The sequence below is a fragment of the Ziziphus jujuba genome, chromosome 9, assembly GCF_031755915.1.
Source record: "Ziziphus jujuba cultivar Dongzao chromosome 9, ASM3175591v1".
NCBI lineage: Eukaryota > Viridiplantae > Streptophyta > Magnoliopsida > Rosales > Rhamnaceae > Ziziphus > Ziziphus jujuba.
Window position 1 is genome coordinate 7,636,471 of NC_083387.1, and position 127,276 is coordinate 7,763,746.

General features: G+C 33.2%; 16 protein-coding genes and 1 pseudogene across 33 annotated transcripts; 6 read left to right on the plus strand and 11 right to left on the minus strand.

Moving 5' to 3' along the window:
* Positions 1-3,728: 3,728 nt before the first annotated feature.
* Positions 3,729-8,044, minus strand: LOC107426808 (gamma-glutamyl peptidase 5). Its single transcript, XM_016037096.4, has 4 exons — positions 7,452-8,044; positions 4,600-4,755; positions 4,324-4,491; positions 3,729-4,179 (listed from the first exon to the last, which is right to left on the minus strand). Exons 1-4 carry the CDS (start codon positions 7,758-7,760, stop codon positions 4,078-4,080), a joined length of 735 nt encoding a protein of 244 aa, XP_015892582.1. The 5' UTR covers positions 7,761-8,044; the 3' UTR covers positions 3,729-4,077.
* A 17,390-nt stretch (positions 8,045-25,434) lies between these two features.
* Positions 25,435-28,611, plus strand: LOC107426541 (uncharacterized). The gene is made up of 7 exons (XM_016036744.4): positions 25,435-25,937; positions 26,103-26,129; positions 26,413-26,532; positions 26,753-26,990; positions 27,241-27,318; positions 27,618-27,704; positions 27,825-28,611. The coding sequence occupies exons 1-7, from the start codon at positions 25,879-25,881 to the stop codon at positions 28,347-28,349; spliced, it is 1,134 nt and encodes a 377-aa protein (XP_015892230.3). The 5' UTR covers positions 25,435-25,878; the 3' UTR covers positions 28,350-28,611.
* Positions 28,612-29,170: 559 nt separating this feature from the next.
* LOC107426545 (anthocyanidin 3-O-glucosyltransferase 1-like) lies at positions 29,171-31,291 on the minus strand. 2 transcript variants are annotated; one of them, XM_060820493.1, is made up of 4 exons: positions 31,038-31,291; positions 29,967-30,959; positions 29,526-29,616; positions 29,171-29,374 (listed from the first exon to the last, which is right to left on the minus strand). In XM_060820493.1, exons 2-4 carry the CDS (start codon positions 30,207-30,209, stop codon positions 29,292-29,294), a joined length of 417 nt encoding a protein of 138 aa, XP_060676476.1. In that variant the 5' UTR covers positions 30,210-30,959; positions 31,038-31,291; the 3' UTR covers positions 29,171-29,291. The 2 variants fall into 2 exon arrangements, with proteins under 2 accessions (XP_060676476.1, XP_060676475.1); XM_060820492.1 differs by having other exon boundaries at positions 29,967-31,286.
* Positions 31,292-32,142: 851 nt separating this feature from the next.
* Positions 32,143-36,117, plus strand: LOC107426536 (uncharacterized). Of its 3 annotated transcripts, none has more exons than XM_016036734.4 (7): positions 32,143-32,388; positions 32,631-32,657; positions 32,888-33,007; positions 33,211-33,457; positions 33,675-33,752; positions 34,082-34,138; positions 34,260-36,117. In XM_016036734.4, exons 1-7 carry the CDS (start codon positions 32,330-32,332, stop codon positions 35,913-35,915), a joined length of 2,244 nt encoding a protein of 747 aa, XP_015892220.3. In that variant the 5' UTR covers positions 32,143-32,329; the 3' UTR covers positions 35,916-36,117. The 3 variants fall into 3 exon arrangements, with proteins under 3 accessions (XP_015892220.3, XP_015892219.3, XP_024932706.3); XM_016036733.4 differs by having other exon boundaries at positions 32,144-32,388; positions 34,052-34,138; XM_025076938.3 differs by having other exon boundaries at positions 32,146-32,308; positions 34,052-34,138.
* A 2,757-nt stretch (positions 36,118-38,874) lies between these two features.
* Positions 38,875-41,767, plus strand: LOC107426542 (uncharacterized). Of its 2 annotated transcripts, XM_016036745.4 has the most exons (6): positions 38,875-39,127; positions 39,380-39,406; positions 39,626-39,745; positions 39,947-40,193; positions 40,785-40,877; positions 40,993-41,767. In XM_016036745.4, the coding sequence occupies exons 1-6, from the start codon at positions 39,069-39,071 to the stop codon at positions 41,560-41,562; spliced, it is 1,116 nt and encodes a 371-aa protein (XP_015892231.3). In that variant the 5' UTR covers positions 38,875-39,068; the 3' UTR covers positions 41,563-41,767. The 2 variants fall into 2 exon arrangements, with proteins under 2 accessions (XP_015892231.3, XP_015892232.2); XM_016036746.4 differs by lacking the exon at positions 40,785-40,877 and having other exon boundaries at positions 38,876-39,127.
* A 3,052-nt stretch (positions 41,768-44,819) lies between these two features.
* Positions 44,820-47,948, plus strand: LOC125418154 (uncharacterized). Of its 3 annotated transcripts, none has more exons than XM_025076942.3 (7): positions 44,821-45,129; positions 45,400-45,442; positions 45,657-45,776; positions 45,975-46,221; positions 46,448-46,525; positions 46,825-46,911; positions 47,034-47,948. In XM_025076942.3, exons 1-7 carry the CDS (start codon positions 45,117-45,119, stop codon positions 47,703-47,705), a joined length of 1,260 nt encoding a protein of 419 aa, XP_024932710.3. In that variant the 5' UTR covers positions 44,821-45,116; the 3' UTR covers positions 47,706-47,948. The 3 variants fall into 3 exon arrangements, with proteins under 3 accessions (XP_048336472.2, XP_024932710.3, XP_015892229.3); XM_016036743.4 differs by having other exon boundaries at positions 44,822-45,129; positions 45,400-45,426; XM_048480515.2 differs by lacking the exon at positions 46,825-46,911 and having other exon boundaries at positions 44,820-45,129; positions 45,400-45,426.
* A 654-nt stretch (positions 47,949-48,602) lies between these two features.
* On the minus strand, positions 48,603-52,422 carry LOC132805442 (methylmalonate-semialdehyde dehydrogenase [acylating], mitochondrial-like). 3 transcript variants are annotated; one of them, XR_009640914.1, is made up of 4 exons: positions 50,469-52,422; positions 50,087-50,317; positions 49,210-49,260; positions 48,856-49,086 (listed from the first exon to the last, which is right to left on the minus strand). XR_009640914.1 is itself a non-coding variant. In XM_060820495.1 (3 exons), exons 1-3 carry the CDS (start codon positions 49,405-49,407, stop codon positions 48,810-48,812), a joined length of 360 nt encoding a protein of 119 aa, XP_060676478.1. In that variant the 5' UTR covers positions 49,408-50,080; the 3' UTR covers positions 48,603-48,809. The 3 variants fall into 3 exon arrangements, 2 of the variants coding, with proteins under 2 accessions (XP_060676478.1, XP_060676477.1); XM_060820495.1 differs by lacking the exons at positions 50,087-50,317; positions 50,469-52,422 and adding an exon at positions 48,603-48,819 and having other exon boundaries at positions 48,935-49,086; positions 49,210-50,080; XM_060820494.1 differs by lacking the exons at positions 50,087-50,317; positions 50,469-52,422 and adding an exon at positions 48,603-48,849 and having other exon boundaries at positions 48,935-49,086; positions 49,210-50,080.
* A 934-nt stretch (positions 52,423-53,356) lies between these two features.
* On the plus strand, positions 53,357-56,633 carry LOC107426540 (uncharacterized). 2 transcript variants are annotated; one of them, XM_016036740.4, is made up of 7 exons: positions 53,357-53,652; positions 53,896-53,922; positions 54,153-54,272; positions 54,491-54,737; positions 54,964-55,023; positions 55,324-55,410; positions 55,532-56,633. In XM_016036740.4, exons 1-7 carry the CDS (start codon positions 53,594-53,596, stop codon positions 56,315-56,317), a joined length of 1,386 nt encoding a protein of 461 aa, XP_015892226.3. In that variant the 5' UTR covers positions 53,357-53,593; the 3' UTR covers positions 56,318-56,633. The 2 variants fall into 2 exon arrangements, with proteins under 2 accessions (XP_015892226.3, XP_060676474.1); XM_060820491.1 differs by having other exon boundaries at positions 53,360-53,571.
* A 443-nt stretch (positions 56,634-57,076) lies between these two features.
* On the minus strand, positions 57,077-64,094 carry LOC107426539 (methylmalonate-semialdehyde dehydrogenase [acylating], mitochondrial). 3 transcript variants are annotated; one of them, XM_016036739.4, is made up of 19 exons: positions 63,936-64,094; positions 63,700-63,800; positions 62,661-62,732; positions 62,395-62,556; positions 62,241-62,319; positions 61,983-62,137; positions 61,612-61,675; positions 61,302-61,381; positions 60,932-60,997; positions 60,095-60,145; positions 59,819-59,970; positions 59,382-59,472; positions 59,090-59,170; positions 58,469-58,546; positions 58,161-58,196; positions 58,033-58,076; positions 57,860-57,938; positions 57,455-57,545; positions 57,077-57,287 (listed from the first exon to the last, which is right to left on the minus strand). In XM_016036739.4, the coding sequence occupies exons 1-19, from the start codon at positions 63,958-63,960 to the stop codon at positions 57,175-57,177; spliced, it is 1,620 nt and encodes a 539-aa protein (XP_015892225.1). In that variant the 5' UTR covers positions 63,961-64,094; the 3' UTR covers positions 57,077-57,174. The 3 variants fall into 3 exon arrangements, with proteins under 3 accessions (XP_015892225.1, XP_024932709.1, XP_048336461.1); XM_025076941.3 differs by lacking the exon at positions 62,661-62,732; XM_048480504.2 differs by lacking the exon at positions 62,661-62,732 and having other exon boundaries at positions 63,880-64,020.
* A 2,069-nt stretch (positions 64,095-66,163) lies between these two features.
* LOC125424115 (methylmalonate-semialdehyde dehydrogenase [acylating], mitochondrial) lies at positions 66,164-75,335 on the minus strand. 4 transcript variants are annotated; one of them, XM_060820490.1, is made up of 20 exons: positions 75,152-75,331; positions 73,422-74,007; positions 72,832-72,926; positions 72,542-72,613; positions 72,279-72,440; positions 72,118-72,196; positions 71,876-72,030; positions 71,193-71,256; positions 70,112-70,191; positions 69,779-69,844; positions 69,398-69,448; positions 69,148-69,299; positions 68,359-68,449; positions 68,049-68,129; positions 67,510-67,587; positions 67,366-67,401; positions 67,233-67,276; positions 67,075-67,153; positions 66,609-66,699; positions 66,164-66,517 (listed from the first exon to the last, which is right to left on the minus strand). In XM_060820490.1, the coding sequence occupies exons 2-20, from the start codon at positions 73,969-73,971 to the stop codon at positions 66,414-66,416; spliced, it is 2,130 nt and encodes a 709-aa protein (XP_060676473.1). In that variant the 5' UTR covers positions 73,972-74,007; positions 75,152-75,331; the 3' UTR covers positions 66,164-66,413. The 4 variants fall into 4 exon arrangements, 1 of the variants encoding a protein (XP_060676473.1); XR_009640911.1 differs by lacking the exon at positions 67,233-67,276 and having other exon boundaries at positions 66,469-66,517; positions 75,152-75,334; XR_009640912.1 differs by lacking the exons at positions 66,164-66,517; positions 67,366-67,401 and having other exon boundaries at positions 66,637-66,699; positions 67,233-67,307; positions 75,152-75,334.
* Positions 75,336-76,307: 972 nt separating this feature from the next.
* On the minus strand, positions 76,308-78,016 carry LOC107426544 (protein FLOURY 1-like). The gene has a single exon (XM_016036747.4). It carries the CDS (start codon positions 77,399-77,401, stop codon positions 76,466-76,468), a length of 936 nt encoding a protein of 311 aa, XP_015892233.3. The 5' UTR covers positions 77,402-78,016; the 3' UTR covers positions 76,308-76,465.
* Positions 78,017-79,713: 1,697 nt separating this feature from the next.
* On the minus strand, positions 79,714-82,274 carry LOC107426538 (L-type lectin-domain containing receptor kinase IX.1-like). The gene has a single exon (XM_016036738.4). The coding sequence runs from the start codon at positions 81,946-81,948 to the stop codon at positions 79,882-79,884; it is 2,067 nt and encodes a 688-aa protein (XP_015892224.3). The 5' UTR covers positions 81,949-82,274; the 3' UTR covers positions 79,714-79,881.
* A 433-nt stretch (positions 82,275-82,707) lies between these two features.
* Positions 82,708-85,342, minus strand: LOC107426508 (L-type lectin-domain containing receptor kinase IX.1). Its single transcript, XM_048480493.2, has 2 exons — positions 84,536-85,342; positions 82,708-84,337 (listed from the first exon to the last, which is right to left on the minus strand). The coding sequence occupies exons 1-2, from the start codon at positions 85,059-85,061 to the stop codon at positions 83,007-83,009; spliced, it is 1,857 nt and encodes a 618-aa protein (XP_048336450.2). The 5' UTR covers positions 85,062-85,342; the 3' UTR covers positions 82,708-83,006.
* Positions 85,343-91,300: 5,958 nt separating this feature from the next.
* Positions 91,301-95,415, plus strand: LOC132799517 (uncharacterized). Its single transcript, XM_060811573.1, has 2 exons — positions 91,301-92,084; positions 94,920-95,415. The coding sequence occupies exons 1-2, from the start codon at positions 91,750-91,752 to the stop codon at positions 94,933-94,935; spliced, it is 351 nt and encodes a 116-aa protein (XP_060667556.1). The 5' UTR covers positions 91,301-91,749; the 3' UTR covers positions 94,936-95,415.
* Positions 95,416-108,127: 12,712 nt separating this feature from the next.
* Positions 108,128-109,744, minus strand: LOC107426510 (L-type lectin-domain containing receptor kinase IX.1-like; annotated as a pseudogene).
* Positions 109,745-113,963: 4,219 nt separating this feature from the next.
* LOC107426479 (L-type lectin-domain containing receptor kinase IX.1) lies at positions 113,964-125,252 on the minus strand. 4 transcript variants are annotated; one of them, XM_048480495.2, is made up of 3 exons: positions 124,752-125,250; positions 116,206-117,012; positions 113,964-116,031 (listed from the first exon to the last, which is right to left on the minus strand). In XM_048480495.2, the coding sequence occupies exons 2-3, from the start codon at positions 116,729-116,731 to the stop codon at positions 114,704-114,706; spliced, it is 1,854 nt and encodes a 617-aa protein (XP_048336452.2). In that variant the 5' UTR covers positions 116,732-117,012; positions 124,752-125,250; the 3' UTR covers positions 113,964-114,703. The 4 variants fall into 4 exon arrangements, with proteins under 4 accessions (XP_048336452.2, XP_015892165.3, XP_048336451.2 ...); XM_016036681.4 differs by having other exon boundaries at positions 113,966-116,007; positions 124,752-125,241; XM_016036679.4 differs by having other exon boundaries at positions 113,964-117,012; positions 124,752-125,252.
* On the minus strand, positions 119,977-120,793 carry LOC132805444 (protein ALP1-like). The gene is made up of 2 exons (XM_060820522.1): positions 120,308-120,793; positions 119,977-120,219 (listed from the first exon to the last, which is right to left on the minus strand). The coding sequence occupies exons 1-2, from the start codon at positions 120,791-120,793 to the stop codon at positions 119,977-119,979; spliced, it is 729 nt and encodes a 242-aa protein (XP_060676505.1).
* Positions 125,253-127,276: the final 2,024 nt, after the last annotated feature.

The following is a 127,276-nucleotide window of genomic DNA, read 5'->3' on the forward strand; positions in this document are numbered from 1 at the left end:
TATTGTGGCTTTATTAAGAAGGGACTAATAAAATAAAAAAATACCATCCTATGCATTTGCCTAAAGCCAAGCAAACCATTTTTAGCATTGTCAATAGGTTTTTTAAATATATTATGCTTTTTATTTTCAAGAGTTAACCGATAAAAAAAAGAACTCACGTTGGTTTGGCTGTTTAGAAAGTCAAATTTATTTTTTATTTCATTATTGTATTGATTTAATTTAATAAAAATATAAATTTATGCCACTAATAAAAATAATCTATATGAAAAGAAAGAACAATTATAAGTAGAACAATAAATTGTTATAAATAGAATAAATAAAAAAATGTTGTTGGAAAACGTTCTAAAATTCCATTCTTTATCATAGATAATATACTCTTTGTCATAAAGAGAAAGAGTCTCCGATATGTTTAAGTTAAAAGATAGAATTTTTTAGAGCTCTTGGATGCTCTCTGCTATAACAATGGTAAAGATTATATATTTAAAGGTCGGCGAGTAGGCCTACTTTAGGCTTATGCCCCTGGAAATCTTGGTTTTGTTTTTATGGATTATAAATTGAATTCTGACCCCCTAACCAAACATCTATACCTGGTCCTGGGCTCCTGGTTGCTTCTTCGAAGTTGCTTTGACCTATATCGGGATACCCTTTTGGGTCCTTGACCTTGTGAGAATAACACTAATATGATTCAAACATCATGGAAACAGGAAAAAACAAACCGAAACACAAGATGAGTAAAAATTAAAAATAATGGAGACTAAATCGTTATCCAAATTGGAAAATGGATAATACTCAAGATCAAGGTCCAATTACATGCCGTCCACATCTCTGAACTATAAATGTTTTAAGACATATATTCGTGTGGTATAAACCAACGTAAAATTAATCTTGTGAAGCATCTTAGTCGAACTTATATTTAGTTATATGTGCAATTTTAGTAACATATTGTTAACCTCTTATGTCTTCCATTTCGTTGTATACTATATAGTTCGAAATCATATATGTTGATAAATATTAAGTTGGAAGCTTGTCAACGCCCTCTGAAGGTCAAATAATCAGAATGCCACGTGCACTTTAGCTATAATATATGCATGGAATAAATAATGGAAAATGCACGCATTTTCAATAAATATATATATTTTTATTAAAAGAATTTGAATATTTGTACTTTTTTTTTTTTTTTTTGCAATTTGAATATTTGTTTTCTTTTTAATTGGTATGAGAAAGATTTATAAAATATTTTATGTAACTTAGAATAAACAGTTAAACATGCTATAAATGGAGAAGATTCTGAAGCGACTATACGTACACATAGTCCATCAATTGGAGTGTACTCCATAAATATATTTCTTCACGTTTAAAATCGCAACAAATATGAATTCTTTTCTATATGTATAGGCAGAGCAATTAATGATGATCCACCTACTTATTTTTTTTATTTTTACCTTGTCGCCTGCTGATAATCTGTTCCTCTTGGTTTTACTCAAGATTTTTTTTTTTTTTTTGAATATATATATGTTTGTTTAAAGGAGGAAAATTGTATAGCTCAGGGCCCCAATCGGATCCAAAATTGATATTGTAATCATCGTTTTGTGGAGACATTGGTTGGTACTCTTTAAAAGCCTAGTCGCTATTAATATCGATGGAGGCCTACCACCGAGTACGAATATTTTTGGGAAAACATAAAACATATTTTAATGGCTTAAAAAAATTAAATAAATCTAGGCGAGAAAAATTGGGACCTTTCACCAAATTAGGAAGCAATCAATCTTGGACGGTCCTTCCTTGAAGCAATTAATTAAATGTTATAGAAGGAGGTGCATCGGTGACAGTGCATGCAATGCGATATTATTATTGTCGATATGGGACCAGATCTAGCTACGAAGCATCACAATGCTCGAGAAAGACAGATTGAGATTTGTTTCCTGAGAAGAATATTAATTCAGAGAAATTTCTAATTATTAAGTTTTTTTTTTTTTGGTCTCTTTCTTTCTAATTCCACATGATATTCACCAGGATGATCCGTTGTATAATGTTATCATGAAAATAATTAATTATAATAACAACATTAATTGGATTTTTCATTTCTCTTTTCATGTCCTGCTTCATACATAAGAGACCATCACTTCTCATTTCATCAATTATACATGTATATCCATATACTTTTTTAATTAATTTAGTTTATTTTTTATCCAGATAAATACTTTAATAAACAGTAATTTTATTATTAGGGTATTTTTTTATGATCTTAATTTCCTAATTCTTTTGTAATATTTTGTCTTTTTTTTATCTTTTATTTATTTATTTTTATTTTTATTTTTTTTGTTTATCTACGAAAAAGTTAAATAAACAGTTATTTTGTTATTAGGCTATCCTTTCATAACCTTAATTTCCTAAATTCCATCATATTTTGTCTTTTTTTTTCTTCTTTGTAATTATGTTACAAAAAGAAAAAATGAAACTCAAAAAATAACTTGCTAGAAAAGCACCATGACCTGCTCAAAGAGCATGATTTGTCTATAAATTATATCTTTATTCCTTTTGTTTGTTTGTTTGTTTGTTTTTTTTTTTTTTTGGGTGAATATCTTCATTCCTTTTGCGTTATACTGTTATGGTGTTTTTTAACATCAAATTAGAGTCTTGGGTTAATTTGTCGGATACCGAAAGTATTTATCCATATTTTAGAGAAACATATAACAAAGAGTTATGACTGTTTTGGTGCATAATAAAGAGTTGTAACTTGTGACCAGACTTTAGATATTACAAAATAAATAAAATAATAAAATGAAAAACGAATAAATGATTGAAGTACCTTTTAAGCTGGAAAGATAAAGAAGTTGCATCACTTAACCAACAACCTCGATGCATGAATCCATGATGCACAGTCATCTATCATCCCGAACTTTCTCTACAACTTGTGCCTTTCAACATCTTTCTCATCGATATTTGGTTTGGTATTCTCGCATTTAATTGATAAAATCCAGGACAATTAAAAGAAAAAAAAAAAAAAAAACCAAGGATGATCCAAAACCACAATCTCATCTTTGAAAAATAAATTTTAAAATAAAAATAAAAAATGAAGGGACTATTTACAATGGTTTGTTCATGGAACTCGATTATCCAATCAAGTTCAAATTTTGGGGGATGATATTTAGTTGGTAGTCGTAGTCATTTGGAAAATCAAATGTAGGAACTCAACTCAGCTTACTCTTTAATTTGTTGCTATGACCGTGACATCTCTGAGAACTAAGATGGTCTAGAAGTCACGGGATTTTCTTAAAATATCTTACTTCAACTACTCCATCAATATTTACATTTTCACCCATAAAAAATCAATATTTAGATATTTATATCTCTAAAATGTCGGCAAAATTTGTTTCCATAATAACCTTTTTCAAACGAATATACTAATACTATGTCGTAGGAATTTTTTTTTTTTTTTTTTTTTAATTTGTCGCCTTGAAGTTGACATGGAATCTTGTTTTCCTTTTGTTTTTATAAAAAAAGTAAAATAATTCTAGAATAGTGACTAACTTATTTCTCAGAGCATCGAGGTTATGATCATTTAACCGAATACTTTTCTTTTATCACATTGAGTTACACTTCAAGGTGGGGGAGCGTAAAAAAAAAAAAAAAGTTATATTATGGCTGTAAGATAAGGTGGTGAACCCATTAAAAATCTAATCATCTTCTTCAAACACACACACAAAAGAAAAAAATGAAAACCAAAATTTTGTCAAAAACTACGATTTTATTAGGCTAGATGAGCTTGATTGCCAAATTCATTCAAATTAAAATTACATCAAAAAGATGCAGCTCTAATTTGGCACATTTAGCTTCTTTTTTTTTTTTTGGTACCACTTGCTCACTGCCTATAACACAGATTCTAAACAAAACAAATATGCAAAACCATATGGCTTTGCATATTAGGTTTTCCACATCACTGCCCTATGACACCTCCCCAAACCTGATCGAAACCCGATGTCCCTCATCTGTCTCTTCTGCTTTTCTCAAAACACTTGCTATTTACACTTATTATTATTTTTTTCCTTCTAGCATTGTGAGAACCAAATCCAACCATCATAATTTACTCTTTAGAAAGCCAATGCAAAATCTCTTCCATGCCTCACTATCTGGCTCACGTGTCTCTATCTTGGCCTTCAATTCCTCAGCTTGAGAATCCTAAACCCCCAAAAAAAAAAAAAAAAAAACAATAATAATAATAATAATAATAATAATAGTAATAAATATAGATTATGTTGTTGACATGAACCGTTGAATTGGTTGACTAAAGAAGAAAATATATCAATCACATGTTGGACATACCATGATGTAATCAAGTTTGACTAAACGATCAATAAGGTTTAGAAAAATGTCTTTGGTGTACTCAGGGTGACCTTGGATTCCCATCATGTGGTCACCATACTTGAACGCCTCCACTCCAGTCTTATCAGACCATGCAATCAACTCAGCCTTCGGAGGAAGCTCCCAAACCTATTTTAATACAACAAGTTCAGCCACATACTAACATTTTCACTATAACTTCAACATATTTATCAATTTTTTTTTCTTACATAATAACATTTTCTACCATATACAAACCTCATCTCGATGAATTTCGAAAATGGATAGTAAAGCAGGCATTTTGAGATATGAAAACGTCCTCGTTGATGATGTTGACAATTGGACGGTTCTGATCCCTATGTCCCACCCCGTTTTTGCACGGCCTGATTTTCCTCCCAGTGCTCTGCTCAGTATCTAATCAAAACCACATAAGAAATAATTCCAAATTGAATAAAAACCATATGATAAAATTTATTTTATCCACATAAAAAAGGTGGACATAATGTACATACACATGTAAGAATATGGTTGACAAGAAGAACACCAACAAGGAAAAGGGTGGTATGGAATTCCAAATAAAGAATAATGTGTACCCCAAAAGTAGTAACCAAAAGAAAAAAAAAAAGAAAAAAAAATATGGGAATCAAAAAACCACATGGCTTTTACAGATAGACATTTGAATTTGGGCCATGAAAGCTAAACCATTAAACAAAACATATATACCCACACGTAACGTTATCAAAAAATATATACGCACGCGTAAAGCAAGCAATAAAACAGAAAAACAATAAAACAAAAAAAGCTTTGTCAATGAGATAGTGCATTTAATAATTAAATACGACGAAAGGTTTGTGTTCCCTGCTCGACGATATGACTCACCCAATTCCTCATCCTTTTATTGTCTATCAACTTTTTCCACACAATTATTTTCATTTTTGTTTCCCTTTCCTCTTCATAATACTTATAAGTTGGTCATATATGTATATATATATATAGCCAGCAATATCCAATAAAAGGAAAACTTTAATGAAAAGCAATTTGCTCCATGACTATAAATGCAAATATCATAAAATTCCTTAGTATGGGTGGCGTGTACGTTTGGTGTTAGAGGACACCTTATCCTACCCCAAGAACAAACAATAGTGGGGGGTACAATGCAATACGTTTTTCCATCGAGCACATTTTTGAAAACAGTTCACGAATGCCCAATTTAATTTATGGAAATAAACAATACAAAAAACTAATAAAAATAAAAAATAAAAAACTGAGAGAGGCAAACCACGTTTTCCATCGAGTTTGACAGTGACTTTGGCTACCGACAATTTCAAATGCAACACGCACCAAATGAGGACGCTTTGCGCATTTATGCCTCTTTGTCCTCAACAAAAGCCAACCAAAAAGATACTCTTTTTATTTGGGGGATTATATTTTTCATGTTATTTATTTCAATTGTCAAATATTAGCCTTTTTTTATTTTTTATTTTTTTTGCACAAAGATCTAGCTTGTGCTTATCCTAATTTTATTATATTATGACTTTGGCCTCACCTACCCTATATTATTTATAAAAAAAAAAATCTATGGTGGAGGATAATATATGAATATAACGTGAGGTATTAGATTTGGTAAATAATCTGTATTCAGAATAATTTAGATTTTTTTATGGACCTATTGAAATTGGCACGAAAACTTTTTTTTCCTTTTTTGGGTCTCCATACTATATTGAAGGCCAAAAGGCTAACCCTCCCTTTATTCTCTCCATGTGCACAGCTGGCTAACCGACATGGCACGGTGCCTGTACCACCATCCACACCGCCAAAACCCTTGTAAGTTAGGCCCCATCAGATGTGCCAGTGCATAGTAGCAACCATACACACGATGCACCTTAGAAATTCCCACTCCTTTCCAACTTTTTCCAACTTAATAGTGCAATCAAATTCAGTCCCAAAAAAAAAAAAAATTTAGCGTAAAGAAATAAAATCCATAGAATTAAATTTGATATAAATTTGTTGACAGAGAAATAATTTGAGCTGGATGTTTTATAATCTAGCGGTGGTAAAACTAATTAATCCTCGGGAAGAATCAACTGAAAATAAGGTCAACTAGACAATTTTCAAAAACCACAGAACAGTTTTTGGTTTATTTTAGCCAAACAGTGACTGCGCTTGAGTTTTATTGTGGGGCCTATTTCGAATGTCACGTTTGGGATAAATCCTCACCTAGAGGATCTTGATTTTTGATGAGAGATCAACGGCTATTATAAAAAGTCAAAATCTAATTATGTTCCCATAATTCTTTGATCGTACGGACACTGGACCACTTACACATCAAATTAAATCATCTGGACCACATACCAAACTGTTCGGGTCGTTCGTCAGCCTCTAATTTATTTTTCCACGACGGAACGAGCGCGTCATCAACTGGTAGAAAAAATCATTATAAAAAAATAACCCGGTCCACTGGACCTCTCTATTCCACATTAATTATATTAAATTTCTGTTTCCGTCCTTTTAACGTCCAACATTTTACATATTCTATGATTACCATAAATTTTAGGAAGATTAAAAAAAGACGAAGAAGAAGAAAATGAAGAAAAAGAAACCTGTATGCATTTTAGTTCAATCAATTCAATTCAATTTATCATTGGATGTGCAACAAAGTTTTTCGGTCCAATTCCAATGGCCAAAAGTTTGGCAATTCCAGCTAAAAGAGTATCCTTATTCCACCATCATTCTGTTAAAATCACTTACCCAAATCAATATTCCATTGAAAGAAAGAAAACTAAAAATCTAATAAATGTTAAATCTAACTTCCTAAGAAAAAGAAAAAAAAAACCCATAAGTAAATTTTTTTTTAATTTATTTTATTTTATTTTTTTTGGGTGCTTAACACCCATAAGTAAAATTTTGAACCGTTTGAAGGTACATTAGTTAAAGATAAAAGGGAACAAAAAAAAAGTGTTTTTGAAAAATGAGACATGCAGTTCTCCTTGATATTTGACATTAATCTTCCCTCTCACATTTTCAAAAATATGAAATTAACGTAACTTGATATGCAAAAAGAAAAAAAAAGAAAAAAGAAAAAAGGGTAGAATAAAATAAAAACAAAATACCTGGTGTCCAAAGCAAATGCCGAGAACTTTTTTCTTGAGGGAATCCAATTTCTTAAGGAAATTCAAGAGCATGCAGATCCAAACATCATCGCCATGAGCATCGTTCATACTCCCAGAGATGACAAAGCCATCATACGTGTCAATCTCATCGTCCAATGGGAACTCGCCACGTGACACCCGGTAAAGATCCCAAGTTTCACCCTCCTCCCCCAGCATTCTCACAAACACCCCAAAGTAACCTCCGTACATCTTCTTCACGTAATCCGAGTCATCTGCACACAGAAGCAGTCCAAATTTCTTTCCCTTCATTTTTCTTCCTCTCTTTTTTTTTTTTTTTTTTGGGGGGGGGGGGGGGGGGGGGAGCAGAATTTGGAAATAAAAAGCACAAAAAAGAAAAAAGGACAGAGAGAAAGACTTTCTCTCTCTCCAGAAAACAATGGGGAGAGAGAAAGAGGGAGAGAAAGAGAAAATGAAATCTTTCTTCGTCTTCAAGCTTTGTCCTCCTCTCTTCCCTCTTCTCTCTTTCTCTCTCTCTCTCTCTCTCTCTCTCTCTCTCTGTGTCTCTCTGTTTCTGTTGTTGTCCCTGTAAGGAAGAATACAGTAGTCGCAGAAAACATCGAAGGCTGTTTTAAAGCAATATATTTATGGAAAAGGTCATGTTTCGACATCTAATTTACAATCCTATCCTTCCATGCTGGTCTGCCAGAATTACCCTTCTATTTTTGACCTGTCAGCAATTCATTTGTTTCAAACAATTTTACTTTTTATTATTTTTAATTTTATTTTTGATCCTGCTGGATACACCTAAACAAAAGAGAAATGAATCCGACTCAATTTTTGGCCTTGCTTTGAACCTTGTATATATATCTTCTGAAAAATCTTTACTCAAATTAACTTGTCTCAACCGCTTAATAAATTATAAAATAAAACCTCTTCTTATTTCTTTGATTTGTTTATTTTTTTTTTGGGTTCTCTTTTTACTGTTTGGATTTTAGTATTTGTAATCACTATTTTAAACCTTACGAAGCCTTTACTTTGTTTTCACTTATTCTTTTCGTTTTTTAATATTAGCAGCAATATGATTAGTTAGAGTCTTTTTCCTTCTATTTGTTTTATCTCTAGGCTTGTAGTGTGCATGTATATCTTTTTTTAGTGAAAAGAGGTACACTAACATCATTGGACAAGGGAGTGTGGTTTTGGTGAACTTTGGGATTACACCTTCTAATGGTTCATTGGTGAAGATGGAGTGCAGCATTTTCTCCCCTCATCCACTGGAAAACCCAAGTTAAAATTTGTAATAGCACAAAAATGTATTAAATCTGTCATTATTTGAGAGAAAATCCAATAGTAGAACTTCAATCATTACATATGGAATGGTAAAATAAAATATATTAAATATGAGAAAATTATATTATGTCTAGTTTATTGGTAATTTTGAAGTGGATGGAGGTTCCTAATTTTATCAATTATTTTTCCAAAAAACTTTTCCTAATATGGGTATTAGATCAAGTGTACATTAAGATATGATCATTTTCAACCTGCTTAATAATAAAACTTAAACGAACAGTTCTATTTAATTGATGTCCAAATAAAAAGAAAGTTATATTTAATTGTGATTTCAAGTCAAATTTACTGCCCAAAAGAACCAAAAAAAAAAAAACTTTTTTCTATTTGTTCCCTTTTATATAGCCAATATCTTGATCAATTTCCAATAATGTTGGTGTAATTTTTTTTTTCCTTTTTATAAAAAAAATTAAATTTTCTTTAACTTATATAGTTGTATGAGGTAAAATTATAATAAAAATATATTTTTTACCAAATATCCAAGATGGGAATTTTATCAAAAGTTAATCAACTGGGCAATCGTATTTCATTGGCAGGCTCCAAGGATTATAAATTAGAAAAGGACCATATATACTATTCACTTTTGATGATAAAGAAATAAAGAGAGAAACATTTTATGAGGAAAAAAAAGAAGAGACAGATAATATACAAGCAGGTAGTAAAATATATATATATATATATATATATGTATTTGATTTGTTGAGAATATAGTTGTTATCTTATGTTGGATATTTATTAATACAATAAACATTAAAGGCATGTTTGTATGCGGAATAGATATAGAAATAAAATACATCCAAGTGAATGGATCAGTGGTAGGAAGCCAGTTCAATCCATCATATCTGTTTGTAGGAATTACAGGTTCAAGTCTTGGCAAATTCCATTTGAGCTTTTGTGTGGTTCCATGTGCTGAGCACTATAGGAGAGGACGATTAGGATAATCGGACGGTGATGGATTGGGCGGCTTCTAGGCTCCTGTATGATTACAAAACTAGAACTACTAATGGCCTACAATTTCCTAAAATCTGAACCAATGATACTTATCAAAAGATCTATTTTTTATTTATCAAAATAAAAAAAAAAGATATAGAAATAAAATAATTATTTTATATAATCTACTACTATTTTGTTTGATATGTTTTCAATTTTAGGAATACCCGTATGCATGGAAATACAAATTTTGAAATAATCATTCCCTTTGAAAAGCTTAAATTTAGTTGTACCAAATGTATTCTAAAAAGTATTACTTACCTAATTATAATTATAATATTAATTTATTAATTAAATCGAACTTTAATTTTGATATGTTAATATATATTCACCTTATATTGAAAATATATTTCAAACAACATCTCTCTCTCTCTCTCTATATATATATATATATATTTTAAGTAAGTATGTGATATTACAACTATAATATCTAATAAATATGCTTTAATCCAATCGAACTCTGCCTCAATTATATATATATATATATATATATATATATATATATATATATATATATATATATATATATATATATTTTTTTTTTTTTTATGTACAATAAAAAAAAATTATGTTTAATTGTCTCGTACTATATATACCTTAAATTTTTTAACTTCCTCTGTCCTCCTAATCAATATGATTCCCATACGGGAAAGGACCCAAATGAGGGATGCCTAAACTCTGACTCTTGCCCCGTTGCATTTTCTAATTTAAAGTTTATTATATGTTGATACCATTTATTTTTAAAGTTTTTTAATTTAAATATTTAACTTTTTAACTTAACAATTTAAGTTTTTAAATTTTCAATTTGTTGCAATTTAAGCTTTTTTAACTTTTGACTTACATTATTTAATAGTTGCTTCATATATTAATATTAAATTGTATCAAATTTTGTACTAAATAATATTAAAATATAAAATTTTAAATTAATTATAAAAATCTATGCTTTTAATATTTTTTTAGCTTAAAATCTGAAGGATTACACAATTTTTTTTTTCTTTTTACATAAGAAGTACTGAAATATAAAATTTTAAAAATAATTTTTTTGATTTTGTAGTTTAATAATCTATTAGTTTGAAAATTGATACAATTTAATATCAATCATATAAGATAGCCATTAAATATTATTGTCAAAAGTCAAATAAGATTTAAATTACAATAAATTAAAAAAATATATAAAAATTTAGATTGCCAAATTTAAAAATTGAGGACTTAAATTGCAAAACTCTTAAAATTGAGGGGATTAAAGTCCAATTAACCCTTTAATTTAGCAAGAAAATATTATGGTTCCCACTTAGTTTTGCTGCCCATGCTATTAGAAAATAAATGGCGGAGTCATGTAATTAAACCCCGATTTGGAAACAAAGTCCTTTTCAAAGTGCCTTTCCTTCCTCTTTATTTTTTATTTTTTGGGGGAAATTTAGGAGCAAATTACTGTTTTATTATAAGATAAAATTCAGCTTAGAAATAGTACTGTGTTTTTAAAAAGCAAGATGCAATGTTTTTGAGCAACTTTTCACACGATCATGAATTTTTAAGTATACCATATAACATAAGCATGACACAACTAGCAATTAATATCTACTTGACAACCTCTCTCTCTCTCTCTCTCTCGTGTGTGTGTGTGTATATATATATCTTATGCATTTGGTTACGTTTGATAAGGATGAGTTTTTAACTTTTTTTGACTATGATGTATTGCTATTTGATTGATTGGAAAAAGACTGAAATAGACGTTTGGGATGTAAGATTTTTTACATCTTAAACTGGGTATGGATTATAAAATAAATATTGTCATAGTTTTAATTACTTGGGTTATCAATTACATTTGATAATCAACGAACTAGAAAGTGTCTATAAGCGTTAAAAGTTTTCGTTGATTGTTTGTTTATTCGACTCTAATTTATGGCTTCTAGTTGTTTTTAATAGAAATGTCATTAGCACCAGAAAACGGTACTAGACTGATCAATAATTTTCTCTTCTCATAAAATTAGTATACGAATTTAAATATATTTTTAGAAAGATATGCGCTTTTTTTGAAATAACTGTGTATCCTCAACAGGATAAGTTTGAATTTGAATTGTTAGGCTGATTTTACCAAACCTCTGGTTATTAATTTACCCGGTAAAGATGGGATTAGTAGCTTTTAGAAGTTTAATAATTAAATTATTACCAATATATACATACGCACACACACACACACACATATAAAGCCATCATTTTCATTTTTGTGAACTTCTTAATCCTTTCAATTAGAGTTTGCTAATTGCTTTATTATGGATAATATTTTACTAACTAATTAGAAAATAGGAATAATGTTATTTTCTTCACTGGCTAATATTTTAATCAATCTTATATTATATTCAATTGTGTTATAATTAATTGTAATTCTTATTTTTTTGGACATCTAGCTAATAATGCTTATTACTGTTTAAGCCCCAAAATTCTATGAAACGATCAAAACAATTTTTCTCTACCACAAGGAAAAAAAAAAAAAAAAAAGAAAGAAGTTTTTCTATGGCGGCCATTTTTTAATTTGATTCTTCGGTCAAGTTATTATGTGTTTACAGGGTAAGTAATTAACCAGCAAGAACAAAAGATTCTTTCCTGGCTAATATTTTGATCAATTAATAACATAATATTTCAATCAACTATTAAATATAAGAGTGGTTTTATAAGAACTTTGTTCGAAAAGGAAAAATCCTTTTAGAATTAATCACAAATCTGATTTTTACTGTTCTATATCAACCATTTTTTTTGGCCCTTTTTGGTAAAAACCCAGCAGCTGGCCGGTAAGTTACGCATATATAGAACCATCTCTATCAGCTCCTATGAAACATAGATGCTGCTGCCCTCTATTAATTGCTTTCTTTATTGATTACTCTTCCACCAAACACAGTACTTGACATATAGTTTTTTATTCCCTATAAATTGGTATACTGCTTCAAACACAGAGCGTTTTTAGCATGCTTTTATTTTAAGTTTCTAACTCAAACTTGTATTAATAAAAGTCGGTTGTGGAGACTGGAGGGTGAAGAAAACATTTAATACACCACGTACATAGCCCAAAAGCAAACTAATAATCACTTGTAACTTAAAATATTTTAATACGATCGCAAAAAACATGTGAATTTGATAAAACAAATATTGTATCCATATATATATATATATATATATATATATATATATATATATATTGCATATTGTTGTTGTTATTATTATTAATTTTTATTTGGGATGAAAGATTCAAATGTAAATTAGAGGAAATAGTGGCTTTATTAAGACTCTCAATTTTAATTTCGAAAGTAGCAATTTTGCTCTTCAATTTTTAAATTTATTAAAAATTAATTTAATTTTTAATTTTGATTAAATAGATTGGTGATGATCTCGTTAAGAAATTTATTGTAATGTTTGTGAGGAAAAATATTGGAGTATTGATCACTGAAAAGAAAATAGAATCATTACTAATATGTTTGGTGAAAATTGAAAGTTAAACCAATCTAAAACAAATTTAAAAATTAAGAATTTAAATAGTTCTGTTTAAAAATTGAAAGCTTAAAAATCATAACATCCTACAAATCAAAAATATCAAAAATGTAATTAGCCTTTATTAATACAATGGTTATACACAATTAATTATTTTTTAAATGGAGACCTAGGAAATTATGCATTTAATTAACATATATCCACACACTACATTGCAAATTAAACATAAAAGCATTCATATAGGGATTACCAAAATAGCAAAAGCCACCGTTCGCTCGGGAAATTAATCGAATCCCTCCGCTCAATATTAAAAAAATAAGTAACCTAAAATAAACAGTTCATGCAAGCTTTTTTAAAGGTAATGTTCCTCAACTCACAACAAAATATGAAAACATATAAAAAAATCTATATATAATTAGAGTATGGTAGTTGGAGATGACATATATTTTCATAAGGTCTTAGGCGACCATATTCAATTGGTTTGATTAGCTATCTAAGCTTTTTTGGAGATGTAATCTTCCACTACTCCGACAGAGAGCAGAGCATATACGTATATATGATGGACTCAACTATACCAATCTCAAGCTTCTTTATTTTGGTTTTTTCTTCTTGGCCTCCAGGAGATGGAACCACTTTTAGAGCACAAAATAGGTATCTAAATTTTAAAGGCACCGAAAATGGTGGAATCTCAATGTCATCACTACCTTTTGCAATGTTTGAAGCATATTGTGCTAAAATACCAACAAAAAATTATTAATGATAACATGGACGATATCATTATTCTCACCATTTTATGTTTCTCATTGTGATTTCACAATCACGAAATGCTTTTTCAATGAGGAATTGGAACACACATTACATTAGCCTCTTTTTTGTTGTGCAATTATTTGATGATCCTTATGTGAAACGAAAGACTTTTAGTCCCAGAAGTGACCTATCATACTTATCTTATTTTTCTGTGTAGAATTGTTATAAACTTTTTATAAAGTTGGAAAAAAAAAAAAAAAGAAATTTTGATCCCTGAAGCCTCCTTGCTTCTTGGAATTAAATATATCATGATCTCTATCTCAACTTCAAATGGGGTTTCTTAAATCTTAATCATCATTAAGACTATGGCACTATATGCTGCAATATTCTGCTAATACAATTTATTATTATTTGGTATTTATTTTTAATTTTTTTATGATGACTTTGGAGCATCTAATTAATACAATGTCGCTTTATCTCTTGTAGAGTAATATATGTGTCAATGAAAATAGTTTCAGCTGTAAAAACTCAAATTGAAGCAAAAACAGTTGTATTATTATATATATGGATGCTTGACTTTCTTTTGTTGGGTGATATTTATCGCACTATGTACGCTGAATTTCTATAAACTTTTGTATATAATAGGTTTGAAAGATTACTAATGAAAATGACTTGCACCTGTAATGTAAATATATATTTTCTTAACTATATTATTGTATATAGGTTAGTGGGTTATACTTCAATCTCCACTTCCTTTGGATGTGAAAAACGAGAAATTTCCAGGTAAATTGGTCAGTCTTCTTGGTCGTTTTTCCTCTTAAATTTAATGCACGCTTTGTAGTATTCTACCCTTATCCACCATCTAAGTCGATCAAAATAGTCAAAAAAAGGTTTATTACACATTGGATCTTTATTCCCACCACAACGTTGGAAATTAAAGTACTTTAGTTTCCACTCAGATTGTTTTCTTGTTTTTTTTTTTTTTTTTTTTGGGCGAATAATTCTTCATTGACATAGAAGTACGACGACCAAAAAACAAATGATAATTTAAAATAATGAAAAATTTACTCTTTTAATTAGAAAGAAAGAGAAAGTTCAGAAAAATAATTGAATAAGACTTAGAAAGAGAAAGTTCAGAAAAAAATATTAGAATAAGACTTTCTCAATTTTATTATTATTATTATTATTAGAAAAAAAATTAGACTTTCTCATTATTGTTTGATCAAGAGAGTGACCGAGTCTCATATAATTTGCTATTTTAATCCCATTCCTATCAATAAGTCTTTTTTTATTTTTAAGTTACTTGATCAAGGTTAAGGCAACATTAGTAATGGTTCAGTCCACTTTCCTTCATTATTCGGTCTTTGTTTCTGAGCAACAAAAACAGTTCGGACCAAAATGCCTTTGTCCAATTAATCTTTATGCATAAATTTGTTATTCTACAAACTCATCAAGCACAAACAAAGGGTAGAAAAAAACGTCACGGTTGTAGAATAATTCAAAACATCTTATCTAATAAACGTGTAAATCCATCATGCATTATGGGTTTCTTCGATTTCACAAATCCAATCAAAATTATTAGTGCTTTTTGTACTGGAAAATATTTTTCAGTGCTCTGGACGGCTCCTCTGTATTAGAGAGAGCATGTATTCTGGTTATATTGTATTTTTTTTTTTATACTGTAATAATTAAATATTTTTCAAAAAAAAATTAAAATCATATCAGATAATTATATATTTTTGGTCATATATTAAATTATAGGAGAGGATATATAGATTATCCAACCCAATTTTATTTTAACCTATCATAAAAAAAATAAAGGTTTAGGATTGAAATTGAACCTAAAATCCGGCCCTATAATTTGACAAACAATAATTTAAAATAATTGATTTTTATTTATATGATCATCAGCTATAGGTGAAAATATAATTAATTTAATTTCAACATAATTTGTTGAACTACTACTTAGAAGTGGAAATTCGATTATTTACTTAATTAAGAGTTATCATTCCTTCGAAGAAAAGCCATTATGGAAGGATCTTTTAAAGTTTAGAGACATGTTATTAGTATTTCTTCTTCAAAAAAAAATAATTATTTTAGAGATATCATCTAGGTATATTGTTATATTTAGTAAAAATATATTTTTTATTATTTTATTAATTTATATTTAATAACACTCAATTATTCAACGGTTTATCTATTTATTTTTCGACTATATTAATATGTTAATCAATTAAATTATATTATGTATTTTAATAAATAAATTATAGACTAAATGGTATTTGTAACATTATTTTTAAATAAATTCAAAATAGTTTCTAAAAAAAAAAAATCCAGAATATGTAACGTAGACATAATGCTCTTTTTTTTCTTTTTTTCTTTTTTTTTTAATTTGTTTGCCAATCAACACAACAATCGTGCAAAAAAACCAAAAACAAAAGAATACCAATAATACTATCATAAATACAGATATCCATAAAAATAATTATACAAGCTAAATATTTTTTTTTTTGGGAGAAATTTTATATAAGCTAAATAAAAAGATAAATAAATCTGTAATTTTGCCTCCACACCTAACAATAAAGGATTACATAATAACATAACCTACAACTGTTCTGATTATAAATTTACATAATTAATCAACAGGACGTAGAAAATTGCATTAATTGTTTTATTGATAGTAGAATGTATGATGGATAGATTGGGTTATTTTAGTCATTTAGGCAACATCGATAAAGGGGATGATAAATAGAAGCATAAGAACATATTGGTAATTAGATGAAGGATAGTCGGGTATAATTGTAATTGTACACGATAATGAAAACAAAGTGGTGCAAGGTATACAGCATGATTCTCGCGAAGGGAAAGGGTTTCTCAAAATATTTGTTTATTCCAAAAATAATTTTATTTTATTTTTTTCAGTTATTTTTTTCAACTTCCATTTTTCTGAATTATCTGAAATCCCAACAACCGTGTCGTGATTATGAAGACTGCAGTGCGGAAGCCAACGCAGTCAGACAAAATGCGTGGAGCTTATCACGTGATTTTCTATCACCTGCTTGCACTCACGTGCAATATACAGCTAATGAGGACAATACACGTGTACACCTAGAATTTCCAGGTTATATTTTAAACATTATTTCTTCATTATAATTGTAAAATCATTCTAGAGTTTTCGTTACTTTTAAATTTTTTTTACTTAGAAATATTAATATATTAATAAACTTTATCAAATAATTAATATAAGTAATGTTATTACATGACTTCCAAAAAGAAAAAGGTAATGCTATTACATACAAAGGGAGTGAAAATAAATTTTTTTATGTTAATCTTTTAATTATTTATTATACTAGCGAATCTATAAAGATATGGTTGTTCCTATATTGGGTTTTAAAATTATTAAAGCAATTTTGTATAAATAGTAATCAGTCACTTGTGGACAAAAAGGTATATGTGATTATTGATGAATGATTATTTACTATTTAAATATTAATTTGATAAATTAAATAGTTATTATAAAAATAAAAAATAATAAAATTAAATGAGATAATTGAAATTTAGGATAATGATGAGAAATAATAAAATTTTTCTTTTCAAGTTTATTACTTTTTCGAAGTTAGGGTTCTTACATTATCTAAGTCAATTAATAATTCTCACAATATATTTTTATTTAAAATTTCATTAGGAACTTTTTTATTTTTATAATTTAGTAATTTGAAGAAAATAAATACTAATTCAAAATTAAAAGATATTGCATCCCAAAAACAAAAAAAGGTTAAAGATAAAAATATTAAAAAAAAAATTGTACACAAAAGAGTTCTTGATATCTAAAATTATATTTTTCTAAACTCGCTTTTTCTTAAATTTTTGAATTTGTAAAGAACGTAAGCAAAATTAATTAATATTCGTCGATTTCTTGGGTAAATGAGTTTCATTTTATAGCTTTGTCACCAAGTTTTTCATAAAGACCTGTCTTTTCTTATCATTTGTCATTGTTTAAGGTGGTACAATTCAATGATTTAAAAAAATATATATAGTACAATTCACCGAATTAGGTCAATAAAAATTGAAAATTGGATGATAGTTTCAGATATAAATGGAAACGACTCAGAAAGCAAAGTTTGCTCTTTAATCGCATTGAGTCTTTTACACAAGAAAAGAAAGGTTTTCGGCAAGTCCTTTTTTTCTTTTTTTCTTTTTTCCTTTTTTTGGGTGAAAACGTTTTCGACAAGTCTTGGTCATACGACATAGGAATTAGAAAAGTAATTAATTTGACTGGCCATCTTACAATGGTCTTGGAACTTTTTATTTACTTATTTATTTTTGGGTGAAAACGTTTTCGACAAGTCTTGATCATACGACATAGGAATTAGACAAGTAATTAGTATAATTGGCCATCGTACAATGGTCTTGGATCCATTTTTTTTTTTTTTTTTAAATGTTGTTTGAAACTCAAAATTATTGCACATATCGAAAGGTACTAATTCCGTAGAGTGTTGGTTTAGAATAGTAAAATGCAAAATTCATTCGCTCACCGCCTTCATTTATTTATTGTTTTAAGAAAAAAAAAAAAAAAGGGAAGAACATTAATTAAGGAGGCAGCTTTTGGAGAACTCTCATGGATTCTTATCAATTACGTCCCTAACTAAAGCTCGCAATTGCTTTACTTGAGTGTGGAACTTTTAATTAGGTTCGGCAAGTGAGTCCTTTTCTTTTACTTAATTTTCACTTTAAAAGAAAAAGAAAATCAATTAATGTTAGAAAAACTTACGGGAATTGTATTGATATCGATACTTTTTAAAGATATATTAAGGCATTAATAAGGAATAAAGATAATATATTTTAAAATGAAAAAAGGTAATCATGATAATGTTAAAATTCTAACAAAATAATATGCATTTTGGATGCATGTGTTTTTATTATAATTTTGTATACAAGAACAAATGCAACTTGGCCAAAAAAGAAAAAATATATAATAATAATAATAAAAATTAAGAAGCCGAAAATGACCTACTACCTCCCAACACCTTGGGGAATTATTAGACTTTGTGTACCAAAGTGGAATTTGGTTTGTTGCACAAGGTAAATTAAATAATCTTAAGACAAATATCCCAATAATAAAATTTCTTACCTGGTCTGCAACTTTTCACACTTTAATTGTAGATATATATGACATTATTTGAGTGTATCAAATCTGATATTATTTTAGTAAAAATAGGCATGAAGAGTTTTGAGGTAGGGGAAGGCATTTTAGTGTGCTGAATAATTTTTCCAATTGATGAGGATGGAAAATATCACCCTTTTTTTTTTTTCTTTTCTTTTTTCTTTTTCTTTTTGAGTCTGCAATATCATCCATTGTTGTCCTAAATAAATTATTTTTGCCAGAAATTCATTATATCAAGATTTAAACCTTGTAAATATACATACACACACACACACACACACATATATATATATATATATAAGTTACTATTTGATTATTAAATTTCCATTAAAATGATATTCAAACAAATTTGCCTTTTTATCCGTTTGCTTGTTTGTATACATGTCTAAGCGACAGCAATATGTGGCAGACACGATGTCATGCCAAACATATGCTAGTGTGAGTAATTTCTAAGTGGAAACAAAATCGTGGCCCACTACTTAAATAATACATATTGCTATATGTGCACTCACCAAATATATATATATATATATATATATAAGGACTAGGATGGCGATCGATAGTAATATCTATACATGCGTGCTTCATGTCCACAACAGCATATATATATATATATATAGAGGGAAGAAGCTTGAAGGCCTTGTGGCTATACAAGTTGAAGTTCTTTCCCATTTATATATCATGGATTTAAAATTAATTAGCTAAATCGAAACACATTTTAAATCATCAGCAATGTATTTTACCAAAAACCAAACCATATTCATCACACAATATACATCGGCAACCCATGCAGTTCGTGTATATATGATTTTGATTCAGCAAAAGGCATTTTTATTTTCCTTTTTCCGAAATTGAGTTTCTTTTGAATCTTGTCGTTTTGCTTTTGGTGCCAAAAGTAACTGATTAGGCATCCCATATTGGATTGGCAAAAAGAACTCTCAATAAAAATTCCCGTCTAACTCTGGAAATCCATCATGTATCAAGACAATATTCCATATCAAATACAAGTTGAAACTATTTTATTTACGTCTTTAAAAAAAAAAAAAAAGATTCAAAAGCAAAATTATATAAATGATCTATATGATTGAATAAAAAATGACCTAAAAACCTAGAAGTTTTTTAGTTGGTTAAAAGTTCACACAACTGTGAGCTTCGCTGGTAACGCTTCTAAACTTGCCCCAAAAAAAAAAAAAAGGAAAAAAAAGAAAAAAAAATGTTAGTATTATTTAACTTGTTTTGTCATACTCAATTTTTGTCATTGTCGAAAATGCCAAGATTATTATATAAATAAATCATTGATTTATCAAGATCTCTGCTATATATCCTCAAAGTTTAATAAACTTGTTTTCTAATAATTTTTCTCATTGTCGAAAATGCCAAAATTATTACTTAAATAAATCATTGATTTATCTAGATCTCTGCTATATATCCTCATGGTTTCAACTTTATTATTAATTTATTGTAAAAAAAATAACTTTTATTTTTTTGAATTAATTGTTACGGTAAATTGTCAAATGAGGATAATTCAGTTGGTAAAACACGTATATGTATAATTAAAAATTATGAAATTATTGTAAATAAAAAAAAAATTCAATTCAAGGGTTTACTACTTTCGAAGCTTTAGTTCAAGTCCATGTTCTTTAGTATAGATGCAATGTGCATGATTATCCTGAAAATTTTCCATGCTTAAAGCATATTTTCTTTAAATTGAGAACCTTTTTGAATTTAAAATGAGGGAGAATTATAAGAAATTAATTAAATTAAAGATTATAAATAAGATTTATATTTTTGAATGATAGAAATCAATAAAATTTAAATGAATGAAATGGAAAGCAAAGTAAGTTTAAACGAACGCGGAAACTCAAAGAAAACAAAATTAGATTGGAAAAGTATAAACCAAACCCCATCATATATAAATATGTATATGAGAGTTTCTTAATAATAAAGGAATATATAATAAATTTAAAATGCCGTCTCTAATTTTGTTTTTTTTTTTGTTTTTTTTTGTTTTTTGATATATAAACCGTCTCTAATTGTTAAGGATATTGCTTAATTAATTTATCATGCATGAATGCCATGCATTACCTAGCGTTATTATAAATAAAAAACATAAATAAATCTTATCAATTTCTTTGTAACTAGTTAATAATTAACTAGTCTGTCAATATATTTATCAAAATGATAATTAAGTTTTTTTTTTTTTTGAATTCACTGTTGATAATTAAGTTGAAAGGATTTGTATAAACAAATCAACAAAACTAAACCTTGTATATTATATATTTTTGTGTATATATATATAGATATAAATTTGTGGGGTTACAAGTACAACTAGTGAGAGCAATGTTAAGGCAGTGAAATAGGAAGAGAAGCAATGGCCGGCCAGATTTCATGCATATAGCCTTATGACACAGACACCAAAAACATGATAAACTAATTAATTGTTCTAGGATGTCAGACACAGCAAGACATTTGCAAGATGGGTGTGGGGGATAAGAAAGGGCGCGTTGTTAATTAATTATTTGGGTCAACTACAAGTGATGGAGATTGCTCGATGTTATGTTAGGGTAACTCTTGTGCAAACTTCAGAATTTCCACATATTTTTTCTTCTTTTTTATTTTTTTTTTAAAATAACCCATTAATAAGTTATTTCCCCCCTTTTTTTTTTTTTAATCAGCTAGTATGTTGCAAATTAAATAGATTGTGATGATGCAATGGAAGTACTTAGTCATGATGTAGGAGTTGGTTGAAGTGAATAGCCAAGTGATTGAAATATGAAAAAAAAAAAAAAAGAAAAAAAAAAGTTGATAAAATTATAAACTAGGGACGTACCCATGCATGGAGTGCATATTTAAAATCAAGAAGCTGAAAAATCGCATTTACAATATATATATATATATATAAAGTATTTTTTTGGGTTAGAAATCGCATTCACAACTTGACCATATGTAGACTGGACATAAACTTCAACAAAGTTTACACTTGGAATCTGAATATATTTGTTCAACCCATCTTTTTTTTTTGGGGGAAAGGAATTTGTTCACCCTATCTAATATTCTACAGTAGTGAATAGATCATATTATGTTCTAATAATGTACCTAGTTCATAAAGATTTCAAAGAATCCATCTCAAGCCCATTAGCTTAGCCCTATAATTAGGAATCGCATAAGGCCTTTATCCTAGTAAATCTGTCGCAATGCCATATAATATTGGAGCCATCTAGCAATTCCCATATTAGTTTGATATACCAAAGCTTGTGGCGATTCGCACCAGAATTTTCCTTGCATATCAGACCAAACCGTAAAAAAAATTTAAAAAAAATCAAATTGTGAATGCACATTCAATCTTTTAACGTTCTGTTATAGCTGTTCTTGGGTAGAAGGCTTAGTGGTGAATCTATTGTGAATTCGAATTCCTATACCTAAATAAATAAATAAATAAAACCTCTGTGGTAGCTCTTATATAGTGATGGTTCCCAAATTCTTTTTTCCTTTTTTGGTAAAAGGTTCCAAAAAAAAAAAAAAAAAAATCTATCTAACATAAGTGACCATTATGGTTTGGGCCTTTGGGGCTAACGATTGTATGATTGAGTGTATAATGGGTTTGACCCACCATAGAATCTTGAAACTTTTTTATTTTTACTTTCATTTATTTTTTAAGGCGGAACATTGTTTTTATTTGATCGAAAGTAGAAAAAACTTGGACAAACATACAATAGGAAGATGATAATCAATATTCATGCAGCGTCTCATCTCTAAATGTCTTTAGTTATGGAAAAAAAAAAAGGTTACTGTTTAATATATATATATATATATATATATATTTTTTTTCAAATATCTTCTTGCTTGATAAGATTTTGATGGACCAGAATTATTGGAAGTTGGAACCAGATTAATATCAATCCTGATACAAGTATCCAAAAATCTTGCATATATATATATATATATATATAAAATAAACACTAAAACTAATTATATTTCTATTTTCTTTCAAAGGCATATTATATTTGTCAAACTCTTGAAAATCTTTAGCAGCTCTTCCATTTGGTTGAGCAGCTTTCAATTCAATATAAGCTCCTTGGGTGCCTCACCAATCTTTTCGTCATCGTCTCTCTTTTGGTTTCCCAAAAACAGCTCAAAGCTCTCGACCAACCCACTCTTTGTGAAAACCACACCCTCAACGCTCACCCCAACTTCCCAAACTTCCTCCACCATTTTCGCAGTCATTCTATGGTCCCAAAAAGAAGGTCTACAAATCATTGGGACCCCATTTGCAATTCTCATACACACAGTTACAACCGACTTTGTTTTTTGCCCGTCCAACCCCGATAGGCGACCTGTTTGATCGGAATCTGACGGTGGCAAAGGTATCGGCGGCAGAGGAACAGTGAGAAAACCCATATTGAATAGATTGTGAAAGATGGATTTGAGTTCGTGAAGGAGATTAGGGCTTAGTTCTTGGTAAAATTCATGACAATGGCTGTAGCTCAGCGGTAGAATCAGTCCGGTTTGACTCAGCATTTTCATTCCCATCTCGAAGTTCTTCGGCTGTGTCTCGAGGAATAAGTCCAGTGACTTTAAATGATTCACCAGCGGCGGATGGCCCGCCGGCCCTCCTTCTCCAACAGTGTAGGGTTGGGTGGAAAATGGGATTGAGAGGGTGAAATTAAGAGAGTGCTGTTGGATTTTGCCGTGCTGAGAAAAGAAAACGGAGCTTCTAGAATGGCCATTGCTAATTTGCAGACGAGGTTGAGAACGGTTTGGCACGGAAGCCGAATGGGAATGCAAAAACATTAGAACCTGTCATGGTGTACTAAATAAATTAGTCCTCTTCAGTGTTAACCAAAAATCAGACAAAAAAGATTGAAAATCCTGGAACCCAAATCACTCATTAACAAATTGGCTTTTCTAGGTATGCCAATCTTGGACGTTCCAAGGTTTTTATTATATGTTGGATTTGAAAGCTTAAAATTTGTGTAACAGACAAAAGGGAGTTATGCAAGTTTCTTCAGATGGACTTTTTGAAATGATTTGTTTATATAAATAGCATGCTTAAGTGGGAGAAGTGATTATTCAAAAGAGAGAGAAATAATATAATACTACATCTTCCATCAGCTTAAACAACCTCTTAAGAAAAGTGTTTATTCAATTGGTTAGTGATTTATCGTTTACAATGAGAAGTATTAGTATTGAATACTGATCAATGTAGGTGACTGTCCTATTAAATTTTAAGGAGATTTATTGTATAAGTCTGTGACATTCGTTACTTGCTCAGTTAAGACAAGCCTTATATTATGACAAGTAAGGAACAAGTAGTCGTGTGTTAATGAAAGAACTTGCATTTAAACTTTGCAGTTTCAGTTAAGATCCGCCAAAAAAAAGAGTTGAAAAACAATAAAATTTGCAGTTTTAAATATTTGTTGAAGATGAAAAATGTTCCTGTTTGGGATTCTAAAAGCATTTATTTGTTCCAAAATTAATTTCCCCAGTCATAAAAATTGTGAAATTTATATATATATATATATATATATATATTTTTTTTTTTCAATCTTATATTTATAATTTAGATCCTTCAATTTTATACATTACTTCACTACACTAAAATTTCTGATATCAATGCGTAAAATAAAACTATTTTTCAAAGAATAAACCAAATTATTAAAAAAAAAAAAGAGAAAAAAAAGAAGAAGAAAGAAACAAAAAGGAAAATGTTTGATTGAAAACTTTTGATTACCAATTAAGATTTCATTTAAACTATTCACTGACTGAAGTTAATTAATTCCAGTCTCCCAGATCACTCAAATGTAGATGGTGCTGTATAATTAACCGGTGAGACAAACAAAACAACATTTATATATATGTATATATATATAAATGTATATGGAAGGTTCTGAAAGTTAAACAAAAAGAAAAAAAGGACAAAAAAAAAAGAAAAAAGAGGAAGGTTCTGAATTCTAATTGGATCAAAGTTTTTTTTTCCTAAACCATTTTATTATTATTATTTTTTTAAAAAAATATAAAATTTTGTAAGTACTTTTTTTCCCCGCGTTTTGCACTTTTCCTTTGCTATTAAGCAAGCCGAGGCCAAAGAAAACCAGGGAAAAAACTGTTACTGCAGATTCTTTGGAATCAGCACTTTATAAGTAGTCAGGAGCCGTTGGATCACATCCGAAGGGTGCACGATAACATTCTTTGATTGATGTAGAATAAAAAGTAAGTTACATTTTAGTCGTACGATTTCCATCGAACGCCTTAGAATCGTTGAGTGGAAGATGATCTGTACGTAGGCCATCATAAATTAACAGTAACGAGCTCATTACGACTAGCTTGAAGATCAACTGCCGTGCTCGACTTCTTTTTTACATTTTTTTTTTTTTTTAAAGAAATGATTTCTCGTTTACCCAAAAATCTATGATATTTCCCGAGCACTTGCGGAGTGGAATCTATGTGTATATGTATTGACTACACCTCCTTATGTTAGAGAGCACGTACTTTGGGAGTATTAGAATTATTCTCCTCGTTTACTTGTTGTTTCAGTTTGCATTTTTTTTTTTTTTAATGTTTTTTCTCTCTTGTTGGGCCGTAAAGCTTCTTCTTTTTCTGAGTCTCTTCAACTTCAACTTCCACGCGCGCAAGAGTTTCTTTGAGATTCAGAGGCTGTAGAAACCAAAAACCCAGATAAGGAGGTTGATAAACTTCGAAATGGGTTTTGTGGTTGTTGTTCAATTTGCGGTCAAATATTGTGTTGGTGTTTTTGCATGGTACAGTTTCATTCTTTCTTTCAACAGTTTGACTTTCTTTTAGTTTTTCTTAGGATACTACATAGTGTTCGATTTAGGATCTTAAGCTGCACCTTATTTGTTTCCAATGAGCATATAATTATAATTTATTATTCATGTCATTTTTGTTTTCTGTTTTGCGTGCAGGCCTCTCCTTGCTTTGGGGTATCCTCTGTAAGTCTCTCTCTCTCTCTCTCTCTCTCTCTCTCTCTCTCTGTGTAAAACGTACTTTAACTTGTTGGTGACACTGGCAATTTCCTTTTTCTTTCCTTTTTATTTTATCCCCGAAAATATATATATATATATATATATATTAAAAATATATGTTTTCTATACGTTATATTTGTATTTATGAATAAGACTACTGCGTATCCTTGGTATGTAGAAAATGTGTCTTTATGTATAAAATGATGATGGTGTTGACAATTTTTATGGATGATTATTTTTTTATTGACAGATGTGCTTCTGTTTGGGCGATTGAGAACAATTCTATTTCAGACACTAAGAAGTTGAATGCTTATTGGGTTGTTTTGTCTTTGATTTTGCTTCTTGAACATGCTTTGAATCTCCTCAAGTGGTAATTCTGCTGTACTTTATTCCCCTCTGTGATATTCTGTTTGATTTCCAAGTAACAATGAGACAAAAAAAAGAAAAAAGAAAAAAAAAAAAAAGAAGGAAATTACACCTAGCTAAAAGCCAACTGAATTTTTTGACAAGAAGAGATCTTTATCTACAAGTTTTTGATTTTGATTTTTGCTCTTTAACTTTGTCAAATATATTCAATTTCAAATATTCAGGCTATTGCTGTGGCAACACATCAGGCTAATGATTGTCTGTTGGCTAGTGATCCCTCACTTTGATGGTGCTTTGTACGTCTATATGCATCTAATTCGCCCATGTCTCTGTACGGACCTGCAAAACGTTATCAATAAACGAATGGAGTCCTTGTACGCAAAAGATAACTTTTTAGCCGAGATGGAGAAATATGTCAAAGAGAATGGATCTGAAGCTCTTGAGAAGATCATTGCTCTCAAGGTAAAATAGACAAATGCAATGAAGAAAATATATGATGCTTGGTATTATAGGATCCTAATATTTCAGGTTTGATCATCTCTATAAGCATTATTGTGTATGCGGTAATTTAGATTAATATAATTTTATATAATTGATTTGAATTGGTGTAGTCATCTAAATTCAACTGATTGTTATTTTGGATCTTGTTTTCTGGTTGAACATTGAGTAATATACTCTCGCTTTCTTTCTCTTCACTTTACTGTTGCGTCAGTCTGGTGGCACAAATCAAAATCTTGATGTGAAGGATATCAAAGCAGCACCATCTATAGAGAATAAAGAGGTGAAGCAGGTAATGTCTTAAGCTACTCATAGAAAATCCACATTTCTTTCTTTATGTTCTAACAGGAGTTTTGAAAGATGTAATAAATCAAACATAGTCCATTTCATGAATCCCATATTTTGTTATATCAATATGCTTTCTGATACTTTTGAAAGCCAATGTAAACCACGAGATGTTGAATTTGTTTTGGATTGGTTTTTGGCTGGCGAATACAATATAGTTGAGAATGCACGCTTTCACAGAAGTATACAAGGAGGATTTATCGGCTTCTTGACGAAGTAATCTTATGATGTTTTCTCCTTTTATAGTTGAACTCTGAAAGGCCTAGTGTTACACAGAAAGATATCAGACCTGTAGAGGTTTTGGAGAAGAATGAAGTGAAAGCTGCTAAGCAAGTAATGGTCTTGATGATTCTTTTGAGTTCATTTTCACTTTACCACGCATTATTATGTTTATGAGGGAAAAACTGATTTATCTGAGAAAGGCAACCTATTCTTTATGCGATGCATTTGCAGGATGGTGGAGTACAGCCAAATGTCACTGGGGTTGAATACAGAAATTTTGCAGGTCCAGGGACTAAAAGACCGGTTCCTGACGTTGCAGGACGAAGGGAACTTCCACAGACACCTGCTTCTGGTAGAGACCAGAAATGGACCTGTGAGATATGCCATATAACATTGCAGAGTGTGTCTAATTTGAATTCCCATCTCCAAGGGCAAAAACACCTGGCTGCTTGTGAGGCACTGAAAACCAAAAACCCGTCATCACGCCTCAAGGTTGTCCTCAATTTTGCAGGTCCATCACTCCCCAAGGTTGTTCCCACTTTCATTTCAAAAAATTCCAATGTGCCAAATGTGGAGCCTCGAAAAAGTGGATCGAAGAAAGGGCATCCCGGTAATGCTGATGTTCGAGGCCAGCAACACAGAGTAATCCTGCTTCAACTCCAAGGAAATTGGCGCAAACTCAACAGCCAAAGAAGCCAAACAAAGAAAGCATTGGGATTAATAGGAGCCCTCTATGGTGCAGCATTTGTAATGTAAACTGCTCTAGTGAGACTGACATGGTATCTCATCTTGGAGGCGGAAGGCACTTGGCTGCCCTTAAACAACTATCTACTTAGTTCGAGTTCCTCATCTGAGACTAACAATGTCTCTATCTCTTTCTCCCTCTCTATATAAGGCAATTTAGGTCGTATTATTGTTTTCTACTTTTCAGACATTGCTGTTCTCATTCAGGAGTCAGGATACACCCACTTTCACTCAAACGTAATATAGACTTTACTCAAGTGCCTAATTATTTATTCATTTAGTATTAACGTAAATTTTGCTAAATAGGCACGAAAACCTTCTGTAGCTTTACCAGAGAGTTTCTAGGATGGTAACTTTTAGGATATAACTGTGAAGGAAAAATAACATAAAATAAAAATTTTCGTACACTGACAAGAATAATGTACAGAAAATATTTTCGTACATAAAAATATGTGGAATCTTATGAAAAAAAGATAGTGAAATTAGTCACCAGAACTAATTTTCGTGAATAAATTAGCAACTGTTTTGTTATAATCGTTCCATAAAGAGATGACATTTTTAAGGCCATTTTTAATTTGTATGCTACAACATTCGAATGTCGCTTTGATTTCCAGTTTCAGAATAGGCTAGTATACTTTCTATTTTTCGTCTCTGGAAAATAGTGTAATATACATTTTTTTTTAAAGCTAATAAGATAGTGGTAAACTATGTGACTAAACTTTCGGTTCACCTAAAACGAAGCAAAGAAAAGCAAGCAGCAACTTGCTCAGGCAGACAAAGTTTTATTAGCGTACAAACATGGAGAGGTAAGTAAAAGAGTGAAAAATGGAAGCTAAATTCAAACATAGTAAAGACCTTTTATTGATACAGGAGTTCAAGCAAGTTACTGGGACATATATGTTTATCACAACATTAGATAGAGATTATGCCTGCTGAGAAGTCGGCATTGCTACGTTAACACCACTGCCTCCTGGCAAGTCCTTCCATTGCTGAGTTAATAGTTTTTATGTGTGTGTAAAAATCAACTCCAGTCTTGCCTGTTTAAGAAAACACAATACGAATTCCTATATTACATAATATCATATAAAACTACCACCAAGAAGAAAAGATTAAAATATGTATATCATACGCAAAAGTCAAAAGGACAGATAGAATTAAAAAAAGTCGGTTTCTGAATGAAAAATATACCATAGAAGTTAAAATCGCCGGCAAAAGATGCCTTTGAGGCAGTAAATGAGAAAAAGTGCAAGGGAACAAGAATTGGAACATTGATGCCAACCTGAGTCAAACCCAAATACGTGTTAGAGATTTATTAATGTTGTAGAGAAATCAGAGACAAGCTTGCAAGACATAAATATTGATTCTAAGAAAAGCAGAGAAGGTATGATGAATACAACATTCGTATATTATATGTTGGCTATGACCGTAGTGTTGTTTTACCAAATTGATCAGAATATGGCATCATGTAAAAATGCTAAAGTGCAACAGTTAAAAAGTGGTGCCACATAGCAAACAAACTAAACATTGGAAGTTGGAACCAGATACTGTAAGGACCGGAATGGTTGCAAGTTGGAACCAGATTAATATTAATCCTTTTATAAAAATATCCATAGCCCCTTGCGTGTATACTTGTAATTTCTTCCAAAGGCATATTATATTTGTCAAACTCTTGAAATCTTTGGCAGGTATTCCATTTGGTTGAGCAGCTTTCAATATAACCTCCTTGAGTGTCTCGGCATTCTTTTTCATCATCTTCCTTCTTTGGTTTCCCAAAAACAGCTCAAAGCTCTTGACCAATCCACTCTTTGTGAAAACCCCACCCACAACTCTCACACCAACTTCCCAAACTTCCACCACCATTTTCGCAGTCATTCTAATGTTCCGGGTCCCCAAAGAATGGCCTACAAATCATTGGGACCCCATTGGCAATGCTCTCGTACACAGAGTTACATCCACAGTGAGTTACGAACAGATCCACAGAACCATGTCCAAGAACTCGGCTCTGTGGTGCCCATTTCACTATTTTTCCATGCTTCTTTGTTCTTTCAACAAACCCATTAGGCAAAAGGTCCGCTAAATTGCCTATGAGAGACCAGAGAAATGGCAGAGTGGTACTTGCTTCAAGTTCCTCTGCAATTGCAATTAGCTCTTCATGATCTTGGGTAGCCAGTGTTCCGAAGCTTATATATGCAACCGACGTCGTTTTTTGCCTGTCCAACCACGATAGGCAATCTGTTTGATCGGAATCAGACGATGGCAAGGCATCGGCGGCAAATGAGGAAACCCAGATTGAATAAATTGTGAAATTTGGATTTGAGTTGCTGAGTGAGAAGAGAATCAGCGCTTAATTCTTGGTAAAAATTCATGACAATGGCTGTAGCTCAGTGGTAGAATCAGTCGGGTTTGACTCAGCATTTGGGAGAAAATCGTTCCTTCGGAACCGACATTGATGAATACTTCGTCGGGTAGATCCGAATTTCGCAATCCAGGAATAATGGGTTCTATAACTCCGTCTTCATTGTTAAAGCTTTCGTGAATAACGTGGGTGTGAATATAGGCAAAGTGCAGAGGAAAACGGAATCCAAATTGGGATCCAACGAATGCATGTATTCTGGGTCAAATCTGCGCCAAACAACAAGATTCCATCAGTTATCAAGCAGCAGATACTCCGACCCGACTCTGTAACCGTCACTTTCATACCCATCTCGAAGGTTTTGGCGCTGCCGCGATGAATAAGTCCAGTGACTGAAGATGAGTCGCCGGCCGGCACGCCGTCTCCGACGGTGTAAGGTTTGAGGTTGGGTGGAAAGTGGGATTGGCAGGGTGAGAAGAGAGTGTGGTTGAATTTGGCTGTGTTGAAGAAAGAAAACAAGGATTTTTCTGGTGTTTTGTCTAATATATGCCTAGCTACAGTTGCTGTAACTGTCCTATTAATTTTTTTAATTAATATTCATTAATCATAAAGGTTATCACAATTTTGTAGTTCTGTATTTCATTAATCATGAAGGTTATCACAATTTTGTAGTTTTGTATTGGAACTCTTGCATTAATTTAAATTTTGCAGTTTCAATTATGATAAAAAAAAAAGAAAAAGAAAAAGAGACAAATCAATCTTCATTAATCAATTTGTATTGGAATGCAAAGCATGTAATGGAACACTAACATTTATTTAAAATTGTCAGGTGTATAAATTAAGTGCAAAGTTAAATGAGAAAAAAAATATATATGTATATATATAAACACTAAATTGAACACAATTTACATGAGTGTTTTGTTTTTGATTCTTTTTTTTATTTCCTTTAATGCCTAAGCAATTCTAATTACCTTAACGCTAACAACCATTCCATATAATAAAAAAGAAGAAAAATTACACACAAATTAAATAGAAAAAAATAAAAAGATAAAAAACAACCATATATTATATATGGTTACGAATACATCAAAGACATTTGAAAAAAAAAAAAAAAATAGAATCCTTACTCCCGCGGTTTTCTTCTTTTCGTATTCTATAAGCAAGTAGCCAAAAAAAAAATAAAAAAAAATTATTAATACGTCGGCAGTCAATTACTAGAGATTCTCTAAGCAAAGTGGTTGGTGATAATATTCTTTGATTTATGAACCGTCCGATTACTATCCAACGCCTTATAAATCGTCCAATAGACGATGATCCGTACGTAGGAATTATTGTTGCTGACGTGGAAATTTAGTATATGAATGGAAAAAGGATAATGTAATGGGAAAGTATTTGTTGTTCCCCAGTGAGCTGTATTGTTATGAGCTACGCGGCTCACATATGACCAAAGCTTGAACGCGACCACTTTGACTTTTCGTTTACTCGTTATTACAGTTTGCTTTCGTTCTCTGCGCAAATAAAAAGGTTCTTCTTCTCCACCTCAGTCTCTTCAACTTCCACGAAGAGTTTTCCTTTGAGATTCACTGGCTGTACAAAACCAAAAAACCCACTTAAGCAGGTTCAGGTCATCAACTTCGAAATGGTTTTTGTGGGTCTTGCTCAATTTGCTGTCAAATATTTTGTTGACGTTCTTGCATGGTATGTATTATCTTTGCTTTAGGAAAAAAAAAACAAAAACTTCATTAGGTTTTGATTCTTTCTTGAACATTATGGGTTTCTTTTACTTCTTTTAGAATACTATAAAAATTTCAATATAGGATCTTAAGCTGAAACCCAGTTTTGTTTCATGGAGCACATCAATATCATTGATTATTTTATATTGTTATTTAATATTTTTATCTTATTTTGTTTTATTTTTTTGTTTCCTGTTTTGCGCGCAGGCCTCTCTTTGCCTTGGGGTATCCTCTGTAAGTTTCTCTCTATGTAAAACGTACTTTTGTTGGTGACACTTGCATTTTTTTATTTTTTTTTAAAAAGAAAAATTTATATATTTACTTTTACTTATTTGCATTTGTGCAAACAAAAACTGTGTGATCTTTCAACTCCATCTCTGCATATCCTTTACAAAATGTGACTCATGGATAGAATGATGATGGTTTGATGTTTTTCTTATGGATTATTGTTTTCTTTTTGACAGTTGTGCTTCCATTAGGGCAATTGAGTACAATTCAGTTTCAGATACTCAGAAGTTGAATACTTATTGGGTTGTTTTCTCTTTGATTCTGCTTCTTGAACATGTTTTGAATCTCCTTGAGTGGTAATTCTGCTGTACTTTATTCCCCTGCATGATGCTCTGTTTGGTTTCCAAGTAACAATGAGAAAAACAGAAAAAGAAAAAAAAAAAAAAATTACACCTAGGCGAAAAGTACAACCGAATTTTCTGACGAAATAGAGATCTTTATCTACAAGGTTTTGATTTTAATCGAACTATGTCTCATGTATTCAATTTCAAATATTCAGGCTTCTGCTGTGGCCATACATCAGGCTAATGATTGTCTGTTGGTTAGTGACCCCTTACTTTGATGGTGCTTTCTACGTCTATAAAAATCTTATTCGCCCATGTCTCTCTATGGACCTCCAAAACGTAATCAATTGGTTGAATAAACGAATGGAGTCCTTGTACGCGAAAGATAACTTTTTAATCGAGATGGAGAAATTTATAAAGGAGAATGGACCTGAAGCTCTTGAGAAAATCATTGCTTGCAAGGTAAAATAGACAGATTCATTGAAGAAAATATGTGATGCTTGGTATTATAGGATCATGATATTTCAGATTTGATAATCTCTATAGGCATAACTTATATTATATGCGTGTGTATATGCAAACTTAATAGAATGTATTGATTTGAATGGGTATGGATTTTTGGTCCAACATTGAGTAATAAGGTGTTTCTTTCTTTCTCGTCACTTTACTGTTGCTTCAGTCTGGTGGCACAAAGCAGAATCTTGATGTGAAAGATAGCAAAGCATCACCATCTACAGAGAATAAAGAGGTGGAGCAGGTAACATTTCTTATGCCACTCTTAGAAAATCCACGATTCTTTCTTTATGTTTTAACGGAGTTTTTAAAGATGTAATAAATTAAACTTAGTCTATTTCATGAATCCCATATTCTGTTATGTTGATATGCTTTCCAATACTTTCGAAAGCAATGTATATCATGAGACGTTGACTTTGTTTTGGACTGGTGTTTGGTTGGCGAATAGAATATAGTTGAGAATGCATGCTTTTGCAGAAGTATACAAGCATGATTTATCGAGTTCTTGATGAAGTAATCTTTTGATATTTTCTCTTTTCATAGTTGAACTCTGAAAGGCATACTGTTACGCAGAAAGATATCAGACCTGTAGAGGTTTTGGAGAAGAATGAAGTGAAAGCTGCTAAGCAAGTAATGGTCTTGATGCTTCTTTTAAGTTCATTTTCACTTTACTGTGCATTGTTCTGTTTTTTGAGGGAAGAACTGATTCATCTGAGAAAGGCAACCTACTCTTTCTACGATGCATTTGCAGGGTAGCAGAGTACAGCCAAATGTCACTCGGGTTGAAAACAGAAATTTTGTAGGTCCAGATATTAAAAAACAGGTTCCTGAAGGTGCAACACAAAGAGAACTTCCACAGACACCTTCTTCTAGTAAAGGCCAAAAATGGACCTGTGAGATATGCCGTATAACATCGGAGGGTGTGACTACTTTGAATTCCCACCTTCAAGGACAAGAACACAAGGCTGCTGTTGAGGCTCTGAAAGCCAAAAACCGGTCATCAGGCCCCAAGGTTGTCCCAACTTTCATTCCAAAAAATTCCAATGTGCCAAATGTGGAGCCTACTTTGAATTCCCACCTTCAAGGACAAGAACACAAGGCTGCTGTTGAGGCTCTGAAAGCCAAAAACCGGTCATCTGGCCCCAAGGTTATCCCAACTTTCATTCCAAAAAATTCCAATGTGCCAAATGTGGAGCCTACTTTGAATTCCCACCTTCAAGGACAAGAACACGAGGCTGCTGTTGAGGCTCTGAAAGCCAAAAACCGGTCATCAGGCCCCAAGGTTGTCCTCACTTTCATTCCAAAAAATTTCAATGTGCCAAATGTTGAGCCCTCTTTGAATTCCCACCTTCAAGGACAAGAACACGATGCTGCTGTTGGGGCTCTGAAAGCCAAAAACCGGTCATCAGGCCCCAAGGTTGTCCCAACTTTCATTCCAAAAAATTCCAATGTGCCAAATGTGGAGCCTACTTTGAATTCCCACCTTCAAGGACAAGAACACGAGGCTGCTGTTGAGGCTCTGAAAGCCAAAAACCGGTCATCTGGCCCCAGGGTTGTCCCCACTTTCATTCCAAAAAATTCCAATGTGCCAAATGTGGAGCCTACTTTGAATTCCCACCTTCAAGGACAAGAACACGAGGCTGCTGTTGAGGCTCTGAAAGCCAAAAACCGGTCATCAGGCCCCAATGTTGTCCTCACTTTCATTCCAAAAAATTTCAATGTGCCAAATGTTGAGCCCTCTTTGAATTCCCACCTTCAAGGACAAGAACACGATGCTGCTGTTGGGGCTCTGAAAGCCAAAAACCGGTCATCAGGCCCCAAGGTTGTCCCAACTTTCATTCCAAAAAATTCCAATGTGCCAAATGTGGAGCCTACTTTGAATTCCCACCTTCAAGGACAAGAACACGAGGCTGCTGTTGAGGCTCTGAAAGCCAAAAACCGGTCATCTGGCCCCAAGGTTGTCCCCACTTTCATTCCAAAAAATTCCAATGTGCCAAATGTGGAGCCTACTTTGAATTCCCACCTTCAAGGACAAGAACACGAGGCTGCTGTTGAGGCTCTGAAAGCCAAAAACCGGTCATCAGGCCCCAAGGTTGTCCTCACTTTCATTCCAAAAAATTCCAATGTGCCAAATGTGGAGCCAGGAAAGAGTGGACCACAGAAAGAGTATTCCGGTAATGCTGAGGTTCGAGGCCAGCAACAGGGTATTCCTGCTTCAGTTCCAAGGAAATCGGTTCAAGCTCAACAGCCGAAGAAGCCTAACATAGGTAGCATTGGGATAAATAAGAGCTCTCTATGGTGCAGCATTTGTAATGTAAACTGCACTAGCAGGTCTGACATGGCATCTCATCTTCGAGGCGGAAGGCACTTAGCTGCCATTCAACAAGATTGGAAGCTTTGGGATTGATAAGAGCTCTCTATGGTGCAGCATTTGTAGTATAAACTGCACCAGTGAGTTGGACATGGCATCTCATCTTGGAAGCAGAAGGCACGTAGCTGCCCTTCAACAACTATCCACTTAGTTTGATTTCCTCATCTGAGACCCACACTCTGTTTCTTTCTCTATCTCTCTACATATAATGCAATTTAGGTCGTATTATTGTGTTCCACTTTTCGACATTGCTATTCTCATTCAGGAATCTGATACACCCAGTTTCGCTCAAAAGAAATATATGCTTTACACGAGGTGCCTAATTGCTTCTGTTATTTATTCATGTAGTGTTAACATGGTAGGCATGAAAATTTTCTGTAGCTTTACCGGTGTGTTTTCGAGGATCATCCTAACCATTTTAGGATATAACTTGAAGTAAAAATAACATAAAAAACAATAAGTAAATTTTCATACACGAGAAAAAAAGATAGTGAAATTAGTCACCACAACTAATTTTCGTACATGAAAATTAGCAACTGTCTTGTTATAATCGTTCCATAAAGAGATGACATTTTTAAGGCCATTTTTAATTTCTATGCTACAACATTCGAATTTCGCTTTGATTTTCAGTTTCAGAATAGGCTAGTATACGTTCTATTTTTCGTCTCTGGAAAATAGTGTAATATACATTTTTTTTAAAGCTAATAAGATAGTGGTAAACTATGTGACTAAACTTTCGGTTCACCTAAAACGAAGCAAAGAAAAGCAAGCAGCAACTTGCTTAGGCAGACAAAGTTTTATTAGCGTACAAACATGGAGAGGTAAGTGAAAGAGTGAAAAATGGAAGCTAAATTCAAACATAGTAAAGACCTTTTATTGATACAGGAGTTCAAGCAAGTTACTGGGACATATATGTTTATCACAACATTAGATAGAGATTATGCCTGTTGAGAAGTCGGCATTGCTACGTTAACACCACTGCCTCCTGGCAAGTCCTTCCATTGCTGAGTTAATAGTTTTTATGTGTGTGTAAAAATCAACTCCAGCCTTGCCTGTTGAAGAAAACACAATACGAATTCCTATATTACATAATATCATATAAAACTACCACCCAGAAGAAAAGATTAAAATATGTATCTCATACGCAAAGGTCAAAGGGACAGAGAATAAAAAAAAATCGGTTTCTGAATGAAATAATATACCATAGAAGTTAAGATCGCCGGCAAAAGATGCCTTGGAGGCAGTAAATGAGAAGAAGGGCAGGGGAACAGGAATTGGAACATTGATGCCAACCTGAGTCAAACCCAATACGTGTTAGAGATTTATTAATGTTTTAGAGAAATCAGAGACAAGCTTGCAAGACATAAATATTGATTATCAGAAAAGCAGAGAAGGTATAATGAATACAACATTTGTATATTGTATATTGGCTGTAGCCGCAGTGTTGTTTTACCAAATTGATCAGAATATGGCAGCATGTAAAAATACTATAGTGGCTGTAGCCGCAGTGTTGTTTTACCAAATTGATCAGAATATGGCAGCATGTAAAAATACTATAGTGCAATAGTTAAAAAGTAGTCCCACATGGTAAACAAACTAAACATTGGAAGTTGGAACCTGATATTGAAGGACCAGAATGGTTGCAAGTTGGAACCAGATTAATATTAATCCTTTTATAAAAGTATCCATAGCCCTTGCATGTATATTATAAACGCTAAAACTAATTATACTTGTGATTTCTTCCAAAAGCATATTATATTTGTCAAACTCTTGAAATCTTTACCAGCTATTCCATTTGGTTGAGCAACTTTCAATAAAACGTCCTTGAGTGCGTCATCATGTAATGATAAAAAAAGAAAAAAAGGAAAAAAAAAGGAGATAAATCAATCTTCATTAATCAATTCGTATTGGAATGCAAAGCATGTAATGGAACACTTGCATTTAAAATTGTTAGGTATATAAATCAAGTACAAATTTAAATGGGAATATATATATATATATATATATCAGAGGAAGTATAATATTGTGGTGCAGGTTTCTATATTGATGACAATTCGTTAATATTTAATTCTATATAATAGTATTGATGATGATTTTTTTAAAAATTATAATTAATATTAAAGTCTACATGATAAATACATGTGGATCTCAGCAATACAAAAAAGACCAACTCTGTATATATAAACACCAAATTAAACACCATTTAAATTTCTTTTTGATTTTGATTCTTTTTAATTTCCTTTTAAGTATATAATCAATTTTAATGCCTAAACAATTCTAATGACCATAATACTAACAACCGTTCGATATGATGAAAAAAAAACACACACAAATTAAATAGAAAAAAACAAAAAGTTAAAAACCAACCATATATTACGAATACATGAAAGACATTTTTTAACAAAAAAAAAGAAAAAGAAAAATAGAATCTTTACTCCCGCGGTTTTCTTCCTTTCCTTGTCTATTAAGCAAGTAGCAAAAAAGAAAAAAAAAAATTTTAAAAAAAAAATTATTAATACGTCGGCAGTCAGTTACTAGAGATTCTTTAAGCAAAGGGGTCGGTGATAATATTCTTTGATTTATGAACTGTCCGATTACTATCCAACGCCTTATGGATCGTCCAATAGACGATGATCCGTACGTAGGCATTATTGTTACTGACGTGGAAATTTCGTTGATAATAATTAAAGGAAAATGGAATGGGAAAGTGTTTGATGTTCCCCTTAGCCAATATTGTTGAAATATAAAATGTGAATTTTTATTTTATTTATATTTTTTTCTATTATATTAATTTTTTTGGACTCTTCTCCGGATGTTGAAATTTGTTTTCCTTTTTTATTTTAGATAAAATTATTAAGTTTTAAATTTACAACTTTTACATTTCTGATTTTAATACAAAATTAAAATACTATTAATTTTAAAATCTTAAATAAAAAATAAATTTTTATTTCATTTATATTTTTAGCTGCACAACTTACATACGACCAAAGCTTGAACGCGACTGCTTGACTTTTCGTTTGCTCTATTACAGTTTGCTTTCATTTTCTTTGCAAATAAAAAAGGTTCTGCTTTCTTCATCTTCTCCTCCTCAGTCTCTCTTCAACTTCCACGAAGAGTTTTCCTTTGAGATTCAGTGGCTGTAGAAAATCAAAAACCCACTTAAGCAGGTCCAGGTTCATCAACTTCGAAATGGGTTTTGTGGGTCTTGTTCAATTTGCTGTCAAATATTTTGTTAATGCTCTTGCATGGTATGTATTATCTTTGCTCATAAAACACAAAAAAAAAAAAAAAAAGAAAAAAAAACAAAAACTTCATTAGATGTTTATTATTTCTTGAACGTTATGGGTTTCTTTTACTTCTCTTAGAATACTATAAAAATTTCAATATAGGGTCTTAAGCTAAAACCCAATTTTGTTTCATAGCACATCAATATCATTGATTATATTATATCGTTATTTAATATTTTTATTTTATTTTTCTGTTTTCTGTTTTGTGCGCAGGCCTCTCTTTGCCTTGGGGTATCCTCTGTAAGTTTCTCTCTATGTAAAACGTACTTTTGTTGGCGCCACTTGCATTTTTTTAAAAGAAAAAATTATTTATTTACTTATTTGCGTTTGTGCAAACAAAACCTGTGTGATCCTTCAACTCGAACTCTGCATATCCTTTACAAAATGTGACTCATGGATAGAAATAGAACGATGCTGGTTTTGATGTTTTCCTTATGGATTATGGTTTTCTTTTGACAGATGTGCTTCCATTAGGGCAATTGAGAACAATTCAGTTTCAGATACTCAGAAGTTGAATACTTATTGGGTTGTTTTCTCTTTGATTCTGCTTCTTGAACATGTTCTGAATCTCCTTGAGTGGTAATTCTGCTGTACTTTATTCCCCTGTATGATACTCTGTTTGGTTTCCAAGTAACAATGAGAAAAACAGAAAAAGAAAAAAATAAATAAATAACTACACCTAGCAAAAAGTACAACTGAATTTTCTGACAAAATTGAGATCTTTATCTACAAGGTTTTGATCTTAATCTATGTCTCATGTATACAATTTCAAATATTCAGGCTTCTGCTGTGGCCATACATCAGGCTAATGATTGTCTGTTGGTTAGTGACCCCTTACTTTGATGGTGCTTTCTACGTCTATGAAAATCTTATTCGCCCATGTCTTTCTATGGACCTCCAAAACGTCATCAATTGGTTCAATAAACGAATGGAGTCCTTGTACGCGAAAGATAACTTTTTAACCGAGTTGGAGAAATTTATAAAGGAGAATGAACCAGAAGCTTTGGAGAAAATCATTGCTGGCAAGGTATAATAGACAGATTCATTGAAGAAAATACGTGATGCTTGGTATTATAGGATCATAATATTTCAGATTTTATAGTCCCTATAGGCATAACTTGTATTATATGCGTGTGTATATGCAAACTCAATAGAATGTTATATAATTGATTTGAATGGGTATGGATTTTTGGTCCAACATTGAGTGATAATCTATCTCTTTCTTTCTCATCACTTTACTGTTGCTTCAATTAAAGATATCAAGGCAGCACCGTCTACAGAGAATAAAGAGGTGGAGCGGGTAACATTTCTTAAGCCACTCATAGAAAATCCACATTTCTTTCTTTATGTCCTAACAGGAGTTTTGAAAGATGTAATAAATTAATTTTAGTCCATTTCATGAATCCTGTATTTTTTTAATTTTTTATATATATATATATTCATATGCTTTCTAATACTTTCGAAAGCAATGTAAATCATGAGAAGTTGAATTTGTTTTGGACTGGTTTTTGGTTGGCGAATAGAATATAGTTGAGAATGCATGCTTTTGCAGACGTATACAAGCATGATTTATCGGCTTCTTGATGAAGTAATCTTATGATATTTTCTCTTTCTATAGTTGAACTCTGAAAGGCCTACGGTTACACAGAAAGATATCAGACCGCTGGAGGTTTTGGAGAAGAATGAAGTGAAAGCTTTTAAGAAAATGATGGTCTTGATGATTCTTTTAAGTTCATTTTCACTTTACTGTGCATTGTTCTGTTTTATGAGGGAAAAACTGATTCATCTGAGAAAGGCAACCTACTCTTTCTGCGATGCATTTGCAGGATGGTGGAGTACAGCCAAATGTCACTCGGGTTGAATACAGAAATTTTGCAGGTCCAGAGATTAAAAAACCGGTTCCTGAAGCTGCAACAACACAAAGAGAATTTCCAGAGACACCTTCTTCTAGTAAAGGCCAAAAATGGACCTGTGAGATATGCAATATAACAATGCAGGATGTGACTACTTTTAATATCCACCTTCAAGGACAAGAACACAAGGTTGCTGTTGTGGCTCTGAAAGCCAAATACCGGGCATCAGGCCCCAGGGTTGCCCCCACTGATATTCCAAACAATTCCAATGTGCCAAATGTGGAGCCGGGAAAGAGTGGACCGCAGATAGAGTATCCCGGTAATGCTGAGGTTCGAGGCCAGCAACAGGGTATTCCTGCTTCAGTTCCAAGGAAATCGGTGGAAGCTCAACAGCCGAAGAAGCCTAACATAGGAAGCCTTGGGATTGATAAGAGCTCTCTATGGTGCAGCATTTGTAATGTAAAATGCACTGGTGAGTCTAACATCGTATCTCATCTTGGAGGCAGAAGGCACTTAGCTGCCCTTCAACAGCTATCCACTTAGTTCGATTTCCTCGGAAGAGACCCACACTCTGTTTCTCTCTCTCTCTCTCTCTCTCTATATATATATATATATATATATATATATATATATATATTTATAATGCAATTTAGGTCGTATTATCGTTTTCTACTTTCAGGTATTACTATTCTCCTTCCGGAGTCTGATGCACCCATTTTGGCTCAAAAGAAATATATGCTTTACTCGACATGCCCAATTGCTTCTGTTATTTGTTCATTTAGTAGGCATGAAAATTTTCTGTAGCTTTACCAGAGAGTTTTCGAGGATAGTAACCATTTTAGGATATAATTTGAAGTAAAAATAACATAAAAACAATAATAAATATTTACACACGAGAGAAAAATATTTTCATACATGAACATATGTTGAATCTGATGAAAAAAAGATGGTGAAATTAGTCACCAAAACTAATTTTCGTACATTAAAATTAGCAGCAATTTCGTTACAATCGTTCCATCGAAAAATGACATTTTTAAGGCCATTTTAATTCATATGCTACAACATTGAAATTTCACTTTGATTTTCACTATCGAGATAGGCTAGTATACTTTCTCTTTTTTAGCTTTGCGGAAAATCGTGTAATCTACATTTTTCTTTTTTTAAAGCTAATAAATTAAAATAGATGTAAACTACCTGACTAAACTTTCAGTTCACCTAGAACAAAACAAAGCAAAGCGCAACATGCTTCGGCAAAATAAAGTTTTATTAGCTAAGAAACGTGCAAGGTAAGTAAAAGAGAAAGAAAAATGAAGCTAAATCCAAACATAGAAGACCTTTTATTGATACAAAAGGAGTTCAAGCAAGTTACTGAGACAGATATATTTATCACAATTCACAATATTAGATAGCGATTGTGCCTTAGAAGTTGGCTGCCTCCTGGTAAGTCTTCCATTGCTGAGTTATAGTTTTTATCTGTGTCTAAAAATTAACTCCAGCCTTGCCTGTTGAAGAAAACACAATACAAAGTTCTATATTACCTAAGATCATATAAAAGTACTACCAAGAAGATTTTTTTTTTTTTTTTTAACCACATTATATGCAACGGTCAAAAGGACAGAAAAAACCAAGAAAAATAAAAAAAAAGGTTTTTGAATGAAATAATATACCATAGAAGTTAAGATCGCCTGCAAAAGATGCCTGGGAGCCAGTAATAATGTTGGAACATTGATGCCAACCTGAGTCAAACTCAAATACAAGTTAAAGATTTAATAATGTTGTAGAGAAATAAAAGACGAGCTTGCAAGATATAAAATATTAATTCCAAGATGAGTACAACATTTTTATATTTGTTAGAGTTTGTGATCCGAATTCTTGTTGACCCGACCCGAAAAGCTCGCGGTGCGACTCATTTGGTGAAACTAAATTTTGGAGAAAAATTTGGGGCTCTGTGGTGGAAGCGGAGGTCTCGGGCCGATAGGCCTGAGACCGTTCAATTTTAGGGTTTCTTCTGTACTATATATATATCTGTATTTTTGTTCGGCCGTCATTGGGGTTTTTTAGGGTATCTCGAAATTTGGCTCACCTTGTACAAATCTTTCGATATTGGATTTGCTTCTCCCTGTCCGTGGTTTTTCCCGTCAAGGATTTCCACGTTAATTGTGTGTTTGTTTTTCGATTTCTTTGTTTCTGTTGCCATTTGTTTTTCTCCCAATTCCGTAACAATATTATATATTGGCTGTAACCATAGGGTTGTTTTACCAATTTGATCTGAATATGGCATTCTGTAAGAAAACTAAAGGTGCAATGGTCAAAAGGGATCCCACATGGTAAACGAACTTAACATGACTAATATCTATCTGCTTTTCCTTTTAATTGAATGCAGATTACAGACAACCCCAAAAAGGTTGTTTTTTTTCACCTGTCCAGCTTCAATCTCTGTTTGAAATTTCCTTGCAGCGATACTAGATGTTGTGAATATGGAAGCTCCATTCCCATATCTACCCAAAATTGTGACTTGCGTGTAAAACAGAGTACATATGTGTAATAAAATAATAATAATTTAGAAGTAGGAGTAGCTATAAAAAGAAATACTTAAAGAACAGTAGAGAACGTGGAATGCAATCTATGACTCAGTGATGTATTGAATCAGCATATAAATACAAGAGAGCAAGTACAACAGCTAAACACAACAGATAAACATAGATACGAGGCTATACACAGGTTGTTACAGATAAGAACAAGGGATGAAACTGTTATGAGCTATTTTGCCCTCTCAAAATTTGTGTTCTTGGAAGAACATGAATTTTGGACCTGTTAGACAAGAACAAGGACCGAGAGAGAGGTTTAGTTAGGATATCAGCCAGCTGATCACGTGTAGAGTGCCAGATTGAACCCTTTGCCGGACAAAGTTGAAGTCTACACCAACATGCTTCATTTTTTAGTGAAAGAGAGGATTGGAACGGAGATATGTAGCCACTAAATTGTCACAGTAGAGTGCCGTTGGTGTGGAGAGGGGAATACCAAGTTCTAAGTTCTGTGAGTAAATTCTCTACCCAGCAGAATTCAGCAGTGGCATTTGCAGCAGTCTTGTATTCAGCTTTGTTTGAGGACCTGGAGATGGACTTTGTCTTTTTGATGTCCAAGAAATGGGATTGGTACCGAGAAAAATAATAAATGCTGTGGTTGATGGACAAGTTAAGTACAAAGTTAAATGAGAAATATATACATATATATATATATATATATATATATATACACACACACACACTAGATTCAACACAATTAAAATTTGTGCTTGTTTTTTTTATTTTTTATTTCCTTTAAGTTTATAATCAATTTTAATGCCTAATCAATTCTAATTACCTTAATACTAAAAACCATCAGACGTAAAAAAAAAAAAAAAATTACACACGAGCTAAATAGAAAAAATAAAAAGGTAAAAACCAACCATATAATATACGGCTAAGAATACATCAAAGATATTTTAAAAAAAAGAAAAAGAAAAGAGAAAAAAGAAAAATAGAAGCCTTACTCCCGCGGTTTTCTTCTTTCCTCGTCTATTAAGCAAGTAGCCAAAAAAAAAAATATAATACTAATAATACGACGGCAGTCAGTTACTAGAGATTCTTTAAGCAAGGGAGTCGGTGATAATATTCTTTGATTTACGAACCGTCCGATTACTATACAACGCCATATAGATCGTCCAATAGACGATGATCCGTACGTAGGCATTATTCGACGTGGAAATTTCGTTGATAATATAATAAAAGGAAAATGGAAGGGGAAAGTGTTTGTTGTTCCCCATTGACCAGTATTCTTATGAACTATGCAACTCCCGTATGACCAATGGCTTGAACGCGACTGCTTGACTATTCGTTTACTCTTTATTACGGTTTGCTTTCATTTTCTTTGCAAATAAAAAGGTTCTTCTTTCTTCTTCTTCTCCTCCTCCTCAGTCGCTACAACTTCCACGAAGAGTTTTCCTTTGAGATTCAGTGGCTGTAGAAAACCAAAAACTCACTTAAGCAGCTTCTGGTTCATCAACTTCGAAATGGGTTTTGTGGGTCTTGTTCAATTTGCTGGCAAATATTTTGTTGATGTTCTTGCATGGTATGTATTATCTTTGCTTTAAAAAAAAAAAAAAAAAAAAAAGAACAAAAAACAAAAAGAAAAAAACAAAAACTTCATTAGATGTTGATTATTTCTTTAACATTATGGATTTCTTTTACTTCTCTTAGAATATTATAAAAATTTCAATATAGGGTCTTAAGCTGAAACCCAATTTTGTTTCATGGAGCACATCAATATCATTGATTATATTATATCGTTATTTAATATTTTTATTTTATTTTATTTTATTGTTTTCTGTTTTGCGCGCAGGCCTCTCTTTGCCTTGGGGTATCCACTGTAAGATTCTTTCTATGTAAAAACTACTTCTGTTGGTGACACTTGCATTTTTTTTTTTTTTCTTTAAAGAAAAATCTATATATTTACTTTTACTTATTTGCATTTGTGCGAACAAAACCTGTGTGATCTTTTAACTCGATCTCTGCATGTCCTTTACAAAGTGTCACTCATGGATAGAATGATGATGGTTTTGATGTTTTTCTTATGGATTATTGTTTTCTTTTTGACAGATGTGCTTCTGTTAGGGCAATTGAGCACAATTCAGTTTCAGACACTCAGAAGTTGAATACTTATTGGGTTGTTTTCTCTTTGATTCTGCTTCTTGAACATGTTTTGAATCTCCTTGAGTGGTAATTCTGCTGTACTTTATTCCCCTGTATGATACTCTGTTTGGTTTCCAAGTAACAATGAGAAAAACAGAAAAAGAAAAAAAAAAAAAATTACACTTAGGCGAAAAGTACAACCGAATTTTCTGACAAAATAGAGATCTTTATCTACAAGGTTTTGATTTTAATCTGTGTCTCATGTATTCAATTTCAAATATTCAGGCTTCGGCTGTGGCAATACATCAGGCTAATGATTGTCTGCTGGTTGGTGGTCCCTTACTTTGATGGTGCTTTCTACGTCTATAAAAATCTTATTCGTCCATGTCTTTCTATGGACCTCCAAAACGTCATCAATTGGTTCAATAAACGAATGAAGTCCTTGTATGCGAAAGATAACTTTTCAACCGAGATGGAGAAATATATAAAGGAGAATGGACCTGAAGCTCTTGAGAAAATCATTGCTCGGAAGGTAAAATAGACAGATTCATTGAAGAAAATATGTGATGCTTGGTACTATAGGATCACAATATTTCAGATTTGATAATCTCTATAGGCATAACTTATATTATATGCGTGTATATATGCCAAAAACTTAATATAATGTTACATAATTGATTTGAATGGGTATGGATTTTTGGTCCAACATTGAGTAATAAGCTCTCTCTTTCTTTCTCATCACTTTACTGTTGCTTCAGTCTGGTAGCACAATGCAGAATCTTGATGTGAAAGATATCAAAGCATCACCATCTACAGAGAATAAAAAGGTGGAGCAGGTAACATTTCTTATGCCACTCTTAGAAAATCCACGATTCTTTCTTTATGTTCTAACGGAGTTTTTAAAGATGTAATAAATTAAACTTAGTCCATTTCATGAATCCCATATTTTTTTATATTCCTATGCTTTCTAATACTTTTGAAAGCAATGTAAATCATGAGATGTTGAATTTGTTTTGGACTGGTTTTTGGTTGGATTATAGAATATAGCTGAGAATGCATGCTGTTGCAGAAGTATACAAGCATGATTTATCGGCTTCTTGATGAAGTAATCTTATGATATTTTCTCTTTTTATAGTTGAACTCTGAAAGGCCTACTGTTACACAGAAAGATATCAGACCTATAGAGGTTTTGGATAAGAATGAAGTGAAAGCTCTTAAGCAAGTAACGGTCTTGATGATTCTTTTTAAGTTCATTTCCACGTTACCATACCTTGTTCTGTTTTATGAGGGAAAAACTGATTCATCTGAGAAAGGCAAACTACTCTTTCTGCGATGCATTTGCAGGATGGCGGAGTACAGCCAAATGTCACTCGGGTTGAAAACATAAATTTTGCAGGTCCAGAGATTAAAAAACCGGTTCCTGAAGTTGCAACACAAAGAGAACTTCCACAGACACCTACTTCTACTAAAGGCCAGAAATTGACCTGTGAGATATGCAATATAACATTGCAGAGTGTGAATGCTTTGGATTACCACCTCGAAGGGAAAAACCACCAGGCTGCTGTTGAGGCACTGAAAGCCAAAATCCAGTCGCCAGGCCCCAAAGTTGTCCACAATTTTGCGGGTCCAGAGATTAAAAAACAGGTTCGTAAAGCTGCAGCACAAAGAGAACTTCCACAGACGTCTGCTTCTGGTAAAGGCCAGAAATGGACTTGTGACATATGCCATATGAAATTGCAGAGTGTGATTACTTTGAATTCTCACCTTCAAGGGAAAAAACACAAGGCTGCTGTTGAGGCACTGAAAGCCAAATTCCAGTTGTCAAGCCCCAAGGTTTCCCCCACTGATATTCCAAAAAATTCCAATGTGCCAAATGTGAAGCCGGGAAAGAGTGGACCACAGAAAGAGTATCCCGGTAATGCTGAGGTTCGAGGCCAGCAACAGGGTAATCCTGCTTCCGTTCCAAGGAATACAGTGCAGCATTGGGATTGGGATTGGGATTGGGGTTGGGATTGATAAGAGCTCTCTATGGTGCAGCATTTGTAATGTAAAATGTACTGGTGAGTCTAACATGGCATCTCAACTTAGAGGCAGAAGGCACTTAGCTGCCCTTCAAAAACTATCCACTTAGTCCACTTAGTTCGATTTCCTCATCTGAGACCCCCACTCTGTTTCTCTCTCTCTCTCTCTCTCTCTATATATATATATATATATATGTATATATTTATAATGCAATTTAGGTCGTATTATCGTTTTCTACTTTTAGACATTGCTATTCTCATTCAGGAGGCTGACACACCCACTTTCGCTCAAAAGAAATATATGCTTTACACGAGGTGCCTAATTGCTTCCGTTATTTGTTCATTTGGTGTTAACATAGTAGGCATGAAAATTTTTTATGGCTTTACCAGAGAGTTTTTGAGGATGGTAACCATTTTAGGATATAACTTTTAAGTAAAAATAACATAAAAACAATAAGAAAATATTCATACACGAGAGAAAAATATTTTCGTACATGAACATATGTTGAATCTGATGCAAAAAAAGATGGTGAAATTAGTCACCAAAACTAATTTTCGTACATTAAAATTAGCAACTCTTTCGTTACAATCGTTCCATAAAATAATGACATTGCTAGGGCCATTTTAGTTTCAGACGCTACAACAGTTAAATTTCGCTTTGATTTTCACTTTCAAGATAGGCTAGTATACTTTCTCTTTTTTAGCTTTCCGGAAAATAGTGTAATCTACATTTTTTTTTCAAAGCTAATAAATTAAAATAGATGTAAACTACCTGACTAAACTGTCAGTTCACCTAGAACAAAGCAAAGCAAGGCGCAACTTGCTTCGGCAAAATAAAGTTTTATTAGCTTAGAAACGTGCAAGGTAAGTAAAAGAGAAAGAAAAATGAAGCTAAATCCAAACATAGAAGACCTTTTATTGATACAAAAGGAGTTCAAGCAAGTTACTGAGACAGATATATTTATCACAATTCATAATATTAGATAGCGATTATGCCTTCTGAGAAGTTGGCATTGCTAGGTTAACACCACTGCCTCCTGGTAAGTCCTTCCATTGCTTATATGTGTACTAAGTGCATTTAAGGCGACAACATTTTGCATTATTTATCCCTATGCATTCAATGCTTAGAAGTTGTCAACCTTCAAATTATTAAAAGGAAAAAGGTAGAATACTGTACAACATAAACCGGAATAAAATTGAACAAACAGGGAAAATAATATGTACCATGACTTTGCACCTCCAACAAAAACAACTGTGCTGAGTGCCATGCATCTTTGTCCAGCAGCACCGAAACCAGCAGCAACAATAGCATTTAAAGCAGCATCCTCGCTTGCATCAGACAGGACGATTGCATGATTTTTGGCTCCCATATTAGACTGAAGAAAGCAAATGATCAAATTACATTTTATTCAACTTCATCTGTGACGTGGGTATAAGAGCAACAATATTGCATAATGGATACCATGTATACTTTTACCATGGACAGGCAGTTGACTTACCTGAACACGTTTCCCTTTAGCTGATGCTCTTCCATATATGTGCATGGCAGCCTTTAAACATAGAAGTATGAAAATAAGAAAACCAGCCAAGCAAGCAAAACAAGAGGCGCTATTAGACTGCTGATAGAACTCAGAGAAATTAGAAATTATATCAATAAGAATGTCAAGCCAGCAAGAAGATTTCTGCCACGTGAACATCTTTATGCAACTCAATTAACAAATACAGATAGAATCTATCATCAATTTAAAATTTGAAATAAAAACTATCAGACAGTCAGCTATACAGAGAAAGTATCGATAGATAAATGGAAAACCAATTGTCATCTTGTTTAAAAGATGCATGCATGAATGACAACTAGATAATAAAATAAATTAAAAATAAATAAAAAAATCCCAATCAGGACATATGGGAATACTGTCTAAATCACCAATCATTGGTAACAATGCTTATGTACAGTAACCCCAAAAAAAAAAAGTTGCTCAAATCATGATTGCTTGAAAGTTATAATAAGAAGCAGCCTAGCCCTATTCTATTTTAAGTAGTAATTCAAAGAATTGAAAGAAATATATTATGATAATGCCATAATTTGAAAATTACTTCATTTCTTTCACACTTCTCACAAGCTTTTGTTTAAGCTAAAACATTGGGTAGATCTAGCGAAAAACTAATTCACTTTCACAAACAGACCATCTGCAATACAAAGATCTGCTCATCTAGCTAAAATGTTTGGAGCTGTGACCTAAGATGAGGCCATGCTTACCACAAACCAGCTTTATCTTTTGACAATCAATACCGGTATTGAGATTCGAGCATTTATTTTCTAAAAGAACTGTTATTGGAAATATATTTGAGAATTATTTGTGTTCAGAAACTCACAGTATTAAAGCCCACAAATGAAACAGATCTGATATCATCATCATCAGTAATTGCATTTACAATATCCTGTCACAAAGTGGTAAACTTTAAGAAACCATTTATCACAGAATTAGATAGCGATTATGCCTTCTGAGAAGTCGGCATTGCTACGTCAACACCACTGCCTCCAGGTAAGTCCTACTGCTGAGTTAATAGTTTTTATGTGAGTGTAAAAATTAACTCCAGCCTTGCCTGTTTAAGAAAACACAATACAAATTTCTAGAGTACTTAAGGTCATATAAAACTGCTACCAAGAAGAAAAGATTAGAATACATATTTTATAGGCAAACGTCAAAAGGACAGATAGAACAAAAAGCGTCGGTTTCTGAATGAAATAATATACCGTAGAAGTTAAGATCGCTTGCAAAAGACGCCTTGGAGCCAGTAAATGAGAAAGAAGGGCAAGGGAACAGGAATTGAAACATTGATGCCAACCTGAGTCAAACTCAAATACGTGTTAGAGATTTATTAATGTTGTAGAGAAATCAGAGACAAGCTTGCAAGACACAAATATTGATTCTCAGAAAAGCAGAGAAGGTATAATGAATACAGCATTCGTATATTATATATTGGCCATAACCATGGTGTTGTTTTACCAACTTGATCTGAATATGGCATCATGTGAAAATACTATAGTGCAATAGTTAAAAAGTGGTCCCACATAGTAAACAAATTAACATTGGAAGTTGGAACCAGATACTGAAGGACCAGAATGGTTGCAAGTTGGAACCAGATTAATATTAATCCTTTAATAAATATCCATATCCCTTGCATGTATCCATACATGTATATTATAAACGCTAAAACTAATTATTATACTTGTAATTTCTTTCAAAAGCATATTATATTTGTCAAACTCTTGAAATCTTTGGCAGCTATTCCATTTTTTTTTTTTTTTTGGTCGGTTGAGCAGTTTTCAATATAACCTCCTTGAGTGCCTCAGCATTCTTTTTCATCATCTTCCCTCTTTGGTTTCCCAAAAACAGCTCAAAGCTCTTGACCAATCCACTCTTTGTGGAAACCCCACCCTCAATTCTCACCCCAACTTCCCAAACTTCCTCCATCATTTTCGCAGTCATTTTATGGTCCGGGTCACCAAAGAATGGCCTACAAATCATTGGGAACCCATTAGCAATGCTCTCGCACACAGTGTAACATCCACAGTGAGTTACCAACACACCCACCGAACAATGTCCAAGAACTTGGCTCATTTCACTATTTTTCCATGCTTCTTTGTTCTTTCAACAAACCCACTAGGCAAAAGGTCCACTAAATTGCCTCTAAGAGACCAGAGAAATGGCAGAGTGGTACTTGCTTCAAGTGCCTCTGCAATTGCAATTAGCTCTTCATGATCTGGGGGTTCCGAAGCTTATTTATGCAACCGACGTCGTTTTTTGCCCGTCCAACCAGGATAGGCAACCTGTTTGATCGGAATCAGACAGTGGCAAAGGCATCGGAGGCAGAGGAACAATGAGAAAACCCAGATTGAATAAATTGTGAAATTTGGATTTGACTTGCTGAGTGAGAAGGGAATCAGCGCCTAATTCTTGGTAAGAATTCATGACAATGGCTGTAGCTCACTGGTAGAATCAGTCCGGTTTAACTCGGCATGTGGGAGAAAATCGTTTCTTCGTCACCGCCATTGATGAATACTTCGTCGGGTAGATCCTCATTTCGCAATCCGGATTATCCGGGAATAATGGGTTGTATAGCCTGGTCTTCATCGTTAAAGCTTTCGCGAATAAGGTGGGTGGGAATATGGGCAAAAGCGCAGAGGAAAACGGAACCCAAATTGGGATCCAACGAATGCGTGGATTCCGTCAGTTATCAAGCAGCTGATACTCCGGCCGAATCTGTCACTGCCACTTTCATACCATCTCGAAGTTTTTTGGCGCTGCCGTGATGAATAAGTCCAGTGACTGAAGATAAGTCGCCGGCGGCTGATGGCCCACCGGAACGCCGTATCCGACGGTGTAGGGTTTGAGGTTGGGTGGAAAGTGGGATTGGGAGGGTGAGAAGAGAGTGTGGTTGGATTTGGTTGTGGTGAAGAAAGAAGACTGAGCTTCTGGAATAGCCGTTGCTGATTTGCAGACTAAGTTGAGGACCAGTTTGGCATGGTGGTCAAATGGGAATGCAAAAACTGCAACATGTTTAGAATTACCTAACATTGTAGCTTAGAATAGATTAAAAGCCTCTATGAGTGCCAACTAATAAATCAAACAAAACGGTAAAAATCAGAGAATTTTTCTGGTGTTTTCTCTATATATGCCTAGCTTCAGTTGCTGTAACTGTCCTATTAATTTTTTTTATAATTAATATTCATTAATCACGAAGGTTATCACAATTTTGTAGTTCTGTATTTCATTAATCATGAAGGTTATCACAATTTTGTAGTTCTGTATTTCATTAATCATGAAGGTTATCACAATTTTGTAGTTTTGTATTGGACCACTTGCATTACTTTAAATTTTGCAGTTTGAATTATGATCAGAAAAAAAGAAAAAAAAGAAAAAAAAAAAGAAAAAGAAAGAAAGAGATAAATCAATCTTCATTAATCAATTTGTATTGGAATGCAAAGCATGTAGTGGAACACTTGCATTTATTTAAAATCGTTAGGTATATAAATTAAGTTACAAAAAAAAAATATATATATATATATATATATATATAAACACTAAATTGAACACCATTTAAATTTGTTTTTGTTTTTGATATTTTTTATTTCCTTTAAGTTTATAATCAATTTTAATGCCTAAACAATACTAATTACCATGAAACTAACAACCATACGATATAATGAAAATAAAAATAAAAATTACACACAAATTAAACAGAAAAAAATAAAAAGTTAAAAACCAACCGTAAAATATATGGTTACGAAGACATCAAAGACATTTAAAAAAAAACCAAAAAAAAAAAAAAAAAAACACCGAAAAAATAGAATCTTTACTCCCGCGGTTTTCTTCCTTTCCTTGTCTATTAAGCAAGTAGCCCAAAAACAAAAAAACTATTAATACGTCGGCAGTCAGTTAGCAGAGATGCTTTAGGCAAAGGGGTCGGTGATAATATTCTTTGATTTATGAACCGTCCGATTACTATCCAACGCCTTATAGATCGTCCAATAGACGATGATTCGTACGTAGGACATTCTTGTTACCGACGTGGAAATTTCGTTGGTAATAATAAAAGGAAAATGGAATGGGAAAGTGTTTATTGTTCCCCATTGACCAGTATTTCCTAAGAGCTATGCAAACTTACATATAACCGAGGCTTGAACGCGCCTGCTTGACTATTCGTTTACTTGCTGTTACGGTTTGCTTTCATTTTCTTTGCAAATAAAAAGGTTCTTCTTTCTTCTTCTTCTCCTCTTCAGTCTCTTCAACTTCCACGAAGAGTTTTCCTTTGAGATTCAGTGGCTGTAGAAAACCAAAAACCCACTTAAGCAGGTTCAGGTTCATCAACTTCGAAATGGGTTTTGTGGGTCTTGTTCAATTTGCTGTCAAATATTTTGTTGATTTTCTTGCATGGTATGTATTATCTTTGCTTTAGGGAAATAAAAAACAAAAACTTCATTAGGTTTTGATTCTTTCTTGAACATTATGGGTTTCTTTTACTTCTCTTAGAATACTATAAAAATTTCAATATAGGATCTTAAGCTGAAACCCAATTTTGTTTCATGGACCACATCAATATCATTGATTATTTTATATCGTTATTTAATATTTTTATTTTATTTTATTTTATTTTTTTGTTTTCTGTTTTGCGCGCAGGCCTCTCTTTGCCTTGGGGTATCCTCTGTAAGTTTCTCTCTATGTAAAACCTACTTTTGTTGGTGACACTTGCATTTTTTATTTTTTATTTTTTTTAAAAAGAAAAATTCATATATTTACTTATTTGCATTTGTGCAAACAAAACCTGTGTGAGTTTTCAGCTCGATCTCTGCATATCCTTTACAAAATGTGACTCATGGATAGAATGATGATTGTTTTGATGTTTTTCTTATGGATCATTGTTTTCTTTTTGACAGATGTGCTTCCGTTAGGGCAATTGAGCACAATTCAGTTTCAGATACTCAGAAGTTGAATACTTATTGGGTTGTTTTCTCTTTGATTCTGCTTCTTGAACATGTTTTGAATCTCCTGGAGTGGTAATTCTGCTGTACTTTGTTCCCCTGTATGATACTCTGTTTGGTTTCCAAGTAACAACGAGAAAAACAGAAACAGAAAAAAAATAAATAAATAAATAAATAAAAATTTACACCTAGCGAAAAGTACAACCGAATTTTCTGACAAAATAGAGATCTTTATCTACAAGGTTTTGATTTTAATCTAACTATGTCTCATTTATTCAATTTCAAATATTCAGGCTTCTGCTGTGGCAATACATCAGGCTAATGATTGTCTGCTGGTTGGTGGTCCCTTACTTTGATGGTGCTTTCTACGTTTATAAAAATCTTATTCACCCATGTCTTTCTATGGACCTCCAAAATGTCATCAATTGGTTCAATAAACGAATGGAGTCCTTGTACGCTAAAGATAACTTTTTAACCGAGATGGAGAAATATATAAATGAGAATGGACCTGAAGCGCTTGAGAAAATCATTGCTCGCAAGGTAAAATAGACAGATTCATTGAAGAAAATATGTGATGCTTGGTATTATAGGATCATAATATTTCAGATTTGATAATCTCTATCGGCATAACTTATATTATATGCGTGTGTATATGCAAGCTTAATTGATTTGAATGGGTATCTATTTTTGGTCCAACATTGAGTAGTATTCTCTCTCTTTCATTCTCGTCATTTTACTGTTGCTTCAATCTGGTGGCACAAAGCAGAATCTTGATGTGAAAGATATCAAAGCAGCACCATCTACAGAGAATAAAGAGGTGGAGCAGGTAACATTTCTTAAGCCACTCGTAGAAAATCCACATTTCTTTCTTTATGTTCTAACAGGGGTTTTGAAAGATGTAATAAATTAATCTTAGTCCATGTCATGAATCCCGTTTTTTATTTTGGTCATATGCTTTCTAATACTTTCGAAAGCTATGTAAATCTTGAGAAGTTGAATTTGTTTTGGACTGGTTTTTGGTTGGCGAATTTAATATAGTTGAGAATGCATGCTTTTGCAGAAGTACACAAGCATGATTTAGCGGCTTCTTGATGAAGTAATCTTATGATATTTTCTCTTTTTATAGTTGAACTCTGAAAGGCCTACTGTTACACAGAAAGATATCAGACCTGTAGAGGTTTTGGAGAAGAATGAAGTGAAAGCTCCTAAGCAAGTAATGGTCTTGATGATTCTTTTAAGTTCATTTCCACTTTACCACGCATTGTTCTGTTTTATGAGGGAAAAACTGATTCATCTGAGAAAGGCAATCTACTCTTTCTGCGATGCATTTGCAGGATAGTGGAGTACAGCGAAATGTTACTCGGGTTGAAGACAGAAATTTTGCAGGTCCACAGATTAAAAAACCGGTTCCTGAAGTTGCAACACAAAGAGAACTTCCACAGTGGACCTGTGAGATATGCAATATAACATTGCAGAGTGCGTCTGCTTTTCATTACCACCTTGAAGGGAAAAACCACCAGGCTGCTGTTGAGGCACTGAAAGCCAAAAACCAGTCATCAGGCCCCAAGGTTGTCCACAACTTTGCAGCTCCAGAGATTAAAAAACCGGTTCGTGAAGTTGCGGCACAAAGAGAACTTCCACAGGCGTCTGCTTCTAGTAAAGGCCAGAAGTGGACCTGTGAGATATGCCATATGACATTGGAGAGCGTGATTACTTTGAATTCTCACCTTCAAGGAAAAAAACACAAGGCTGCTGTTGAGGCTCAGAAAGCCAAAAACCAGTCATCAGGCCCCAAGGTTGCCTCCGCTTCTATTCGAAAAAATTCCAATGTGCCAAATGTGGAGCCGGGAAAGAGAGAAACGCAAAAAGGCTTTCCCGGTAATGCTGAGGTTCGAGGCCGGAAACAGGCTAGTCCTGCTTCAGTTCCAAGGAAATCGGTGCAAGCTCAACAGCCGATGAAGCCTAACATAGGAAGCATCGGGATTGATAAGAGCTCTCTGTGGTGCCGCATTTGTGATGCAAAATGCACTCGTGAGTCAGACTTGGTAGCTCATCTTGGAGGTAGAAGGCACTTGGCTGCCCTTCAACAAGCATCTACTCGGTTCGATTTGCGTATCTGAGACCGGCACTTTCTCTCTCTCTATATATACAATGCAATTTACGTCGTAGTATCGTTTTCCACCTTAAGACATTGCTATTCTCATCCAGGTGTCTGATACACCCACTTTCGCTCAAAAGAAAATAGGCTTTACAGCAGGTGCCTTATTGCTTGTGTTGTTTATCTAGCATTAGCATGGTAGGCATGGAAATCTTCTGTAGCTTTACCAGAGAGTTACGAGGATGGTAATCATTTTAGGATATAACCGTGAAGTAAAATTACATAAAACCAATAAGTAAAATTTCGTACGAGAGAAAAATATTTTCGTACATGTAAAACATGTTGAATCTGATTGGGGGGAAAAAAAAAAAAAAAAAAAAAGGGTGAAACTAGTCACTGGAACTAATTTTTGTACATTAAAATTAGCAACTGTTTTGTTATGATCGTTCCATCGAAAATAGGACATTTTTAAGGCCATTTTAATTCACATGCTACATCATTCAAATTTCGCTTTGATTTTCACTTTTAAGATAGGCCTGTATACTTTCTCTTTTTTTAACCTCTTAAGAAAATATTGTAATCTACGTTTTATCTTCTTCTTTTTTTATTATTATTTTTTTATTTTTTAAAAAGGCTAGTAAATTAAAATAGCGGTAAACTACCTGACTAAACTTTCAGTTCACCTAGAACAAAGCAGAGCAAGCCGCAACTTGCTTTGGCAAAATAAAGTTTTATTAGCGTAGAAACATGCAGTGTTACGTAAAAGAGAGAAAAAGGAAGCTAAATCCAAACATTAAAGACCTTTTATACATACAAAAGGAGTTCAAGCAAGTTACTGAGACAGATGTATTTATCACAATTCACAATATTAGATAGCGACTATGCCTTCTGAGAAGTTGGCATTGCCAGGTTAACAGCACTGCCTCCTGGTAAGTCCTTCCATTGCTGAGTTATAGTTTTTATCTGTGTAAAAAAATTAACTCCAGCCTTGCCTGTTGAAGAAAACACGATACAAATTTCCATATTACTTGAGATCATATAAAAGTTCTACCAAGAAGAATTTCTTTTAAATGAAAAAAACACATTATATGCAAAGGACAAAAGGAGAGAGAGAAAAAAAAGGAAAAAAAAAAAAAAGGTTTTAAATGAAATAGCAAACCATAGAAGTTAAGATCGCCTGCGAAAGATGCCTTGGAGCCAGTAAATGAGAAGAAGGGCAAGGGAACAGGAATTGGAACATTGATGCCAACCTGAGTCGAACTCAAATATGAGTTAAAGATTTATTAATGTTTTAAAGAAATCAGAGACAAGCTTGCAAGATATAAATATTAATTCCAAGATGAGTACAACATTTGTATATTATATATTGGCTGTAACCATAGGGTTGTTTTACCAAATTGATCTGAATATGGCATTACGCAAAAATACTAAAAGTGCTGTAGTCAAAAAGTGATCCCACATAGTAAATGGACTTAGCATAACTAATATCTATCAGGTTTTCCTTTAAGTTGAATGCTGATCAAAGACAACCCCAAAAGGGGCCTTTTTTTTTTTTTTTTTTTACCTGTCCAGCTTCAATCTCCGTTTGAAATTTCCTGGCAGCGACACCAGATGTTGTGAATATGGAAGCTCCATTCCCATATCTGCCCAGAAGTGTGACTTGTGTATAAAACAGAGTACATATGTGTAATAAAATAATGATAATTTAGAAGTAGGAGAAGCTATAAAATGAAGTACTTGTTTCTGTTTACGAAGTTTATGGCCTCTTCTAAGCTGTCAGCCTGACATCAAGAATAACAAGGGAATGTGTTAACAAATCTCCATAAAAAGCAATGTTTCTCACAACTAACATGTAGTGAACATACCTCTAAGCAAAGAAGAACTGGGCCAAAAATTTCCTCCTGCACCACCAAGACAGAGAACAGTCAAAGTTGTTCTAACATCCTCGATACAATTCTTTTCTAGTTTGCCACTTTCTAGTCAATTTTAACAGCGTGCAAAACTTGAGTTCTTAGCTTTAGATGGTAGAGGTCTTGGGGTCACACGAGTGACAAATCTTTGATTGAAGATTTTCACCACTAAGGAAAAGCGTTTCTCATTTTGGAGCGTACAATTAGGATTTGATTTTAAAATGGAGAAAAATAACAGGAAATTGAGAGAGAATGAGAGATACCTTGTAGCACTCCATGTCAGCTGTGACACCTGATAAGATGGTGGGACCGATAAAATTGCCATGCTCATATCCTGGGACCTTTTATTTATTTATTTATTTTTTGGGTTTGTTCCCATTGGACACAATTAGTTGGACAGTAATCTTTCAGAAAACAAAAAATATAATAGAAGATAATAAGAAACAAGGTGTTGTAAACAATATGTGAAACATACTTCTAGCATTTAAATTTTTTGACCGTGTGGACTTTTCTTCCAAATTCATGCTTAACACGTTAAAAGTCAAGAGGCAACTATATTTTGAGGCTAAGCAGTTGGATCTCCAACAGGAGTAAATATTTGGTTTTGCAAAGTAAAAGGAAATACATTAATTTATACACAAACTATTTACATCATTAATCACGACCAAACAACACTCGGTTACAAGCAGTAAATGGTTTCGTTCACTATTTAATACATGTTCTTGTAATTTTCATATCATCTCATCTATGTAGTACATATGCCATGCTTCTTATCTGAAAAATCATATGTATGACTGAGTATAGAACATAACATGTTTAGCATGACAAGATAATGAATTGTCCCTCATGTGCAACAAGATGGTAAAACAGAGGCAGAAAGATACCACTATATCTCTTCCATCCAGTAATAGCCTGGCACCACTTTCAACACCACTTTGAATTAATTTGTGTATTCGTTCCTTAGCCTGTAAATGCAGGTCATACAGAATCACTGAAAAGAAACTTAAGCCTGAAGCTGATATGTAGTGTGAAATTGCCGCCGTTTACATAACCAAAATTCTATTCTGTTACTGTTTCCTATGCATTAAGTAAGAGTGCTAAATCCAACTATCTTGGAATAAAAGTCGACAGTGCGGATTTACAAAGAGAAAAAGTAAAAAGAACATATGTTCTTACCTGTTTACTAATTACTGGACCAAGGTCTGCATCAGGTTCTGTGCCAGCATTTACTCTAAGAGCTTTGGCACGCTCCACTAGCTTTTTCTCCCTGGAAAAGGTAAAAAATAAAAGGAATGGATGATAGTTGATTTGAAAGAAATCTTCCCTCAAAGCATAGATTCAAAACGATGCACATTCCCAACCATGTGGAGTGTGATAAGTTTTGGGAAAGACAAGAAAAAAAAAAAATGCATAGTGAATTGTGCAATGGTATTTTGATCTATCAATTTCTTATATGTACTAAGTGCATTTAAGGCGACAACATTTTGCATTATTTATCTCTATGCACTCAATGCTTAGAAGTTATCAACCTTAAAATCATTAAAAAGAAAAGGTAGAATACTGTAGAACATAAACCTGAATAAAATTGAACAAACAGGGAAAATAATATGTACCATGACTTTGCACCTCCAACAAAAACAACCGTGCTGAGTGCCATGCATCTTTGTCCAGCAGCACCAAAACCAGCAGCAACAATAGCATTTAAAGCAGCATCCTCGCTTGCGTCAGGCAGGACGATTGCATGATTTTTGGCTCCCATATTAGACTGAAGAAAGCAATTGATCAGGTTACATTTTAATTCAACTTCATCTGTGACGCAGGTATAAGAACAACAATATTGCATAATGGATACCATGTATACTTTTACCATGGACATGCAGTTGACTTACCTGAACACGTTTCCCTTTAGCTGATGCTCTTCCATATATGTGCATGCCAGCCTTTTAACATAAAAGTATGAAATAAGAAAAACAGGCAAGCAAGCAAACCAAGAGGTGCTGTTAAGACTGCTGATAGAACTCAGAGAAATTATATCAATAAGAATGTCAAGCCAGTAAGAAGAATTCTTCCACATAAACATATTTATGCAACTCAATTAACAAATAAAGATAAAATCTATCATCAATTTAAAATTTGAAATAAAAACTATCAGACAGTCAGCTATACTGAGAAAATATCGATAGATAAATGGAAAACCAACTGCCATCTTGTTTAAAAGATGCATGCATGAATGACATCTAAATAGAAAAAAAATCCCAATCAGGACATATGAGAAATACTTTCTAAATCACCAATCGCTGGTATCAATGCCTATATACAATGACAAAAAATGGTTGCTCAAATCATGATTGCTTGTAAGTTATAATAAGAAGCAGCCTAACCCCCTTCTATTTTTAAAAGTAATTCAAAGAATTCAAAAGAACTATATTATGATAATGCCATAATTTGAAAATTACTTTATTTCTTTCACACTTCTCACAAGCTTTTGTTTAAACTAAAACATTGGGTAGATCTAGCAAAAAACTAATTCACTTTCACAAACAGACCATCTGCAATACAAAGACCTTCTCGTGTAGCTAAAATGTTTGGAGCTGTGACCTAAGATGGGGCAAGGCCAACCACTAACAAGCTTTATCGTTTGACAATCAATACAGCTACTGACATTCAAGCATTTATTTTCTAAAAGAACTATTAGATTTGAGAATTGTCTGTGTTCAGAAACTCACAGTATTAGAGCCCACAAATGAAACAGCTCTGATATCGTCATCATCGCAAATTGCATTAACAACATCCTGTCACAAAGTGGTAACATTTAGAAATCATTTCTCGTATAGATTTGCACTTCTGCCATTATGGATCACAAGTTATTCATTTGGAATAATTATTGGTGACATAAAACAAATTGCACATAATTACTTCATAAAACCTAAATATATTGGACATCAAGAACAAATTGTGTTTAATAATATTTCATTATGTTAAAACGTGAAGATCAATAAAAGGTCCCACATGAGAAATTTACATCCATCTAAGGAAAAAAAAGGGCCAATGGTGTAAACATGGGCTAGTAAAGATTAGATGGAAGTAGAAGCATACATTGGTGCCATGAACAATATTTAAGACACCATCTGGCAAACCAGCCTCTGATGCCAACTCTGCAAGGATTATCGAAGCCCCTGGAGAAAAAAATAAGAAATACAAATCAGTTTCAAGTAAAAGGGAACTATATAAATATGTCATTGTAGTGGCTAGTTTATAGCGGATTATAGATAACTGGATAAATGCTTGAAAGTTCTTCCAAGGTTAAAGAAAGAAGATATTGTTGATTTTTTTACTTATTATTTATTTATTTTCATTAGAGACAACACTCTAGGAACTTATGCAGAAATTCTAAAATCATAAGAACCTGGATCTTTCTCTGATGGCTTCAAAACAAAGGTATTCCCACATGTAACTGCAATCGGAAACATCTGCAACAATATCATGAATCAATCATCTTGATCTTGCAATTCTTTGTTCAAAAAAGTGAAATGTCAAATATTTCCTTTGAGAAATAAAACACTTTATGGTTGTAAGAAATAGCACTTTTGATGCAGAGAGAATATAAACTAGAAGTAGTTGAAGTAATTGGAAAGCAGATTTCCAAATGTTCAATAGTAGATGGTATGTATGTATAAAATGAATTATACCTTGCAGAATGAAACTAAGACCAATACCAGAGGACAGGAAAGAACCAGTCACAAAATCATATAACAAGGGGGAAGTTAGCAGGCTTACCCATAAGGGAATCATTGCTGGAAAGTTGAAGGGACAAATCCCAGCACAAACACCAAGTGGCTCTCTGATGCTGTATGTGTCAATTCCATTTGATACATTGGAAACATACTCTCCCATTTGCAGTGTTGCCATGCCACAAGCATGTTCCACCACCTCTAAACATAAAAAACCATTAGAATTCACAAAGTTCCCTTATTTCCATTGATTTAAAGCAATAATACGCTGCAAAATCTACTCCAAGCAACAAATAACACAAACCTAGCCCCCGAAACACATCTCCTTGTGCATCCTTCAATGTCTTTCCTTGCTCAGTAGTAATACTTATGGCTAGTTTATCCTGAAGATTTACCTTAGTCAATAACCCTATTTGAATAAATAAGAATATTAAAATACAAAATGCCAACAAACTCACAGTGTCTCTTCGAATAAGCTGTTGGAGTTTGAACATTATACGCTGACGGGTTGTCACTGGTGTGTTACGCCAAGATGGAAATGCTTTCTTTGCTGCTGATACTGCAGCTTTAAATTCTTCATTTGTAGTCAAAGGTAATTGAGAAACCACTTCTTGTGTCGCCTATAACCAAATTTTTGTACAAGAAATTTCCTTAGTAGAATTACAACTTTAAACTCAGCTTTGAAAATAAAATTGAAAAGCATTGAAGCATTTCATGCACTTACAGGATTTATAACATCAATGGATGCTGATGCTTGTGAATTAACAAAAGCACCACCAATAAGATTGGGAACCCTCTGATACGATAAACACACAAAATGTGATACATGTTTTATTAATTAAAAATATATATATATATATATATATTGAACTCAAAAACCGTCAACCACATATCATATACAAGCAATGAAACAACAAGGTGCCATTTGGTAAGATATTAGTTTTTGAATTTCTTTCATTTGCTTACCTCAAAAGTTTGTTAGTGTTAAATAGTGATAGCTAGAAATTGTTGGGCATCTCAATTGACCATCAACTTGCAGAAAACAAAAATAATAATAATAATAACAAACAACCAACACTTGAAGCCAAAAAAAAATAAAAAATAAAAAATTGTGTTCAATTTCCTATTTATCTTTTTTTTTTTTTCTGCCTTAAATTTATAGTTAATTAAAATGACAAATAAATTCTAATTACCACTGAAAACATTTAAGGTAAGTAGATTACAATCATTAGGGGGGAAAAAGTTACCAAAGGGCACCAAATCGATTATTAATTTGCATCCAAATTCCACCGGAAAAAATAAATAAATAAATTGCAATCCAAACACTTAAGCCTAGATTAGTGGCTTCACTCATTTCTGGTGAATTTCAGGTTCACAAGTCAAAACTCATATGGCAAATGAATTCATCGGAAGATGGCATAAACAGAAAAGGCCTCAATCAAGTTATTTAGCCAAAAAAGAAAAAAGCTTCGAATTTATGCAAAATAATAAACTAATTATTATTTCCATAAATTACATTTTTTAAGTTTTATAAAAAAACCAAACAAAAGAACAAAAACGAGTCCATTATTGAGTATCCAGTAACCACAGGTAATTTTCTCAGAAACCAAACAAAAGAACAAAAACAAAGTCTATTCAGTATCAGCAGGTACCCACAGGTTGGCCCTGACACACTGCATATCGCTTTTTTTTTTTTTTTGTCGTGAAAGAGTTTTCCAGGAAACTGTTTTACAAGGAAACAAACGGAGCTATACTAAAATTACCGCAGGAGTACGGTGCTTCGATGACGGCTCGGCGGCTGTAGAGAAACAGGAGTTGCTCGAGGCAGCAAAGATCTGAGGCCTCAGTGCCTTCAAGTTGCTTACTGCAAATCAAATCAAAAATCCACAAAATGATCAACAAACAAAAAATAATAATAATAATAATAATTTAAATTTGCAAACCTTCCATTGAAATTCTGATTAGAGGCTTTTTTTTTTTTTTTAATTAATCTCTCTACCTCGTTGAATCTTAATCCGCAACATTTTCTATCTTGTTTCTTTTTGGTTTTCACAGAATTTGATGATCAGTGTGTCATTGAGTTCAGCAGGAATATATATATAACCCATTTGGTACCATTGAAATGCTAAATTGTCCATAACTATAAAGTATGTAGTTGGTGAAAAATTAAATTCAGACGTGGGCCATATCATTTAACTTTTTTTTTTTTTTGGGGATTTTTTTTTAAATGGAAATTTTTTTTTTTGTAATTTTTTTTTAGTATTTGTTATTGGAAATTTACCAAAAACAGAAAAAAAAAAAAAAAAAAAAAACATGGTTAAGCCATTTATAATTTATACATGAGATATAATAAATTTGAAGTATAGAAATATAAAAATGATATATATTTATATTTTGCTGAAACATAGAAATGATATTTACTATTACCATATCAACTGATCTAATAAAATATAAAGGAATCCGACGGAAGAGACTTGAAGAGAGGACTTACTGATTTGGCATCTTTCGGACATCCTTACTTGTGTACCAATTTTTATAGTAACATGGAAAAAAATATGAAAAAGAAAATAAATGGTATTTGAATTGATTGAAAACAATAAAGTTTGGTCTTTGAATGAAAGGACAAGTACAGACAGTCAGGCACCCACCATAAAAAGGTGCAAGCACAAAAATGTTTTTTTCCTTTTTCTTTTTCTTTTTTTTTTTGTTTTTTTCTGAAATAAAAAGATTCTAAAAAAATAAACTTTAGGAAGAGGGACTGAATATTCCTAAGATGAATAATGGAGGTGGTTGATTAGATGAAAAATGGAGTTCTTAAAATGCATCCCTTTTGTGGTTTAATTAGTTGGTGCAGAAATTTACAAGGTAGGAGTAACCATGCTTCCAATCCCTCCAACTTCAATTGTTGCTTTAGTTTGGTTGATGAAGATCCTTGCCGTGCGAGCTCTTTTAGATTTGTTAGTATCTTTGTTTTTTGATTTTTGGACTCTAAACCCCCTATGTACCAAATTTTATTTTGTTTTTTTTTTTTTAAATTGTTTTGTTTTTGTTCAATTTGGATAAATATTTTAACATTATCAAGATTTCATGAGCGATTTATGACATATCACGTGTGCTGTAGCTGTTACATAAAAATGACATTTAATATTGAATTTCACATAGATTATAAAAATTATTTTTTTTTTACGTTTTTAAAAAGTATAATATGGGAACGTTTCTGTATAGATTTCTCACCAACTTTGGATAGAATGTTGTTTTATTAATTAATTTATTTATTTTGAACAAATTTTGGTTATGATTGAAGGAAGTATTTATAAACGTATACCAATGAAATACGTAATTAATCTTGACGGTATTCATCAAAATGGAAATGTCAAAACCTATTTAGACATCTCTCGACCAAAAAAAAAAAAATGAAGAAGAAGAAGAAGAAGAAGAAGAAGAAGGAAAGAAGGAAAAACCAACTTTATCCATTTGGGTCCATGAAAACCACACGACTCCTATAATTAAATTTAGTGGGATGTGTCCACTCTCTTTCTCGCTCTTACTTTCTTGTGTGATGTTGATGAGAAAGGGTTCTTCCCAATCTCTTCACCTCCATTCATAGCTGCTGGGTTGTTATCATCAGAATGGAAACATCAAAACCTATTTTAGGACATTTCTCAGCTTTTAAAAATAGAAAAAAAGAAATAATGACCTATTTTAGACATCAATTTAATTAAATAAGTTATATATGTTAATTTATTTTTTCACATTTAGGATGAAGATATTCCAACTTGAATCATTATTTGAAAAAAATGACTCTTCCCCAAACATATAAACATGTATATTTATATAAGAAAAAGAAGACATATTTCATTTAAAATTTTCATTTTATGAGCGTGTCTACAATTAAATTTTTTAAAAGATTATTCGATTCTTTTAAAACTAATCCACCTCACATTTATTAATTATTATTTTATTATTTTGGTGAATCCTCCCTCATTGTTGGTGACACATCAGAACTTTTGGAGCGTGTAAATATACCGATAACCATCACACGTCATCCATTTGTCTTTTTCGTAAAACAATATTCCTTCCTTTGGTGAAGGTACACCCATATTCTTTTTCATGCATGTAGTAGGTATATTATAATAATAATAATGATTATTATTATTTTTATTATTATTATTGCTGAGAAATATATTGTACAAAAGGAGAAACAAGAGAGAGTCTTAACACCACGTGAACAAGTAAATCAGAAGATATCGACATTTTCCATTACGTTACAAAGGGAGGCCAAAGGCCCAAAACCTAATACAAGCCTAAACAGCTATGCTCTAATACAAGCCTAAACAGCTATGCTCAGAATAGAATAAACATTAATTAACAGTTTCTAAATATACATTCCAGACTAAGCTCATCTAGAGAGAGGAAAAAATTTATTAAAAAAAAAAAAAATCTACAAAATTTTCAATACGGAAATAACATCTAATATCTATAGATTTGGCATTTCGAGGGATGCTCCATCGCTGTCTAGCAAATCCTTCCATTGTTGAGTAACAGTCTTAATCTGAGTATAAAACTGAATTCCAGCCTTGCCTGCAATTTTTACACGATTCAAGTTCAAATTTCATTCACTCAAGCATAGAAAGTGGCTAAAACCGATTGAAGTTGGACATGGCGTTTTTACCATCGAAATTGAGATCACCAGCGAAGGATGGTCTGGAGCTAGTAAACGAAGAAAAGGGCAGTGGGACCGGAATAGGAACATTTATGCCAACCTGTGCCAAAACCAGTCTTTATGGATAATTAGAGAACAATATTTATATATATATACACACACACATATATAAAAGGCATCCACAAGTATCCGTACATAATTCAATTACACTGAACAAGAAAAAATTGTCTTATTATTATACTTCATTATGTGCCAGTGGCAGACACATAAATAAATTCCTTTAGATCAATGCAATCATGAGCTAGAGCAAACATGCATGTCATATTTGTGGAAGAAAACTACTATTGCCCATTGAATGAGCTTCAAGGTATGGCCAAAGATAGATATTTTAGCGATGTCTAAACTTTCATCTTATCTTCTTTTGCCTTCAAACATGGATCCAAGAAACCTCCATGACATGCTAATGGAAATTTACCTGTCCGACTTCAATCTCAGCTTGGAATTTCCTCGCTGCCACACCAGATGTAGTAAATATCGAAGCTCCATTGCCATATCTGGTAAGGGGTGATGGATGTAAACTTTAAAAAAAATATTGATATAAATTTAAGGCCAAGATTAGAAATTTGAACATACTTATTTCTGTTAACAATGGCTATGGCCTCTTCAAGGTTTGCAGCCTGGGTAACAAGAATAAAATACCCTGGAAATCTTTAAAATGACAAAACAATTAACTCTACTTGTGTAAATGAGAAGGAACGAAAGCAACCTGCATACAGAGTAGAACTGGTCCAAAAATTTCTTCCTACACAAACAATAGTAATGGTACAATTCAATATACAATATTTGCTGAAGATATTTGAATAGCTTACAGGTAATCTAAGGTCCATCTTGCAAGCATAATGTACAATACCTTATAGCTTTCCATGTTTGTCGTGACACCAGATAAGATGGTGGGACCAATGAAGTTGCCATCCTCAAATCCTGGAACCTATTTGACATTCATAAGACAGGAATGTAAAAACTATCCCAGCTTGGACCCTTTTAAATAGCAGAAGGAAACTGAAATTACTGACAAGCTTCATATTGATTCTCTAAACCATAAGACAAAATCACAACAGCCACCTGTCCTGAAATTGTTGCTTTGACATGCAGATTACACTCTTTATCTCATCCTCAAATAAAGAAAAATGGAAATACATCCATTTTCCAGGGATCAGTTCAACCCCTGAAAATGAATGCTTGGTAGAACAAGCTTAATGAGTTTCCAATCAGTCAGTTAAGTTGATTTAGGATATGATAGTTGAATGTCACACTTACCTAAAAATTAATACATGAACCTCATGGATACACGAAGGTACACTGACAAATCATCCATATTGTAAAAAGAGCTTGAGGAACCTAATATGATTAACATATTGAAATAATATGCAAAAGATGGAAAACACATACCACAAGATTTCTTCCATCAAGTACCATTTTTGCACCACTATCAATGCTTGATTGGATCAATCTGCAGATTTGCTCCCTTGCCTGACAATATTGAAAGAACAAATAACCATGAATTAATAAATAAATAATAACAAACATAAATAAAAAGTGCTAAGTAACCAAATTTTGCAACTGAACTAACAAAACAACTACGTTGGTTTTACTTATGCAAAAGGATGTTACGAAGTTATTCATCACCTAACCATATAAGTCAAATGAGTTGCTTTTCTCAAAATTAATTACCAGATATTGATCAAAAAGTTTTATGTACCTGCTTGCTTATCACTGGACCAAGGTCTACATCAGCCTCTGTTCCAGCATTAACATTAAGTGCTTTGGCACGCTCCACTAGTTTGTGTTCCCTGGTTATTTATTAAGGGGGGAGAGAGAGAAAGAGAGTTATGCCAACAACCAATATCTGATGTCTACAACCGATCAAATTTGCCAAACATATATCCACAGAGAGAGAGAGAGAATTGTGCCAACAACCAATATCTGATGCCTACAACCGATCAAACATGCCAGACATATATCCGGACAATTGGAAAAGAATTTCATAACCAGAAAAAACAGACTAGTTGTTCCTTTTTAATATGAGCAAACTTAAGCCTTGTCCACCGGACAACCCTGTTAGGTCACAAACTAGTCCTAGAGGTCCACCACCACATAAACTTTATGAGATTACCTAAGGCTTAGTGGAACATTAAGTTCGGAAAACTAAGCTCTACTACACAACCCCATCAAGCACATGACCATACATTCTTCATGTCCACAAATATCTAAGAATGGTAAAGTGTATGCAACTCTTACCAAGCACATGACCATACATTCTTCATGTCCACAAATATCTAAGATTGGTAAAGTGTATGCAACTCTTACCAACCACAGTTCAGCATACAGACAGATCTTAACTAGCACATGATGAGTCAACTAAATCCAAATCACCTTCCCAGTCCCACAAACGAATTTTAGAGGACACAAACACACATGAAAAGTTACCTTCAAGAGATATAACACAAAAGAAAATATCACAAGATATGAAGTAGACAAATGACAATACCATGGATTTAAGCCTCCAACAAATACAACTGTGCTGAGTGCCATGCACTTTTGTCCTGCAGCACCAAAACCAGCAGCAACTAGAGTATTTAAGGTAGCATCCATGCTTGCATCAGGCATAATAACTGCATGATTTTTGGCTCCAACATTGGACTGAAGACAATAATTAACCAGCCAATTTACATTGACTTCAACTACTGCATTGGTAAAAGAGCAATTGTATTGCTTAAAGTAATACATGAGGTTTTTACCTGAATCCGTTTCCCCTTAGCTGATGCTCTTGCATATATATAAGCACCAGCCTTTAAATGATTGAAAAAATAAACATAAAGAATAAGCACCAAGTATTAAATAACTGACAGGAATTAGAAAATTAAAATCCCAAAAATACAACTTAAACAAAAATTGTTCCAAACAATTGTACCTACAAGGCATTCTCAACAGAATTCTGAAACAAATCATATTTGTCTTAAAATAATTTCATTTTCAACATCTTCTTGATTTAAAATAATTTTCTCAAGGCTATCAAGATAGCTTAATATATCATATAACCTTTAAAATCAAGTTCCTAAAGAGATAACAAAATGCATTCTGTACCATTAATGACCAAAAACAAAAAAAAATACACTTACTGTATTTGGTCCAACAAATGAGATAGCTTTAATATCGTCATCATCACAAATAGCATTGACAATGTCCTGCCAGAACAAAGTTTGAAAGATGAGAATTTTAAAGAATGAAAGAAGAAAGTCCACAAAAGAATAACCAAGTATGTTAAAATTGAACATGTTGCAAAAAAATGACACACATGCATACACAGTAAATGAAAAAAACAAATAGAGAAATCATTTCAGACATTTAAAATATCAAGTCACTCTCTATGTACTTTTCTGGATAGAGAAAAAAAAAAAATGGCATAGCTGGAGTGACTGAACAGATTATAAAAATTTAAAGTAAAATCTTACATTAGTGCCATGAACAATATTTAAGACGCCATCAGGCAAACCAGCCTCAATTGCTAACTCAGCCAACATCACAGAAGCCCCTGAAAAAAAAAATCATACAATATCAATTTTGTTTCAGGCATAAACTTGTATTTGATGAAACGATCAATCAAGTCATAGTTTCTTAGTTAAGAACAAAGTCATGTGATCTTCGAAAAGACCTATAACCCTGAAAATGAAGGTCAAAAAGCTTTTATTAAATAGATGTAAAGCAACGATAATGAAGAAATTGAGGAAAGCAGTTAAACATGAACACATTATGCTGAACAAAATGTGCTATAGAGGAGCCCCACAACCCCACTCCAAATTAAGATAACAACAAACCAAGTGCCGGAACCCATCTCAGGATTCTATAAATACAATCTGCCACGATATTATATGACAAGAAAATAAATGAACTGGAGATAACCATATACCATTTTCAAATCCATCAGGACCCAGTTTTGGCATTTAACTATCATCTAATTCTGCGAATATAAATTGCAGCATTTTAAGAAGCTCCTCCATTTTATTTGTTTCCTCCAATCGCCTTATTTGAGAACATTAATCTTAACATGTTCTTCAGAAGGCAGAGACGAGTAATATAACGTATATGCTTTCTCCAACTTTAACGGCTGGGCTTTCCAAACTGTGCAACCCCAGTACTAAGGTGGCTCAAGGTAAGAGTTAAGATTTTCAGTGTACAAAGTTTCTCATGTGGCTGGTATTTGTGAGTGACTCTTGAAGTTGTTATGATTAATATTTCACTAGGGATATAAAAATGGCCCAAGAGGTTTGGCATTGGGTTCTTTACTCTTAAGCTTTTAACATGGATAATTTTTTGGTTATTTCAAGATAGAAGGAAAAAAAATCATCATACTCTATACCCTATAGTAATAATAAATTCAGAAATAAAATTTCAGAGTTCAGTCCATATGTTAGGTAGCATAAGGATAAGTGAAAAAAAACTTGTCTAATACACGATTTGACGCCAAGAGAGAATAACATAAAAATGCTCTAGGAAACTCACATATCATATAACTACAAAGGTTCTAAAAGTCACCTGGATCCTTCTCTGATGGCTTTAGAATAAAAGTATTGCCACATGTGACAGCAATAGGAAACATCTGGAAAGAGAAAGTAACCATGAATCAAATATTTGAAATTATAAGTAAGGTTGTCTGCTTTTAGTTAAAGTCTATCAAGCTCCATAAGGACATCCTGAATGTTGTATACATGAAATTGGCAAAACTTCAACATATTTCACAAGGATTGTTAAACAATCTCCAACCATCGTCTGTACATATCTGCATGCACTATTGATTAACCATGGTATTGCTATGTCATTCATCCTACTCTCTCCCATTTTGCACAAGCTCCTAATTAATATAACAACAGCATTCTTAAGCACATAAGCAAACAATAAGAAACTCATTGAGCACCTTATAAGCCCACTAGAACGCATACAGTGAAGAGAGCAGAATCCAACTGAAAAAATACTGACACCCATACTTATTTACTCAAATAGTTGTCTTAACTCCATCCGAACCACAAATTCACTGTCTACTTCAAGCTCAACTCATATAGTTGTCTCAACTCCATCCTAACCACAACTTCACTGTCTACTTTAAGCTCATAAGCAACATAGAGAATGGCATTCCTAACCATCTGAACATTTTAGTGTCAGGAGTAAATCCATGGCCTAAACCTATAAGTAAAAATGAAAATGGAGAGTAGCAAGCTTACCCATAAGGGAATCATAGCTGGGAAGTCAAAAGGGCAAATCCCGGCACAAACACCAAGTGGCTCTCTAATGCTGTATGTATCAATTCCATTAGTTACATTTGAAACAAACTCTCCCATTTGCAGAGTTGCCAGTCCACAAGCGTGTTCTACCACCTCTGTGGAGGAAAAATGAAGACTTGACTGACCAAAACTGCCACCAACTAAGCAGTTCAGATATGACAACTGGAAATAAGGAAACTAACCTAGCCCACGTAACACATCACCATATGCATCGCTCAATGTTTTGCCATGTTCCATAGTAATGCACATAGCAAGCTTATCCTAGGACAAATTTATGATTCCCAATTATAAAAATATAACTTAAATAACGTATATGAAACAAAACGATTAAATACAAAATTACAATGTCTCTCCGAATAAGCTCTTGAAATTTGAACATAATGCGTTGACGAGTGGTAATTGGTGTGTTTCGCCACAGTGGAAATGAACGCTTTGCTGAAAATATGGCAGTTTTGAACTCCTCAATTGTTGTTAAAGGAACTTGAGATACAACTTCCTGTGTTGCCTATCATTTGACAGAAGTAAACACATGTAAAATCTATTATCTTAATACGACAAGAAAAAATTGGAGATACAATTTTAAACACTCTACAAATCTGTACTTACAGGGTTTAGAACATTAATAGAGGGAAATGACTGTGAATCAATAAATCTACCTCCAATGAGATTTGGAACCCGCTGTTACATATAATAGAGCGAGTTTAAGTCCAGTCAATTTAGAAGACAAGGAGGAAGAGAGAGAGGAGAATGAGAAGAAAGACAAATATTAAAAAAAAAAAGAGAACATAAAAAGAAAATTTCTATATAATATATATACGCATGTATTTTTATGTAAATTGTCCAAATAGCTAAAATAAGACTAGCTGATGACTGCATGAAATGATATCTACGCTTACCGGAGGGTTTCTTTGCTTCCAGGATGGCTCAATAACTGCAGTATCGTTGTTCCTAACGGCAGATTTCTGAGGCCTCAAAGACTTAAAGTTCCTCACTGCATAGTGAATATGCCATAATCCACCATCAGGAAATTGAAACAACTTTTCCTCATCCATTTCAGGATAGGAACTGAATGTTTATATTCCTATATATTTCTGGGTTTCCCAATGAAACATTGGACATAAAAGAGTTTTTGCACTCAAATCAATGAATTTACCACAGTAAAGCAGGAAAGTGGCATTGCTCTCTCAAATACGTACGAGTGTACTCGCTTAAACCCTAATTAGACTCTAACTATGCTGGTAAAGTATGAAAATGGTAAAACCAAAACTTCAAGTTCAAGCTTCCATTTTGATAGTATATCATGGCTACAATAAGATTAAATAAAAATGAGCCTCACAAAATGTAAATGTTATTTAAGATGTAACAAGAGGTTTGAAGAGCCTCACGCAAATTGGTCTATTATGGGAGAGGAGAGCAAGAAATACTTAAAATTTATGAAAGAATATTTGTCTCCTCCATGGAATGAAAATTCAAATTAATGGTGTACCAGTCATATTTCCTTGTCGAAGTTTAGCTTTGACATTGTAAACATGCTTTGGAGTCGATAAAAGCTCGGGATTGCTTTGTCTTAGTCTCTTTAATATTTGGCGAGGTCTTAAGCCAGCTTCTGTCATCTCTTTAATTAGCAAAACTTCTCTCTCTGTCAAGCGACGAGCAGAAGGATGTTCTGAAATGTCCTTCAAGGGTTCATGGTTGTGTGTTCCATTTTTAATGGTAAGTACCCACAAGCCATCATCCTTCTTACCCACAGCCTCAAAAGGACAATTTGTTAACCGAGAACCTGTTTTTCTTTTGCGGGCCTGTTCAGCCAAGGACTCATTAACAGCTTTCCGTCTGTTACGATAAACACCTCCCCTGTCACAGCCAAGGACCACCACTCTGTCCCTCTTGGACTGTTTAATAGTTACTACATATCCCTGGGCTACAGCAAAGTCACCAACATGTTGGATAAGCTCTTCACGGTCTACAAAGGTTCCAGGTGGAGGTGGAAGCATCAGTGGAGACTCATTCAACTCCATGCAACTCTGAAGTTCCATCTTGAAAGTTAAGGTGAGAAAGCCTGCATACCAAGGCTATATATAACCTTATATTAGCCAGTGTATTCACATTGGATTGCAAAAAGAAAATCCTACTTTGGTTCAAAAACAGTATGCTTAGGATATGATATATTTATTCCATATATTGGACATCTCAAAGTTCTAAAAGATCCTCCTACTCCTTTCCCTCTAGAAAATAGCAGCAAAAAATGTCTCTAGCCACAGGGCAACAGGGGAGAAGGTGCTCATATGCCAAATAACTGTCACAAGGGAAAAACCTCCAAAGTTCCCTGCTAGTTGTAGAAATTTATTACTTCAAAAATGCCACCATTACATCCCAATTACCTATTTAACAATACCCATACCATGTTAAACTTATAAGCACACAGGCTCCTCTATATATATTCAAAAAATAAAAAAATTCTTGAAAATCAGGATTAAATATATTGAAAGAATAAGCAAGACATAATGTCTCACCATTTGCCAAAAATAAAATCAATTACATTCTTAAAAAAAAATAAATAATAATAATAATAAATTGAAGCTTTTTAATTAGTAATTTGAAGCCTGGTTCCTTTTATCCTCCGTGTCTTTTGCATGTCCTGATCAATAATGCTATAAAAGAATTCGTCAAAACTACCAACAGATATTCTCGAAAAATTTAGCTCTGCTAACACTATTTAATTTAGAGCTTAAAAAATTCACATTTCTCAATTTATGCCCAACTCATTAAACACTAACTAATAGAAATTAATAATATTTGTGCCAATTTTGGTTACAATAAACCACAAAACTAAATACATCGTCATGCTATTCTTATAATTTAAAGAACCTCTAATTTCTTAAGCATTCCAACACTTTTCAATTTCGATAAAAGCTTGATAATAATTCAGAGAAGTTCTTCATAAGACATGTAACTCTACCATAAATATCGCTAATGCCACCAATACACTGACACAAACAAAATTCAAAAATTCTTCAGCTAGTATTTCATTCAAAAATGAGAAACTGCAAAAAGACTCTACTGATTCCAAACTGAATTTCAAATGAATTCCAAAGAGTTCCTAATTTCACAATCAAAATTTAGTATTCTAACATTTGAATTTCGTTTTCTTATTTCTCATCATTCTCACCGAAATAAAAAAGAAACTGACACTAAACGGAAGGAGGAGAGGCTCACCGGTGAAAAAAAAAAACGGCCTGCCGGTGGAATGCAACGGAATTCCGGCGACGGCAGCTTCTTTGTTCCCTCTTTTTTCTACAACGCAATACTCCGTCTCGAAGTGGAGAATTCAACCCGTTTAACACTTGGCATAAGACTATAGACGGAAGCGAAGAAAGACTCCGTAATGGTGCTGTCGTTTTCCGAAAATGAAAGTTACTGTTTGGCTTGACGATATTGAGACGCAATATTTGTACTACGTTCTACGAATTAAAGATGTTTCAAACAAACACGCCTTTTTACCCAAGTATACTTCAGTAATTTTTCTCTTTCTTCTTCTTCATTTCTTTTTTCATTAGTCAAAAAAAATATTTTAAATTTATATATTACAGAGGAATTTTATTTTATTTTTCGTTTTTATTTTTTGAATACTTCAATTTAGGTTTTGTATTATGTCCCAAATTTTTGCACTTACGGCTGGTAAAATATTTCAAATTTTCTGTAATTCTAAAACAATGAACTTAATCATATTATAATTACTTAATCAACTTCTCAACGTCAAGGAATAAAAACTATAAACCTCAAAAATTTTTGCCCCCTATTTTTTGTGCTCAAAGTCAAGCTGTTGATTGACTTCTTGTCCAAGTGATTTTCAATTAGAATTTGATGCTCATATTATTTTTGCCTAAATTCAATCTTGAGAATTTAGTATACCGTTCATTGCATAAATGCATTTAATCAAATGACTTAATCATTTTTTAACATAATTAAACGATTTAATCATTTTTGTGCAATAACAATTAAACAATTTAATCATTAAACTTGACCTTCTGTTGACCATGTATTTCACGAACCAGTAAAGGATTTCGACCAATGAAAATCATGGTTTTTAACTTAATTATGAGGTGCAGATATATTTATTGGTACATTTGTCTATACGAATATGATTAAAAAAAAAAATTTGTCTATACCAATTGGGTTGGCATAATCAAATACAGTTAACAATTAGAAAAAGCTAGTAAATTTTAAAATTGAAAAATATTGCATACTTGTGATGTGAAAGAATAAATATAGAATTATAAAAACTGATAATTTTTAGAAGCCGATCAGATATGAATATCAAATGAAAGCTTAATCAAAGATAATTATTCAATTGTGAATATGTTGTCGATTATTTTTAACCTTAGATTTTCATTATTTCCAAATTAAATTGAACATTAACAATAAACAATTTTGAAAGCAAATAAATATTACCAAAAACAACTTGGAATAAAATTTGAGTATGTATTGTTTACAATGATATGGCAAACAATTGTTCTTTCACTGCCTTTCTTATTGCATATTGGAACAATGGGAGTGATCAGTCAATATAGCTTGTTCAGTTTGATCAATTTCATCTCCATAAGGCTTCAGTTTTTGCCTGCAAAACTTCAGTTGATCTTCCAAAAGGCTTTTCTCTGACTCGAGCTTTGTCACAATCCACTGCAATGATTGAATTAATGCTTCGTCGTATTGCTGCTTGTGCTCTGCCATACGACGGTACTGATTGGCTTGCATTTCAATACAACTTTTCTCGTTTTGAAGGCGCAGAATCATTGCCATTGCCTCCTCAGCCGCAGTTGCAGCTGCCATTCTTTCTTTCTCAAGCTCTGTTTGAGCTTCTTTTGCTCTCTGCCTTTCTATCTTCACCAATTTCCTCAATTCCATTGCATCAAAATCATCTCCATCCTCACTGTGGCAGTCCTTTTCGTCGTCGTCATCATCATCATTCTTTTTTAATACATCTTTTGCCTCATCAGAATCAAAATTTGAATTGTACTCAGCTTCTCTTTTGGCCACTGAACCATCTGCATTTGGTGACTGTGAGTTCACCAAGAATTCCGATGCACCACAATTGCAAGACACTTCCTTTGGATAACATACTTGACCAAAACCACATTTTGAACCAAACCCAATTCCCAATCTACCGGCTTTGCCTCTAAAATAGTATAAAATTTGCAACAAATTCACACCTCTAGAAAACCAACTAACTTGCAAAACCTTCAATCCCAGACCAAACATCAGAAACAGACCCAGCAAGCTAAAAAACCGTGAGAAATATCCAAACAACAAAAACCCACATCCAAACTCATTGCTCTGTGTCAGAAACTTCAGGCTTGAAGGAAACTCCATGGACAAAAACCCAAGAAAAATCTGCAGAAATCTCCTGTACAACTCCAGAACTGAGCAAACGGTAATCAACAAGCAAAAACGACCCAGTATCTGCATCAGGGCCCAAAACCCCCAACTCGAAATTCTCTTAACTTACACTACAAATAAAGAAAAAAACTAGGAGCTTTCGTGAAAATTACAAAGAATGAAAGAGACCCGAAAGACTATTATATCAATATATATATATATATATATATATATTTGATGTGTGTGTGTTCAGGAACTCCAAAGCAAGAAATTAACATCAATAAATTACTCCCAACCTTCAATGGAAGATCAAGCACTATTTATACACGCACAGAACGACGGAGTATTCTTACAGATAAGAGTTGTTGAATGCAAAGCAATCACAGGCGATTGAAGTGAGAGAGAGAGAGAGAGAGAGAGTGACAATTATTGGGAAGCGAGAATAATGGCAGTAAAACCGAGGCTGTGAGAGTCAGTTATTCAGAATGGGGCCAAAAGCTATTGAGATTTTTTTGATACGGCAGATCAGGTTTCTTCCACAGTAATGCCCAATGCATAGCAGCGTTGTACCGGAAGGCAATCCTGTCTTTCCATGTAAGTTGTAGGGATAGTCTTGTCAATTTAAGACAACTGGTGATTGGAAATTTTGGACAGTACTGAGAAATGGAATGCAGAAGATTACCACCGGTGAGATGAGGCAAATAGCGGTTGGGACGGGCACGTTACACATTACTAACGTGCTACTTGGAAGGGGCAGTTTTGTAAAAATAAGGGAATCCTCGTTCCATGGACTGTGTATTGAAAGGCGTACAGTGGCGGCCTAACGGCTGTAGAATCATGGCCGTAGATATGGAGTCTCAATGGTGACACCGTACTGTATGGCGCTAATATTAGGTAGATTCCGCATCCAAGTCCCAACGGCATAGTAGGATTTTGTGAATCTTTTTTTTTTTTTTTTCCTAAGTACTGCTTTCAAATTATTAACTAAATATATTAATCAAATGACACATGCTGAATGAAATATTTGTATAACTTAAAATAAATTTAAATGAATAATCAGAATACAATAATAACTTAATTAAAAATTTCACATTATTTGCTTTGTCATTAAGTAAATAATTTTGATAAGCATTTTGAAATTTCTAGTATAATTCTTTTTTTCTCGTAATCTTAAGACTCTGTGATCTTCATATTTGTGTTTTTTTATTTCTTTATTTATTTTTTAAATTTGTTTGTGTTTGGTTTCTCTAATATGTAACATATATAAAGTGTATTGGGGGAAAAAGAAAATCAGTCCACGGAGGTGAGGTGATTTTTTTTTTTTTTTTTTTTTGGGGTGTTGTTTTTTATATTATTGTCATGTGATTAAAAGGAGGTATTTACGGCTTACGCAAAGTCAGGAGAGTGAGGATCTTCTTGGAACGCCATGGACGCCGGACCACTACGCTCTAAACTTGAGCGAAAAAGTGAAATGCAAAGGCCAGGCCTCACACTTGATTGAATTCTAAGGTGTATATAATATTATATAATTTTTAAGTTTAAATGGAGTGAAATTCAGTGCCACAGAAATTTACGAGAAAGGAAATTCTTTTGAGGCTAGATCAAACAGGGGATTCTAATACGTTACACAAATATAATACCAGATTAAGGAAAATAAAAGTCTTATTTTAATTTATTATTTTGGTGAATGCAAGTTTTGTTTGATTGTTCAAAAGTAATGTTAGATTAATCAAAATAAAGTTAATCTGCCTTAGAAAGATATTATGTTCTCTTTGACCATTATTCCATGTTTTTGTGTACCCCTTATCAGAAAATCACCTACGCAATGCTTCCCTACTTGTGATCTAATCATAGGCCACGTCGAACCAGTGTTTAATTTAAATATGTAATTAAGAATCTCCAATTAATTTGAAAATTTTATTTTTTAAAAAAAATTTGTGGACATGCAGGATTTTACTAACGTGTTAAAAGTAATCTCTGTCATATGGAATGTCCTTCCTTTTTTTTTTATTTTTTTTTTCAATTGAAACTTTATACACATCCATAATCATGCATTTATAAACCTTATAAACATTTATTTAAAAAAAATGTAATTATTTGAGGGCAATTGCTCTAGAAAATAGTGTAAAATCTGAAAGTGGTTTAAATAAATAATTTTGCTGCAACTTTTTATACAAATGAAAATTTGAGTACGTAGTTTCTTGCCTATGGTTACCTCCGATACGAGTAAGGAACTTTTTTAATATGATTTTGTTTGTTATTTATATCGATAAATTCTAAAATATTTTAATTAAATTAATTTCATGGTTCATGGTAATTATAATAAGATATTCAATAGGAAACAAAATAGTAGTTCATTGGTTGAGCATTTTAAAAAATTAGGAGAAGTGGTCATTTAGACAAAATCTGAAAATTTTTAAATATTTTGAAATCTTTCTTTTCTTTTCTTTTCTTTTTTTTTTTTTTTTGATATATTCATCTCACAAATAATTGAAGTTAAATCTTTACAGCAAAAATAAGAGGAAAAAAAAAAAAAAAAATCCCTCTTGGGTGAAGATCCACAAGAAAAGTCATTGTGGGCCGAAGACCGTTGAACGCACGGCAGTTGGATTTTCATCTGTGCCGGTCCAAACATAAGACGAAGAAACTAGACCGGACATACTCGAACCCGGTTGGGGAAAAAACATAGGCACAGGCATTGTTGACGGAAGGCGAGGCAATGGAGCTTCAAACTTGAGAACGTGAATGGCCTGCCTTATAGAAGGTCGTAAATTGTGATCCGGATGAGCACACCACAACCCAACCTTCAACAAACGGCACATCTCTTCACTGTCGTATTCCCCACCAAACTTTTCATCAGCCGCTTCAACAACTCTGCCTCTTCCATTCAGCTCCCAAACCCAATTCACCAAACTGACTTTGGATTCTTCAGCTTTCGGCTCCACTGCTTTTCTTCCACAACCCATCTCTAATGCCACGATTCCAAAGCTAAACACATCGGATTCTTTGCTAGCTTTGCTCGTGATCATATACTCTGGAGCCATATAGCCCATGGTCCCAGCCACAACAGTGGTTTGCGACCCAAGCTCGTGGTCAATTAGCTTGGCTAGCCCAAAATCGCCTAGTTTTGCGTTGAAATTGGAATCCAACATAACGTTGCTCGATTTGATGTCTCTGTGAACAACGCATTGTTCCCATTCTTCGTGTAGATAGAGAATCGCAGAGGCTAAGTCATGGATGATTTTGTATCTCAGAGGCCATGAAAGATGGGTGTTAGTGTCAATATTCTTGCTGAATAAATGGTTGTCTAAGCTGCCGTTGGGCATGTACTCGTAGACCAATAAGAAGTTGCCACGTTCATGGCTCCAACCCACTAGTTGAACCAAATTCCTGTGTCTCAACCTGCTGATGGTCTTGACCTCCGAAATGTACTCCTTTTTCCCTTGCTTTGAACTGTTTGATATCTTTTTCACTGCGATTTCCATGTTCAATTCTGACAAATGCCCTTTGTAGACCCCACCGAAACCTCCTTGACCAAGTTTCCCTTCCTCCGAGAAGTTATTTGTAGCCACCACCAGTTCTTTGTAGGCAAACCTTTTCGGTCCTGTTCCCATTTGAAAGTCTTCGTCCATGGCATCTATGATCCCCATTTCCTCATCATCAAATTCTTCCTCTTGCTTCCTTCTTTTCGTTTTCCTCCAATACACAACACCAATGGAACTCAACCCAATAACCAAAACCGCCAATCCAATAACTAAACCCACCAACCATATCTTAGAACTCTCTTTTCCTTTGTTGTCGTTTATTGTCATTTCCAAAGTTGAAGTGAAATTCCAAGTCCGTATCAGTTGAACTGGGATTGCATTTCCAGTAGATGCCGAAAACCCAACAATTATTTGCGGAGGCAGAAACTGTCTAAGATCCACGTTGTGAGTGAGAGTTAAAGATCCATCATCAACTGGAACTTGTGGATCTTTCAGGTGAACTTTTAGATCTTTAGAAGAACCATCATATGAGATGGTAGCCAGTAAAGTATCCCCACTCACCATGGTATTACTCCAAGTGAGGTTTTTCTCAGAGACAATGGAATTTACATCAATACCAACATGGTTGTCGCTTGGGTCCCACTGATCTTGATATGTATCGAACTCAACCGCAACCATCTGATTTGAAGAATTCCCATCAGTCGTCTGATTGAATAGACCCAACCAGCCTCCATAAGAATTTGATGGACTAGTAACTGAAGAATTCTGTGAAGCTAAGAAGAAGGCAATACCACCGTTGGGTGTGCTTTGGTTCCAACCATCAACGAACTGGATCGAAAACTCAAATTGGGTGGTGAAATTGGTGGTGAGATTAGTGGTGGGGTCCCAGAGTTGGATGGGTTTGGAATGGTAAGCTCGACCCGTGTCATTGAAAACTTGGGAATTGACCTGATTGCTTGTGAGCCGTATTGATTGGTGGCCATTAACGGTTTCTCTTGAGGCTGCACCATCAACGGTGATGTTGTTGTCGTTGGCCGAGAAGGAAGTGTAAGAGAAATCGGTCGGGGATGAGATGGTGAAAGAGAAGCAAAAACAGAAGAAGAAGAAGAAACAAATCAGTAAGGAAAACGAAACTGAACTTCTATAATCCATGGATATTCATATAAACTTTCAAGGGAAAAATTGATATTTTGTTAAATGAGATATGAAGGAAAAAATGAAAATGTTTTTTAATTAGTATTTTACACAATTGGGTTTTAGATATATAGTTTCCATGGATCAAATTTTCATGGTTATTCCGCGTATTAGCCCGCCACCAATTTATATGTCTTACAAAGTAAAAGCTACAAAGGTTGAATTGAAAGAGTCAAAAGACTGAAATATATGAACTTTGTACCCTGCACATATATAAGCTTCTTCTTTTGCAGCTGGCTGAAATTTTGGTTTGAAAAATTATATACGTGAACAGGAAAAGAAATACATGGGGGATGACAAAACTCTATTAAAAGATCTTTAAAGGTATAGTATAGAACATTCGTTAATTTGGTTCTATGCTGGTCAAACTTCTAAGTTATGATTAAAAAAACAAATTTTTGTTTTACTATTTTTATTTACGGATAATATATAGAAATCATCAAATATTATATATATATATATATATATATATATATATATATATATATATATATATATCTATCTATCTATCTATCTATCTATATATTGACTAGAAACTGGCAGTACATGAGACAGATCAGTGAATAGAAAGAGAACAAAAAATTGGCATTCCAAAAACAGGGGATCTCTGCTTATTTTAGTCATCAAAATTCATTATGATCACCACTTGGCTTCGACCCTTTACCAAATGAAAAACAAGCATAACTTTAGTTAAACTGACAGCCAAGTACTATAACAAACAAACTAAACGTGACTACATCCTTTTCATTTTTTTATTTCTTTTTATACGGTTGCAAAACAGAGAACTAGCATAAAATAATAATAATAATAAAATAAAATAAAACAGAGAACCCATGGCTCTGTTCTTTTCTTGGTCGAAAACTCATGGCTCTGTTTCGGTTGACATAGCATGGCCACAAGCTAGCATTGAATGGATAATAAAAAACTTATTCACAGAAAATAGATTAAAGAGTACAAACTAAACTATTTGGAATGAAAAAGGATTAAATTCCACACCAAGACACCAACTTGATTGGCTAGTGCCTAAAAGATGAAGTGGATTGTGAGGAACTGGTATGGGGACTAGCAACGGTTGGCGACTTGGTTTGGGCATCCTCAGAAGCAGAAGTGCTACCGTACAAAAAACGTAGAAATGGAGGAGGCAAGTAAGTCGGCAATGGCATCTCTAATGGCAGAGCAGGCAATGGAGCTTCAAATTCAAGTACATGAATGGCTTGCTTAATTGAAGTTCTCAGATTGTAATCCGGGTGAGCACACCAGAGCCCAACAATCATCAATCTTTCCATTTGTTGCCCATTAAATTCCCCACAAAGTCTGGGATCAGCCGCTTCCAAAACCTTTTCCATCCCATAGAGCTTCCATACCCACTCCACTAATCCACTTTCATGATCATTTTCTCCAACCTCAGGTTCGAAGGGTTTTCTTCCACAAGCTATCTCCAAAATCACAACACCAAAGCTGTAAACATCAGATTCCCTCCTAGCCCTGCTGGTTTTGAAACATTCAGGAGCCAAATAGCCCAAAGTCCCAGCCACCATTGTGGTTTGTGATCCCTTTTCATGGTCCACCAGCCTAGCTAACCCAAAATCACCCAGCTTAGCATTGAAATTCGAATCCAACATCACATTACTTGATTTAATATCCCTATGCAACACACATTGTTCCCACTCTTCGTGCAGGTAGAGCAATGCTGAGGCCAAGCCTCGAGCTATGTTATACCTTGCCGCCCAAGTCAACAAGCTTTTACCCCCGAAAAGATGGAAATTTAAACTTCCATTTGACATGAACTCGTAGATGAGGAGTAGATCTTTCTTTCTATGACACCAACCGATGAGTTGCACTAAATTTCTATGCCTCAGTTGGGTGATGATCTTCACCTCGGATGCATACTCCTGTATCCCCTGTTTAGATTTGGTGGATATCTTCTTTATGGCTACATATGAATTCATGTTTTTCAAAAAACCTCTATAAACACAACCGAAGCCTCCTTGTCCAAGTTTCTCTTCCTCTGAAAAGTTGTTTGTTGCTGCGACTAACTCATCGTAGGAAAACCTTTTAGCTCCACTGCTTCTCTCAAAATCATTGTCCATTAGCGGATCAATACTCAATTCATCATCATCTTCACCTTCCTCTTCGGTACTCTTCTTCCACTTCCATATACCAAAAGAAATAAAAGCTAAAGCTCCAACAAAAACACAAACACCTACGCTTATCCCAATGACCGACCTTGTCTTAGAATTTGTGCTTGTTTTTTTTGGTGAATCAGAAGTCGTGCTTGTTGTGAAGTCACCAGAATGGAATGACCATGAACGAAGAATGTGTCTGGAAGTGAATAATCCATTGGCAGCTGAGAAACCAAAAGTAACCCTCTCTGGTAAATATTCTGTTAAATTAATTTCATAGGAAAGACTTTGCTGAAATGGAACATCCTCTTTATTATATCCAGTATAGATAACACTTAGATTTTTCATCCTAGAACTGTAACTTACAGTGGCATTGTATACCTTCAAGGTTGAGATATTACAAGACCAAGATGAGTACTTACTAGAAATCATGTCCTTGACGTTGACTCCTACATGCTCGCCAACATCTATTGGGTCGAAGTAATTTTGCAAGGTATCAAACTCCACCGCAACAAATGGATGCGAACTTGAGGTGGAGACACTGGCCTCTATCAAACCCATTCGGCTGCCATCAGTAGTACTTGGAATTCCAAATGGAGGCTGTGCGAGGAAGAAGGCCAAACCATCTCCACGAGGATCAAATGGCGAATAGATGATAAAGGAGAAACTGGTAGTGAAATCCCATACTCTTCCAGTGGCTTTGTCCCAAAGTTGAAAGTCTTCAAAATACTTTACATGCCCAATCTGGTCTGTTTTGTTTAATTTGGTCAGTTGGATTTCTGAACCCAAATATGTAGTATTTCCTTGGGTTATTAAGGTACGATTATGTTTATCTAGTACTGGATAATCAAATTCAAGTGAAAAGGATGAATATGGGATATAATTCAGAAGCAAAAAAGTGGTAATCAACGAATTTGAGATATGTTGCCGAGGATACCAAAGAGCCATGATGATCAGAGCAGTTTGTGATGAGTTTGGGTTAGTTTTTGGAGGTTTTGATGATGCTCATATATTTCAGATGATTGACTAGAATGGTCTCATCAGATTAATTAGAACACCTAATTTGTCAAGTTCAAATTCAGCGCTTACTTTTCTAATAAAAGTTGTTAGTCTGTAAAAGAAAAAAAATGGAAAAAAAAAAAAAAAGATCACATGAAGTTTCTATGTATTACTTGCCTTCGTAAATAAGCTGATTCTTACGTTAATTACATAAGCATTTCAAAATAGCAATGAAACAACATTATGATAAGGGAAATTTGTAAATGAAATTTTTTTATGAGAAATTAAATAGAGATTGTTACTGCAATTTCCTTGTAGGGTTTTTCCCATAAATAACCACCTTACAACTCCATTTTAGAAAAATAGCAAATTTTTTTTTTTTTAAAAACTAGCCACCTTGGGACAAAAATACCCTTGATAAAATTGAAAATTACACAAAAGCTTTCCTTTCTTCTACACAGCCGTTCGTTCGTGGGAGTGGAGTTTATACAAAACTGTTCGTGGGGTTTCTCTAAACTCTTTACATCTCATCGCCTCTCACTTTCATTTTTTTGTATTTTCTCAGATCTCAAACTAAAATCAGGTAAAAATTTTATCTTTTTTCTTATTAGATGAAAGTAAGGAAATATGTATTTTTTTTGTTTTTTCTCTTTCTATTTTTTCTTGTAAGTTTTATTAGTTTAGGGTTTTTTAAGCTTTTTATTTGATATGGGTATGCAAGAAATTGATTTATGAGATGTTCTATGTGATTTTAAAGATACTTTAGGTGGCATATGGTTTGAAAATGGGAGAAATTTTGTGTAAAACTGAAAAATCGTGAAAAACAGTAAAAACGGAGGAAATTTGGCGAAAAAGATGAATTTCCGCCAATTTCCTCCAGTTTGTCAGTTTTCGCAAATTTCCGCCAATTTTCCGCCAGTTTTCCGTCAGTTTTCCGCCAGTTTCCCGCCAAATTTCCACCAGTTTTCCGCCAGTTTTCCGCCAGTAGGAAAAAGCTATATTTGGCCCGAAAAAAAAAACAGAATCAACTTTTTTAATACAGTTAATATGTTTGTTTAATATTATTCAAAATTTTATATATTTATTGATTTAGTTTAACGTTATTCATTTAATTTTGTAGTCAAATGGAAGATGATGACATTGTAATTGCGGTTTTATACAATGGAACATTGGTACAAAATGATAGTGGTGATTGGGAATATCGAAATGGTAAAAATGTAATGGTTTCCGTCGGCAAGAGATGCACAAAATCAGAGTTAGAGGATGAGATTTTCAATTCTATTGAGATAGATCGAAATGAATATTTGCTAAAGCTAAAATGGATATATGGACGATGTGCAGAAAAGTTGGATCCTACAGAAATACGATGTGATAGGGATGTGAAATGTTTTCTTCAAGAAGTGAGGAATGGAGGGATGACAATGATGCGGTCTCCATTGTATGTTGAGGTGATTTCAAAAGTTGAACATGTATGTAGAAATGTTCATCAAACAGCATTTGCTTCGGATAGTGGGAGTAATCTTCATTCTTTTTCTTGTCCTCCAATTGGCGGTCGTCTACCACAAGCTTCCGGTACTGAACCAATTCAGGCTACATCTCAGGAAATTATGGTTCAAGAAACTCAGTTTAGAGATCAAGTTGATGTTCGTGGGGGGGCCTGGACATCATTTAACATTCACGAAGGAGTTGATGTTGGAGGTGACTATGCTGAACGGTTTCCTAACGACGAGGAGTATGAGCAGTTGCATCATATTGATCATGATGAGAATTACAATGCAGCAGGGGATGATGTTGGTCATAATGATGTAGATTTTGATCATGAGTTGCCGGATAATGATAATGATATGCATCCTGAAATGAACAATGAAGGAGTTGATGATGTTAGGGTTCATCGTGCTACAAGTGACCACATATCATCGAGCAACAGAAGTGGTTTTATGGCCATATTTTCGTCAAAGTTCACTGGCTGTGAGAGCATAGTAGTTGGACAATTATTTCGCAACAAACGTGACCTACAGAATATATCCTTTGGCTTTCGGCATTGGAGATGGAGAGAACGAGCAAGCATATACATGGTTTTTCCAAAACCTGAAGGATGCCATCGGAGATTTTCCAGATTTGGTGTTTGTGAGTGGTAGACACCCCGCTATTGAAAGGGCATTACGCAAAGTTTTTCCCAATGCATACCATGCGTTGTGCACGTACCATATAAGCAGAAATATTAAAGCAAATGGACATGCGAAAGATGAATCAATAATACAATGTTTCATGCTCGCAGCTAGTGCATATTTGGTTGAAGATTTTGAGTTTTATATGGGGCAAATTGAGGCAAAAAACAGTAGAGCTGCCCAGTACATTCGATCATGTGACCCTACAAGGTGGGCACGTTCTCTTTGTCCATGTAGAAGGTACACTATCATAACCACCAATATTGCAGAAAGCTTGAATAGCATTCTGCTAGATGCTAGAGAGATGCCAATAGTAGCATTAATAGAGCACATACGGGATTTACTGCAAAGGTGGTTTTATGAGCGACGTACTGCAGGTGCAAAATTGACAAAGCCTGTGACTGACCATATGGAAGAGCAACTCAAACTACGAAATTTGGAGTCCATCGGACTACGTGTGAAAGCCATTAATATGCATGAATTTCTTGTGGAAGGTGGGAGTTTGAGGGGTACAGTTAATCTCCAATCAAAAACATGCTCATGCAAAGTCTTCGATCTTGATTAATATCCTTGTGATCATTGTATTGCCGCTTGCAGAGACCGAAAAATTGCTCCTTATGGCATGTGTTCTCATTACTACACCGCGGATGCATATCGTGCAGCTTATGCTGAGTCCATTTATCCTTTGTTAGATAAAAAACAATGGCATGTCCCGGATGACGTGGCAAGTCGCATTGTTCTTCCACCAAGATGGACACGTAGGCGAGCCGGTAGACCAAGGATGCAACGCATACCATCCGAAGGTGAAGATGTTATTGGACGTAGATGTAGCCGATGTGGTGGTGTTGGACATTATAGGCAGAGATGTACGAATCCATTGTCTTATGCTTCGAATTAGAAAGTTTTAATTTAGTGTTATGGTTTAATATGTTTTGATAATTATTTCATATCTTTTTTTTTTTGAATTTAATCCTAAATGAAAAGATGCTTTCTGGAATTGATTTTCAATCTTTAGTTTACATATCATTTTATGAAATGTCCAAATGATTTTGAAACTAAAAACAAACATATATCAATTTTATTTTTATTTAAAATGGTTATTGATTTTAAATGTCACTACATTTTTTTTTAATTCCATCTTCATCTTATATAATATTTGTCTCCACTCCCAATTTTTTTTAGCCTACTATTAACTTATATAATCTATTAGAAATTGATTTTCCAAGTGGAGGAAATTAGTTTCTAATAGGAGTAAAAATTATTCAACGATTTCCGCTTGGAGGAAATGTTTTCCAACAGGAGGAAAACTATTTCCGCTTGGAGGAAAATTTTTCCACCTGGCGGAAATTTATCACGAGGCTTCAATTTTTCTTCATATGGGATTTCCGACTGGAGGAACGTTTTTCCTCCATTTTTCCTCCAGTAGGAAAATTTTTCGGCCTATAGGAAATATTTCCGACAAGCGGAAAATTTTTTAAAATTTGCAATTGAGCTCTTAAGGCGTTTGTGCATAATGGAATTCTAATAAATAAACATGGCACATTTCCTATAAGGTCAATTACTTATCATTACATCAATACCACATTGTTATCTTTGTTAAATGAACATTATAAGCCACCATTATATTTACAATTAAAAGTCAAATATAATAAATAATATGCATCTATAAACATGAAAAAAGGAAAGAAAAAAGCATCACCACGCAGCTCATATGCTAAGTTCTTTGTTGTAAACCTCATATGCATACTTCTTTCTAAAGAACTCCATGTTATCTTGTGTGAATGTCAATGGTAATCTAGCATGTAAGAATTCGATGGTCTTGAGTGTAAATATGCCACAGTCCTCTAACTCTGATTTTGTGCATCTCTTGCCGACGGAAACCATTACATTTTTACCATTTCGATATTCCCAATCACCACTATCATTTTGTACCAATGTTCCATTGTATAAAACTGCAATTACAATGTCATCATCTTCCATTTGACTACAAAATTAAATGAATAACGTTAAACTAAATCAATAAATATATAAAATTTTGAATAATATTAAACAAACATATTAACTGTATTAAAAAAGTTGATTCTGTTTTTTTTTTTCGGGCCAAATATAGCTTTTTCTTACTGGTGGAAAACTGGCGGAAAATTGGCGTAAAAGTGGCGGAAAACTGATGGAAAACTGGCCGAAAAATGGCGGAAAACTGGCGGAAAACTGGCGAAAAATTGGCAGAAAATTGGCGGAAATTTGCGAAAACTGACAAACTGGAGGAAATTGGCGGAAATTCATCTTTTTCGCCAAATTTCCTCCGTTTTTACTGTTTTTCGCGATTTTTCAGTTTTACACAAAATTTCTCCCATTTTCAAACCATATGCCACCTAAAGTATCTTTAAAATCACATAGAACATCTCATAAATCAATTTCTTGCATACCCATATCAAATAAAAAGCTTAAAAAACCCTAAACTAATAAAACTTACAAGAAAAAATAGAAAGAGAAAAAACAAAAAAATACATATTTCATTACTTTCATCTAACAAGAAAAAAGATAAAATTTTTACCTGATTTTAGTTTAAGATCTGAGAAAATACAAAAAAATGAAAGTGAGAGGCGATGAGATGCAAAGAGTTTAGAGAAACCTCACGAACAGTTTTGTATAAACCCCACCCCCACGAACGAACGGCTGTGTAGAAGAAAGGAAAGCTTTTGTAGATAAGGGTACTTTAGTCCAAACGGGTAAAATATTGGTTAGTTTTTAAAAAAATAAAAAAATTTGCTATTTTTCTAAAATGCAATTGTAAAGTGGCTAGTTATCGAAAAAACCCTTTCTTGTATGTACTAAATCAAGAATGTGGTACACGTGCATGTGGGCTAATATTAGGCAATAGGAATGGGTCTGATGTGAGACTGGAAAAAGAATCGGTTGGGCTATAGTGACAGATGATGTTAAGTTGCCGTGAAAGACGAGTTCCACACACAGGAAAAAGCATTGACTGGGCTTCAAGAATTGTGGAAAACATTAAGGGTTTTTTGGAAAAATAGCCATCCCATTAATCCGTTATTGAAAAGTAGCAATTTTTTTTTTTTAAAATATAACCCACTTTTTACGTTTCTAGATGAAAATACCCTTAATAAAGATATTTTTTTCTTTTCTCTATCAAAACGCATGTGTTTTTTTTATTTTTTTTATTTTTTCGGTTGCTTTTTGTTTTCTTATTACTTTCCCTTTCGACATAGGGCTTCTTTCAACTTTTCCTTTTAACGGTTAGGGTTTCTTTCTATTTTCCCTTTTGAAAAGCTCAATCACTGTCAGTGAAGAAAATATCGATATCGATGAAAATATCGAAGGTATGAATTTACAGAAATATCGATGAAAATATCGATATCGATGGAAATATCGATAAGATTATGGAAACTGTAAATTTTTAATTTAAAATACAAATTTTGAGATATAAAATAATTAATATAATAAAATAATATAAAAATTCAATAATTAAAGTACAATAATAATAAAATATAATAAAATACTCATCCAATTAAATATATATACTAAAATCTTATATATTATATAACAAAAAAACTAACAATATTATTTATTTATTTTAAATAGATAAAATTAAATTTATTAAAAAAATAAATAAAATTAAATTAAACACTAAAATAAAAAAATAAAAAGATATATATTAAAATATTATCATAGTAAAAATCAAGCATATTAAAAATGATAACTAAAAGCAATAACATGAATTAGATGAGGTAAAAGCTAAGAATATAATTGAATTAGTTCCTTCTCACTTTTTCATACCACCACGACAAATCACCATCACATAGATTTTTATTTATTTTTTTATTTTATTCTTTCTCTTTCCTTCCCCCACGTGAAAGAAAGATTTCTTTCTTATCTTTTTTTCTTTTCTTCTTTCTCTTTCCCTTCCCCCACGTGAAAGAAATATTTCTTTCTTATCTTTTTTTCTTTTCTTCTTTCTCTTTCCCTTCCCCCACGAAAGATTTCTTTCTTATCTTTTTTTCTTTTCTTCTTTCTCTTTCCCTTCCCCCACGTGAAAAAAAGATTTCTTTCTTATCTTTTTTTCTTTTCTTCTTTCTCTTTCCCTTCCCCCCACGTGGAAGAAAGATTTCTTTCTTATCCTTTTTTCTTCTTCCTCTCTTCCCTTCGTCTTCTTCCTCCCTCTCTTCTGTGTGCCAGATCAGTTAACAACCAAAAACAAAAAAAACCAAAATTTCCAAATTCGGCCCTCTCTTTTCTCTTCTCTTCTCTTCTCTTCTCTCTGTGTATCCCCATCTTTTCCCCCTTCAGTTTTTCTCCGACCGATTACCACAAACCAAACACACACACAAATCAACACAAACACACCCAACCAGTCTGGCCGACATATCCCAGAAATTTCCACCTTTTCCTGTCGACAACCGGCCGATCTTTCCATCTTATCCACCCAAAACCTGAAATTTTCACCGACAATGGACGATTCCGTCGACTTCCATCGATTCCGGCGACAAATCGACGACACGCGTGCAAGAAACTTCTTCCCCCCCCTGTCGGTGTCGGGCAGGGTCGACAACGGAAACTGTCGCCGACATTTCCACCGTCTCGACGATTTTTGCTTCCCTGATCACTGTCACCACCCAGAGGTAGAGGAAAGATACACCATCGTCGTCGTCGATCGCTCTGGTCTGACCTCTCATTCACTGCCGTTGTCTTCGTCGCACCGCCGTCATCTTCATCACACCGCCGTTGTCTTCGTTACACCACTATCGTCCAACCATGACGAGTCTTCCAGGGAAGAGATAGAGAGGTAGGCAATTGGCATAACTTAAACCTCAAGCTGATGGGTCTCGCTTTTGGTATTGTGTTTGTTATTGTTAATATGGTTGGGTTTGTAATACGTATTATGCATCTGAGTAACATTTTTTTTTTCAAATTTTAAGAGGTCGCCAAAATATTTATAAACTTTTGCTTTCTTTGTTTTTTAGATTTTCTTTTGCTTACTTTCTTTTCTTGATTTCTAAACCTTTATCAATATTTAGGCAGTGAAAAGCTGGTCTCTTTGGAAATATCTAAATGTTACGTGAAAACAATTTAATCCCATTTTCATATTCATCAATAAAAAAAATAAAAAAAATGTTACTGGAAATGGAGCAGTAACTTTGAAAGGAACTCTCTCCATTTCAGAACTCCTCTGTTTTATTTGTTTATTTATTTTCCTCCGTTCCTCTATTTTCTTTTATTTGTTGCCAAGTGTTTGAAAAGTAGTTGAATATTGTGGTGTATATAGGTAATGTTACATTTACTATTTAAATATGTAAATTTTGGAGAGCAGATTGAAAAATGGAATGTGATTCAAGACGGAGGAAAAAAAAAAAAAAAAGAAAGATTGAAAATTGGAATAGTATTTTTCTTGTTATGAATCAGGATGTGGATAAATAATACAATATTCAATAAGCTTGATTTGTTCACGCACTTCCCCATTTATCTAATGTCCACATCTCAATGACAAATTATAATTTCTTGTTATTTTTGTTTTGTTCCTCGTTAAAGAATGTAATGGTTTCTGGCTAGTTGTATTATGGACTTCGAGCTATTGGCTTGTTGACTTAATAACGAAATGCATCATCTAAAATCTTGTCATTGCATCTAGAATTTCTTTTAGTGATTCATTAGTTTTTCAAATTATAATCCCATTATTTTGTCTCGTCTTTTGTTTCATGTACCCTGCATTTGATCAAACCACTAAGGAAATGAAATATAACTTGCAGTTTGGATTTAATTCTTGATGGTGATATTTTTGAGTGAGTGAATATAATAAAAGATCGCCTTCTACCTTGGGGTCGTTTTCTAGTTTTAGCAAGAGATTGTCTTCTTCCCTGGTCAATTTTCTGCTAGAAAAAAGGTGGTTTGGTCTAGATGGTCATATATCCTGCACTGGGTGGTTAGACTGAATTTACATTTCTTTGTTAATAATGCAACCCTTTTTCTTTTTACTCCCTTATCTTTCACAAATAAAAGTACAAAGCAAACAATATACAATTTGGCATTGGAATGAAAGCTTGTTTTCATGCATGTGTATATATATATATATATATATAGAAAAACTATTGTTTTGAGTTTGAAACCATAATTTAAATAAATTATACATCATCCTAAATTTTGTATTTTTTTTAGTTTTTGCAGAGGTTTGGTTTAATTTATGGCTGTTGATCAGTAGGGTCCTCATGATTGGCACTATCTTAGAACTTAGAAACTTTATTGGATCAAAATGCTAAATGTTGAAAGGAGAGAAACTTTAACAGAAGGGTTTTGAAAGAAATTTTAGACTTAAAAATATCTTCTACTAAAACTTAAACATCAACCAGTAGAAGGAAAAAGTCATTAGGAAACACAAATTTATAAGGAGTTACAACTTTTTTTTAAATAAAATATGCTAACACATGGAAAATATTTTGAAAGCTCTAATCATTTGGTTGTTGGGAATATGATTAAGGAAGGAACAAATTAGACAACTCATGAAACTATTAATCTAGATATAATTCTTTTAATCAAATCTAACGTATGTGACCCTTAAGTTGCTTACATTATGGTATAAGTAATTTGTTCTATCCACATGTGAGCATGAGGTCTTTTCTTTTTTTCATTTTTTTCCGTGAAATTCGTCAATATCATTAAGATGAAATAGTAGTACATGAATTCAACAAAATGAAATTAGAGTATTATGAGTTAATCATGACAGTGCCTCCTCTGTCCAGGTCTCATACTGAGACACACCGAGAGAATAATGAGTAAGCTCATTGAGTAGAGCTGTATTAGACCCTGTCAATCTCTTTTTTAAACTTGCAATTTTTTCATCTAATTATTTTTTCTGATGCACTCTAAGCCACGTGTTATATTATCTATGGACCATGGTCCACAAATGCTTTTTTCTTTTTATTAATATTTTTATTTTTTGGGGGAAATTTGATGAAAGGATCGTAGAATATTTGAAAGTCAATTGCTTGTGAAACTGAACCTTAATTAAAGTATCAGAGTAAAGTACTTTTTGCTAATAGCATATAAGAATAGTTATGGATACATATAATTCTTTTAGCTTATTACTTTGTTCTCATCTTAATGAAATCAGAGAGTATTACCCGAAAGATGTGAAAATTTATAACTTTGAATTATTTTTCTTTCTTTTTTTTTCCTCTCATATTAATAGAAAATTTAAAATATAGTCATTTTAGATCTAACAGATTTAGATTTTTTTATTCTATTTTCAATGAATTTAGGTATTTTCCTACCTCAGTGTTTATTTAACTTTCACATTGATAATAATAATCTGTCAGTTACTTTTTACTTTTTATTTTGCTTGTATGGAGTTGGTTTACTTATTATTATTATTATTATTATTATTTCTGTTCATTTTTTGCTCATTTTGGAAATATCTATGACAAGCTGATTGCTTTTGTATTATTATTTAAGTATTTGATGCCTTTTATTCTTTCAAAGAAGCTAGAATCTATAAATTTCCTTGGCATGTATCTATAAAAATTGTTAGAGTTGTATAGTGATATTATTGTCGTGATTAATAAATGTTTAATTTTAATTATGCGTTATGTTACCTTATTTACTGCGCTCTGCATTCTTTTATGAGCAGCGTATGGATCTTGTAGACTCCGTTGATGAGTTTACATGTGAATTGACACAAAATTTCCCTTAGCAAAGTAACGGGTAAAGCCCTTTAATACTTACATGTTTGTTGAATAAATATTAACTATTGAATATGGTTCTAATAATGTTATTGTCTCGTTATAATAATTGTTTTTTTGTAATGGTGATTGTGTCATGTTTACACTCAAGAGCATGGAGTTTTTACATGCTAGATTACCAGTGATATTCACACAAGATGACATAGAGTTCTTTAGGAGGAAATATGTATATGAGGCTTACAACAAAGAACTAAGCATATGAGCTGGGTGGTGATGCATTTTTCTTTCCTTTTGTCATGTTTATAGATGCATATTCTTAATTATATTAGACTTTTAATTGTAAAGATAATGGTGGCTTATAATGTTCATTTAATGAAGATAACAATGTGTTATTGATGTAAGGATAACTAATTGACCTTATAGAAAATGAGCCATGTTTATTTATTAGAATTCCATTATGCACAAACATCTTACGAGCTCAATTGTAGATTTTGAAAATTTTTCCGCTTGTTGGAAAATATTTCCTCCAGGCGAAAAACTTTTCCTCCAGTCGGAAATCCCATATGGACACCAATTGAAGCTTCTGGATAATTTTCCGCCAGGCGGAAAATTTTTCCTCTAAGCGGAAATCGTTTTCCTTTTGTTGGAAAAATTTTCCTCCAAGCGGAAATCGTTTTCCTCTGTTGGAAAAAATTTCCTCCAAGCTGAAATTGTTGAATAATATTTACTTCTATCGGAAACTAATTTCCTCCACTTGGAAAATCAATTTCTAAAAGATTATTTAAGTTAATAGTGGGGTAAAAAAATTGAGAGTGGAGACAAATATTATATAAGATAAAAATGGATTTAACAAAAAATGTATTGATGTTTAAAATCAATAACCATTTTAAAGAAAAGAAAAAATGATACATATTTGTTTTTCTTTTCAAAATCATTTGGATATTTCATAAAATAAGATGTAAACTAAAGGTTTAAAATCAATTACAGAAAGCCTCTTTTCATTTGAGATTAAATTCTTAAAAAAAAAAATTGCTAATAAATATTCCACCGTCTAGTAGAAAGTATAATATCCAAGATATGAAATAATTATCAAAACATATTAAACCATAACACTAAATTAAAACTTTTTAATTCGAAGCATAATACAATGGCTTCATACATCTCTGCTTATAATGTCTAACACCACCGCATCGGCTACATCTACGTCCAATAACATCTTCACCTTCGGATGGTATGCATTGCATCCTCAGCCTACCGGCTTGCCTACGTATCCATCTCGGTGGAAGAACAATACGACTTGCCACGTCATCCGGAGCATGCCACTGTTTTGCATCTAACACAGGGTAAATGGACTCAGTATAAGCTGCACGATATGCATCCACGGTGTAGTAATTAGAACACATGCCATAAGAAGCAATTTTGAGTTCTCTGCAAGTGGCAATACAATGATCACAAGGATATTGATCAAGATAGAAGACTTTGCATAAGCATGTTTTTGATTGGAGATTAACTGTACCCTTCAAACTCCCACCTTCCACAAGAAATTCATGCATATTAACGGCCTTCACACGTAGTCCGATAGACTCCAAATTTCGTAGTTTGAATTGCTCCTCCATATGGTTAGTTACAGACTTCGTCAATTTTGCAACTGCAGTACGTCGCTCATAAAACCACATTTGTATTAAATTACGTATGTGCTCAATTAATGCTACTATTGGCATCTCTCTAGCATCTAGTAAAATACCATTCAAGCTTTCTGTAATATTGGTGGTCATGATAGTGTACCTTATACATGGAGAAAGAGAACGTGCCCACCTTGTAGGGTCACATGATCGAATGTACTGGACAGTCCTACTGTTTTTTGCCTCAATTTGTCCCATATAAAATTCAAAATCTTCAACCAAATATGCACCAGCTGAGAGCATGAAACATTGTATTATTGTTTCATCTTTCGCATGTCCATTTGCTTTAATATTTTTGTTTATATGGTACGTGCACAACGCATAGTATGCATTGGGAAAAACTTTGCGTGATGCCTTTTCAATAGCAGGATGTCTATCACTCACAAACACCAAATCCAGGAAATCTCCAATGGCATCCTTGAGGTTTTGGAAAAACCATGTATATGCTTGCTCATTCTCTCCATCTCCAATGCCGAAAGCCAAAGAATATATTTGCTTATTGCCATCCATGCCCGATGCAATATACATGTACCCTTTGTATTTCCCTTTCAATGTAGTCGCATCAACAGCCGATACGGATCTTAGGTGGGATATAAATCCCCTAATGCTTGCTCCAATCGCCATAAAGAAATATACAAAATTGTTACTATCGTCTGTTTTGATACGTGTAAGAGTCTCAGGGTTCTTCGACACTAACTCATAACAGTAGACAGGCAACTTAGTAAAATTATCCTCTGGAGATCCCCTAACACTGTTAAGTGCATATTCTTTAACTCTCAATGCTTTGTTGTAGCTTATATTCACCCCATATTTCTGCAAAAAATCATGTTGAATTTCTTTTGGTTTGCAAACACATGCAATCCCTTCATATTTAGATTTGATACATTGCCCAATAACCCGGCTACTGGCCTGCTTATGTTCTCGATGCACGATATCTAACGAGCAATTGTGTACATTATAAAAAATTCTCACAACAAATATTTCTCCATTTTTAAATGTGGTCGCATGTAGTCGCCATTTACAAGTATTTTCCAAGCATACAACCTCATACCGTCGTGTAGTTGATCGTGTCACCTTGAACTCTTTATTTTCATGCATGCAATAGATACTTAGTTTATTCTGTAAGTCACGTTTGTTGCGAAATAATTGTCCAACTACAGTACTCTCATAGCCAGTGAAGTTTGATGAAAATATGGCCATAGAACCACTTCTGTTACTCGATGATATGTGGTCACTTGTAGCATGATGAATCCTAACATTATCAACTCCTTCATTGTTCATTTCAAGATGCATATCATTATCATTGTCCAGTAACTCATGACCAAAATCTGCATCATTATGATCAACATCATCCTCTGCTACATTGTAATTCTCATCATGATCAATATTATGCAACTGCTCATACTCCTCATCGTTAGGAAACCCTTCAGCATAGTCACCTCCAACGTCAACTCCTTCGTGGATGTTAAATGATGTCCAGGCCTCACGAACATCAACTTGATCTCTAAACTGAGTTTCTTGAACCATAATTTCCTGAGATGTAGCCTGAATAGGTTCAGTACCAAAAACTTGTGGTAGATGAAAGCCAATTGGAGGACAAGCAAAAGAATGAAGATTACTCCCACTATCCGAAGTAAAGGCTGTTTGATGAACATTTATAGATACATGTTCAACTTTTGAAATCACCTCAACATACAATGGAGTCCGCATCATTGTCATCCCTCCATTCCTCACTTCTTGAAGAAAGCATTGTCCATATATCCATTTTAGCTTTAGCAAATATTCATTTCGATCTATCTCAATAGAATTGAAAATCTCATCCTCTAACTCTGATTTTGTGCATCTCTTGCGGACGGAAACCATTATATTTCTACCATTTCGATATTCCCAATTACCACCATCATTTTGTACCATTGTTCCATTGTATAAAACCGCAGTTACAATATTATCATCTTCCATTTTACTACACAATTAAATGAATAACGTTAAACTAAATTAATAAATATATAAAAATTTGAATAATACTAAACAAACATATTAACTGTATTAAAAAAGTCGATTCTGTTTTTTTTTTCCGCCAAATATAGCGTTTTCCTACTGGTGGAAAATTAGAGGAAAACTTGTAAAAACTGACAAACTGGAGGAAAATGACGGAAGTTCATCTTTTTTGCCAAATTTCCTCCATTTTTACTGTTTTTCGCAATTTTTCAGTTTTACATAAAATTTTCCTCATTTTCAGACCATATGTCACCTAAGTATCTTTAAACTCACATATAACAGCTCATAAATTAATTTCTTACATACCCATATTAAATAAAAATCTTAAAAATTCCAAACTAACAAGAAATACAAGAAAAAAGAGAAAAAAAATACATACCCATATTTCCTCAGTTTTATCTAATAAGAAAAAAGATAAAATTTTTATCTGAATTTAGTTTCAGAAATGAGAAAATACAATAAAATGAGAGTGAGAGTAGATGAGATGCAAAGAGTGCTTGTGGCTTGTTAGAGAAACCCTTGCACAAAACATGAACGGGAGTGTAGAGGAAGAAGGAAAAGGTAAAAAAAAAAACATATTGCGTAATTTTTAATTTGTTCAAGGGTATTTTTTTCCGAAGGTGGCTAGTTTTTTTTTTTTTTTTTAAAAAATTTTGCTATTCTTCAAAAAACGTATTACGGGATGGCTAGTTTTCGAAAAAACCCAAATATTAACCCATATGTATGTATATATATACATTATATGATATGAAGTATGACAAAACTCCGTATATAATAGGATGACAGTATTTCAGTATCATTTTTGCTTATTAATTTTATTTGCTAGATGATATGACAATATAATATATTAATAGTTGAAAAACTAATAGAAACTGGACATAAATAAAAAATAAAAGTCAATATTTCTTCATGTGAAAATCTAAAGTTATACTTAACTTTTTTTTTGTGTTTCCCCTTTTGTTTTGGGTACTTGTTATTAAAAAGAGTTGATCACTAAGTTATGTCTTTTGTCCCTAGGAGGACTACTCAGCAGTAAATTTTTTAGCTTTCTTAAGCATTAGTTGGAGTTCAAATTCCCTTGATTTTGATATTTGGAAAAAAAAATATATAAAAAATTTACAACCCATAAGTTATCTCTTTGCAAAGGAGAAGTCAGTTATATTCTTTGAAAAAAAAAAAAGATATAGCATGATAAATAAAAAAGAACAAAAGAAACTGATAGTACATGAAACAAATTAATGAACAGAAAAGAGAATAAAACATTGCTATTCCAAAATTCTGGGTGTTGATCTGGATAAGATGCAAATGCAGGGGATCTTCGATTATTTTAATAGTAAAAATTCAATAGATCAATCGCCAATTGCCTTTGGCTCCTTTACCTAAATCAATCGCAAACATGCCTCTGGTTAAGTACTAAAAGAGAATGGATAACTTACTCAAAACACTTGGCTGGGCTGTATGTTCTTTCGTTACTGTTGCCGCAAAACAGAGAACCAATTAGTTGTTTAGCAAAAGTAAAAAACAGAGAATGATGCTATTTGTTTCGATATAATTGCTTTGGTATATGTTCTAGTTTTTTATACCATGGATACAAGCTTGCATTAAACACATAATATCAAACTTTGGCCATAAAAGATAGGATAAAAAATTAATTGAAAAAAATTGAAATTTTGTATCTGGCCAAGAGGGTTGCAAGGGGCCAAAAAAAAAAAAAAAAAAAGAGGATTAGTTAGAATACAAGCATCAAAATCCACACCTATGCACAACTTGGCAAACGATTGAAAGATGAAGTGAATTTTGAGAAACTGGTATAACGAGCATGCTAGTATCATATACACAGTGGAAGCCTGATTGAGATTGAATAAAGTGTGCAATAAATTATGTCATTATCCATAAGTTTACTAACCTTTAGCGTAGAACCTTCCAAACTATTCTTTAAGCGACAGATCTGCGTGTGAGCGCACCTGATCACAAAAGAAACAAGAAGATTAATCTGAAAAAATCTTTGAAACTCATAGTTTCTGTTTTTCTCTCAAGGTGTTTTATTTTCTACTGAGATTCTAAATCTCTAGAAAATAATATGTTAAACTTGTTAACTGGAAGCCAGTAAACAGTATATTTATAGACTGCTAACCCTAACCCTCCTAGGGTTTATTAACACCTTGGGCCCAATTAATGGGCTCCTTCTTGTATCTTAATAATTAATTAAATGGGCTCTGTCAATTAATGAGCTAGTTTGGGGATCCTACGGCTCATTATTAATCAAGGCTCCTAATCATGGATTGACTTGCTCCAAGAGCATTAATCCAACAATCTCTCACTTGCTCTGAGCAAGCCTGGGACCGTGATCTTATCTGGTGCTATTCCACTAAAAGCCCAAATGTAAACTCCAAAATTAGTAATATTTATATTAAATGTATTTTTTCTTTGTAAAATATTAATAATTAATTGATAATAGTTTCTATCAATCAATTAATTATTTATTCTCTTAACTTATCAGTTTCTCTAACGGATCCAATACACTGGCCAGTGACTTTCAACATTCGAGTACCAAAACATGTCAAGAGGATATTTTATACAAATTCCTTTTTGTATATTTCATAAATACTTAGCAATCAAAGGACCATAATTCCCAAATCATCAAGATATTGGCTGTTCAAAAATAGACCTCACCTATTGATAATTCAAAGAACCATAGTCACTTAATTACCTATTTATAATTTACTCAGGATTAAGAAAAATAACATATCTAATAGCGCCTGAGAATTAATATATTTCACAGAAATTTATCCTTAATTAAATCTCTTCCGATCCTCTCAGTATGACCATAATTCATTCCAATATTTTATAATAACCAAGACAGATTATTTCATAAAATATTGCAGTGTAAATAAAGTGCCCAACTTTATTTAACAACTGTGAGATAATTCATTAATTATGAGAACCTATGACCATGTCTTCTATGGACATATCCATATGATCATATACTACATAATTAATCTGGACCTTATACGTAAAATAAAACGTGCATAAGAATTGAAAATCCATACATTAAATCAGAAAATGAAATTACAATTAATCTTGCTCCTAGAGCATAAATGTAACCAACTCCCACTTACTTTAAAGTAAGTTTGGAATCCTCTTAAAACCCATACAATTTACATGCTTCTCAAACACACGTTCAGGAAGAGTCTTAGTAAAAGGGTCTGTTAGGTTCTCCTCAGATGCTATCTTAGTAACCACTGTATCTTTTCTATCAATGAAATCACGGATCAAGTGGTACTTTTTTAATATGTGTTTCTGTTTTTGTGAGACCTGGGTTCTTTGGATTGTGCTACGGCCCCACTGTTATCACAGTAAAGGGTAATGGGCCGATCTGCACCTGGTATCACATGGAGATCCAAAAGAAATTTCTTAAGCCATACAGCTTCCTTTGCAGCTTCAGATGCAGCTACATATTCAGCTTCAGTTGTGGAGTCAGCAACATAAGTCTGTTTAACACTCCTCCAACAAATGGCTCCTCCATTTAGGGTAAACACATATCCTGATGTTGATTTGCTAGAATCAATATCCCCTTGAAAATCAGAGTCCGTATAACCAAGGGTTTCAAGACTTCCACTGGAATACACCAACATATAATCCCTCGTTCTCTTTAAATACTTGAGTATATGTTTCACGGCAGTCCAGTGTTCTACTCCGAGGTCTGATTGGTACCGGCTTACTACTCCCACCGCATGGCAGATATCTGGCCTGGTACATAGCATGGCATACATGAGACTACCAATAGCCGAAGCATAAGGTTTCTTACTCATGAGTTTTTTCTCTTCAGGAGTTTTTGGTGATTGCTCCTTAGAAAGATGAATTCCATGTCTGAAGGGTAGAAGTCCTTTTATTGGAATTTTCCATGCCGAACCTGGTCACTATTTTATCAATGTAAGAAGTTTGGGATAGAGCTAACATCTTCTTCTTCTGGTTTCATAAAAGTTTGATTCCTAGAATATAGTTAGCTTCACCCAAGTCCTTCATATCAAACTGCTCCTTTAGGTAACACTTTACGTCTGACAACACTTTCACACTGTTTCCAATTAACAGAATGTCATCTACATAAAGAGCCAGAAAAACAAACACTATTCCTTGAATCTTTTTATACACACATGGTTCATCAGGGCTTTTCTCAAAACCATATAATTTGATAACTTGATCAAACCTGATGTTCCATGATCTGGATGCTTGCTTAAGTCCATAGATAGACTTATGCAACTTGCAAACCATATGCTCTTGACCTTTTGTTATAAACCCTTCCGGTTGCTGCATATAAATGTCCTCTTCTAGCTTCCCATTTAGAAAAGCTATTTTGATATTTATTTGCCAGATCTCATAATCGAGAGCTGCTGCCACAGCTAAGAGAATCCGGACATATTTAAGCATGGCTACTGGCGAAAAGGTTTCATCATAATCGATGCCCTCTTTCTGGGTGTAACCTTTTGCCACCAATCTAGCTTTGAAGGTTTCAACCTTGCCATCTGGTCCTCTCTTTCTCTTGTAGATCCACTTACACCCAATTGGTTTTACCCCTTTAGGTGCTTCTACAAGAGACCAGACTAAGTTAGAATCCATAGATTCCATCTCACGGTCTATGGCCTTTCTCCATTCTTGCACATCAACATCCTCCAATGCCTCTCTGTATGTGGTAGGATCGTCATCAGGATTATCCAAAACGACTTGATAAGTCTCTCCTAACAAGGCATACCTTACAGGTTTACGTATCATTCTCCCACTATGAGTTTGCTGCACTAGTTGTTGTACATGTACAGGAGGATCCAAGTTTTGTGGTTCAAGTGGATTATTAATTTCTTCATTATATCCTTGTTCTTGAGTTTCTTGAATTTGGTCCTGACCTATTTCCTGTGTTTGTTCACATTCGGGTACATTTTGTACATTTTTCCCTCTTTGAACATCAACAGGAAACATGGGTGGAAAAATAGAAGTTTTTGGTGGATCTCGAACTGAGTTAAGCTCTTCAAGAACCACTTTACTCTTAGGTTTAAAATAGTTCATATAATCCTCTTCTAAGAAAGTGGCATTAGTACTTACTATCACCTTCTTTTCCTTTGGATTATAAAATATTCCACCTCTCGTTTCCTTAGGGTAGCCAATAAACATACACATTTCTATACAAGATTCCAATTTATGAGATTTCTGTGCTAAGACATGTGCTGGGGCATCCCAAATCCGAATATGGTTTAAGCTGGGCTTGCGCCCTTTCCATAATTCTATGGGTGTCTTTAAAATAGATTTAGATGAAACCAAGTTTAGTATGTATACAGCTGTTTCTAAGGCATATCCCCACAACGATTCAGGTAATGATAAATAACTAAGCATCGACCTCACCATATCCAAAAGGGTTCTATTTCTCCTTTCAGAGACTCCATTTTGCCGGGGCGTTCCAGGAGATGATAATTGAGAAATGATCCCCTCTTTAGCCAAGTAAGACTTAAACTCTCCAGACAAGTATTCACCGCCTCGGTCAGACCGAAGCTGTTTGATATGGACACCTAATTGCTTTTCTGCCTCAGTCTTATATTCTTGAAATTTATCAAAAGCTTCAAACTTATGGCACATTAGGTAAACATAACCATATCTTGAGTAGTTATCAGTAAATGTGATGAAATACTCATACCCGCCTCTTGCTTGAACGCTCATTGATCCATATACATCAGTATTTACCAATTCCAATTGTATGGTGGCATGATTTCCTTTGGCCTTGAAAGGCCTCTTTGTCATTTTACCTTCTAAACATGATTCACATACTAGTATAGGTTCAAAGACCAAGGAATTTAAAATTTCACTTTTAACCAAACCATAAATCCTGCTAGAATTAATATGACCCAATCGCAAATGCCATAGATAGGTTTCATTTGAAACCTTCCTTTTCTTAGATAATGGAAGTTGCTCATCATCATTAATTTCAATGGCATTAATACTATAAGACAAAGGAGTTAAAAAATATAGACCATTCATCAATAATCCGGAACAAATAAAAGTACTATTACTCTTTATTGAAACTGAGAAATTAAATTGTACTGTTAAACCATGTTCAACTAAACAACTAACAGAAACCAAATTCCTCTTAAAATCCAGAACAAATAAACAGTCTAATAAACTTAAAATTTTATTATCAAAATATAACTCCACTAGTCCTACTGCCATTACGCAGACAAATTCTCCGTTTCCCAACTTCAAGTTTCTTTGTCTTTTATTGAGTGGGCTTTTTTGTTTGAACCACTGCAAAGAGTAACAAATATGGTTAGTGGCTCCTGAATCAATGATCCATTTGTCATTGTAATTCTCCACTAACAAGCCTTAACAACATTTAGACTACCCATACCTGATTTAGGACAGTCCTTCTTCTAGTGACCTTTTTGTCCGCACTTGAAGCACTTGCCTTTCGGTTTCTTCATTGCAGCCGGTTTGAGAGCTGGACCTGTTCCTTTGTGCTTCTTGTTCTTCTTTCCACCCTTAGGCTTCCTTTTAGGCTTTGAAGAACTTTCAACATGATAAGCACTTTCTTGCTTTCCGAGAGACCTTTCAGCACTCTTAAGCTTGTGCATCAGTTCAACAGGAGTAAGCTTTAGTTTGTTCATATTATAGTTCATTTTGAACTGACTAAAGCTATTCGGTAGAGATTCCAAGATCATGTCTATCTTCATCTTTTGTTCCAGCTTAGCCCCCATCACTTCCGCAGTACTGATGTGCGCCATCATCTTTAAACAATGGTCCCGCACACTTCCTCCAGTCATGCGAGTGTTCATTAATGCCCGTATAGCTGCTTGTCTAGCAGTACTGCTACTTTTAGCAAACATCCCATCTAGAGTCTGAATCATTTCTGATACACACTCCAGACTATCAAGTTGCTTCTACAAATGTTCTACAATGCTAGCAAGAATATAACAGCGAGCTGTTATATTTGCCCATTGTCAATCTGCAAATTACTTCTTAGTTTCCTCTGAAGCATTAGCAGCGGGCTCCTAGGGTTTCGGAGTTGTTGTAATGAATTTAATTCTCTCAAAATCAAGGACAATATAGAGACTGGTTTTCCATAGGTCGTAGTTATTTCCATCCCATGGTTTTTGATTCAAAATTGTTGCTAGAGGATTAAAGGATGCCATTTTCTGAAAATTAAAATGCACACATATTAACACGTAATCAACACAACAAACATACAAATATGTAGATCCCTTAAACTACTTATTATTAATGTTTATTGCAACAATAATTTAATTTCCATTACAAATACTTACGTTGGGTAAAACATTTGTAATAAATTAAATTTTGAACATGGTATATTTTAATTTCCTACTAAGTTAGCTCCCAGGAAAGGTGAGATGGGTCTCAGACTCCTTAAAAACCTACCTCCTCAGACAGAGCCTTCTTAGATAACCCTAAAATATACCACTCAAAGTTGATTAAAAAATTAAAACTTTTTGAACCCAATATGTATAGTGTCCTACCAATTCAGCTCTCAGGAAAGGTGAGGTGGGTCTCAAACTCTTTAAAAACCTACCTCCTTAAACAGAGCCTTCTCAGATAACACAAACACACATAATTCAAAATTAATTTTAAAATCAACCATTGTTTCAATAATCTTTGGGCTTTTAATAACACTAACAGAGCCTCGTTGGGAGGATTATTAATGTCATTAAAATTGAATGTAATAACCATTAATTTTAATTTCAAAATTATCTTTAATATCTAAGTATTGTCGACGTTGGACCGTACAACTTTATTAAAATTTTGAAATTATTTTAGATCCAATCCAATAAAATCTGGTCATGTTTATCCGTTGGAGCATCACATAACCATTTTATTATTGGACCCTTAATGGAGCCCGCAGGTTTCAAATTAATTAAATTAATTCTTTAAAACCTTCACCTATTCAATATTTTACATTAATTAATTAGGGTTTTCCATAATAATATTATCTAGATAAAACAAATGTTATTATGCACATGTATATATCAAATGATGCAATTATATGGCACCACCTATTCTAAATGACATATTAAGCACATATCACATGTTATTAAACAATTATAGCACATATCAATTATAATTTAAACAATTATAAACATAGAATAATTAATAGGCCCTAATCCATGGTTTCCTAGAAAAGAAAAATTACAAGCCCAATAGGCCCAAAAAGCCCAACTTAATATCTGACCCGTACTTCTTCTTTTCTTCAGATCTTGCAAGTCAATGGGGTGTGGGCCAAGTTAGAATTGGTTTCTAGGGTTTTTAGCCCAAAAAACACAAAACCCTAACAAGTCCCCTATTGATCCCGAGCACCAAAACCACCGCCAGTCGCCACACAAAACTCGGATCACCATGAAATTTTACAGGAAGGTAGATACCCAAATAAGAAATCTACCCACAAAAAAATAATCAAAATCCAATCACACATGCGCCTTCATGCGCTTGATGAATTCAGGCGCGTGAATCCCACTCTCAGCCGCTTTGAGTGGCGCGTGTGGGCACGTGTAGGTGTTTCCGGCGACCGTTCTCCTCCCACCGATCCTCCTTCATGTCCTTCAACTTCTTATGATGTTGATCTATCAAGCCGAAGCTCCAATACACACGAAAAACGATTAACAGCAACGAGAATACAATTTTTTTTTTCGGGTACTTTTACATATTTTTCCAATAAATCCAAATTTACATATAAATAAAATAAAATTGCAGGAAAAATAAATAAGTAAATCAATCAAGGAGGAAACCCTAATCTTATGATTAGCCTCCTTGTTACATCCCCAAAAAAAATATACAAGCAAAAATCTACCATGGATTAAGGGCAAAACTAAATAATTCATTCATAAAAAAAATATAAACAACATGAATAATAGAATCCTAGGTGCCATATATCTAATATACATCATATATACATGAAAAATAAAAAATGGATTCGTTTTATCACACATCGATTCAATCACGGCTCTGATACCAATTGCTAAGATCATATACACAGCGGAAGCCTGATCGAGATTGAATAAAATGTGCAATAAATTATGTCATTATCCATAAGTTTACTAACCTTTAGCGTAGAACCTTCCAAACTATTCTCTAAGTGACAGATCTGCGTGTGGGTGCACCTGATCACAAAAGAAACAAGAAGATTAATCTGAAAAAACCTCTGAAACTCACAGTTTTTGTTTTTCTCTCACGGTGTTTTATTTTCTACTGAGATTCTAAATCTCTAGAAAATAATATGTTAAACTTGTTAATTGGAGGCTAGTAAACAGTATATTTATAGACTGCTAACCTCCTAGGGTTTAATAACACCTTGGGCCCAATTAATGGGCTCCTTCTTGTATCTTAATAATCAATTAAATGTGTTTTGTCAATTAATGAGCTAGTTTGGGGATCCTACGGCTCATTATTAATCAAGGCTCCTAATCATGGATTAGCTTGATCCAAAAGCATTAATCCAACAGAGTATTAATGATTGAAGACTGCGTAAGGGCATTCTCAGAAGTGGAAGTTCTGCCATCAGACCGTGGAACCGAAGGAGGCAAACAAGTTGGCAAAGGTATCCCTAATGGTAGAGCACGCAATGGAGCTTCAAATTGAAGTATAAGAATGGCTTGCTTAATCAAAGGTCACAGATTGTAATCCAATGAGCACACCAAAGTCCAATGATCGTCAAACTTTCCATTTGCTGTTCATCAAATTCACCACAAAGTCAAGGATCAGCCGCTTCAAAAACCTTTTCCGTCCCATAAAGCTTCCAAACCCATTCCACTAATCCAATTTGATGATCATTTTCTCTGACTACAGGCTCAATGGGTTTTCTTCCACAAGCTATCTCAAACATTACAACACCAAATCTGTAAGCATCGGATTCCTTGCTAGCCCTGCAGGTGGTGAAATATTCAGGGGCCAAATATCCCAAAGTCCCAGCCACATTCGTGGTTTATGACCCTCTTTCATGTTCCACCAGCCTAGCTAAGCCAAAATCACCCAACTTTGCATTGAAATTTGAATCCAACAAGACATAACTTGATTTAGTATCCCTATGCAGTTCACATTGTTCCCACTCTTCGCGCAAGTAAAGCAATGCCGAGGCCAAGCCTCGAGCTATATTGTACCTTGCAACCCAAGTCAACGAGCTTTTACCTTTGAAAAGATGGAAATCTAAACTCCCATTTGACATGAACTCGTAGATGAGGAGTAGATCTTTCTTTCTGTGGCACCAACCGATGAGTTGCACTAAATTTCTGTGCCTTAGTTGGGTGATGATCTGTGATGATCTTCATACTCCTTTATCCCCTGTTGAGATTTGGTGGATACATTTTTTATAGCTATACACGAATTCATGTTTTTCAAAAGACCTCTATACACAACCATAGCCTCCTTGTCCAAGCTCTTCTTCCTTTGAAAAGGTTTTTGTTGCTGCAACGATCTCGTGATAGGAAAACTTCTTAGCTCCACTGCTGCTAAAAAAATCATGGTCCATTAACAGGCCAAATCTCAAGTATTCATCATCCTCACTATTATCATCATCCTCTATACTACTCTGCTTCTCCCGCTTCCACAACCTAAGACAAATAAAAAACAAAGCTTCAATAGAAACATAAGAAGCGATGGTCAGCCCCACAACCAATCCTTTCCTAGAATTTGTGCTTGATAAGAGTAACTCATTGGAATGGAAAGACCACGAAGAATATGCCTGGAAGTAAAGAGTCCATTGGCAGCTGAGAAGCCAAAAGTAACCCTCTCAGGGTAAGTATTCTGTTAAAATAATTTCATAGGAAAAATTTTGCAGAAACGGAACTTTTTATTTGTATCCAGTGAAGGAAACACTTGATTTTTCATTTTATAATTGTAGCTTACAGTAGCATTGTATACCTTTCAGGTTGTGATAATTCGAGACCAAGAGTTATACGTACTGGAAACCATGTTCTTCACATCGATTCCTACGTGTTCGTTAAGGTCTTCGGTGTTGAAATCATTCCAAAAAGTATCAAACTCCGCAGCCACAAATGGTTGTGGAGTTGAGGTAGAGCCACTGGAGTTTATCAAACCGAGACGACTGCCATCCGTTCTATTTGGAATTCAAAATGGAGGCTAAGCGAGGATGAACGCCAACCCATCTCCATGCGGAGCATTAGTAGGCGAATAGATGATAAAGGAGAAACTGGTTGTGAAATGTGCTGCTCTTCCAGAGGCTTTGTCCCAAAGTTGCAAGTCTTGATAGTACTTTACTTGACCAATCTGATCCGTCAGGGTTGTAGTCAAAATGTATATATGAGCCGAGAATGAACCATTTGCTTCAATGATTAAGGTCAAATTATGTTGATTTAGCACTTAATAATCAAACTCTAGCGGAGATGAATGTGGGATATAATTCAGAAGCCCAAAAAAAAAATAAAAATGGTAATCATCATATATAAAAGATGAATATGCCGAGATTACCAAAACGCCATGATAAATGAGAGTTTATGAGTTTGGAAAAAAGCAGTCTAAACGGATGAACAACTGTTGGGGTTATAATTGAGAAATAGATGATGCTATAAATTTTCCATGGAAGACAGAGACTTTTTACATCTTTATTTTTATTCTTTTTTAGACTTTAACTTTTATCTAGCCACTTCCTAAGATCATTTCATTATTTCCAAAGTGAATGTGTCTGTCAATAACCTTCTAGACATCAATAATAGTATTTTTTTTACCCAATGATATGGTAATTAATTCATTTTAGACATGTGTTGAAATATTTGTTTAAAAACTAGACAAGCATACATAGAACCAAGCACAGGATATGCAAATTTAATATTTAATTGGTTTATTATAAATATATCAATTAATAATATATTAACACATGTTATTATATAATAGATATAGCTTGATATACATATATAATAAATTTACATTATAATAGCTTAAATTTTTTAATAGTATTAATTTAATATAGACATATATGGATTGTCCTTTAATTTATTTTTAATAATTTTATCCTAGTATTTTGGGAAGATATCAAATAGGCCCCTCTGTACATTTTTTTCTTTAATTTTATTTGCTAACTTCCATTAGATTTTCTCACTAAAGCGTTAGAGAAGATCTAACATGGCACAATTAAAAGTTTAAAACATTACAAAATATACAATATATTTTCATTGTGAAAAGGCATGAACTGAATTATAATTTTAAAATTGATCGCATAATACTTGGTGATGTTTTGGTTGTCAAAATTTATCAAAAATTAGCAAAACAAAAATATAATAAGGGACCTATTTAATATTTTCAAAAAGTGCAGCGATGAAATTTCATTACAAAGTAGAGGAACCATTTTGACAGTGCCCCCACAATGCAGGGCGTTATATTTAATTAGTCGCAAAATAGACAAGACCTTCTTATATCAGTCACTTGAAAAAAAAAAAAAAAAAAAAACCAAATGCATGTTATAGATAACCCTCTCAACTGTGAAAAATTTACAAATATAGATAATAATAACTAAAAAATCTCCAAATTACCTTTACAAAATAAAATAACATGTATATTTTTGGAAAGTATGTTTTAATAATAATTTTTTGATGAAAAATGAAAATTAATTAAATAATTACTATTTATATATATAAACTTTTGAACCCATTAGTTTTATATTAGTCATTTTGATTTTCATAATCATTATAATTGCCGCACTTTTTTTTTTCAAAATATTTGAGTGATTAATGTAGTCTCGTATATTTTTTGGTTGATGGAATATTGTAGCAAAAAATTTTGCAAATTAATTCATATTCTTATTATACTATAGTTTAATTTTATAAGCTATTAGTTAATCACATTTTCATCATATTAATTATGAATTTAATGTAAAATATTTATGTAGTATAACATAAATGGACATTATAAATTTTTTTTTTCAGCTAAAAAAAAAATGGACATTATAATCACAAATTTAATCACAATAAACAAATATTTTTCATAATGGACATTATGAAAAATATATTCTAATCACTTTTTTAAACACAAATTTGCCTTTAGGGTTTTGCAACATGTTTCTATGATATAGGGGTTATTTGTTATTTACATAGTTTAAGGGAGTTATATGTAACTATCAAATAATATAGGTGATTTTGTATATTTTACTCTAGATGATATGACATTGTATTATTAGCAAATATAGCTGAAAATTAATCGAAGCAAAATATAATAAAAAATAAAAAATGTAAAATTAAAACTCAATATAATTATTAAAGTAATGTTACATAAACTAACGTGAAACAAGATTACAAATTAAAAGTTCAATGTAGAATGTTTTAAATTTTAAAGTTTAATGTACAATCTAGCTAAAATAACTAGAGTGCAATTTCCTTTAAGTTTACTTATAGATTCACTTATTCTTATATAATTTATATTATTTGCCAATTAATAAAATAATAATAAATCATTTTTTTTAAAAATAATTTCGGTGCTCTTCATATTAGATATTAAAAAAAAAAAAAAAAAAAAAAAAAAAAAAAAAAAACTAACTTGTAAAACTAGTTTTCGGCCTATTGGCCAAAAGGCAAAACTTAAAAGCTGCATAAGGTTGGTCTAACATTGAAAGATCGGGACTTTGAAACTTAATCTGCTTCCTCCTTTTTGTGGGCCAAAATTTTGGTTCAAAAATAATATTATGCGTATACATATGATAAGGAGAGAATGCCATAACATATGCAACCCTATTAAAAGATCTTCGAAAGTTACATAGCATTAATTAATTTAGTTTCATCATGTTGCAATAGCTATATAGCTATTGTTACTGGACACTTGCTCAAAAACACTAGCTTCGTTGTATTTATTTATCTTTTTTCCTTTTCTTTTCTTAGTGTTGCAAAACATATATTTATTTTTTATTTCTTATTTTTGACAAGCAAAACAGGGGATGTTGTTTTGTCAAAAAAAAAAAAAAAAAAACAAAAAAACAAAAAAAAACAAAAAACAAAAAGCAACATAAAACATAGAACACATGGCTCTGTTAGTGTTGACATAATTGGCAAAGTCTTGACATTCTAGCTTTTTATAGCAAGAAAACAAGTAAGCATTAAACATAACAGATAATAACTAACTTTGGCCATTTAAAAAATTGAAACAAAGAAAGAATTAAAGTGGAAAAAAAAGAAGAAGAAATTTTTGGAGATGGAAAGAAAGAGAATAGTGGTAAAGGAGAGGAATATTCGACCAAGAAAGCTGTAAACCAAAAAAATGGTTTAAAGGTTACATACTAAATTATTTGACAAAAAAAATCAAATACCCAACCTAGACATCAACTTGGCTATTGGCAAAAAGATGAAGCAAGTAGTAAGTTACTGTTGCGGTGACTAGTAATGGTTGAAGACCCGGTTTTGGCATTCTCAGAAGCAGTAGTATTGCCATAAGACCGTGGAACTGAAGGAGGCAAATAAGTTTATATATAGTTTCTTTGGATTAAATTTTCATGGTTATTCCGGCCGGGTATTAGCCAGCCACCACCTTATATGTCTTACAAGGTAAAAGCTACATAAGGTTGAATTGAAAGAGTCTAAAGACTGAAAGATATGAACTTTGTACCCTGCATATATAGGCTTCTTTTTGCAGATGACCGAAATTTTGGTTTGAAATATTATATACATGGACAGGAAAAGAAATACATGTGGGATGACCAAATCTATTAAAAGATATCTGAAAGGTATAGTATAAGAACATTCATTTATTTGGTTCCATAGTGGTCAACCTTCTAAATTATGATTAAAAAATCGTTCTTATTTTTTCCCTTTGAGGATAGTATATAGAAATCATCAAATATATTTATATATATTGACTAGAAACTGGTCGTACATGAACATGACACAGATTTTTGTTGGTAAGAATATAAGACAGATTAGTTAATAGAAAAGAGAATAAAAAATTAGCATTCCAAAAACGGAGGATCTTTGCTTAGTTTAGTCGTCAAAATTCATTAGGATCACCAATTGCCTTCGGGCCTTTTACTAAATGAATAACAAACGTAGATTTAGTCAAAGATGAGACTGAAGTACTCAGATATGCATTTAGTAGCGTAACTGTATCCTATCTCTCTGTCTGTGTTTATTTATTATTTATCTTTTTTACATTTTTTTTTTTTTTTCCTATTGTTGCACAACAGAGAACTCATGGGCATAAAAGAATTAAGACAGAAGTGGAAAAAGCTTTAATCCATTAAGTAGGAAAATGCGATACTTATACAATTACACGTATACCACTTTCCTTATGAGGATCTATACAATTACAAACCCTAGCACTAACGTATTACACAATAAACACAGACCAATACTACATAAGGAAAATACTAAACCAGAACGATGATCTATATTATTGTTTAGCCAAAAAAAAAAAAACATAAAACAGAGATCCCATGGTTCTGTTTGGGTTGACATAATTGCCAAGTTCTAACATTCTAGCCTTTTATAGAATGGCCACAAGCTGACGTCAAATGTATAATAACAAACTTCTGAACAAACAATAGATTAAAGAGTACAAACTAAACTATTTGGAATCAAAAAGCATAAAATTCCACACCTAGACACCCATCCACTAGCTAAAAGATGAAGTGAATTGTGAGGAACGGTTGGGGCTAATTTTGCTCTGATGCCAAATTGTTGGGATTAAATTAACTTGTATTACATTAATGACTTATACAAGACACTTTACAAACACATTTATATAAACCCTTACATACATTAGCGGGACCCACACTTACATAGCCTTTGGAACACTCACATTGACAAGCATAGCACTCTAGAGACTAAGATGAGGAGCTACCTCATGCAATCTCCAGAGCTCACCAGGATAGCTTATCTCAAATGGAAGCCAAGCTTCCCTTTTAACAATTTGTACAATGTCGGTTATAAACCAACTCCAAAACCTTCCTCCATTGTGTCGGTGCTCTTCATTGCCAAATTTAGATATTTCTTCACAAATTCCAATGCTTTACTTGCCAACCAAGTATGTCAAATATACTAGTTAATTTTAGAAGCTTCTAAGTCAATATTGATCCTTCAAGAACTGGTATAGTGACTAATAGTGGTTGACGACTCGGTTTTGGTATCCTCAGAAGCAGAAGTGCTACCGTACAAAAACTGTGGAAATGAAGGAGACAAGTAAGTCGGCAATGGCATCTCTAATGGCAGAGCAGGCAATGGAGCTTCAAATTCAAGTACATGAGTAGCTTGCTTAATTGAAGGTCTCATATTGTAATCCGGGTGAGCACTCCAGAGCCCAACAATCATCAATCTTTCCATTTGTTGCTCATCAAATTCCCTACAAAGTCTGGGATCAGCCGCTTCCAAAACCTTTTCCATCCCATAGAGCTTCCATACCCACTCCACTAATCCACCTTCATGATCACTTTCTCCAACCTCAGGTTCGAAGGGTTTTCTTCCACAAGCTATCTCCAGAATCACAACACCAAAGCTGTAAACATCAGATTCCCTCCTCGCCCTGTTGGTTGCGAAACATTCAGGAGCCAAATAGCCCAAAGTCCCAGCCACCATTGTGGTTTGTGACCCCTTTTCATGGTCCACCAGCCTAGCTAAGCCAAAATCACCCAGCTTAGCATTGAAATTCGAATCCAACATTACATTACTTGATTTAATATCCCTATGCAACACGCATTGTTCCCACTCTTCGTGCAAGTAGAGCAATGCTGAGGCCAAACCTCTAGCTATGTTGTACCTTGCCGCCCAAGTCAATAAGCTTTTACCTCTGAAAAGATGGACATCTAAACTCCCATTTGACATAAACTCGTAGATGAGAAGTAGATCTTTCTTTCTGTGGCACCAACCGATGAGTTGTACCAAATTTCTATGCCTCAATTGGGTGATGATCTTCACCTCGGATGCGTATTCCTTTATCCCCTGTTGAGATTTGGTGGATATCTTCTTTATAGCTACATACGAACTCATGTTTTTCAAAAAACCTCTATAAACACAACCGAAGCCTCCTTGTCCAAGTTTCTCTTCCTCTGAAAAGTTGGCTGTTGCTGCGACTAACTCATCGTAGGAAAACCTTTTAGCTCCACTGCTTCTCTCAAAATCATTGTCCATTAACGGATCAATACTCAATTCATCATCATCTTCACCTTCCTCTTCGGTACTCTTCTTCCACTTCCATATACCAAAAGAAATAAAAGCTAAAGCTCCAACAAAAACACAAACACCTACGCTTATCCCAATGACCAACCTTGTCTTAGAATTTGTGCTTGTTTTTTTTGGTGAATCAGAAGTCGTGCTTGTTGTGAAGTCACCAGAATGGAATGACCATGAACGAAGAATGTGTCTGGAAGTGAATAATCCATTGGCAGCTGAGAAGCCAAAAGTAACCCTCTCTGGTAAATATTCTGTTAAATTAATTCCATAGGAAAGACTTTGCTGAAATGGAACATCCTCTTTATTATATCCAGTATAGATAACACTTAGATTTTTCATCCTAGAACTGTAACTTACAGTGGCATTGTATACCTTCAAGGTTGAGATATTACAAGACCAAGATGAGTACTTACTAGAAATCATGTCCTTGACGTTGACTCCTACATGCTCGCCAACATCTATTGGGTCGAAGTAATTTCGCAAGGTATCGAACTCCACCGCAACAAATGGATGCGAACTTGAGGTGGAGCCACCGGCCTCTGTCAAACCCATTCCGCTGGCATCAGTAGTACTTGGAATTCCAAACGGAGGCTGTGCGAGGAAGAAGGCCAAACCATCTCCACGTGGATCAAATGGCGAGTAGATGATAAAGGAGAAACTGGTAGTGAAATCCCATACTCTTCCAGTGGCTTTGTCCCAAAGTTGAAAGTCTTCAAAATACTTTACATGCCCAATCTGGTCTGTTTTGTTTAATTTGGTCAGTTGGATTTCTGAACCCAAATATGTAGTATTTCCTTGGGTTATTAAGGTACGATTATGTTGATCTAGTACTGGATAATCAAATTCAAGTGAAAAGGATGAATATGGGATATAATTCAGAAGCAAAAAAGTGGTAATCAACGAAGCTGAGATATGTTGCCCAGGATACCAAAGAGCCATGATGATCAGAGCAATTTGTGATGAGTTTGGGTTAGCTTTTGGAGGTTTGGGTTAGTTTGTTGGAGGTTTGGACTTTTGAGGATGCTTATATATTCAGCTGATTGACTATAGTCTCATCTCATTAATTAGTACACACCTAACTTGTCAAGTCCCAAATTCAGTGCTTACTTTTCAACTAAAACTTGTTAGACTGAAAAAGAAAAATAATAATAATAATAATACATGGAGTTTGTACGTATTACCTGCTTTATAAATAAGCTGTTAACTACTCCAAATATTTCCTATTAAAAAAAAAAAATCCAAATATATAGTCAATAAGGCTGGTCCTTGCGTTAATTAGATCAGCAATTCAAAGTAGTAAAGAAATAGGATTAGCATATAGGGCTCGTTTGGTACGCAGGATAGGTCCGGATCGGACGGGATCGGACAGGATAGGTTCGGATCGGACAGGATCGGACAGGATCGAATAATGCAGTACTGTGTTTGGTATAGTTCTGACTGAATGTTGGACTAGTTGTCCTATGTTTGGTGCAGGATCGGACTGGATTGGATTATTTTATAATTAAAGTATTTATTTTGTTATATATGAAAAGATTTAAAATTATATTTATATTTAAAAAAAATTAAATATTATATTTAATTAAAGTTTTATTATTACTTATATTTAATATGTTTTGTATAGATATTTATATGTTCAATTAATTAATAATAATAATAATTTAATGATATTTATAATACATTTGTAATTTTTTTTTTAACACCCATAAACTACTTAAAATATTGTTTTCAAAACTGATTAAAATAAAATTACTAATCATGAATAACAATTAAATACAAATAAAAAAAAATTGACATAATATTTAATTAAGAACTTGTTAATAGCATAAATATATCCATCTTCAATTCATACATATAGATATATAGATATATAAATAAATGTCACATGTAGTTACACTTTTAACAAGTATGACATCCGTATATATATATTGGATTTTACAAGGATAATCTAATTATATAAGAAATAAGTAAATAAACCCATTATTAGTAAGCCAAATAAACAACCTAATACAAAACCATTACCCCACTCGTTGTGAACTTGAGCACGTGTATGTACGGTGGTGGTATTTTGTATTGGATTTGCTTCATTGCGATTCTTCATTGTTTGTTCTACAAACTCAACATATGCAATTTCAGCTTCTTCAATTGTATTATAGGCTTGATATAAATTATTTGTAAATCCGTGCACTTGTTGATGACATTCAGACCAAGAATTATATATCCCTGGTTGTCTACCTTTAAACACAACATAAACCCTTCTCTTTGCCATTCAATATTCCTGCATATAATAATAAATGACAATATAATATAGTAAATTATTAAAAAAAATAACAACTAACCAAATCAATAAAGTGCATGTTAATATTCTAAAACATAACACATAATAATAAAATTATCCATACATGCATAATTAGAAGCCAACATTCAATACGTTACAATATATGTCCATAAGTTTCAATTCCAAATGTTCATAGTTGTCATCTTCTCATACATATCCATAAATATATAATCCACAACATACTAATTTAGTTATCCAAAAATCCACGAGCAAATTCAATCTTCTGCGCATCGGTTTTAATAATCTTGAAAACCTCAACGTTCGATGGATCCGATCTCATTGCCTTAGAGATTTTGAGATTGTCAGTAATATGGAATCCTAACCTGTCAAGCTCCATAGCTAAGTATTGTGGATAGTTGATATCAGACTTCTCCAACTTGTCTAACTGTGTAGCCAATTTATCTATAAACTTATCTGCTACATTGTTTAACCCGCTAACGATGTCAACATCCTTCGATTGAGCTTTCCTCTTACCTCTTAATTGGGATTGTGTGGGCAGTTGACTATGTGTTTGATTCATAGACATTGGAGAACCCACATCATCAAATTGGTCATTATCAGGCTCCATATTTATATCATTAACTAAATCAATTGGAGTTTGTGCTCCATGTCCTGTTGCCCGATCCTTCCCAAAAATATTAGCAAGCCTCTCATATATTGGGAAAGGTTTATCTCTCCAACTTTTTGCACTTGGATTACTCTAAAATAAAAAAAAAACCATCATTTAGTAAAAACATTATATATTTAACATAAGAAACACAAAATTCAATAAAGTTATTTTTCGTAACAAAGTCAAAACCTGCACATATGCTTTCCAAGCATCGTCACTATCAATCTCCACACATTTAAGAGTGTCATTCCATCCAAATCCACTTTTGTTCAGCATGTCGTATATGATGCCATATTGCTTCTTCCACTTTTTTAGCTTCGATTCAATATGTGGAGTTGCTCGCAATCCCGAGTTAGGACACATTTCAGCCAGTTGCCGCTCAATCATATTAAGTGTACCAGGTTTAAATGCTCCCGTATCACAACGTTGCCCACTAGCTACAGCTTCATCTAAAAGAACCAGCAAAGCTTCTTCCTCACCTCTACTCCATGTACGCCTAGATTCACCCCACCTATTATCGTTACTGCTACCTCCAGCTTCCATTGCTATTCAAGTAAACATTTCATGATTCCAACATTATCAAAACAAGATGCAAACAAAATAACAATAAATCTCAAATGTTGCACTTAATATAATATAAGTTTGCCTTCATACATATTATCCAAAAGATTTAACAAACAATAGTAAATAAGCAGTGAGAACATAATTTTTTACATAACCATCAACTAGTAATCATGATGACCTCTCCACTCACCAAACATTTGCTTAGCTAACTCATCTCTCCAATTCGTCCATTGATCTGAGGAAGCAATTGACCCTATAATGTCCTCCTCTTCATTAATGTCCACATTTTCCATCCTATCATATTCGACTTCTCCAGGATCGAGTGTCATTTCTCTTCTAATCAGATTATGTATCAGACAACATGCAGTAATGGTTTTGATTTGTGTTGCAATTGGGTAGAAAGATGGACTTCTTAAAATTGCCCATCGCATTTTAAGAACCCCAAAGCATCTTTCTATGATATTTCTAGCTGATGCATGCTTCATGTTGAAATACTCTTGATGATTTATGGGTGCACAACCATCTCTCCATTCGGAAAGGTGATATCTTGTTCCCCTATATGGTGCAAGAAATCCTTCACCATTTGTGTAACCAGCATCCACTAAGTAATAACAACCTAACACAGAAAAATTTCTCCTATTAGTTTATGCAATGTTAATCCACTCGATGAAATATTTAAGGATTGGTCTTACCGGTTGGTACTCTTAGTCCATTTGGCCTACTTATTGCATCTCTAAGTACTCTGGAATCTGAAGCGGAGCCTTCCCAACCCGGTAATACAAATATAAATTCCATATTCGGGTTACATACACCTAAGACATTTGTTGCGATCTCACCCTTTCTTGTTCGATATCTTGGCTTATCGATTTCAGGTACTTTCACCTTAATATAAGTTCCATCTAATGCTCCCAAACAATTCTACGACACAAACAATTTTACTAACGTCAGATAATGCTACAAGTCATCTAACTATAAAATTAATAACCAAACTAGTCCACATACGTACCTTAAACATTTTCCATCTATCATCCGAGCAATTATCTGACACAGGTTCAGGATGCCTCAACAAAATGGAATGTAAGCGCAACACCCCATTCAATACTGAATTGAAATATCTACTAATTGTCTCCCCTGATCTATAGAATCGACTGATAATTGTACGGTTTTTTGTATGATGAGCAATTATGTGCAAAAATATGCACACTTGCTCTTCCAATGTAACAGTACCATCTCTTTTCACATATCCATCTTGGCGTAATAACCGACATAAAATAACAAATGTTCTCCTATCCATCCTCAATTGACTAATACAAGTGACATCATTGTCCAACAAACTATCTATAAAAGATGTACGCAAGTCGGTATTCCTAGTTATTCTATTCCTAACACGTCTTTCATTTTTCCTTTGCCACGCTACATACATGTACATAAAAAAGATAAACATAAAGCCCCAACAAAAAGATTGAATCACAACTAATTTTCTTCTATCCATCTCTACAAAAAAGAAAAAAAAACAACAAATAAAAAAAAATTATCAGAAATACAATAAATTGAGCTGCTATTGCCAATACAATTGAATAAATACAGAAAACAAAAATCTTCCATAAATAATATATTTATATATTAGCATTCACAATAAACATTATATATATTTGGAAGGTCAAAATAAAAGGTGGATTTAAGTATTTTTAATATATATTCAATAATGTTTATTCATACTATTCTATAATAATATATATTATAAGAACAAATTTGTAGGCGAAAACAAAACATTAATTAAAAGTGTTGTTCAATAAGTAGTTTGGTTTTTAATTTTTATTAGTTTTACTTGATTACATGCGATGTGTTTGCTATAAATATTTATTGGTGTAGTTTTAATCAACGTTTGTTAAGCATTTCAAATAATAATAATTTAAATATAAAGGTTAAAAACACTAAATTAAAAACTATTTTAAATTCAGTTTAATGTTGTGATTGTATTTCTTGTTTTTTTACATTTTTTTATAAAAATTATAATTAATTTAAATGAATAATAAATTATAACTACCATTAACTCTAATAAATATATATTTTTAGACACTTTGGGCTTGACACTTTGGGCTAATTTGGGCTTATCTCAATGATCCAATTCCCATGGCCTATTCACTAATTTGGGCTAAGTTACTTAGATGTGGGAATACATGATATGTTTGATTAATTTATGAGAAGGAAAAAAACAAAAACGTAAAAAAAAAAAAAAAAAAAAAAAAAAAAAAGGTCTCTGCCGACTTGACATAAAGTAGTTGTTAGGAGAGCTATAGCAAAAAAGAGCAATGCTTAAAGTCACGCTATGATAAACAATTACATCATTACCTACTTAACTTGTCCATACTTTTTTATCCTCCAAGTTTCACATATCAATTTGACTTAATTACATCAAGTATGCATACGTACGTGTCCTCTAAATATAATATATATATATATATATATATATATATATGTATACGCACACTGGAATTGCATACATCTAGTTATATAGCACTTCCAGACCTCAATTTTTCCAAATATACACTTTGGGCTAATTTAGCAATATATCTTCTGAAAAACTCAACATTTCTTCTTCCCATCTTCAATACTACATGCAGGCTTTTAATCATTATATGGTGAAGACAAGCACAGAACGACCATCCCTTGAACTCGACCAGAGATTGGATTAAACTAAATATTCGAAAGCAGCTTTGCTCATCAAATTTTTGTAATATCAAATTTTATATGTAACTCATGTTCTTGATATGATATCATATTATATGTACAGATACTGAAAATTAGCTGGAAGCAATACAAGACATGTCAATTCTAATTTGTTCCATACAAAAAAATTATGATGTAATATTTTGGTCAGTGTTCACCTCATGGAGCACAAGTAGAATCTGGACAGCAACAAGCATAATATATCAACTACTCTACAGACAGTAGGAGAAAAGACACAAAGAAATCGCTACAAAAAAACCCATAAAAGCAGAGCAGCTAGACCAAATCTCACAGAACAAAACCATCCACTCCCATATCAATTATGTCTGCTGTCCTTTCCTTCCACATATACACAGGAAATAAAAAGACAAATGGCTTGCATAAACTTGAAGTCTTATTATTTTTTTTTTCCATAGAAAGCTAAAGATTACACTCAAATTCATTGAACAAATAACAATGACAAATTAAATATAACATGCATAGCTATGCCTTCAACACCTAATAGTTAACTACAACAATCTGCAAAGAGATAATCTCTCTCTCAACTGTACGTTCCTAAATCTGATGAACACTCATGCATCACAATATCCTAAATCAACTCATATTCCTCTTCCAATATTGACCCTTTCAAAGGTACATATTTCATATTTGATGAATATGCAGATGCTCACAATGATCTACATTTTATCCACCTTAATTCTAATGGCAGCATTCTCTCCATATTTCCCTCAAGCTTGGATAATAAGGATAAATTTTCTGGCAGTTTACCAGTAAGCTTGTTATGTCCAACACTTTGATCTTAAGACAAGCAATGACATCCTATCCGTTTCATTATTTCCTCCAAGTACTAGGAAGAGTGAAGTCATGAAGATAAGGATTTGTACAGAAAATGACATAAGTTTGCTTACATTTATCATGCTAGGCAGCTTTATAATTCGAAATTGTATGTGTCCATCTGAATAAACTCAACAATATAACAGGAGACATGCCATAGATATTACTGAACTGTAAAATGTTGACAACACAAAACTAGGAAAACACTTGAACACACACAAGTAAAATGACTTTTCAGAACATTCTATAGGGTTCATGTCAGCAAACAAACCAGGTCACGTCCATCAATTCTTCTAAGTACAAAATTTTCCAGCCAAAAAATAGAAAGATGGAACTTTAGTTTCCGAGAATGACTCCCCCCCCCCCCCCCCCATCATTTTAATCACCTTTTTCTTCCCCCCCCCCCCCCCCCCAAAAAAAAACCATGGTTTTTGTCGAGTAGATTTTACATGAGACATACTATCTGTAAAGATAAGTACAGATAGTAAATTTGCATCCAAAAAAAAGCAAAAGTAGAAAAAAAGTTGAAAGATCCACATGCCCTATATGATTCTATGAAAAACCCTTTAATTTCTTCCAAAGAGAAATTTAGGTTCTTTGCAACCTATGAATGTTACAATTTTCCATTATTTCTACCAAGAAAGTAAGAAGCATTGAAACACAAAAATGAACTGTGCATTGAAAAACACAATCGAGCATGTATGATCATAGCCCTCCAACAGTTCGACAATGTCAGATAAAAATAAGATAAGCCACATTTCGAGTCCAATAGCCTTTCAATCAACTAAGGACACGTTTGGTAGACAGATTCACTATTCCAGGTGAATTAAGAATGGCTATTCCCAGTGATAAAAAATACAGGAATAGAATAACTATTCAGAATCATGAATTTGGCTGCAACAAAAGTTAATAGCTTTGAATAGGAAATATATATATATATATATATATATATATATATATTCACAAGTGAAAATAAATGGAAATATGCTATTTTCTTCTTCACAATCTCCATATCTCCACATGAGTTTTTTTTTTCTTTCAAATCCAAAATTAAAATCAAGAAACAAGCAAAAGACAGAGAGAGTATAATTAAGCAAAAGACAGAGAGAGTATTGGGAATGAATAATTACCTGTTAGATACGGTTACTGGCCTTGGGGATCAGCAGAGTGGAAGAGTGGGCTGAAATGCTGGAATTTCGGAGTTGGGAGAGAAGGCCGGTTGCTGAAATGCTGAAATACGATTACAAATTTAATAATTCAAAACTAAAAAACAAAATAAACCACAAATTAACCACAGATCTCGGCCACTCACAGTGACAAATTAAGCACAAAACCCAGTTTTCTGGTCGACGTTTGGGTTGAGATTCGAGCGAGGACTCTTGGCGACGATAGAAAGGGTGACGAGCTCCAGATGCCGTTTCACGAAGTTGGGAGAGAAGGCCGGTTTCGGGGAGACAATCTGGTTGAAATGGGTTTCGCCGGCGGCAGAGTTAGGGTTAGCTTTGACAGTGGCTGGCGTGCTGGTAGTAATGGCTTCAAACGTCTTCGGTCAAGAATGGCTTCAAATCGAAAAGAAGAAAAACACGGGTGTGAGAGGCAGGTTGAAAGCATGGAAAGAGGGCAGGACAAAAGTGACCCAGGTGTTTTGGTGGGTCAGTTTTGTCCCCCTTGTTTCGGATAATTCGACTAACGGGACACATCTATCCCGTCCTTCATTTTTCTTCCCAAACACCAGACTGGGACTCAAACCCATCCGGTCCTGACCAATCCCATGTAACAAACACCACCATAAGGGAAATTTGTAAATTAAATTTTTTTATGAGAAAGTAAATAGAGATTATTACTCCTGATAGAGTGCTTGAGTTTTCACAATTTGTGAATTACACCTTTTAATTAGGAAATTTGGTCAGCAGATATTTTCCTAGCAGATATCCAGTTAAGCAAAAATCGGTGACACAGTGGAAATATCGGCGACAATGTCGTGTGTCGGACACCGGCGACACCGATAGGGGGGTGGAAGAAGTTTCTGAAATATCGCCGGAGTCGACAAATGTCGGCAGAGTCGTCGAAAATCGATGGGAGTGTCGGATTTTTGATGGACAATGGTGGAAACACAGAGGAAAAGCCGGTTGTAGGTGGAAATCTTGGATGGAAATATCGGCTGGCCTCTGTCTCAAGAAGCAGAAGAAGAAGACCTGCGATTTGCTTCTTCCTACGATCTGCCATAGCCCAGAGAGAAGAAAAAGAGAGCAGGGAAGGGAAAGGGAAAGAGAGAAGAGGAAGAGCAGGCTTCAGAGATCGGCCGGCCGGGCAGTAGGACTGAAAGAGATCTGGAAGAAATTTTTTTTATTGATTTTTTAATGTTTAAAAAAATATATTAATTTTTTTATTTAATAATTTAATTGGTTAATGAATAGGGCCGGCTCAAGCTTACATTTGGGCCTTGGCCGAAAAGGAAGATAGGGTCTCATAGGAATTTGCTTTTTTTTTTTTTTTTGTTTAAATTATTATATATACTGTTTAGTGTTTAATATTAAAATATTTATTAAAAATATAATTATACATTAAATATATTATAAAATATATAAAATAAAATTATAATTCTAAGAAATTAAAAAAAATATATGATGCAATATATTAAATTTTTAATTTATTGTGAATATAATTTTTTTTTAATATAATGAAGGTTTTTTTTTTTAATTTTTAGAAGTATTTGTTATGTTACATAAAAAAAAAAAAAAAAAAAGAGATACCAATTTTTTTTTTAATGAAAATATATATTCTTAATTATTAAAGGAAAAATTGAAAAATGCATTAAAGTAATTAACAATTATTTGCCAACAAATTAGGTTGGTCAAACCATTAATGTATTTATTGCAATTTTATTTTTTCAATATTTGTTGAAATTAATCTATCAATTTATCATCTATAAATCTATTTCATCAACTCATATTAATACTAATCTTATTAAAAAAAATCAAAAAATAAATAAATATTAAAAAACTTGCATAAATATTATTACTTTCATTTCTTTATTTTAAAATACTTGTAATAATCATTTGTAAACATTTTAATTGAGAGCCTTGGTTTTACATATATATATATATATATATATTATATAAAATTAGGGGCCATAATAATTTGGGGTCCTAATGCAATGGTCTTGGTGGCCTTACTCTAAAGACGGGTCTGTTAATAAAAGTACAGAAAGTGGATAGAATTTTCAAAATTGTTTATTATTTTGATTTCTTTTGATTCAATGTTTATGGATTTTTAAAGTGTTAATCGATTAGTTAATTGAAAGAAAAAAAAATTTGAAATGAAATCAAAATCAAAAAGTAATAGTAAATATCAGCAAATATTGAAAATATTATATTTGAAAATTTTTTATATCTTAGTATTATCTGTTAAATTATTTTCTATTTTGATACTAAGTAATATTATAATTTATTCATTTATAATAATTTATAATATTTATGAACTATTTTATCTGTATTATAATTATTGTATTTTTATATTATTTTACTGTATTAATTATCTTATATGTCAAAATTTGTATTCTAAATTAAAAATTTACAATTTTCATAATCTTATCGATATTTTCATTGATACCAACGTTTTCATCAATATTTCTATAAATTTATACTTTCGATATTTTCAACAATATCGATATTTTTTTCACTGCATATATCAAAGGTTTTCTGAAAACGTTAGTGCGATTTCTTGTGTTAAATCATATTTTTTACTTTAACCTAAACAATTGACTTCAAAAAAAAAAAAAAAAAGTTATGATTACAAGTTAGGAAATCGATGCGGGCAGTTATTTGAAACTACAGTCGCATGGCTTCCACATTCAAGAGCAATTACAAATTGTAGGTTGTCTCATCATGCTTATATTTTGCTTCATATTTAAAATAAAAAATTAAAAAATTTGATGAATACTATTTCATTTATAGTTTTTACAAAGTAGGCCTTTTTTTTAATGTTTTCTTTACCGTTGTAATTGGCTATCATATTTCTTAAACAAAAAGTAAAATATTTGTAAAATATAAACATCCACAAATTAGCATTTTTTTTTGGGCCAAAAAAAAAAAACTAGTGAGTAATTAAAGTTAAACATTTTGAGTATTCATACATTTTCTTAGGATTGTTATTTATTTATTTATTTTTGTTGAACCTTGCGATTCTTTTGTTATTAATGAGATTACGTTTTAATCTGCCTTTTGATTTTTTTGTGTTTTTTTGGTGCTAGCCGTGGAGGAGAAGTTATAGGAATGGGTCTGTTGTTTAGCTGGAAAAGGCATTTGCTGGGCTTATGTGACAGAAGACGTTTAGTTTCCGTGGAAGACAAATGCCACAGAAGATGACGTGTCTGACTTGAAAAAGCACTGATTGGGCTTACAAGAATTGG

Coding starts and splice junctions, on each gene's coding strand:
- LOC107426538 (XM_016036738.4), bottom strand. CDS start 81,948: ATGGATTATAGAAGTTCAGTTTCGTTTTCCTTACTGATTTGTTTCTTC.
- LOC107426544 (XM_016036747.4), bottom strand. CDS start 77,401: ATGCAGATACTGGGTCGTTTTTGCTTGTTGATTACCGTTTGCTCAGTT.
- LOC107426540 (XM_016036740.4), top strand. CDS start 53,594: ATGGGTTTTGTGGGTCTTGTTCAATTTGCTGTCAAATATTTTGTTGAT. Junction 53,653..53,895: donor TTTGTTGATTTTCTTGCATG/GTATGTATTATC, acceptor TTTTGCGCGCAG/GCCTCTCTTTGCCTTGGGGT. Junction 54,273..54,490: donor GTTTTGAATCTCCTGGAGTG/GTAATTCTGCTG, acceptor TCAAATATTCAG/GCTTCTGCTGTGGCAATACA.
- LOC107426541 (XM_016036744.4), top strand. CDS start 25,879: ATGGGTTTTGTGGTTGTTGTTCAATTTGCGGTCAAATATTGTGTTGGT. Junction 26,130..26,412: donor CTTGCTTTGGGGTATCCTCT/GTAAGTCTCTCT, acceptor TTTTATTGACAG/ATGTGCTTCTGTTTGGGCGA. Junction 26,991..27,240: donor AGAAGATCATTGCTCTCAAG/GTAAAATAGACA, acceptor CTGTTGCGTCAG/TCTGGTGGCACAAATCAAAA.
- LOC132805442 (XM_060820494.1), bottom strand. CDS start 49,407: ATGTTCACGTGGCAGAAATCTTCTTGCTGGCTTGACATTCTTATTGAT. Junction 49,087..49,209: donor CTAAAGGGAAACGTGTTCAG/GTAAGTCAACTG, acceptor TGCTTTCTTCAG/TCTAATATGGGAGCCAAAAA. Junction 48,850..48,934: donor GTTGGAGGTGCAAAGTCATG/GTACATATTATT, acceptor AATAATTTGAAG/GTTGACAACTTCTAAGCATT.
- LOC107426808 (XM_016037096.4), bottom strand. CDS start 7,760: ATGAAGGGAAAGAAATTTGGACTGCTTCTGTGTGCAGATGACTCGGAT. Junction 4,756..7,451: donor GCATTTGCTTTGGACACCAG/GTATTTTGTTTT, acceptor GGTTTTGATTAG/ATACTGAGCAGAGCACTGGG. Junction 4,180..4,323: donor TCAAACTTGATTACATCATG/GTATGTCCAACA, acceptor TTGGGGGTTTAG/GATTCTCAAGCTGAGGAATT.
- LOC107426508 (XM_048480493.2), bottom strand. CDS start 85,061: ATGGCTCTTTGGTATCCTCGGCAACATATCTCAAATTCGTTGATTACC. Junction 84,338..84,535: donor CGTCAAGGACATGATTTCTA/GTAAGTACTCAT, acceptor TTGGTTTCTCAG/CTGCCAATGGATTATTCACT.
- LOC107426536 (XM_016036733.4), top strand. CDS start 32,330: ATGGTTTTTGTGGGTCTTGCTCAATTTGCTGTCAAATATTTTGTTGAC. Junction 32,658..32,887: donor TTTGCCTTGGGGTATCCTCT/GTAAGTTTCTCT, acceptor TCTTTTTGACAG/TTGTGCTTCCATTAGGGCAA. Junction 33,008..33,210: donor GTTTTGAATCTCCTTGAGTG/GTAATTCTGCTG, acceptor TCAAATATTCAG/GCTTCTGCTGTGGCCATACA.
- LOC107426542 (XM_016036745.4), top strand. CDS start 39,069: ATGGGTTTTGTGGGTCTTGTTCAATTTGCTGTCAAATATTTTGTTAAT. Junction 39,128..39,379: donor TTTGTTAATGCTCTTGCATG/GTATGTATTATC, acceptor TTTTGTGCGCAG/GCCTCTCTTTGCCTTGGGGT. Junction 40,878..40,992: donor AAGCTTTTAAGAAAATGATG/GTCTTGATGATT, acceptor ATGCATTTGCAG/GATGGTGGAGTACAGCCAAA.
- LOC107426479 (XM_016036679.4), bottom strand. CDS start 116,731: ATGGCTCTTTGGTATCCTGGGCAACATATCTCAGCTTCGTTGATTACC.
- LOC125424115 (XM_060820490.1), bottom strand. CDS start 73,971: ATGGAACTTCAGAGTTGCATGGAGTTGAATGAGTCTCCACTGATGCTT. Junction 69,449..69,778: donor CATTTGTTGGACCAAATACA/GTAAGTGTATTT, acceptor AATCATTTAAAG/GCTGGTGCTTATATATATGC. Junction 68,450..69,147: donor GTTGGAGGCTTAAATCCATG/GTATTGTCATTT, acceptor ATAAATAACCAG/GGAACACAAACTAGTGGAGC.
- LOC132799517 (XM_060811573.1), top strand. CDS start 91,750: ATGGACGATTCCGTCGACTTCCATCGATTCCGGCGACAAATCGACGAC.
- LOC107426545 (XM_060820493.1), bottom strand. CDS start 30,209: ATGACTGCGAAAATGGTGGTGGAAGTTTGGGAAGTTGGTGTGAGAGTT. Junction 29,617..29,966: donor GCCTTTGGAAGAAATTACAA/GTATACACGCAA, acceptor GGTTTGACTCAG/GTTGGCATCAATGTTCCAAT. Junction 29,375..29,525: donor CGGCGATTTTAACTTCTATG/GTATATTTTTCA, acceptor TTTCTTAAACAG/GCAAGACTGGAGTTGATTTT.
- LOC125418154 (XM_016036743.4), top strand. CDS start 45,071: ATGGGTTTTGTGGGTCTTGTTCAATTTGCTGGCAAATATTTTGTTGAT. Junction 45,130..45,399: donor TTTGTTGATGTTCTTGCATG/GTATGTATTATC, acceptor TTTTGCGCGCAG/GCCTCTCTTTGCCTTGGGGT. Junction 45,777..45,974: donor GTTTTGAATCTCCTTGAGTG/GTAATTCTGCTG, acceptor TCAAATATTCAG/GCTTCGGCTGTGGCAATACA.
- LOC132805444 (XM_060820522.1), bottom strand. CDS start 120,793: ATGGATAGAAGAAAATTAGTTGTGATTCAATCTTTTTGTTGGGGCTTT. Junction 120,220..120,307: donor ATAGATGGAAAATGTTTAAG/GTACGTATGTGG, acceptor TTTGTGTCGTAG/AATTGTTTGGGAGCATTAGA.
- LOC107426539 (XM_016036739.4), bottom strand. CDS start 63,960: ATGTTGCGGATTAAGATTCAACGAG. Junction 59,473..59,818: donor GTTGGAGGTGCAAAGTCATG/GTACATATTATT, acceptor TACCTTTTCCAG/GGAGAAAAAGCTAGTGGAGC. Junction 57,546..57,859: donor CGGAGATTGAAGCTGGACAG/GTAAAAAAAAAA, acceptor AGTTCGACTCAG/GTTGGCATCAATGTTCCAAT.